At 41.8% G+C, this 144,179-nt stretch overlaps 1 non-coding gene across 1 annotated transcript; it reads left to right on the forward strand.

Moving 5' to 3' along the window:
• Positions 1 to 94,700: 94,700 nt before the first annotated feature.
• On the forward strand, positions 94,701 to 94,774 carry TRNAE-UUC (transfer RNA glutamic acid (anticodon UUC)). Its single transcript has one exon. It is a non-coding gene; the product is annotated as a tRNA-Glu (tRNA).
• Positions 94,775 to 144,179: the final 49,405 nt, after the last annotated feature.

The following is a 144,179-nucleotide window of genomic DNA, read 5'->3' on the forward strand; positions in this document are numbered from 1 at the left end:
AGAGAGATTGATCCTTAGAGGGAGAGGGAGAGGAAGAGGGAAAGAGAGAGAAGGAGAGGTTCCTACTATTGCCACCACCACCGTACAAGAGAAAGTGGGAGAAGTGTGTAAAGGAGAAAGAAGGGATGTCATGAAGCGAAAGCGGAAAAGAATTCATCCTCCAGTCTTTGAGGTAGGTACATTACCTCTTCTTACTTTGTTTTCATGTTTTCTTATTTTGTTTTTTTTATTTTTCTTTGTAATGAGATGATTGAGAGAGAGGGAGGAAGAGAGGGAGAAGAAGGAAGGAAAAGAATGAGAGAATGAGAGAGAGAAAAGGAGGAAAGGTAATAAAGAAAGAGAGGAAGAGAGAAAGAGAGAGAGAATGGAGGGAAAGGTAACACACACACACAAATGAGATATGAAGGGAGAGAGAGAGGAGAATGAGTGAGAGAAAAAATGAGGGGGGAGAGAAACAAAGAGAGAGGCAACAAAGAAACAGAAAGAGAGAAAGAAAAAAAGAGGGGAGATAAAGAGAAAGGGAGAGTAAATGATGAGGTGGAAAAAAGGATGAGGTAAAGAGAGGAAGTAGAGTGAAAAGAAAAGAGAGAGAGGGGGAGAAAAAGGGATGGAAAGAGGGAGAAAAAGAGTGATAGAGAAAACAAGAGAGAGAGAGAGAGAGAGAGAGAGAGAGAGAGAGAGAGAGAATTAGAGAATTAGAGAGAATAGAATGATAGAAAAATAGAGGGAGAGGGGGAAGAGAGACACAAAGAGAGGTGGGGAGAGAGGGTCTTTTAATATCCTTGCTTTATAAGTTTTTATTTTCTATCTTTGATTTTGATTGTAATGAGATGCATTGAGTGAGAGTGGAGAAGAAAAGAGAGAAATAAATAGAGAGAAAAAGGGAAGAAAAGAAAAAGAGAGAAGAAATGAGAGTAGGGAGGGAAGATGAGGGAGAGAAATAAACATTGAGAGAGAGGGGAGGGGGAAAGAGAAACAAAGACGGATGAAGGGAGGAAAATAAAAAAGGAGAAAGAGAGAGAGAAAGAGGGGTGGGGAGAGAAATAAAGAAGGATGAAGGGAGCCAAATAAAAAAAAGGGAAAGAGAGGTAGGGAGAGAAATAGAGAGGGGGAATAGATAAAGATAGAGAGACATAGGGAGAAAAGGAATGGACAAAGTGAGATGGAGGGAGGCAAACAAATAAAGGAAAAGGGAGAGAAAGAGGAGTAGAGATTAAAATGGAGGGAGATCATCAATGAGGGGAACAAAACCTATCGTTTGCCATAACATATACCAAATGGAAAACAATGATAGTTTTGATGTTCAAGATCACAAGGCATATCTTAATCAGCATGTCCCATGTCATTGCACTTTTACTACAAGCTAGCAATCAGATGAAAGCATCGCTTATCCATAGAAAACATACGATGCTTCGGCAAGTTTCAATCAGACATCATTGACCAGGCAATCTCAGACTTTGAGCAAACGGTAAGAAAAGTGTGTATCAATCATGCTTTACATTCACAAAGTAATTGAATATGATATACAAAAATATTGGACATTGTTACGTGATTGGTGATCAAGACAAGCCTCTCTCGCAATCTGATAATGAGATGTTAAGGAGTGCCGGTTAGAGTGATTGACTTTGTTGTTGAACAACACCTACACGTAAAATTTTAAAGTTTCAAAAACACCACACAAGCCACGCATGAAACCAAACAACACAGAATGCCTCTTGTAGGCTCAAAATATCAAAAACACAATTCAAGCAGAGCATCACACACCTTGTGCAATGTTCGAAAACACAAACTTTGAAATCAAAAGCAATGGCACTACATTCTCGTACCTCATAAAACCATGTACAACACTTTGACTCTTCAACATTCAAGTTCTTGATCACTTTGGATAGCACGTCTCAAGTCTCCACACTCGCACATGTGACCCTTCACTCTCTTCACTCAATTCATCAAGTTTAGAACAAGGAGGAAGGCCCCCAATGCTTCTTCTCATGGGGTTTATATAGTTACTCTCTTCTCCAAACTCACCAAAAGCCTAAAGCTTTTGTGTTTTATGAAAAGCATAATTGCTTTTCCTTTTCGTGTTTTTATTGAGAAGCTTCTTCACATTTTTCCCTCATTGACAAGAATTTTTTCTTTGGTGCTTTTGCTTTTATTAAAAAAACTTGTATGCTCTCACAAATGGAAACACTCACATGGCCATCCTCTCAATTATGAATGATTGTCCCTAAAAATTAATGCTAATAATATATACATATTATCTTCTAACCCTCATGATGACCATCTTTTTATATAGCTCGTCTTGGTGATAGTATCAACATTTCCCATGTAACTTGACATTGATTGCACAAGATCAAGACTAGCTTTTATCATATTTTACAAAGTTGTTGCACGTAGAACCATATAGTATAATGATCATTAGTATTGTAGGCTCCTCATAGTACACAGTCGCTCAATAATGTTTTCCAATGATTAAATCAGTGCTTTTGGTAAGGTTTAATTCTAGCTCTAAAATAATAATCAATCGTACTAGCAGTCAACCTCTCTCTATGCAGCAATAGCCGAAGACAAGAAACCCTCCTCATTGTAGTAAAAAATGATTCAATCCCAATACACAAGCTCAAGTGCTTTTGTTAGTAGTTTGAAAAATGGTGCCTTGCCAACAGTGATCTAGGTTTTTTCATGGTTCCACCTTCAATGATGAAAAATTTTCATTGTAATAGGCCCTATAATAATCATGTTAAAATTTCCTCATTACATGAGCAATCTTAAACCATCTCCTTGATTAAAACATGTTGGCCCTGAATCAAGTAAATCAGCTGTTGCTAGAAGCATGCAATCTTGAACATCATTGATTTTATGTCACTTTTTCCTTCATTTCTCTGTTGTAGTCCTACATTGAACTATGCCTCTATTAATCCATTAATTAGCAAAGATATCATTTGCATGAGGGTTGTTGTGGAAGTTGATAGCTCTTTTTTCTTGAAAGTACTATGTGGCTACATCATCCCAAGATCATAAAATCAGCCTCTTATTATCTTTCAGATTACACTACTTGGAGGGGAGCTACGGAGCTCTACCCCGAGACCTACGGACCACTTATTGATCAAGCGCTTCAAGCCAAGCGGCCATGGCTACCTCTCACATAGCCGATGCGCAATGCCTACCTTACGGGTGTAGTGAGCTTACCTTGATGCTCGATCGAGTTCCCTCCTCTCTCTTGCACTCTGATAGCTCCACGATCCTTGCAGCAAGCTCAAGAAACCTTAAGTCCTCTCCGTTAAGCTCTATCCTCCATAGCCGCATGAGAGAAGAGAAGAGAAGGGAAGAAGAGAAGGTGAAGAGAGAAGATGGGGAGTTTCTTCTCCACGATCCCTCACTCTCACATACTCACTCTTGCACTCCCTCAATCCCTCACTCAAGCACAAGCAAGAAGCTAAGAAACAAGAGAAGAAGAAGAAGAAGCATTGGCCACACACAAGAATGAGCTTCTCATTCACTTTTGAACTTTATATACATGCCCTACTTTTTGGGCGATCATCCCTACTTTTTACATGGCCGACCATTAGTGTAGGCCCTCTTTTCCTATTTCTCACCGTTCTAACTTATCCCATTCCCAACTAGTGCATACAATTTGCACAGGAGTGAGCCTGGCACTCTTTCACAAGGATTCGGGAGCACTTTCACAATTAATGGTGCGCTTTTAGTCTTTTCTTTTTTCGAGGTGACATTGAGGCCTTCTGGAGAGGTCGTCATTCAAATTTTTCCGGGCCGACTTTCATCAGCGGGGCACCTTTTCCTTCCTTTCTCCTATGCCCTTTCGGCTATCTCCTCTACTCCATTTTCCCACTCCTCTGTGTTGGGGTTGTTGACAAGTGGAACTAGTGGGTAGATGACCACAATCAGAAGGTGTTGTTGTGAATGGGAGGTCATGGACTTTGATTAACGATGACCGGGAGAGATTCCGGTGTGCTTTAGACTTCATGAAGATGCTCGACATTTCTCACACAGTTGTAGCTCCCATTCTACGACGACTGATAAAGGTTTTGCATGGGCATCTTTAATCATTTGAAGAATATGAGGTTCCAAAATCTATGCCCATGGTGGGTCCATCACTGAGTTTTCCTTCTGCTTGATTTGGTTCAGTCATGGTAGCCATCAATAGGCAGATGGTCGACTGCATCAAGCATGTTAGTCCATCCAATCATCGGAGTATGCAAAAGCTCATGAAACTGTTGTAGTTGTGTCCTGTCCGACTCAGGAAAAAACTCCTCGCCAGTAGCGGATGTCGTGGATGATCTTCTTTAGCTGGGTAGCCATTCACTGAGTCACGATCATAGCCTGTAAGAGAAAGTTGTGCACTCCCTAAGGGGGGTGTCTATCTCACGGTGTGGTGTAAGTGCATGTATAGTGGAACTGGGAGATGGGTCTAACCTTGGGTAAGCCCTTGGTAATGTCCCACACTTGAGGACCCAGTTCATTTGTTGTTGAAGGTGCAGTGCAAAACTTAGGGTGACAGGTCTGGAAGTCCTACCCTTGATGTGCCCTAAGTGTGAAGTGGGGAAGGGGCTAGGTGTGAACCCTAGGTGTAGTGAGTGAAGTGAGCACTCGTGCTTCTCCTCTTTTTTTTTTGGCCAATTTGCATACAAGGAATATGTCTTGGCTAATGCCTGTCACCTTCAATTGGATTACGAGGCGGTCGCAAGCATTGGGATAGGAATGCGCAACTTTGTAGATACTCTTTAATACTGACCCAGGCCTTCAGAGGTGTGGATGACAAGAAAGGATGATTGCACCTCGTGAAGTGGGTATCACTCATATCCTCTAAGATTTCTTGGCAAAAGGAGGGAAGTAGGGTTTCCCTCATCATTAATCTAGTCAAGGCTCTACTATCTATCCCTAGGTTGATGTCAAAAAAGAGTGGAGGGAGGTGGGATTCCTCGGCTGTGGGTCTGTGCATTAGTAGGAACTTGATAAGCCTAAGATCATTACAAGTAGTTAAGAAGGCTGGATCTAGGCAAGAAGAAAAATCTGCGAGGAAGCGGTTGATAGATAGGAGGAGATCCTCTAACCTAAAGACTAGGCATTCCTCGGGGCTCCGGGCATTAACGTTATATATCTTAGGAAAATCAGAATCCCCATGAATGTTTCGATCATAGTCAACTCCATGCCTACGGGGGTAGGGCATGCTAATGGGGTCATTGCATTCTTTAGGGAACGAGCTGCAGAAGGTGGTCCAGGCATCAAAATTGGTATCCCAAATCCTCCTCCCCACTTCGGCTGTGCCTCGTAGCCTTGGACGGTTTTGGAAACCCTGTTTACTTTGTCTTGCTAGTAGTCTGCAGGCTCTTACCTCCATCTGGTTATTATGAGGCTTCTTTCCTCTATCCACCTATTTGCAAGATCATTAGCCAGATCCTTGATCTTGGCTAGAACACCTAGAGGCAACGCATGATCCAGAGAGCATGGATAAGCAAATGAAAGTTCAAATGGCCTCATCTGGAACTCTCGTTCACGCCATATGACCAATTCTTGAGGCCAATTGATAGGATGGGGATCCCTCCATAGTGGCACCAGCTCTTCAGGGAATTGTCTTGGCAATGATCGTGCTTTGTGTTGGGCTTCCTCTACTAGTTCTTGTCTTCTTCTTATGGCTGCCACAATGCACTTGGATGTGGGCATATTCGGGCTCTTCAGGCGAGAGGTCTGGTAGAGGCGAACTAGGCATTCTTTGTTGCTCTTCTTCAGCATCTCACTCAAAGTCTGGACCCCCTTCGACATTCTGCGGGCCCACTTGTAGTGGTGGTGGCTGCTCATGCTCTTCAAACCCAAGTTTCTTAAGCTCAACAGTGGAGAGGCCGGCACGGCATAGGTAGTGAAATTGCTACTTTTTTGTGATTCTTGTGCCTGTTGGAAGCTCCCGTTCTTGAAGGCCATACCTTAGTGCTCGGGTAGTCAGTTCTAGCTTCCTTCTTACCTTCTCCACTGAATCATTGTGCTCCGCCTAGGTGACATGTAGTACTGTGCTGAGGAAAGATTGCATTTGTGCATTGGCGCATACATCAATAGCTTCTGCCTTGGACTTGACAAGCACTCTCTCGCACTTAGCCACCGCCAAGCATTCTGTTAAATGCCTAACTCAATCAAAATTGTTCTATTCCCACTCGCTAGCTCTCTTGTCCATCTTCTTTCTTCCCTCCTCCAGCTCACTTGCCAAGGTTGTCACAACCTGCTGCTGCTCATTTTTTAAGAACCAGAGTTGGTTCCTTTCCCTAGATTTCCAAGCCAGCTATTCTTCAGCAATTTCTTTTGCCTGATTTGCAATGTTGAATCTATGTTTTGCCTCAGCAATTAGTTCTGACTTTTCTTGTACAAGCTACTCCTGACTTTGGATCTCTGCAAGGTGCAATCTTCTTTAGGTGAAGGCCATGGCCATGAGGGCCTGTATGTCTCCCTTGCCAATCTCCAATGCACCTTGCAATCATTGTGCCTCATTTTGCAGCCTTTGTGCTTCTGCTGTAGGGATTGTCGGCCTTTCCTGTTCTAGGAACTCTATCTCTCTCCAGCCTATCTTGTTCTTCAAGTCCATACCATAGGTGAAAATCTATGGCATCCTCTTGTCACTCACTTGGCTTGCCCTCTTGAGCTGCTATCTATCCGTACCTTTCTAGTTTGGCAGTTCTCTATTCCAAGTCAATATACTACTGCATTAGTAACTTTAAGCTCTGCTGCTCTGCCACCAGGTTTTGCTCTTCATCTTCCAGCCTTTGTCTTAGGTGGCTCTCATTGTCCTAGGCTTCCTTGGTTTTTGCTTCTAGCTGATCTTGTAGCACTTTCACCTCCCTTCTTCGGTTGGCTCCTTGCTTTAAAACTTCTAGCCTTAAGGCTGCCAAAGTTTCCTTTTCTTTCTCTAGCTCCACTAGGGCCACCTTCTTTTCTTCTTTCGCCTTGTCCAATTGTGCTAGAAGCTCAGCTATATAAGCATCGTAGTCGGCACCAGGTGGCATGGGAGTAGGGGCTGTAGTGGTTGACGCCTCTAGCTTTTGTCATTTTGGATCTTTCCTAGACTCGGCATCTACAACAGTGGACCTTTTTGCTCTGGCTTCTAGTACAATCTCAACCACTTTACTGACAAGTAATTGCATCATGGTCATTAGTTGGGCCATGTCTAGAGAGGGCGTGGGTTGCGGGGAGGTTGTGGTTGTGGTGTCAACTAGTCCTAGCACAAAGGAGAAAGGCAGGGGGTACAGCAGGGACTTGCCCTTGCCTACAACCACTGGGACGGTTTCCACACTACCACTTGCTTCAGCCTCATGGCGGGGACTCGAAGGGTCAATCTCTCCTCCCCCATGGGTTTCTTTGACAGATCTACATGTGGCCTCTTCCAACTCAGTAAGTTCTTTCATTCTTAGCTCGTCGGCTTCCTCCTCTGCCCTTCTTTGCCTCTCTTCTTCTGCCCTCTTTGATTCTTCTCTAATTCTTTTGAGTTCTTCCTTTTCTTTTTTCATTCGTTCCTCCTCCACCCTCCTTGACCCTCTTTGAGCCCTCTTCACCTTGGCTCGCTCTTCTTTGCTCAATCTTTCTTCCTTCTTATTCTGGCTATTGTCAGTCTTCTTTTGCTTCCGTGGTTTGGCCGCTTGAGTGGGTGGTACCTCTGACTCTCCTTTGTTGCTTATTGTGTTTTTACTTGAGCCTTTTTCCTCACGGTGAGGTGAGCTTTGGTGCACAGCTTTCTCTTCATCTACACCAGCATCCGTGATAGCCTCATTAATGATTGCCATCAAGACACCTCCATATCTGATTGTAGAGGCTTTCGAGGCATGCTTCTTTCTTGTCGATTGTGCAGTAGAGGCAGGAGACTCCCCACCAGCTGGTGCTGCGGCTGGAGCCAAGAGCGCGGCTAAACTCTTGATAGTTTTTTGAATAAAGCCGTTTCAATCCGCCTCCTTTTGAACTCCTGCAACGATGCTTTTTAACAATGGCACCTCGATTCTGTTCATTAAAGCGTTGTATCTGTGTCCTGAGAAAAGGGCGTGGACCATTTTAGCTTGCATCCTTGTTGCGGGTCTGGAATATCAACCAAACTGATTCCATCCACTATGTGCACGTCCTCCTTTTTGACTCCCATCATGGTGTACACATCTCTTTTTGGGCACCTCTCCTTCTTGGACACAAGCCCCAGGGCTTTTCTTGACAATAGCTACATTAAGGGGCACTTGCACCCTTCTTTCCTAGTCACGGGTCCTTACTGTGACCGTGCCACAGCTCCTACCTTCATCAAAGCTCCTTAAGAAGTCAGCGCACATGCTATAATCTACAACCTGTCTGACCTTTTCCACGTACTTTTGGAGGTTGCATTTGTCCACCAACTCCTTCACTGTCGACTCTTCCAGGATGGCTTCATCTAAATTCATGGTATGTTTGAACATGAACTGGCTAAATCCACATGTCTCAACAATGATTCCATACTTTGTCAGCTCCTCTTTAGTGAATGGAAGTTTACCTTGTCCTACCATGGTAGGTTCCTGTCATTATACCATGCCAACATTAGCGTTATGAATTGACTCATGACTAACAAAAACCCAAGAAAGAACGCGTGTGACAATTTTTCGTGCTAATTTGGAGGCATGAAACTTGGAAATAATTCAAAAGCAACATCTATTTCCTCCTTGCATTCTTTCCTATTTGAATTCAGTTGATCATCTTCATCCATTATACATCTTGCTATATCACTTGGCTCTCATTTTGCTCCCCCCCCCCTTTTCCTTAAGTTTTAAAGGAATCCTTCCTATGATTAGCAAGGGGAGAAGGAGGTCTCATATGGACTTTTTGGGGCGAGTTACTTGGCCAATAGCCAAGTATAGAGGTTAGGGTTATGTTCAAGCTGGGCATGACGATCAAATTTGCATGGTCGTATGGAAGCTTGGGTGATATAGGTCAAGACATCATGAAAGATGTCCCCGGAGTTGAGGCGACTAGCAACGTGCAACTCCTCTTCCGTGAGGAATTATTCAATGTAAGGGTGGGCCAACACATGGTCATCTAAGTGTATGTTGTGTGTAATGGCCAAAACCCTAAACGAAAGAGGTGCCACATAAGTAAGGTCGTGTTCAATTGTTTTGATTGCCCTTCTTTGCTCGGCATTGGTCATGATATGGCAGCCCTTTTTCTCCCATTGGAGTCGCAAAGGCATACCACAGTTGTAAGAATGAAGAAGCAGAGCTGGTAAGCTGTGTGAGCTCCTCCAATTTTTGTTTAGGTGTAGAGCGAGTAGGCTTGCGATACGAGGTAACCAGTCTTCTGAGAACGGCTTGCTCCTTTGAGATTTCTCCATTAGCGATTAATTCGGTAGCAATTTTGGGGAATTTGATGGTCATAAACTCGTAGTCTTCCCAAAGTGCATGGCAACACACAAACATCAAAAGCAAGGGGTTCATCAAGAAGTCCTAGATCAAGCCTCTCATAGCTTCTAGCGAATGTGGTAAAGGTGTTATCTAACTCCTTGATGCATATCACTACGTTATCTCCTGAGGTCTCAGCAAGATCCTTGGCCACTAAAAGGAAATATCATCTTTTATACGAAGACCTAAGACCTGTTGGTGGTGATGGTGCAATTGGCCTGGACAGTGGTGACTCCATTGATGGCGTTATAGATGGGACTTTGCACTCAGGAGCACTTTGAGATGCTGCAGGGGGCTCAAGTGGCATAGGAGGTGTGCTGCATTCTATCTGAGCCAGCATGGGGGTGCTCAACTCCTTTGACTTGGATAATGCAAGGGCATCTAGTTTTGGACAATAAATGTGTTGGGATTCATTAATCACAACCGGTGCTGGTCCAGCTTGTTTTGCAGCCTGGTCTCCATATATGTAAGGCTCTCTAGCTGGAGTGAGGTTTCTTAGAGTTGAGCCTCTTAAATGTCCACTCTTAGGCACCCATATCCAGGGGCTGCCCTCATAGTATCCTTACTCCCAAGAGATCTTTGGGGATCCAGTGCGGCGTGGTAGTGCGCCTATGTCGATAACGTCTGAACTGCCTCTTAGGCTGTGATTGATAGTTTTTGCGTTTAGAAGCATGTTTCTGCGATTTTACAAGGAGGCGGCCCTTGTTGTTTTGGCACCCATATGAGTGTGGACTCTTTGGCCTTGTGAATGGCCTTGGTGGGCTTGGTTCTAGCAGTTTGAGCATGGGGTGAGATATCACAACCCTTCTCCCTAGGCTTGATCATGGGCGTGGTCGTAGGGGTCTCTATCGGTAGCTTTGCGATTGTAGAAGGATCAAGATAACCCTTGTTGAAAGTAGTCACTATGCGCACATTGCCCATAGCAAGAAGGATGCGATCCAGGTTATAGTCCACATTGCAGTTCATCTGCTTTTTAAAAGTGCGACCCAATTTTGACTTATTACCGGCCCCTTTTGTGTTAGGCAACACATAAAAGAAGACTGGTATACTTTCAGACTCGATAAAGACGGCCACTTTGCATTTTCCTAAGAGTGAGTAAGTGTGGCCCCCAAATGAGCTGATTTTAGCGTTTGTAGGCTATAATTTAGGTTGACCAATGCGTGTCCAATGGTCATGCATCAAGATATTATAGTCGGCACCTTTGTCAATCAAGGCATCAAAAGAATATGTCCATTCTGCAGTGACTGTGATTCGTAGGTAGGCGGGCGCCACTGCTTCCTCGTTTTGATCTATCAGTTCGGTAATAGTGGCCACGCAAATGTTGATAGAGGCTTCAAGCATAGGTGGCTCGTGCAATGGATGGGAAGGAGGATAGTACTTTTTCATGCGACTACCATTGAAGAAGCCTATTCCTTCACTTTCGAGCGTCTCCAACTCAACATTGCCTATTCTAATAATTGTACGTACTCGAAAAGGTCCTAGTCCTCGAAATTTCATTTTCTGTTTGTGACCCTTCATAGAGTATAGTAGAACGAGGTCCCCTTGATCAAAGTTATGTTGTTTGACATGCTTGTCAAACCACATCTTTCTTCGTGCCTTCTCACAAATCAGAGCATGGGTGGCTAAGAGTCGAGTCTCCATGAGACGCTCTAACTCCACCAAGTGGTTGGTCCAAGCCTCTCTTCCCTCCCAACGCTCCTAGGCTACTATCCTTAAGCTAGGGACAAAAAACTCTAAGGGTAGAATGGCCTCCATTCCATAATTCAACCTAAAGGGCGTCTGTCCGACAACCGTCTTATAAGCTATACGATAGGCCCACAAGGCTGCCATTAATTTGTTATCCCAGTCACTTCGTGATGTGGATACTATTTTAGTGAGAACGTTCACCAAGATTTTATTCGTGGATTCTGCTTGGCCATTTGCTTGAGGGTAGTAGGGCGAGGATCTTCTATGAATGATTAGGAAGGTCAAGAGTAGGTGGGATATCACTTTATTAATGAAGTGCGTTGTCGTATTGCTGCGCATTCGAGGTGTGTAAACCACCCAAAAGTTGTGCATGGGATTTGGTACTTTGTACATATTTAGTTGTTGTGTTTACATTTATTTTCTGCGTATGAGTATCGTGAGGAGGAGTTGGAGGCATAGTGGTGAGCAAGATGAGATGCTTTCAGCCTATGTTGTGCAAGGTCAAGAGAAAAGCAGTTTATCATGTTACAAGCAAATGCAAGATGAAGGTTGTATTCTTTGCAAGGCAATATTTGTCCTTAGCCTTCAGGCATGCATAGTAGTCATAGAGAAGATGACATTACTAAAAATTATACAAGCAAAGATAACACAAATGCATTGAAGGATGTGTTGGATGATGGGGCTTCACCAAAAGCAGCTGATTATGATAACAGAATTGCCTTACATCTTGTCGCTAGTGGAGTTGCTACTTCAGTATAATGCTCTTGACAATCCAACGGATCGTTGGGATAGAACAAGTGTTTTGCAACATGGCTGATGCAACATTTTAACTTATAGTTCACACATCTCAGCTTCTTTGCGAGCATTATGGTATACACGGGAAGTTAAAAAGATGGAGGCCGCTTTTCTGTGTGTGATATGCTATGGGAGAAAGAGTGGCTAAAAAAACAAAAGGGGATTGTGAATAGTAAATGGTAAGAAAAGCAAGAAGGCTATTTGGGGGGAAGAAAGGAGAGAAATAGAGAGAGAACAGGGAATCTGAAGAAAAAGGAAAAGAAAGAGTTTTTTTTGAATTGGGTAGGAGGGAAAATAGAGGAAAGGAAAGAAGGCGCACACGTTCTGGGCCAGCAGCGGCAGCAGCAGCAGAAAAACAGAGAAGCTCATTTGCGCGGCTTGTCTCCCTATCCGTCTATCGAGCTGTCGCCTTGCCTTGTGCTGTATCGCACCAGCTTCAAGTCCGCCAGCCGTTGGCTTCGCTTCCTGCAGAACATGGCAGGTTCTGGAGTTTTTGAAGAAATTGTTGACAAAGATTTGTACAAATACTATGCCGATGGTGAGTGAAGGGTCTCTTCTTCGGGCAAATCTGTGACCATCACAAATCCAGCAACGCGCCAGCCTCAGTACAAAGTTCAAGCTTGTAATCAGAAAGAGATCGAGGACTCTCAAGGAGCTTGGGGGGGGCGCAGAATTTGGAGAGGGAGAGGATCAACGGAAGGAGCTCTGCTTTTTGGTGGGCAAGGAGGTTTTCAGTATGGGGGAAGAAGGAGGACAGCTGGACGACGTGGCAACTCAGAGGAACAGTGTCCGACATGAAGACGATGAGCCACTGGTGTAGAAAATATGGGTGCTGCCCGACTTGGCAGTTTGGAAGCTCAAGGCGCTGATTGACAATCCTATGTGGCCATGAATGTGCATTCCTTGATCTGCATCACGATAATGATGCTAAAGAAAAGACGCTTCTGCGATGGCTGCCAGGCTCGGCTTCTTATGCGAGGTCCTCGGTCTGCCCTTCGTGCCCCTGCACCTTGCTAAAGCACATCCCAAGCATCAGTTCGTGTTCAATGATGATCTCTGATCTGATGAAGACGATGAAGACGTGGACTCTGAAGATCGCGATGAAACCGAAGAAAAAGCTGACGAAGGACAACGATGGCTGCTGCGGCTGACGAAGACGCTCTGCTTGTGGATCTCCTTTCCTCGTTGGCTGACTATCTTCCTGTCATTCCGGACGAGCTGGCAGAGTATTACCTCAACAGAAGTGGCTTCGAGTGTTCTGATTCGAAAGTGACAAGGTTGTTTTGTGTAGCAATGTAGAAATTTATCAGCGAAATTGTGAATGACGCATTTCAGTTATGCAAACTAAAGCAAGCTGGATCAACTGGTCAGAGAAGGGTACTAGCTCTGCATTCAGAGTGACAGAGGAGGAAGGAGAAGCACTTTGTTTTGACAATTGAAGACTTGACATTAGTACTTCAAGAGTATGGTGTCAATATTAAGCAACAGGATAAATATGCAAACAATACTGTGGAAGGGCAGACAGACTGTAAGCAGTTTGAATCTTTGAATATAGACCTGCTGAAACTATTGTTGTACCCAGAAGACTTTACTTTCAGTTCAAAAGCACCTTCTTTATTCTAAGCATTGGGATGTATATCTGAAGATCATACAGCTACAGCTTGATAAGTTTAAAGAAATAAAAACAGAGTCTTGACATTATTTTCTCATCTTGATTATTCACCTGTTCGATCTCTTATCCTGAAATTTATCAAGATCTTCTGAAGACGCGACTATATGTTTTCACAAATCCTTCGACATCTTTGGTGAACCTGACGTGAAAGCGTCGCAGAAATTTCAGGATGGGAGACACTTCAGCCTCTATTTCAGCTTCCTCTACAACTCCAGCTGCCTCTACTTCAGCTCCATCAATGACTGCTGCGTCAAGTACTTCAACGGAGGATCTAAAACAGATTTTGCAGAATATGTCCATGTATATGCAGCTCCAAAATCAGCAAACACAAATGTATATGCAGCAGCAACAACAATTGCATCAACAGCAGTTGTCTCAGCAAAGGCAACTCTATTCGGAGCAGGAGAATGCAAACAGCGCGACTAAGGCTATTGAAGCAGTTGAGAGTGAGAAGAAGCTATTTGACGGGCGTAATGTTTCAGCATATTTGAAGACATATGAGATCAAGATGGGGTTTTTTGGAGTTCCTGCTGGACTTATGAGTAAGTACTTCCTTCATCTTGTCACACCTGCTTTGAGGACAAAGGTGACTGATTTATTTATTCAAAATACACATTGGCAAGATTTTAAGAAGGCACTAAAAGAAGAATACTTCCTTGAGGACTTTGGTATGGCTACTCGGCGGTCATTCCGAGAGTGGGTCTACATGCCAAACAAAGGTCTTGCTGCTTCGGAGTTGATTCGAGAATTTGAAGAAAGGTATAGTCAGCTTGATGCCATTGAACAAAGAGCATTGGATGTTGAAAAAGTTGAGCTTTTCTTGCAAGCTGCAGATCCTGCTCTTCAAGAAGAATTGGGTGAGCTTCTTGAAGATCGCACGAAGCCTATGGGTCTTAAAACTGATTGGCAGGATGCTAGGATGCAGTCTCGACATTGACTAAGAGGAGGATATGGAAGACTCGCCTACAGAATGGTTCCATGACACCTACATCATCAACTGCTCCTATGCCTACTTCTATCCCTGTTATTTCTTCTCCTCCTCAGCCAGTTTCTTGGCCTATGCCAGTGCCTACAGTTTCTACTCCACCTCTTCCTCCTGTTCCACGACCGATGCCTACACCTTCTGCTCCAAAACCATCCGCTCCATCGGTGCCTACTTCTCTTGATGACATAATCAAAGGTATCACAGATTTGACACTTGAGTCAGTCAAAGCGGAGTTGGTGGGTAAGTTGAAGGAGCAGTTTGCTTCGACTGCGCCTGCTACTTCTTCTAGTGCTCCTATTGCACCTAGGAGTGCTCCTAGTGCACCTAGGAGAGATCGGAGATGTATTTGGTGTGATAGTACGGAGCATCAGCATTGCAGGGATTGTGACTCTTTCCAGGATGCAAGGAGGTAGAATTTGGTATATTGGGGGCAAGATGGTAAGATTTGGTTGACTGAGACAGGAGCTCCACTTGCTACCAACTTTGGTAAAGGTGGAATGAAGAAGTTAGTGGAGGACATGGCTGCGCGTACTTCTTATGTGACAGCTAGAGGTGATGCTTCTGCATATGGAGTATAGATTGAGAAGGGATCGGAGACTCAGTCCGCACTATGGACTTATGCTATGGAGACTGCAAACAAGGGGAAAATTCAGCAAACTGTTTTGACTAGCGCAGGCTCTAGCATCAGATCAGAGACAGGATGGGACTCGCCTGTTGACAGGTATTCTATTTATGCTTATTTGGCTAAATCTCATGGTGCAGATGTATTTGTTGAGGAGAAGCGTAAGAGGGATGAAGAAAATCCAAGTGCAGCTAAGAAGACTAGAGGGGGTGAGTTTGTTACTCCACCTACTGCAGGACCGTCTTCACGACCAGGGCCAGATCGACAGATGGAGGATGCTCAAAAGAGAGAAAAGAGGCAAGAGCCTAGAGAGAGAAAGCAGCCAGGATTCAGATTGATGTCCGATATTGAGACATCTACAGACATGAAGAAAATCTTTAATGATAAGATACTTGGCAGTGAGGTGACTTTCACTATTTCTGAGATTTTGGGCATCTCAAAAAGAGAGTTTCAGGATCAGTTTCAGGAGGTCCTGAAGAGGAAAAGACATGCATTGTCAACCACTGATGCACAGGGAGTTTTGATTGGAGAGTTGGATGAGGATGATGATGAGGTTATGGTTGATAATGCTTCTGTTTTGCCGCAGGTAGAGAAGAGGGTTCAGCCTATGCATTATGCTGAAATTGATGAGCCTGTTTTGATACCGCGTAGTCACTTTTCGCGGAGCCATTGGGCTAGGGCAACTACAGAGACGATGGTAAAGGTTGGAGTGAAACAGGGATACTCTCAGAGATGCACCCTTACCCACTGTGAGGGATTCGGGTTTTCATTAGGTACCGCCGTTTCGCGAGACGACGGTGGTACAGAGGAGAGGAGATTGGAGTTCTCGCCTCCTGGCAGCGGTGTTTTCTCCTCCGGTTATGTTGGGATTTCAGCAAACAGTTCAATGAGTTATCAGAAGACTTCTAGGTTGCCTAGAGCTGCCAGGCAGTATATATGCAGGAAGGAGAAAAATTTGAAAAATGCAGGAATTTTGGAGGATGATGAGCACATAGATGGTATGTATGACAGTGTGATTTGTGTAGATACGATGACAGAGATGGGAGATATGCTGAAAACTAATATGCTGAATTGTCATGGTAATGTATTAGTGCAGTCCCTGGACATGTTTCATGAAATTGCAGATTTTGTGTCATAGATTGAGTCAGAGGCTGAGGAAACGCAGCAAAGAGTGTTGAGTGCTGAAGAAATTCAGCAAACAGAGTTTCCAGCTGGTTATGATCAGCTTTCAGAGAGACAGAGGGCTGAAAATTTTCAGCCAACAGAGTTTACTGCTGAAATATTTCAGCATTCAGAGTTTGGGGCTGTTTCTATGCAGTCCATAGAGTAGAGGGCTGAGAATATTCAGCCATTGGAGTGCAGAATTGCTGATTTACAGCAAGGTATATGTAATGCAGAAGAGCATAATGAAGCCAGGGTTGACACGAAATACAAAACTGTGGATAAGAAGGTGAAGCCGGTTGCTGTACCGCTTCCACCTGACAGTGATCAGCAAATAGAGAGGGCTGCTAAACAGCAAATTTTGAGGAATCCGGAGCATATTGGTCATAAATTTTCAGCAGAGACACTTGCTGAATTGAAAATTGGAAATGGTGATTTCTTGTTACCCATGGAGAAGCAATGCTTTCAGGAGATGCTTGAGCGTCATGGAAGGGGATTTGCTTTTGTCCCACATGAGATTGGATGTGTGAATCCTGATATTGTTGCTCCTATGGTTATTTTTACTATTCCTCATATTCCATGGAATCTCCGACCTATTCCAGTACCTAAAGCACACTTGCCAAAGCTGATTGATTTATTGAATGAGAAAATCAGGATGGGAATCCTTGAGCCTTCATCTGCACCATACTCAAACAGGTGGTTTACAGTTCCAAAGAAGAATGGTACTCTTCGATTTATTCAGGACATGCAGCCAGTGAACAGAGTTACTATCAGGAATGTTGGTATTGGTCCAGTTGTGGATGAGTTTGCAGAGGCATTTGCTGGACGTGCCATCTATTCTTTGGGTGATTTGTATTCAGGTTATGATCAGTTTCAGCTGGCTTTGGAAAGCAGGGACATAACCACCATGAGAACTCCTATTGGGCTTGTTAGGATGTGTACCTTGCCTCAAGGTGCTACTAATTCTGTTGCGCATATGATGAATGCCATGCATAAGGTCCTTCGTGATTACATACCTCAGCTTACTATGCCTTTCTTGGATGATGTGCCCATTAAGGGGTGTGTAGAAGAAGAGAAAAATGAGAGCCTAAATGAGCAGGGATGCAGGTACTTTGTGGCTGATCATATTTCAGCATGTGAGAAGATTTTGGCCAGGTTAGAAGAAGTGAACTTGACACTTTCAGGGCAAAAATCTGTTTTTGGAGTGAATGAGGTTGTCATTGTTGGGCATATGTGTGGATATTATGGCAGGAAACCCTCACCTGATAAGGTGAATGCTATAGGCAAGATTGCAGAGTATTGTTCTACCACTTCTGAGGTACGGAGATTCATTGGTGCTTGCGTGTTTTATATGATTTGGATACCTCATTTTGCACACATTGCAGATTGTTTGTATCAGCTGCTTCGAAAGGGGCATAAATTTTATTGGGATGAGAGCCACACTAGAGCCATGCGGAAATTGAAGAAGTTATTGCAGAATGCTCCTACTCTCAGGAAAGCGGATTATAATTGTGATAGGCCTATTGTATTGACAGTTGGCACTAGTCCAATTGGCATAGGTTGGGCTGTGGGTCAAGATGATGCAGATGGAAATAGGTATGCTATTCGGTTTGGGGCGAAAGTCCTAAACGAGAGACAGAGGAGATATCCGCAAATCAAGAGGGAGTTATTGGGGATTGTCACGGCTCTCAAATGTGACAAAGAGTACTTTATTGGAGCTTCAGTTGTGGTAGAGACAGATTGCTTACCATTGATTGGTATGATCACGAGTTGCTCTACTCCGGATATAGCTATGTTGAGATGGATTGCATACATCAAGTCATTAAATCCGGAATTTAAACACATAGCAGGGAAGGATAATCCAGTGGCAGATATGTTGTCTAGAGCCATATATGATGATGAGGAGACTCTACTTGCAGAAGAGGATGATGCAGAAATTTCAGCCACTATGGTTGATCATGTTTGTCATGTCTATGATATTGTGGCTTTTACAGAAGAACTTTATGATGGAGATTGGTTGCAGATTGGCAGGTACCTTAGTACACTAAGCAAAAGAGATGAATGGACAGATGAAGAGTTCAAGAAGATCAGAAGGAAAGCCTATGGTTATTTTCTCAAGGACGGATTTCTTTGGAAGCATCCGAAGAAAAGAGGCGGATTACCTTTGCGGGTTGTCTGCGATAGAGAGACACAGTTACAGGTGATGAGGGAGTTTCATGAGAGTCCTTGGGCTGGTCATAGAGGAGTATGGGCTACTTATGAGAAGATCAGGGAGAAATATTGGTGGAAAGGCATGTACAGAGATGTTTCTCACTTTGTTGAGACTTGCAGAGACTGCCAGATGTATTCAGTAGTGCGTCATAGAGATGAGCTTCATCCGACTTATCCGCTATGCATTCATTATAAGTGGGTAGTTGATTTGGTTACCATGCCTATGGGTCTATGGCGGATGAGGTACATTGTTTTGGCTAGAGAGGATCTTACCAATCATGTTGAGGGTAGATCTTTGAGAACGAAGACCACTAGTGCAGTGTGTAAGTTCTTATTGGAGGAAATTTTCTGCAGGTATGGTTGTGTGGGTAAGATCACTGCGGATCGTGGTGAATTGGATGCAGATGAAGCTAGGGAGTTTTTCTCTCAGCTAGGAATCAATTTGGCTCTAACCACAGCATACAATCCAGAGGGAAATGGGAAGAGTGAAAGAGGGCATCCGCCGATAGTGAAAGCATTAGCCAAAGCATGCAGAGGACGGATTGGAGAATGGCCAAGACTTTTACCATTTGCTTTATGGGCTGATCGTACGACTCATAGCGTTACTACAGGATATATGCCTGCAGAGTTGATGTATGGTCAGAAACCTGTTATGCCGATTGAGACTTGTGCTTTGACTTGGTCAGTTTTACCTTGGCAGGAGGATTTGACGAGAGAGGAGCTCTTAGCTCTTCGGATTCGACAGTTGGAGAGGAGACCTGAGGATATTCAGCTAGCTATTGACAGGTTGAAAGTTGCTAGACTAAGGAACAAGGACAGGTTTGATAGCAGGCATCGCTTGCGGCCTAGAGCAATAGAAGAGGGAGATTGGGTATTGGTCTTTGATAGCAGCCTTGAAAATCAGCATACTGCACTTCGGAAGATGGTGAAAAGATGGTTTGGGCCATACATAGTCAGACATGTCTTTGATAATGCAACATATGAGCTGACAGAATTGGATGGAACATTGCTTAGAGTGCCTATTGCTGGAAAAAGAATCAAGATTTTCAAGAAAAGAGATGATGAGGATTATGCATTGGAAGAATTTTCGAGAGAAGAGCAACGACAAGAAACTCCAATGGAAGAGACAGATGATATGGCTGGATATCTTGTTGATCTACCGGAAATGCATAACGAAGAGATTGATTTGTTTGTGGATCTTGATGATAATGATCATGGGTAGTTGGCCCATCCGGAGGATGCGCAGGATTAGAGGGGGTGGATGTCGTATTGCTGCGCATTCGAGGTGTGTAAACCACCCAAAAGTTGTGCATGGGATTTGGTACTTTGTACATATTTAGTTGTTGTGTTTACATTTATTTTCTGCGTATGAGTATAGTGAGGAGGAGTTGGAGGCATAGTGGTGAGCAAGATGAGATGCTTTCAGCCTATGTTGTGCAAGGTCAAGAGAAAAGCAGTTTATCATGTTACAAGCAAATGCAAGATGAAGGTTGTATTCTTTGCAAGGCAATATTTGTCCTTAGCCTTCAGGCATGCATAGTAGTCATAGAGAAGATGACATTACTAAAAATTATACAAGCAAAGATAACACAAATGCATTGAAGGATGTGTTGGATGATGGGGCTTTACCAAAAGCAGCTGATTATGATAACAGAATTGCCTTACATCTTGTCGCTAGTGGAGTTGCTACTTCAGTATAATGCTCTTGACAATCCAACGGATCGTTGGGATAGAACAAGTGTTTTGCAACATGGCTGATGCAACATTTTAACTTATAGTTCACACATCTCGGCTTCTTTGCGAGCATTATGGTATACACGGGAAGTTAAAAAGATGGAGGCCGCTTTTCTGTGTGTGATATGCTATGGGAGAAAGAGTGGCTAAAAAAACAAAAGGGGATTGTGAATAGTAAATGGTAAGAAAAGCAAGAAGGCTATTTGGGGGGAAGAAAGGAGAGAAATAGAGAGAGAACAGGGAATCTGAAGAAAAAGGAAAAGAAAGAGTTTTTTTTGAATTGGGTAGGAGGGAAAATAGAGGAAAGGAAAGAAGGCGCACACGTTCTGGGCCAGCAGCGGCAGCAGCAGCAGAAAAACAGAGAAGCTCATTTGCGCGGCTTGTCTCCCTATCCGTCTATCGAGCTGTCGCCTTGCCTTGTGCTGTATCGCACCAGCTTCAAGTCCGCCAGCCGTTGGCTTCGCTTCCTGCAGAACATGGCAGGTTCTGGAGTTTTTGAAGAAATTGTTGACAAAGATTTGTACAAATACTATGCCGATGGTGAGTGAAGGGTCTCTTCTTCGGGCAAATCTATGACCATCACAAATCCAGCAACGCGCCAGCCTCAGTACAAAGTTCAAGCTTGTAATCAGAAAGAGATCGAGGACTCTCAAGGAGCTTGGGGGGGGCGCAGAATTTGGAGAGGGAGAGGATCAACGGAAGGAGCTCTGCTTTTTGGTGGGCAAGGAGGTTTTCAGTATGGGGGAAGAAGGAGGACAGCTGGACGACGTGGCAACTCAGAGGAACAGTGTCCGACATGAAGACGATGAGCCGCTGGTGTAGAAAATATGGGTGCTGCCCGACTTGGCAGTTTGGAAGCTCAAGGCGCTGATTGACAATCCTATGTGGCCATGAATGTGCATTCCTTGATCTGCATCACGATAATGATGCTAAAGAAAAGACGCTTCTACGATGGCTGCCAGGCTCGGCTTCTTATGCGAGGTCCTCGGTCTGCCCTTCGTGCCCCTGCACCTTGCTAAAGCACATCCCAAGCATCAGTTCGTGTTCAATGATGATCTCTGATCTGATGAAGACGATGAAGACGTGGACTCTGAAGATCGCGATGAAACCGAAGAAAAAGCTGACGAAGGACAACGATGGCTGCTGCGGCTGACGAAGACGCTCTGCTTGTGGATCTCCTTTCCTCGTTGGCTGACTATCTTCCTGTCATTCCGGACGAGCTGGCAGAGTATTACCTCAACAGAAGTGGCTTCGAGTGTTCTGATTCGAAAGTGACAAGGTTGTTTTGTGTAGCAATGTAGAAATTTATCAGCGAAATTGTGAATGACGCATTTCAGTTATGCAAACTAAAGCAAGCTGGATCAACTGGTCAGAGAAGGGTACTAGCTCTGCATTCAGAGTGACAGAGGAGGAAGGAGAAGCACTTTGTTTTGACAATTGAAGACTTGACATTAGTACTTCAAGAGTATGGTGTCAATATTAAGCAACAGGATAAATATGCAAACAATACTGTGGAAGGGCAGACAGACTGTAAGCAGTTTGAATCTTTGAATATAGACCTGCTGAAACTATTGTTGTACCCAGAAGACTTTACTTTCAGTTCAAAAGCACCTTCTTTATTCTAAGCATTGGGATGTATATCTGAAGATCATACAGCTACAGCTTGATAAGTTTAAAGAAATAAAAACAGAGTCTTGACATTATTTTCTCATCTTGATTATTCACCTGTTCGATCTCTTATCCTGAAATTTATCAAGATCTTCTGAAGACGCGACTATATGTTTTCACAAATCCTTCGACATCTTTGGTGAACCCGACGTGAAAGCGTCGCAGAAATTTCAGGATGGGAGACACTTCAGCCTCTATTTCAGCTTCCTCTACAACTCCAGCTGCCTCTACTTCAGCTCCATCAATGACTGCTGCGTCAAGTACTTCAACGGAGGATCTAAAACAGATTTTGCAGAATATGTCCATGTATATGCAGCTCCAAAATCAGCAAACACAAATGTATATGCAGCAGCAACAAGAATTGCATCAACAGCAGTTGTCTCAGCAAAGGCAACTCTATTCGGAGCAGGAGAATGCAAACAGCGCGACTAAGGCTATTGAAGCAGTTGAGAGTGAGAAGAAGCTATTTGACGGGCGTAATGTTTCAGCATATTTGAAGACATATGAGATCAAGATGGGGTTTTTTGGAGTTCCTGCTGGACTTATGAGTAAGTACTTCCTTCATCTTGTCACACCTGCTTTGAGGACAAAGGTGACTGATTTATTTATTCAAAATACACATTGGCAAGATTTTAAGAAGGCACTAAAAGAAGAATACTTCCTTGAGGACTTTGGTATGGCTACTCGGCGGTCATTCCGAGAGTGGGTCTACATGCCAAACAAAGGTCTTGCTGCTTCGGAGTTGATTCGAGAATTTGAAGAAAGGTATAGTCAGCTTGATGCCATTGAACAAAGAGCATTGGATGTTGAAAAAGTTGAGCTTTTCTTGCAAGCTGTAGATCCTGCTCTTCAAGAAGAATTGGGTGAGCTTCTTGAAGATCGCACGAAGCCTATGGGTCTTAAAACTGATTGGCAGGATGCTAGGATGCAGTCTCGACATTGACTAAGAGGAGGATATGGAAGACTCGCCTACAGAATGGTTCCATGACACCTACATCATCAACTGCTCCTATGCCTACTTCTATCCCTGTTATTTCTTCTCCTCCTCAGCCAGTTTCTTGGCCTATGCCAGTGCCTACAGTTTCTACTCCACCTCTTCCTCCTGTTCCACGACCGATGCCTACACCTTCTGCTCCAAAACCATCCGCTCCATCGGTGCCTACTTCTCTTGATGACATAATCAAAGGTATCACAGATTTGACACTTGAGTCAGTCAAAGCGGAGTTGGTGGGTAAGTTGAAGGAGAAGTTTGCTTCGACTGCGCCTGCTACTTCTTCTAGTGCTCCTATTGCACCTAGGAGTGCTCCTAGTGCACCTAGGAGAGATCGGAGATGTATTTGGTGTGATAGTGCGGAGCATCAGCATTGCAGGGATTGTGACTCTTTCCAGGATGCAAGGAGGTAGAATTTGGTATATTGGGGGCAAGATGGTAAGATTTGGTTGACTGAGACAGGAGCTCCACTTGCTACCAACTTTGGTAAAGGTGGAATGAAGAAGTTAGTGGAGGACATGGCTGCGCGTACTTCTTATGTGACAGCTAGAGGTGATGCTTCTGCATATGGAGTATAGATTGAGAAGGGATCGGAGACTCAGTCCGCACTATGGACTTATGCTATGGAGACTGCAAACAAGGGGAAAATTCAGCAAACTGTTTTGACTAGCGCAGGCTCTAGCATCAGATCAGAGACAGGATGGGACTCGCCTGTTGACAGGTATTCTATTTATGCTTATTTGGCTAAATCTCATGGTGCAGATGTATTTGTTGAGGAGAAGCGTAAGAGGGATGAAGAAAATCCAAGTGCAGCTAAGAAGACTAGAGGGGGTGAGTTTGTTACTCCACCTACTGCAGGACCATCTTCACGACCAGGGCCAGATCGACAGATGGAGGATGCTCAAAAGAGAGAAAAGAGGCAAGAGCCTAGAGAGAGAAAGCAGCCAGGATTCAGATTGATGTCCGATATTGAGACATCTACAGACATGAAGAAAATCTTTAATGATAAGATACTTGGCAGTGAGGTGACTTTCACTATTTCTGAGATTTTGGGCATCTCAAAAAGAGAGTTTCAGGATCAGTTTCAGGAGGTCCTGAAGAGGAAAAGACATGCATTGTCAACCACTGATGCACAGGGAGTTTTGATTGGAGAGTTGGATGAGGATGATGATGAGGTTATGGTTGATAATGCTTCTGTTTTGCCGCAGGTAGAGAAGAGGGTTCAGCCTATGCATTATGCTGAAATTGATGAGCCTGTTTTGATACCGCGTAGTCACTTTTCGCGGAGCCATTGGGCTAGGGCAACTACAGAGACGATGGTAAAGGTTGGAGTGAAACAGGGATACTCTCAGAGATGCACCCTTACCCACTGTGAGGGATTCGGGTTTTCATTAGGTACCGCCGTTTCGCGAGACGACGGTGGTACAGAGGAGAGGAGATTGGAGTTCTCGCCTCCTGGCAGCGGTGTTTTCTCCTCCGGTTATGTTGGGATTTCAGCAAACAGTTCAATGAGTTATCAGAAGACTTCTAGGTTGCCTAGAGCTGCCAGGCAGTATATATGCAGGAAGGAGAAAAATTTGAAAAATGCAGGAATTTTGGAGGATGATGAGCACATAGATGGTATGTATGACAGTGTGATTTGTGTAGATACGATGACAGAGATGGGAGATATGCTGAAAACTAATATGCTGAATTGTCATGGTAATGTATTAGTGCAGTCCCTGGACATGTTTCATGAAATTGCAGATTTTGTGTCATAGATTGAGTCAGAGGCTGAGGAAACTCAGCAAAGAGTGTTGAGTGCTGAAGAAATTCAGCAAACAGAGTTTCCAGCTGGTTATGATCAGCTTTCAGAGAGACAGAGGGCTGAAAATTTTCAGCCAACAGAGTTTACTGCTGAAATATTTCAGCATTCAGAGTTTGGGGCTGTTTCTATGCAGTCCATAGAGTAGAGGGCTGAGAATATTCAGCCATTGGAGTGCAGAATTGCTGATTTACAGCAAGGTATATGTAATGCAGAAGAGCATAATGAAGCCAGGGTTGACACGAAATACAAAACTGTGGATAAGAAGGTGAAGCCGGTTGCTGTACCGCTTCCACCTGACAGTGATCAGCAAATAGAGAGGGCTGCTAAACAGCAAATTTTGAGGAATCCGGAGCATATTGGTCATAAATTTTCAGCAGAGACACTTGCTGAATTGAAAATTGGAAATGGTGATTTCTTGTTACCCATGGAGAAGCAATGCTTTCAGGAGATGCTTGAGCGTCATGGAAGGGGATTTGCTTTTGTCCCACATGAGATTGGATGTGTGAATCCTGATATTGTTGCTCCTATGGTTATTTTTACTATTCCTCATATTCCATGGAATCTCCGACCTATTCCAGTATCTAAAGCACACTTGCCAAAGCTGATTGATTTATTGAATGAGAAAATCAGGATGGGAATCCTTGAGCCTTCATCTGCACCATACTCAAACAGGTGGTTTACAGTTCCAAAGAAGAATGGTACTCTTCGATTTATTCAGGAAATGCAGCCAGTGAACAGAGTTACTATCAGGAATGTTGGTATTGGTCCAGTTGTGGATGAGTTTGCAGAGGCATTTGCTGGACGTGCCATCTATTCTTTGGGTGATTTGTATTCAGGTTATGATCAGTTTCAGCTGGCTTTGGAAAGCAGGGACATAACCACCATGAGAACTCCTATTGGGCTTGTTAGGATGTGTACCTTGCCTCAAGGTGCTACTAATTCTGTTGCGCATATGATGAATGCCATGCATAAGGTCCTTCGTGATTACATACCTCAGCTTACTATGCCTTTCTTGGATGATGTGCCCATTAAGGGGTGTGTAGAAGAAGAGAAAAATGAGAGCCTAAATGAGCAGGGATGCAGGTACTTTGTGGCTGATCATATTTCAGCATGTGAGAAGATTTTGGCCAGGTTAGAAGAAGTGAACTTGACACTTTCAGGGCAAAAATCTGTTTTTGGAGTGAATGAGGTTGTCATTGTTGGGCATATGTGTGGATATTATGGCAGGAAACCCTCACCTGATAAGGTGAATGCTATAGGCAAGATTGCAGAGTATTGTTCTACCACTTCTGAGGTACGGAGATTCATTGGTGCTTGCGTGTTTTATATGATTTGGATACCTCATTTTGCACACATTGCAGATTGTTTGTATCAGCTGCTTCGAAAGGGGCAGAAATTTTATTGGGATGAGAGCCACACTAGAGCCATGCGGAAATTGAAGAAGTTATTGCAGAATGCTCCTACTCTCAGGAAAGCGGATTATAATTGTGATAGGCCTATTGTATTGACAGTTGGCACTAGTCCAATTGGCATAGGTTGGGCTGTGGGTCAAGATGATGCAGATGGAAATAGGTATGCTATTCGGTTTGGGGCGAAAGTCCTAAACGAGAGACAGAGGAGATATCCGCAAATCAAGAGGGAGTTATTGGGGATTGTCACGGCTCTCAAATGTGACAAAGAGTACTTTATTGGAGCTTCAGTTGTGGTAGAGACAGATTGCTTACCATTGATTGGTATGATCACGAGTTGCTCTACTCCGGATATAGCTATGTTGAGATGGATTGCATACATCAAGTCATTAAATCCGGAATTTAAACACATAGCAGGGAAGGATAATCCAGTGGCAGATATGTTGTCTAGAGCCATATATGATGATGAGGAGACTCTACTTGCAGAAGAGGATGATGCAGAAATTTCAGCCACTATGGTGTTGAGATATCGAGCTCCACTCGTGATACGCCAGGGTGACCGTTGTGTATTTATGTCACCGACGTGTCGGTTGCAGATGCGGTTGGTACACCGCCCATGAATAATAGCTACATGATAGCTATCCTTATCTATTCTAGTTCGTGGCTCAGTTAGTATGCCACCTTAGTTAGTTGAGTTTGGTTTGAGACCCATATAGAGGGTTCTTCTATTTCTTTGTACTTGAGTTCTTTTGGCTTACACAACTAAGAAGAGGAAAACTGTTTTCAGCCTCCACCCTTGTGTGTCTTCCCCCATTGTGCAAGCAAGAAAGCTTCAAGCGAGACTCCTTCCTTCTCTCCCACAATCTTGACATGGTATCAGAGCCTTGTTCATGGTAAGGAGCTCAAGAAAGCAAGCCAAGCTCGCGGTGTTCTGGTAAGAGGAGCAGTGTTGCTTTCATTTTCTGTTTTGGGAGCAGATCTCTGCAGGTAGCACAGCCGGAAATTGCAGGAGTGCATTGTCTCAGGTTGAGACGCCCTTCGCGCTGAAGCAAGAGGGCAGTATATGCTGCGGGCGAGAGCTTTAGCTCTCGGCGACCCTGTTTTTTTGATTTGAGGCCATTTCGGGGCCTGTTTTGGAGGCGGAAGTTTTCTGCACGCACTCAGGAAAAAGCCCTGTTTTATGCTGTGCGACCACTGTTCTACAGGTCGGTGAAAAGTTACCACAGAAATTGCATCGTATGCTTGTGCGCAGAGACATTGGGAGTTACAGAATCATCCTTGGTTTCTGTTTATGCAAAATCGTCACTAGGAAGTGACTGTGTGGTCAAATACCACTTTCGCCAGTTTTGCAGATTTGCCCTTGTGAGGGTGAAGCCGTGTTTTTTGGAGTGACAGAATTTTTTGCAGTATTCTGTAATGGCGTCTGATTCTCTTTCACAGATTGTAACTGAAAAGCTTGACAAGAACAACTTCCAAGCATGGAAGTTTAGAATGACGAATTTCCTTATGGGAAAAGGATATTGGGAATTTGTTGCAGGAAATGAAGAAGAACCAGTTCTTCCTGATGTTCCCAATCAACAGCAAATGCAGGCATTCAAAGCATGGCATGAGAGAGCCAGGAAAGTTATGTACTGGCTGTCTATCAGCATTTCAGACTCTATGATTGTGCATATTCAGGATGCAAGTACGCCAAAGGAGGCATGGGATACTCTGTCAAAGATGTATAGCACAAATACGCAAGCCAGGAAAATGCAGCTCAAGCAAGAGTTGCACAATGTGCAAAGAGAAAATATGAGCATCAATGACTACCACATGAAGGTGAAGAAGATTGCAGATGCACTTGCTTCCATTGGGTCGCCAGTGGAAGATGATGATTTAGTTTCTGTGACCTTGAATGGTCTAGGAAAGGATTATGCACAGTTTCGGACATCCATTTCAGTTCGTGAACGATTTCCTGATTTTGAGGAGTTGATTGCTCTTCTAATTTCTGAGGAGCAGAGAAATGGTGGTGCATCTTCTTCAGGAGGAACTTCAAAGGAAGCTGTCTTCTACTCAAATGCTGGAAGAGGTAGAGGCAGAGGTAGAGGAGGCCGATTTGGAGGCCGTGGTAGAAATCAGAATATACAGCAAACACAAGAAAACCAGTCCTATGGAGGAGGACGTGGTAACTCTAGAGGCAGGGGGAGCCAAAGAGGTCGTGGTGGATGGCAAAGAGGTCAAAATGCAAACAGTAATGTTGAATGCTACTATTGTGGTAAAATGGGTCATATGGCTAAAGACTGCTATAAAAAGCAGAATGACATCATGAATGGAAAACTGCAACAAGGGAATTATGCATCTTCTAATAGACAGGGTGATGACAGAAATGAGCATTTGTTCATGGTGCAGCACATGAACAATTCTATGACAAGTGCAGAAGAAAGCAATGATGTATGGTATGTTGACTCAGGTGCATCAAACCACATGACAGGTCATGCAGAATGGATGGAGGATGCAAGGAAAATGGAAAAACCAGGATTTGTGGAGACTGGTGATGATACTGCACATCCTATTGTGCAGATTGGAAAAATTCCCTTGTCTATGCAGGATGGGAAAAAGAAATACCTGTCTGATGTATTTCATGTCCCGAATATCACCAAGAATCTGGTTTCTGTTGGTCAAATGGTTGAACAGGGCTTGCAGGTCAGATTTAATCCTCATGGATGCTTTGTTGAGGATATGAAAAATAAAGGTCGCTTGATAGCAAAAGGAAAGAAGAAGGGCAGAATGTTTACATTGGATGCAGACATGTCTGAATTGAGTGCAGCAATGTTTGCACATGGGACCGGTGTAGTTGCAGATATTGATATCTGGCATAAACGCATTGGTCATGTTAATGTACAGCGACTTAAATCAATGCAGGCCCAAAATATTGTTGCAGGATTGCCAAAATTCAAGGTTGCAGAAATGCATAAGGTATGTGAAGCCTGTCAGTTTGGAAAACAGGCAAGGAAACCATTTCCTAGACATGTTCAAGAGAGTAAGAAGCCATTGGAATTAATCCACTCTGATGTGTGGACTACTAAAGCTGCATCTCTTGGAGGCTGTCATTATTTTGTCAGTTTTATTGATGACTATAGCAGAAAAGTTTGGGTGTATTTTATGAAAAAGAAAAGTGAAGTTTTTGGTCGTTTCAAAACTCTTAAAGCTATGGTTGAAAAAGAAACAGGTCTGCAAGTAAAATGCCTAAGGTCAGATGGAGGGGGAGAGTACCTCTCAAATGAGTTTGCAAGGTTCTTGCAGGAGCATGGCATAAAGCAGCAATATTCATGCAGTTATACCCCACAGCAAAATGGAATTGCAGAAAGAAAAAACAGACATATTGGAGAGGTATCTCGTGCCATGCTCAATGAAAAAGACCTGCCAGATTTTTATTGGGCTGAAGCAGTTGCTACAGCAGTCTACATAATGAACAGGACTCCCACTGCAGCAATACATGGAATGACTCCAGAGGAGAGGTATACTGGTAGGAAACCAGATATTTCTCATTTGAAAATTTTTGGTTGCATTGCCTATGTACATGTGCCAGATGAGTTGAGATCCAAGTTGGATCCAAAAGCTGAGAAGTGCATCTTTATTGGTTACTCTCTGCAGCAAAAAGGGTATAGATGCTATAACCCCTCTACTCGTAAGTTTACAGTGAGCAGAGATGTTGTTTTTGATGAGATGAGTAGCTGGTATAAACCAGTAAATGTGATTGATGATGTAGATGCACAAAATGGTAATGCTGCACAAAATTCACAGCAGCAGTCACAAAATATTAGTGGACCTGGAGCGTCCTCTAGCAGTGGTTCACATTCTTCGCCATGGACAGGCAGATTGAGATCAGGAGAATCTTCTGAAGGCAGCGCAAATAGTGGTATGCAGGTATCACGAAAAGGAAAAGAGAAGGTAGATCAGCCCATGTTTGATGTGAATGCAGGTCACTCTTATGTGGATGGTGAATCCAGTGGCTCAGAACAGAGCATTGATGATGAGTTGGGTATTCCTTCTATTGTTACACCTGGAGTAAGGAAGACCAGGGATGTTTTGAGAGCACCTGGGAGTGAACCTACTTTGCGCAGGTCTACGAGAGCTAGGTATCCTGTGGATAGGCTGAAATATGATGGATTTACAGCCATTCACTATGCATATATGGTCAAAGTGATACAGGAACCAGAACCCACTTCTTTTGAGCAAGCCATGGGAAAAGAAAAATGGGAGAAAGCCATGGATGCCTTGGAAGCAAATACTACATGGGAATTGGTACCTTTGCCTAAAGGTAAAAATGCAATTGGCTGTAAGTGGGTTTATAAGGTGAAGCACAATGCAGATGGTTCTGTGAATAGATACAAGGCAAGATTAGTAGTCAAGGGGTATGCACAAACATATGGTATTGACTATGAAGAAACATTCAGTCCAGTTGCAAGGATGGCAACTGTAAGAGCAGTCATTGCTATGGCTGCATCAAAGGGATGGTCTTTACATCAGATGGATGTGAAGAATGCCTTCTTGCATGGTGATTTGCAAGAAGAGGTCTATATGGAGCAGCCACCAGGTTATGTGCATGCTGTTCATCCTGAGTTTGTTTGCAGGTTGAAGAAAGCCTTGTATGGCTTGAAGCAAGCACCTAGAGCATGGTCTGACAAGATAGGACAGTATCTTGTCACTATTGGCTTTCAGATTTCCAAGGCAGATTTCTCACTTTATGTGAGAAAAACAGAGAAAGGTATTATGCTACTTGTCATTTATGTTGATGATTTGATTATGACAGGTGACAGTGATGAAGATATCCTTCATGTGAAAATGCTATTGAAGCAAAAGTTTGAGATGAAGGATTTGGGAGAGCTGCGTTATTTCTTGGGCATTGAGGTGATTAGATCACCAAGTGGGATACAGCTCTTGCAGAGGCAGTATGGATTGGACATGCTGTCCAAATATGGAATGACAGGCTGTAAGCCTATTTCAGTTCCTTTGGAGCAGAATGTGAAGCTGAGCGCAGATGCAGGTGAGCTTCTGGAAGACCCTACTATGTACAGACGCATAGTAGGAAGCTTGATTTATATGACTATTACCAGGCCAGATTTGAGCTATGCTGTTGGATTGGTAAGTCAGTTTATGCACGCTCCAAGGAAACCACATTTGGATGCGGCTAGACGCATACTCAGGTATGTGAAGTCCACATTGCAGTATGGACTATTTTATGAGACTGGGGTTCAGATACAGTTGCATGGATACACTGATGCTGATTGGGCTGGTAGTATTTCTGATAGACGATCTACCAGTGGATATGTGTTCTCTTTTGGGAGTGCTGCAGTCACTTGGAGCAGCAAGAAACAGCCTACAGTTGCCTTGTCGAGCACAGAGGCTGAGTACAGGGGTGCAGCAATGGCTGCATGTGAGGTAGCTTGGTTGCATAAGCTACTTTATGATATGCATCAGTCTACAGATGGGCCAGTTGTCATTTATTGTGACAATATGAGTAGTATACACTTGGCAAATAACCCAGTCTATCATGCTAGAACAAAGCACATTGAGGTGCATTATCACTATGTGCGAGAGAGGGTTTTACTAGGTCTTATTGATCTAGTTTATGTCAGCACAGAGGATCAGGTAGCTGACATATTTACGAAGGCATTGGGCGCAGAGAAGCTGCGCAAGTTCAGAGACCTGCTTGGTGTGCAGGAATTGGGATTGAGCTCGAGGGGGAGTGTTGAGATATCGAGCTCCACTCGTGATACGCCAGGGTGACCGTTGTGTATTTATGTCACCGACGTGTCGGTTGCAGATGCGGTTGGTACACCGCCCATGAATAATAGCTACATGATAGCTATCCTTATCTATTCTAGTTCGTGGCTCAGTTAGTATGCCACCTTAGTTAGTTGAGTTTGGTTTGAGACCCATATAGAGGGTTCTTCTATTTCTTTGTACTTGAGTTCTTTTGGCTTACACAACTAAGAAGAGGAAAACTGTTTTCAGCCTCCACCCTTGTGTGTCTTCCCCCATTGTGCAAGCAAGAAAGCTTCAAGCGAGACTCCTTCCTTCTCTCCCACAATCTTGACATATGGTTGATCATGTTTGTCATGTCTATGATATTGTGGCTTTTACAGAAGAACTTTATGATGGAGATTGGTTGCAGATTGGCAGGTACCTTAGTACACTAAGCAAAAGAGATGAATGGACAGATGAAGAGTTCAAGAAGATCAGAAGGAAAGCCTATGGTTATTTTCTCAAGGACGGATTTCTTTGGAAGCATCCGAAGAAAAGAGGCGGATTACCTTTGCGGGTTGTCTGCGATAGAGAGACACAGTTACAGGTGATGAGGGAGTTTCATGAGAGTCCTTGGGCTGGTCATAGAGGAGTATGGGCTACTTATGAGAAGATCAGGGAGAAATATTGGTGGAAAGGCATGTACAGAGATGTTTCTCACTTTGTTGAGACTTGCAGAGACTGCCAGATGTATTCAGTAGTGCGTCATAGAGATGAGCTTCATCCGACTTATCCGCTATGCATTCATTATAAGTGGGTAGTTGATTTGGTTACCATGCCTATGGGTCTATGGCGGATGAGGTACATTGTTTTGGCTAGAGAGGATCTTACCAATCATGTTGAGGGTAGATCTTTGAGAACGAAGACCACTAGTGCAGTGTGTAAGTTCTTATTGGAGGAAATTTTCTGCAGGTATGGTTGTGTGGGTAAGATCACTGCGGATCGTGGTGAATTGGATGCAGATGAAGCTAGGGAGTTTTTCTCTCAGCTAGGAATCAATTTGGCTCTAACCACAGCATACAATCCAGAGGGAAATGGGAAGAGTGAAAGAGGGCATCCGCCGATAGTGAAAGCATTAGCCAAAGCATGCAGAGGACGGATTGGAGAATGGCCAAGACTTTTACCATTTGCTTTATGGGCTGATCGTACGACTCATAGCGTTACTACAGGATATATGCCTGCAGAGTTGATGTATGGTCAGAAACCTGTTATGCCGATTGAGACTTGTGCTTTGACTTGGTCAGTTTTACCTTGGCAGGAGGATTTGACGAGAGAGGAGCTCTTAGCTCTTCGGATTCGACAGTTGGAGAGGAGACCTGAGGATATTCAGCTAGCTATTGACAGGTTGAAAGTTGCTAGACTAAGGAACAAGGACAGGTTTGATAGCAGGCATCGCTTGCGGCCTAGAGCAATAGAAGAGGGAGATTGGGTATTGGTCTTTGATAGCAGCCTTGAAAATCAGCATACTGCACTTCGGAAGATGGTGAAAAGATGGTTTGGGCCATACATAGCCAGACATGTCTTTGATAATGCAACATATGAGCTGACAGAATTGGATGGAACATTGCTTAGAGTGCCTATTGCTGGAAAAAGAATCAAGATTTTCAAGAAAAGAGATGATGAGGATTATGCATTGGAAGAATTTTCGAGAGAAGAGCAACGACAAGAAACTCCAATGGAAGAGACAGATGATATGGCTGGATATCTTGTTGATCTACCGGAAATGCATAACGAAGAGATTGATTTGTTTGTGGATCTTGATGATAATGATCATGGGTAGTTGGCCCATCCGGAGGATGCGCAGGATTAGAGGGGGTGGATGTCGTATTGCTGCGCATTCGAGGTGTGTAAACCACCCAAAAGTTGTGCATGGGATTTGGTACTTTGTACATATTTAGTTGTTGTGTTTACATTTATTTTCTGCGTATGAGTATAGTGAGGAGGAGTTGGAGGCATAGTGGTGAGCAAGATGAGATGCTTTCAGCCTATGTTGTGCAAGGTCAAGAGAAAAGCAGTTTATCATGTTACAAGCAAATGCAAGATGAAGGTTGTATTCTTTGCAAGGCAATATTTGTCCTTAGCCTTCAGGCATGCATAGTAGTCATAGAGAAGATGACATTACTAAAAATTATACAAGCAAAGATAACACAAATGCATTGAAGGATGTGTTGGATGATGGGGCTTCACCAAAAGCAGCTGATTATGATAACAGAATTGCCTTACATCTTGTCGCTAGTGGAGTTGCTACTTCAGTATAATGCTCTTGACAATCCAACGGATCGTTGGGATAGAACAAGTGTTTTGCAACATGGCTGATGCAACATTTTAACTTATAGTTCACACATCTCGGCTTCTTTGCGAGCATTATGGTATACACGGGAAGTTAAAAAGATGGAGGCCGCTTTTCTGTGTGTGATATGCTATGGGAGAAAGAGTGGCTAAAAAAACAAAAGGGGATTGTGAATAGTAAATGGTAAGAAAAGCAAGAAGGCTATTTGGGGGGAAGAAAGGAGAGAAATAGAGAGAGAACAGGGAATCTGAAGAAAAAGGAAAAGAAAGAGTTTTTTTTGAATTGGGTAGGAGGGAAAATAGAGGAAAGGAAAGAAGGCGCACACGTTCTGGGCCAGCAGCGGCAGCAGCAGCAGAAAAACAGAGAAGCTCATTTGCGCGGCTTGTCTCCCTATCCGTCTATCGAGCTGTCGCCTTGCCTTGTGCTGTATCGCACCAGCTTCAAGTCCGCCAGCCGTTGGCTTCGCTTCCTGTAGAACATGGCAGGTTCTGGAGTTTTTGAAGAAATTGTTGACAAAGATTTGTACAAATACTATGCCGATGGTGAGTGAAGGGTCTCTTCTTCGGGCAAATCTGTGACCATCACAAATCCAGCAACGCGCCAGCCTCAGTACAAAGTTCAAGCTTGTAATCAGAAAGAGATCGAGGACTCTCAAGGAGCTTGGGGGGGGCGCAGAATTTGGAGAGGGAGAGGATCAACGGAAGGAGCTCTGCTTTTTGGTGGGCAAGGAGGTTTTCAGTATGGGGGAAGAAGGAGGACAGCTGGACGACGTGGCAACTCAGAGGAACAGTGTCCGACATGAAGACGATGAGCCGCTGGTGTAGAAAATATGGGTGCTGCCCGACTTGGCAGTTTGGAAGCTCAAGGCGCTGATTGACAATCCTATGTGGCCATGAATGTGCATTCCTTGATCTGCATCACGATAATGATGCTAAAGAAAAGACGCTTCTGCGATGGCTGCCAGGCTCGGCTTCTTATGCGAGGTCCTCGGTCTGCCCTTCGTGCCCCTGCACCTTGCTAAAGCACATCCCAAGCATCAGTTCGTGTTCAATGATGATCTCTGATCTGATGAAGACGATGAAGACGTGGACTCTGAAGATCGCGATGAAACCGAAGAAAAAGCTGACGAAGGACAACGATGGCTGCTGCGGCTGACGAAGACGCTCTGCTTGTGGATCTCCTTTCCTCGTTGGCTGACTATCTTCCTGTCATTCCGGACGAGCTGGCAGAGTATTACCTCAACAGAAGTGGCTTCGAGTGTTCTGATTCGAAAGTGACAAGGTTGTTTTGTGTAGCAACGTAGAAATTTATCAGCGAAATTGTGAATGACGCATTTCAGTTATGCAAACTAAAGCAAGCTGGATCAACTGGTCAGAGAAGGGTACTAGCTCTGCATTCAGAGTGACAGAGGAGGAAGGAGAAGCACTTTGTTTTGACAATTGAAGACTTGACATTAGTACTTCAAGAGTATGGTGTCAATATTAAGCAACAGGATAAATATGCAAACAATACTGTGGAAGGGCAGACAGACTGTAAGCAGTTTGAATCTTTGAATATAGACCTGCTGAAACTATTGTTGTACCCAGAAGACTTTACTTTCAGTTCAAAAGCACCTTCTTTATTCTAAGCATTGGGATGTATATCTGAAGATCATACAGCTACAGCTTGATAAGTTTAAAGAAATAAAAACATAGTCTTGACATTATTTTCTCATCTTGATTATTCACCTGTTCGATCTCTTATCCTGAAATTTATCAAGATCTTCTGAAGACGCGACTATATGTTTTCACAAATCCTTCGACATCTTTGGTGAACCCGACGTGAAAGCGTCGCAGAAATTTCAGGATGGGAGACACTTCAGCCTCTATTTCAGCTTCCTCTACAACTCCAGCTGCCTCTACTTCAGCTCCATCAATGACTGCTGCGTCAAGTACTTCAACGGAGGATCTAAAACAGATTTTGCAGAATATGTCCATGTATATGCAGCTCCAAAATCAGCAAACACAAATGTATATGCAGCAGCAACAACAATTGCATCAACAGCAGTTGTCTCAGCAAAGGCAACTCTATTCGGAGCAGGAGAATGCAAACAGCGCGACTAAGGCTATTGAAGCAGTTGAGAGTGAGAAGAAGCTATTTGACGGGCGTAATGTTTCAGCATATTTGAAGACATATGAGATCAAGATGGGGTTTTTTGGAGTTCCTGCTGGACTTATGAGTAAGTACTTCCTTCATCTTGTCACACCTGCTTTGAGGACAAAGGTGACTGATTTATTTATTCAAAATACACATTGGCAAGATTTTAAGAAGGCACTAAAAGAAGAATACTTCCTTGAGGACTTTGGTATGGCTACTCGGCGGTCATTCCGAGAGTGGGTCTACATGCCAAACAAAGGTCTTGCTGCTTCGGAGTTGATTCGAGAATTTGAAGAAAGGTATAGTCAGCTTGATGCCATTGAACAAAGAGCATTGGATGTTGAAAAAGTTGAGCTTTTCTTGCAAGCTGCAGATCCTGCTCTTCAAGAAGAATTGGGTGAGCTTCTTGAAGATCGCACGAAGCCTATGGGTCTTAAAACTGATTGGCAGGATGCTAGGATGCAGTCTCGACATTGACTAAGAGGAGGATATGGAAGACTCGCCTACAGAATGGTTCCATGACACCTACATCATCAACCGCTCCTATGCCTACTTCTATCCCTGTTATTTATTCTCCTCCTCAGCCAGTTTCTTGGCCTATGCCAGTGCCTACAGTTTCTACTCCACCTCTTCCTCCTGTTCCACGACCGATGCCTACACCTTCTGCTCCAAAACCATCCGCTCCATCGGTGCCTACTTCTCTTGATGACATAATCAAAGGTATCACAGATTTGACACTTGAGTCAGTCAAAGCGGAGTTGGTGGGTAAGTTGAAGGAGAAGTTTGCTTCGACTGCGCCTGCTACTTCTTCTAGTGCTCCTATTGCACCTAGGAGTGCTCCTAGTGCACCTAGGAGAGATCGGAGATGTATTTGGTGTGATAGTGCGGAGCATCAGCATTGCAGGGATTGTGACTCTTTCCAGGATGCAAGGAGGTAGAATTTGGTATATTGGGGGCAAGATGGTAAGATTTGGTTGACTGAGACAGGAGCTCCACTTGCTACCAACTTTGGTAAAGGTGGAATGAAGAAGTTAGTGGAGGACATGGCTGCGCGTACTTCTTATGTGACAGCTAGAGGTGATGCTTCTGCATATGGAGTATAGATTGAGAAGGGATCGGAGACTCAGTCCGCACTATGGACTTATGCTATGGAGACTGCAAACAAGGGGAAAATTCAGCAAACTGTTTTGACTAGCGCAGGCTCTAGCATCAGATCAGAGACAGGATGGGACTCGCCTGTTGACAGGTATTCTATTTATGCTTATTTGGCTAAATCTCATGGTGCAGATGTATTTGTTGAGGAGAAGCGTAAGAGGGATGAAGAAAATCCAAGTGCAGCTAAGAAGACTAGAGGGGGTGAGTTTGTTACTCCACCTACTGCAGGACCATCTTCACGACCAGGGCCAGATCGACAGATGGAGGATGCTCAAAAGAGAGAAAAGAGGCAAGAGCCTAGAGAGAGAAAGCAGCCAGGATTCAGATTGATGTCCGATATTGAGACATCTACAGACATGAAGAAAATCTTTAATGATAAGATACTTGGCAGTGAGGTGACTTTCACTATTTCTGAGATTTTGGGCATCTCAAAAAGAGAGTTTCAGGATCAGTTTCAGGAGGTCCTGAAGAGGAAAAGACATGCATTGTCAACCACTGATGCACAGGGAGTTTTGATTGGAGAGTTGGATGAGGATGATGATGAGGTTATGGTTGATAATGCTTCTGTTTTGCCGCAGGTAGAGAAGAGGGTTCAGCCTATGCATTATGCTGAAATTGATGAGCCTGTTTTGATACCGCGTAGTCACTTTTCGCGGAGCCATTGGGCTAGGGCAACTACAGAGACGATGGTAAAGGTTGGAGTGAAACAGGGATACTCTCAGAGATGCACCCTTACCCACTGTGAGGGATTCGGGTTTTCATTAGGTACCGCCGTTTCGCGAGACGACGGTGGTACAGAGGAGAGGAGATTGGAGTTCTCGCCTCCTGGCAGCGGTGTTTTCTCCTCCGGTTATGTTGGGATTTCAGCAAACAGTTCAATGAGTTATCAGAAGACTTCTAGGTTGCCTAGAGCTGCCAGGCAGTATATATGCAGGAAGGAGAAAAATTTGAAAAATGCAGGAATTTTGGAGGATGATGAGCACATAGATGGTATGTATGACAGTGTGATTTGTGTAGATACGATGACAGAGATGGGAGATATTCTGAAAACTAATATGCTGAATTGTCATGGTAATGTATTAGTGCAGTCCCTGGACATGTTTCATGAAATTGCAGATTTTGTGTCATAGATTGAGTCAGAGGCTGAGGAAACTCAGCAAAGAGTGTTGAGTGCTGAAGAAATTCAGCAAACAGAGTTTCCAGCTGGTTATGATCAGCTTTCAGAGAGACAGAGGGCTGAAAATTTTCAGCCAACAAAGTTTACTGCTGAAATATTTCAGCATTCAGAGTTTGGGGCTGTTTCTATGCAGTCCATAGAGTAGAGGGCTGAGAATATTCAGCCATTGGAGTGCAGAATTGCTGATTTACAGCAAGGTATATGTAATGCAGAAGAGCATAATGAAGCCAGGGTTGACACGAAATACAAAACTGTGGATAAGAAGGTGAAGCCGGTTGCTGTACCGCTTCCACCTGACAGTGATTAGCAAATAGAGAGGGCTGCTAAACAGCAAATTTTGAGGAATCCGGAGCATATTGGTCATAAATTTTCAGCAGAGACACTTGCTGAATTGAAAATTGGAAATGGTGATTTCTTGTTACCCATGGAGAAGCAATGCTTTCAGGAGATGCTTGAGCGTCATGGAAGGGGATTTGCTTTTGTCCCACATGAGATTGGATGTGTGAATCCTGATATTGTTGCTCCTATGGTTATTTTTACTATTCCTCATATTCCATGGAATCTCCGACCTATTCCAGTACCTAAAGCACACTTGCCAAAGCTGATTGATTTATTGAATGAGAAAATCAGGATGGGAATCCTTGAGCCTTCATCTGCACCATACTCAAACAGGTGGTTTACAGTTCCAAAGAAGAATGGTACTCTTCGATTTATTCAGGACATGCAGCCAGTGAACAGAGTTACTATCAGGAATGTTGGTATTGGTCCAGTTGTGGATGAGTTTGCAGAGGCATTTGCTGGACGTGCCATCTATTCTTTGGGTGATTTGTATTCAGGTTATGATCAGTTTCAGCTGGCTTTGGAAAGCAGGGACATAACCACCATGAGAACTCCTATTGGGCTTGTTAGGATGTGTACCTTGCCTCAAGGTGCTACTAATTCTGTTGCGCATATGATGAATGCCATGCATAAGGTCCTTCGTGATTACATACCTCAGCTTACTATGCCTTTCTTGGATGATGTGCCCATTAAGGGGTGTGTAGAAGAAGAGAAAAATGAGAGCCTAAATGAGCAGGGATGCAGGTACTTTGTGGCTGATCATATTTCAGCATGTGAGAAGATTTTGGCCAGGTTAGAAGAAGTGAACTTGACACTTTCAGGGCAAAAATCTGTTTTTGGAGTGAATGAGGTTGTCATTGTTGGGCATATGTGTGGATATTATGGCAGGAAACCCTCACCTGATAAGGTGAATGCTATAGGCAAGATTGCAGAGTATTGTTCTACCACTTCTGAGGTACGGAGATTCATTGGTGCTTGCGTGTTTTATATGATTTGGATACCTCATTTTGCACACATTGCAGATTGTTTGTATCAGCTGCTTCGAAAGGGGCAGAAATTTTATTGGGATGAGAGCCACACTAGAGCCATGCGGAAATTGAAGAAGTTATTGCAGAATGCTCCTACTCTCAGGAAAGCGGATTATAATTGTGATAGGCCTATTGTATTGACAGTTGGCACTAGTCCAATTGGCATAGGTTGGGCTGTGGGTCAAGATGATGCAGATGGAAATAGGTATGCTATTCGGTTTGGGGCGAAAGTCCTAAACGAGAGACAGAGGAGATATCCGCAAATCAAGAGGGAGTTATTGGGGATTGTCACGGCTCTCAAATGTGACAAAGAGTACTTTATTGGAGCTTCAGTTGTGGTAGAGACAGATTGCTTACCATTGATTGGTATGATCACGAGTTGCTCTACTCCGGATATAGCTATGTTGAGATGGATTGCATACATCAAGTCATTAAATCCGGAATTTAAACACATAGCAGGGAAGGATAATCCAGTGGCAGATATGTTGTCTAGAGCCATATATGATGATGAGGAGACTCTACTTGCAGAAGAGGATGATGCAGAAATTTCAGCCACTATGGTTGATCATGTTTGTCATGTCTATGATATTGTGGCTTTTACAGAAGAACTTTATGATGGAGATTGGTTGCAGATTGGCAGGTACCTTAGTACACTAAGCAAAAGAGATGAATGGACAGATGAAGAGTTCAAGAAGATCAGAAGGAAAGCCTATGGTTATTTTCTCAAGGACGGATTTCTTTGGAAGCATCCGAAGAAAAGAGGCGGATTACCTTTGCGGGTTGTCTGCGATAGAGAGACACAGTTACAGGTGATGAGGGAGTTTCATGAGAGTCCTTGGGCTGGTCATAGAGGAGTATGGGCTACTTATGAGAAGATCAGGGAGAAATATTGGTGGAAAGGCATGTACAGAGATGTTTCTCACTTTGTTGAGACTTGCAGAGACTGCCAGATGTATTCAGTAGTGCGTCATAGAGATGAGCTTCATCCGACTTATCCGCTATGCATTCATTATAAGTGGGTAGTTGATTTGGTTACCATGCCTATGGGTCTATGGCGGATGAGGTACATTGTTTTGGCTAGAGAGGATCTTACCAATCATGTTGAGGGTAGATCTTTGAGAACGAAGACCACTAGTGCAGTGTGTAAGTTCTTATTGGAGGAAATTTTCTGCAGGTATGGTTGTGTGGGTAAGATCACTGCGGATCGTGGTGAATTGGATGCAGATGAAGCTAGGGAGTTTTTCTCTCAGCTAGGAATCAATTTGGCTCTAACCACAGCATACAATCCAGAGGGAAATGGGAAGAGTGAAAGAGGGCATCCGCCGATAGTGAAAGCATTAGCCAAAGCATGCAGAGGACGGATTGGAGAATGGCCAAGACTTTTACCATTTGCTTTATGGGCTGATCGTACGACTCATAGCGTTACTACAGGATATATGCCTGCAGAGTTGATGTATGGTCAGAAACCTGTTATGCCGATTGAGACTTGTGCTTTGACTTGGTCAGTTTTACCTTGGCAGGAGGATTTGACGAGAGAGGAGCTCTTAGCTCTTCGGATTCGACAGTTGGAGAGGAGACCTGAGGATATTCAGCTAGCTATTGACAGGTTGAAAGTTGCTAGACTAAGGAACAAGGACAGGTTTGATAGCAGGCATCGCTTGCGGCCTAGAGCAATAGAAGAGGGAGATTGGGTATTGGTCTTTGATAGCAGCCTTGAAAATCAGCATACTGCACTTCGGAAGATGGTGAAAAGATGGTTTGGGCCATACATAGTCAGACATGTCTTTGATAATGCAACATATGAGCTGACAGAATTGGATGGAACATTGCTTAGAGTGCCTATTGCTGGAAAAAGAATCAAGATTTTCAAGAAAAGAGATGATGAGGATTATGCATTGGAAGAATTTTCGAGAGAAGAGCAACGACAAGAAACTCCAATGGAAGAGACAGATGATATGGCTGGATATCTTGTTGATCTACCGGAAATGCATAACGAAGAGATTGATTTGTTTGTGGATCTTGATGATAATGATCATGGGTAGTTGGCCCATCCGGAGGATGCGCAGGATTAGAGGGGGTGGATGTCGTATTGCTGCGCATTCGAGGTGTGTAAACCACCCAAAAGTTGTGCATGGGATTTGGTACTTTGTACATATTTAGTTGTTGTGTTTACATTTATTTTCTGCGTATGAGTATAGTGAGGAGGAGTTGGAGGCATAGTGGTGAGCAAGATGAGATGCTTTCAGCCTATGTTGTGCAAGGTCAAGAGAAAAGCAGTTTATCATGTTACAAGCAAATGCAAGATGAAGGTTGTATTCTTTGCAAGGCAATATTTGTCCTTAGCCTTCAGGCATGCATAGTAGTCATAGAGAAGATGACATTACTAAAAATTATACAAGCAAAGATAACACAAATGCATTGAAGGATGTGTTGGATGATGGGGCTTCACCAAAAGCAGCTGATTATGATAACAGAATTGCCTTACATCTTGTCGCTAGTGGAGTTGCTACTTCAGTATAATGCTCTTGACAATCCAACGGATCGTTGGGATAGAACAAGTGTTTTGCAACATGGCTGATGCAACATTTTAACTTATAGTTCACACATCTCGGCTTCTTTGCGAGCATTATGGTATACACGGGAAGTTAAAAAGATGGAGGCCGCTTTTCTGTGTGTGATATGCTATGGGAGAAAGAGTGGCTAAAAAAACAAAAGGGGATTGTGAATAGTAAATGGTAAGAAAAGCAAGAAGGCTATTTGGGGGGAAGAAAGGAGAGAAATAGAGAGAGAACAGGGAATCTGAAGAAAAAGGAAAAGAAAGAGTTTTTTTTGAATTGGGTAGGAGGGAAAATAGAGGAAAGGAAAGAAGGCGCACACGTTCTGGGCCAGCAGCGGCAGCAGCAGCAGAAAAACAGAGAAGCTCATTTGCGCGGCTTGTCTCCCTATCCGTCTATCGAGCTGTCGCCTTGCCTTGTGCTGTATCGCACCAGCTTCAAGTCCGCCAGCCGTTGGCTTCGCTTCCTGTAGAACATGGCAGGTTCTGGAGTTTTTGAAGAAATTGTTGACAAAGATTTGTACAAATACTATGCCGATGGTGAGTGAAGGGTCTCTTCTTCGGGCAAATCTGTGACCATCACAAATCCAGCAACGCGCCAGCCTCAGTACAAAGTTCAAGCTTGTAATCAGAAAGAGATCGAGGACTCTCAAGGAGCTTGGGGGGGGCGCAGAATTTGGAGAGGGAGAGGATCAACGGAAGGAGCTCTGCTTTTTGGTGGGCAAGGAGGTTTTCAGTATGGGGGAAGAAGGAGGACAGCTGGACGACGTGGCAACTCAGAGGAACAGTGTCCGACATGAAGACGATGAGCCGCTGGTGTAGAAAATATGGGTGCTGCCCGACTTGGCAGTTTGGAAGCTCAAGGCGCTGATTGACAATCCTATGTGGCCATGAATGTGCATTCCTTGATCTGCATCACGATAATGATGCTAAAGAAAAGACGCTTCTGCGATGGCTGCCAGGCTCGGCTTCTTATGCGAGGTCCTCGGTCTGCCCTTCGTGCCCCTGCACCTTGCTAAAGCACATCCCAAGCATCAGTTCGTGTTCAATGATGATCTCTGATCTGATGAAGACGATGAAGACGTGGACTCTGAAGATCGCGATGAAACCGAAGAAAAAGCTGACGAAGGACAACGATGGCTGCTGCGGCTGACGAAGACGCTCTGCTTGTGGATCTCCTTTCCTCGTTGGCTGACTATCTTCCTGTCATTCCGGACGAGCTGGCAGAGTATTACCTCAACAGAAGTGGCTTCCAGTGTTCTGATTCGAAAGTGACAAGGTTGTTTTGTGTAGCAACGCAGAAATTTATCAGCGAAATTGTGAATGACGCATTTCAGTTATGCAAACTAAAGCAAGCTGGATCAACTGGTCAGAGAAGGGTACTAGCTCTGCATTCAGAGTGACAGAGGAGGAAGGAGAAGCACTTTGTTTTGACAATTGAAGACTTGACATTAGTACTTCAAGAGTATGGTGTCAATATTAAGCAACAGGATAAATATGCAAACAATACTGTGGAAGGGCAGACAGACTGTAAGCAGTTTGAATCTTTGAATATAGACCTGCTGAAACTATTGTTGTACCCATAAGACTTTACTTTCAGTTCAAAAGCACCTTCTTTATTCTAAGCATTGGGATGTATATCTGAAGATCATACAGCTACAGCTTGATAAGTTTAAAGAAATAAAAACAGAGTCTTGACATTATTTTCTCATCTTGATTATTCACCTGTTCGATCTCTTATCCTGAAATTTATCAAGATCTTCTGAAGACGCGACTATATGTTTTCACAAATCCTTCGACATCTTTGGTGAACCCGACGTGAAAGCGTCGCAGAAATTTCAGGATGGGAGACACTTCAGCCTCTATTTCAGCTTCCTCTACAACTCCAGCTGCCTCTACTTCAGCTCCATCAATGACTGCTGCGTCAAGTACTTCAACGGAGGATCTAAAATAGATTTTGCAGAATATGTCCATGTATATGCAGCTCCAAAATCAGCAAACACAAATGTATATGCAGCAGCTGTTGAGATATCGAGCTCCACTCGTGATACGCCAGGGTGACCGTTGTATATTTATGTCACCGACTTGTCAGTTGCAGACGCGGTTGGTACACCGCCCATGAATAATAGCTACATGATAGCTATCCTTATCTACTCTAGTTCGTGGCTCAGTTAGTATGCCACCTTAGTTAGTTGAGTTTGGTTTGAGACCCATATATATAGGGTTCTTCTATTTCTTTGTACTTGAGTTCTTTTGGCTTACACAACTAAGAAGAGGAAAACTGTTTTCAGCCTCCACCCTTGTGTGTCTTCCCCCATTGTGCAAGCAAGAAAGCTTCAAGCGAGACTCCTTCCTTCTCTCCCACAATCTTGACATGGTATCAGAGCCTTGTTCGTGGTAAGGAGCTCAAGAAAGCAAGCCAAGCTCGCGGTGGTCTGGTAAGAGGAGCAGTGTTGCTTTCATTTCCTGTTTTGGGAGCAGATCTCTGCAGGTAGCACAGCCGGAAATTGCAGGAGTGCATTGTCTCAGGTTGAGACGCCCTTCGCGGTGAAGCAAGAGGCCATTTCGGGACCTTGTTTTTTTGATTTGAGGCCATTTCGGGGCCTGTTTTGCAGACGGAAGTTTTATGCACGCACTCAAGAAAAGGCTCAGTTTTATGCTGTGCAACCACTGTTCTACAGGTCGGTGAAAAGTTACTGTAGAAATTGCATCGTATGCTTGTGCGTAGAGACATTGGGAGTTTCAGAATCATCCTTGGTTCCTGTTTATGCAAAATCGTCACTAGGAAGTGACTGTGTGGTCAAATACCACTTTCGCCAGTTTTGCAGATTTGCCCTTGTGAGGGTGAAGCTGTGTTTTTTGCAGTGACAGAATTTCTTGCAGTATTCTGTAATGGCGTCTGATTCTCTTTCACAGATTGTCACTGAAAAGCTTGACAAGAACAACTTCCAGGCATGGAAGTTTAGAATGACGAATTTCCTTATGGGAAAAGGATATTGGGAATTTGTTGCAGGAAATGAAGAAGAACCAGTTCTTCCTGACGTTCCCAATCAACAACAAATGCAGGCATTTAAAACATGGCATGAGAGAGCCAGAAAAGTTATGTATTGGCTGTCTATCAGTATTTCAGACTCTATGATTGTGCATATTCAGGATGCAAGTACGCCAAAGGAGGCATGGGATACTTTGTCAAAAATGTATAGCACAAATACGCAAGCCAGGAAAATGCAGCTCAAGCAAGAGTTGCATAATGTGCAAAGAGAAAGTATGAGCATCAACGACTACCACATGAAGGTGAAGAAGATTGCAGATGCACTTGCTTCCATTGGGTCGCCAGTGGAAGATGATGATTTAGTTTCCGTGACCTTGAATGGTCTAGGAAAGGATTATGCACAGTTTCGGACATCCATTTCAGTTCGTGAAAGATTTCCTGATTTTGAGGAGTTAATTGCTCTTCTAATTTCTGAGGAACAGAGAAATGGTGGTGCATCTTCTTCAGGAGGAACTTCAAAAGAAGCTGTCTTCTACTCAAATGCTGGAAGAGGTAGAGGCAGAGGTAGAGGAGGCCGATTTGGAGGCCGTGGCAGAAATCAGAATATGTAGCAAACTCAAGAAAACCAGTCCTATGGAGGAGGACGTGGTAACTCTAGAGGCAGGGGGAGCCAAAGAGGTCGTGGTGGATGGCAAAGAGGCCAAAATGCAAACAGTAATGTTGAATGCTACTACTGTGGTAAAATGGGTCATATGGCTAAAGACTGCTATAAAAAGCAGAATGACATCATGAATGGAAAACTGCAACAAGGGAATTATGCATCTTCTAGTAGACAGGGTGATGACAGAAATGAGCATTTGTTCATGGTGCAGCACATGAACAATTCTATGACAAGTGCAGAAGAAAGCAATGATGTATGGTATGTTGACTCAGGTGCATCAAACCACATGACAGGTCATGCAGAATGGATGGAGGATGCAAGGAAAATGGAAAAACCAGGATTTGTGGAGACTGGTGATGATACTGCACATCCTATTGTGCAGATTGGAAAAATTCCCTTGTCTATGCAGGGTGGGAAAAAGAAATACCTGTCCGATCTATTTTTGTCCCGAATATCACCAAGAATCTGGTTTCAGTTGGTCAAATGGTTGAACAGGGCTTGCAGGTCAGATTTAATCCTCATGGATGCTTTGTTGAGGATATGAAAAATAAAGGTCGCTTGATAGCAAAAGGAAAGAAGAAGGGCAGAATGTTTACATTGGATGCAGACATGTCTGAATTGAGTGCAGCAATGTTTGCACATGGGACCGGTGTAGTTGCAGATATTGATATCTGGCATAAACGCATTGGTCATGTTAATGTACAGCGACTTAAATCAATGCAGGCCCAAAATATTGTTGCAGGATTGCCCAAATTCAAGGTTGCAGAAATGCATAAGGTATGTGAAGCCTGTCAGTTTGGAAAACAGGCAAGGAAACCATTTCCTAGACATGTTCAAGAGAGTGAGAAGCCATTGGAATTAATTCACTCTGATGTGTGGACAACTAAAGCTGCATCTCTTGGAGGCTGTCATTATTTTGTCAGTTTTATTGATGACTATAGCATAAAAGTTTGGGTGTATTTTATGAAAAAGAAAAGTGAAGTTTTTGGGCATTTCAAAACTCTTAAAGCTATGGTTGAAAAAGAAACAGGCTTGCAGATAAAATGCCTAAGGTCAGATGGAGGGGGAGAGTACCTCTCAAATGAGTTTGCAAAGTTCTTGCAGGAGCATGGCATAAAGCAGCAATATTCATGCAGTTATACCCCACAACAAAATGGAATTGCAGAAAGGAAAAACAGGCATATTGGAGAGGTATCTCGTGCCATGCTCAATGAAAAAGACTTGCCAGATTTTTATTGGGCTGAAGCAGTTGCTACAGCAGTCTACATAATGAACAGGACTCCCACTGCAGCAATACATGGAATGACTCCAGAGGAGAGGTATACTGGTAGGAAACCAGATATTTCTCATTTGAAAATTTTTGGTTGCATTGCCTATGTACATGTGCCAGATGAGCTGAGATCCAAGTTGGATCCAAAAGCTGAGAAGTGCATCTTTATTGGTTACTCTCTGCAGCAAAAAGGGTATAGATGCTATAACCCTTCTACTCGTAAGTTTACAGTGAGCAGAGATGTTGTTTTTGATGAGATGAGTAGCTGGTATAAACCAGTAAATGTGATTGATGATGAAGATGCACAAAATGGTAATGCTACACAGAATTCACAGCAGCAGTCACAAAATATTAGTGGATCTGGAGCGTCCTCTAGCAGTGGTTCACATTCTTCGCCATGGACAGGCAGATTGAGATCAGGAGAATCTTCTCAAAGCAATGCAGATAGTGGTATGCAGGTATCACGAAAAGGAAAAGAGAAGGTTGATCAGCCCATGTTTGATGTGAATGCATGTCACTCTTATGTGGATGGTGAATCCAGTGGCTCAGAACAGAGCATTGATGATGAGTTGGGTATTCCTTCTATTGTTACACCTGGAGTAAGGAAGACCAGGGATGTTTTGAGAGCACCTGGGAGTGAACCTACTTTGCGCAGGTCTACAAGAGCTAGGTATCCTGTGGATAGGCTGAAATATGATGGATTTACAGCCATTCACTATGCATATATGGTCAAAGTGATACAGGAACCAGAACCCACATCTTTTGAGCAAGCCATGGGAAAAGAAAAATGGGAGAAAGCCATGGATGAAGAAATGGATGCCTTGGAAGCAAATGCTACATGGGAGTTGGTACCTTTGCCTAAAGGTAAGAATGCAATTGGCTGTAAGTGGGTTTATAAGGTGAAGCACAATGCTGATGGTTCTGTGAACAGATACAAGGCAAGATTAGTAGTCAAGGGGTATGCACAAACATATGGCATTGACTATGAAGAAACATTTAGTCCGGTTGCAAGGATGGCAACCGTAAGAGCAGTCATTGCTATGGCTGCATCAAAGGGATGGTCTTTACATCAGATGGATGTAAAGAATGCCTTCTTGCATGGTGATTTGCAAGAAGAGGTCTATATGGAGCAGCCACCAGGTTATGTGCATGCTGTTCATCCTGAGTTTGTTTGCAGGTTGAAGAAAGCCTTGTATGGCTTGAAGCAAGCACCTAGAGCATGGTCTGACAAGATAGGACAGTATCTTGTCACTATTGGCTTTCAGATTTCCAAGGCAGATTTCTCACTTTATGTGAGAAAAACAGAGAAAGGTATTATGCTGCTTGTCATTTATGTTGATGATTTGATTATGACAGGTGACAGTGATGAAGATATCCTTCATGTGAAAATGCTATTGAAGCAGAAGTTTGAGATGAAGGATTTGGGAGAGCTGCGTTATTTCTTGGGCATTGAGGTGATTAGATCACCAAGTGGGATACAGCTCTTGCAGAGGCAGTATGGATTGGACATGCTGTCCAAATATGGGATGACAGGCTGTAAGCCTATTTCAGTTCCTTTGGAGCAAAATGTGAAGCTGAGCACAGATGCAGGTGAGCTTCTAGAAGACCCTACTATGTACAGACGCATAGTAGGAAGTTTGATTTATATGACTATTACCAGGCCAGATTTGAGCTATGCTGTTGGATTGGTAAGTCAGTTTATGCAGGCTCCAAGGAAACCACATTTGGATGCGGCTAGACGCATACTTAGGTATGTGAAGTCCACATTGCAGTATGGACTATTTTATGAGACTGGGGTTCAGATACAGTTGCATGGATACACTGATGCTGATTGGGCTGGTAGTATTTCTGATAGACGATCTACCAGTGGATATGTATTCTCTTTTGGGAGTGCTGTAGTCACTTGGAGCAGCAAGAAACAGCCTACAGTTGCCTTGTCGAGCACAGAGGCTGAGTACAGGGGTGCAGCAATGGCTGCATGTGAGGTAGCTTGGTTGCATAAGCTACTTTATGATATGCATCAGTCTACAGATGGGCCAGTTGTCATTTATTGTGACAACATGAGTAGTATACACTTGGCAAATAACCCAGTCTATCATGCTAGAACAAAGCACATTGAGGTGCATTATCACTATGTGCGAGAGAGGGTTTTACTAGGTCTTATTGATCTAGTTTATGTCAGCACAGAGGATCAGGTAGCTGACATATTCACGAAGGCATTGGGCGCAGAGAAGCTGCGCAAGTTCAGAGACCTGCTTGGTGTGCAGGAATTGGGATTGAGCTCGAGGGGGAGTGTTGAGATATCGAGCTCCACTCGTGATACGCCAGGGTGACCGTTGTATATTTATGTCACCGACTTGTCAGTTGCAGACGCGGTTGGTACACCGCCCATGAATAATAGCTACATGATAGCTATCCTTATCTACTCTAGTTCGTGGCTCAGTTAGTATGCCACCTTAGTTAGTTGAGTTTGGTTTGAGACCCATATATATAGGGTTCTTCTATTTCTTTGTACTTGAGTTCTTTTGGCTTACACAACTAAGAAGAGGAAAACTGTTTTCAGCCTCCACCCTTGTGTGTCTTCCCCCATTGTGCAAGCAAGAAAGCTTCAAGCGAGACTCCTTCCTTCTCTCCCACAATCTTGACAGCAGCAACAACAATTGCATCAACAGCAGTTGTCTCAGCAAAGGCAACTCTATTCGGAGCAGGAGAATGCAAACAGCGCGACTAAGGCTATTGAAGCAGTTGAGAGTGAGAAGAAGCTATTTGACGGGCGTAATGTTTCAGCATATTTGAAGACATATGAGATCAAGATGGGGTTTTTTGGAGTTCCTGCTGGACTTATGAGTAAGTACTTCCTTCATCTTGTCACACCTGCTTTGAGGACAAAGGTGACTGATTTATTTATTCAAAATACACATTGGCAAGATTTTAAGAAGGCACTAAAAGAAGAATACTTCCTTGAGGACTTTGGTATGGCTACTCGGCGGTCATTCCGAGTGTGGGTCTACATGCCAAACAAAGGTCTTGCTGCTTCGGAGTTGATTCGAGAATTTGAAGAAAGGTATAGTCAGCTTGATGCCATTGAACAAAGAGCATTGGATGTTGAAAAAGTTGAGCTTTTCTTGCAAGCTGCAGATCCTGCTCTTCAAGAAGAATTGGGTGAGCTTCTTGAAGATCGCACGAAGCCTATGGGTCTTAAAACTGATTGGCAGGATGCTAGGATGCAGTCTCGACATTGACTAAGAGGAGGATATGGAAGACTCGCCTACAGAATGGTTCCATGACACCTACATCATCAACTGCTCCTATGCCTACTTCTATCCCTGTTATTTCTTCTCCTCCTCAGCCAGTTTCTTGGCCTATGCCAGTGCCTACAGTTTCTACTCCACCTCTTCCTCCTGTTCCACGACCGATGCCTACACCTTCTGCTCCAAAACCATCCGCTCCATCGGTGCCTACTTCTCTTGATGACATAATCAAAGGTATCACAGATTTGACACTTGAGTCAGTCAAAGCGGAGTTGGTGGGTAAGTTGAAGGAGCAGTTTGCTTCGACTGCGCCTGCTACTTCTTCTAGTGCTCCTATTGCACCTAGGAGTGCTCCTAGTGCACCTAGGAGAGATCGGAGATGTATTTGGTGTGATAGTGCGGAGCATCAGCATTGCAGGGATTGTGACTCTTTCCAGGATGCAAGGAGGTAGAATTTGGTATATTGGGGGCAAGATGGTAAGATTTGGTTGACTGAGACAGGAGCTCCACTTGCTACCAACTTTGGTAAAGGTGGAATGAAGAAGTTAGTGGAGGACATGGCTGCGCGTACTTCTTATGTGACAGCTAGAGGTGATGCTTCTGCATATGGAGTATAGATTGAGAAGGGATCGGAGACTCAGTCCGCACTATGGACTTATGCTATGGAGACTGCAAACAAGGGGAAAATTCAGCAAACTGTTTTGACTAACGCAGGCTCTAGCATCAGATCAGAGACAAGATGGGACTCGCCTGTTGACAGGTATTCTATTTATGCTTATTTGGCTAAATCTCATGGTGCAGATGTATTTGTTGAGGAGAAGCGTAAGAGGGATGAAGAAAATCCAAGTGCAGCTAAGAAGACTAGAGGGGGTGAGTTTGTTACTCCACCTACTGCAGGACCATCTTCACGACCAGGGCCAGATCGACAGATGGAGGATGCTCAAAAGAGAGAAAAGAGGCAAGAGCCTAGAGAGAGAAAGCAGCCAGGATTCAGATTGATGTCCGATATTGAGACATCTACAGACATGAAGAAAATCTTTAATGATAAGATACTTGGCAGTGAGGTGACTTTCACTATTTCTGAGATTTTGGGCATCTCAAAAAGAGAGTTTCAGGATCAGTTTCAGGAGGTCCTGAAGAGGAAAAGACATGCATTGTCAACCACTGATGCACAGGGAGTTTTGATTGGAGAGTTGGATGAGGATGATGATGAGGTTATGGTTGATAATGCTTTTGTTTTGCCGCAGGTAGAGAAGAGGGTTCAGCCTATGCATTATGCTGAAATTGATGAGCCTGTTTTGATACCGCGTAGTCACTTTTCGCGGAGCCATTGGGCTAGGGCAACTACAGAGACGATGGTAAAGGTTGGAGTGAAACAGGGATACTCTCAGAGATGCACCCTTACCCACTGTGAGGGATTCGGGTTTTCATTAGGTACCGCCGTTTCGCGAGACGACGGTGGTACAGAGGAGAGGAGATTGGAGTTCTCGCCTCCTGGCAGCGGTGTTTTCTCCTCCGGTTATGTTGGGATTTCAGCAAACAGTTCAATGAGTTATCAGAAGACTTCTAGGTTGCCTAGAGCTGCCAGGCAGTATATATGCAGGAAGGAGAAAAATTTGAAAAATGCAGGAATTTTGGAGGATGATGAGCACATAGATGGTATGTATGACAGTGTGATTTGTGTAGATACGATGACAGAGATGGGAGATATGCTGAAAACTAATATGCTGAATTGTCATGGTAATGTATTAGTGCAGTCCCTGGACATGTTTCATGAAATTGCAGATTTTGTGTCATAGATTGAGTCAGAGGCTGAGGAAACTCAGCAAAGAGTGTTGAGTGCTGAAGAAATTCAGCAAACAGAGTTTCCAGCTGGTTATGATCAGCTTTCAGAGAGACAGAGGGCTGAAAATTTTCAGCCAACAGAGTTTACTGCTGAAATATTTCAGCATTCAGAGTTTGGGGCTGTTTCTATGCAGTCCATAGAGTAGAGGGCTGAGAATATTCAGCCATTGGAGTGCAGAATTGCTGATTTACAGCAAGGTATATGTAATGCAGAAGAGCATAATGAAGCCAGGGTTGACACGAAATACAAAACTGTGGATAAGAAGGTGAAGCCGGTTGCTGTACCGCTTCCACCTGACAGTGATCAGCAAATAGAGAGGGCTGCTAAACAGCAAATTTTGAGGAATCCGGAGCATATTGGTCATAAATTTTCAGCAGAGACACTTGCTGAATTGAAAATTGGAAATGGTGATTTCTTGTTACCCATGGAGAAGCAATGCTTTCAGGAGATGCTTGAGCGTCATGGAAGGGGATTTGCTTTTGTCCCACATGAGATTGGATGTGTGAATCCTGATATTGTTGCTCCTATGGTTATTTTTACTATTCCTCATATTCCATGGAATCTCCGACCTATTCCAGTATCTAAAGCACACTTGCCAAAGCTGATTGATTTATTGAATGAGAAAATCAGGATGGGAATCCTTGAGCCTTCATCTGCACCATACTCAAACAGGTGGTTTACAGTTCCAAAGAAGAATGGTACTCTTCGATTTATTCAGGACATGCAGCCAGTGAACAGAGTTACTATCAGGAATGTTGGTATTGGTCCAGTTGTGGATGAGTTTGCAGAGGCATTTGCTGGACGTGCCATCTATTCTTTGGGTGATTTGTATTCAGGTTATGATCAGTTTCAGCTGGCTTTGGAAAGCAGGGACATAACCACCATGAGAACTCCTATTGGGCTTGTTAGGATGTGTACCTTGCCTCAAGGTGCTACTAATTCTGTTGCGCATATGATGAATGCCATGCATAAGGTCCTTCGTGATTACATACCTCAGCTTACTATGCCTTTCTTGGATGATGTGCCCATTAAGGGGTGTGTAGAAGAAGAGAAAAATGAGAGCCTAAATGAGCAGGGATGCAGGTACTTTGTGGCTGATCATATTTCAGCATGTGAGAAGATTTTGGCCAGGTTAGAAGAAGTGAACTTGACACTTTCAGGGCAAAAATCTGTTTTTGGAGTGAATGAGGTTGTCATTGTTGGGCATATGTGTGGATATTATGGCAGGAAACCCTCACCTGATAAGGTGAATGCTATAGGCAAGATTGCAGAGTATTGTTCTACCACTTCTGAGGTACGGAGATTCATTGGTGCTTGCGTGTTTTATATGATTTGGATACCTCATTTTGCACACATTGCAGATTGTTTGTATCAGCTGCTTCGAAAGGGGCAGAAATTTTATTGGGATGAGAGCCACACTAGAGCCATGCGGAAATTGAAGAAGTTATTGCAGAATGCTCCTACTCTCAGGAAAGCGGATTATAATTGTGATAGGCCTATTGTATTGACAGTTGGCACTAGTCCAATTGGCATAGGTTGGGCTGTGGGTCAAGATGATGCAGATGGAAATAGGTATGCTATTCGGTTTGGGGCGAAAGTCCTAAACGAGAGACAGAGGAGATATCCGCAAATCAAGAGGGAGTTATTGGGGATTGTCACGGCTCTCAAATGTGACAAAGAGTACTTTATTGGAGCTTCAGTTGTGGTAGAGACAGATTGCTTACCATTGATTGGTATGATCACGAGTTGCTCTACTCCGGATATAGCTATGTTGAGATGGATTGCATACATCAAGTCATTAAATCCGGAATTTAAACACATAGCAGGGAAGGATAATCCAGTGGCAGATATGTTGTCTAGAGCCATATATGATGATGAGGAGACTCTACTTGCAGAAGAGGATGATGCAGAAATTTCAGCCACTATGGTTGATCATGTTTGTCATGTCTATGATATTGTGGCTTTTACAGAAGAACTTTATGATGGAGATTGGTTGCAGATTGGCAGGTACCTTAGTACACTAAGCAAAAGAGATGAATGGACAGATGAAGAGTTCAAGAAGATCAGAAGGAAAGCCTATGGTTATTTTCTCAAGGACGGATTTCTTTGGAAGCATCCGAAGAAAAGAGGCGGATTACCTTTGCGGGTTGTCTGCGATAGAGAGACACAGTTACAGGTGATGAGGGAGTTTCATGAGAGTCCTTGGGCTGGTCATAGAGGAGTATGGGCTACTTATGAGAAGATCAGGGAGAAATATTGGTGGAAAGGCATGTACAGAGATGTTTCTCACTTTGTTGAGACTTGCAGAGACTGCCAGATGTATTCAGTAGTGCGTCATAGAGATGAGCTTCATCCGACTTATCCGCTATGCATTCATTATAAGTGGGTAGTTGATTTGGTTACCATGCCTATGGGTCTATGGCGGATGAGGTACATTGTTTTGGCTAGAGAGGATCTTACCAATCATGTTGAGGGTAGATCTTTGAGAACGAAGACCACTAGTGCAGTGTGTAAGTTCTTATTGGAGGAAATTTTCTGCAGGTATGGTTGTGTGGGTAAGATCACTGCGGATCGTGGTGAATTGGATGCAGATGAAGCTAGGGAGTTTTTCTCTCAGCTAGGAATCAATTTGGCTCTAACCACAGCATACAATCCAGAGGGAAATGGGAAGAGTGAAAGAGGGCATCCGCCGATAGTGAAAGCATTAGCCAAAGCATGCAGAGGACGGATTGGAGAATGGCCAAGACTTTTACCATTTGCTTTATGGGCTGATCGTACGACTCATAGCGTTACTACAGGATATATGCCTGCAGAGTTGATGTATGGTCAGAAACCTGTTATGCCGATTGAGACTTGTGCTTTGACTTGGTCAGTTTTACCTTGGCAGGAGGATTTGACGAGAGAGGAGCTCTTAGCTCTTCGGATTCGACAGTTGGAGAGGAGACCTGAGGATATTCAGCTAGCTATTGACAGGTTGAAAGTTGCTAGACTAAGGAACAAGGACAGGTTTGATAGCAGGCATCGCTTGCGGCCTAGAGCAATAGAAGAGGGAGATTGGGTATTGGTCTTTGATAGCAGCCTTGAAAATCAGCATACTGCACTTCGGAAGATGGTGAAAAGATGGTTTGGGCCATACATAGTCAGACATGTCTTTGATAATGCAACATATGAGCTGACAGAATTGGATGGAACATTGCTTAGAGTGCCTATTGTTGGAAAAAGAATCAAGATTTTCAAGAAAAGAGATGATGAGGATTATGCATTGGAAGAATTTTCGAGAGAAGAGCAACGACAAGAAACTCCAATGGAAGAGACAGATGATATGGCTGGATATCTTGTTGATCTACCGGAAATGCATAACGAAGAGATTGATTTGTTTGTGGATCTTGATGATAATGATCATGGGTAGTTGGCCCATCCGGAGGATGCGCAGGATTAGAGGGGGTGGATGTCGTATTGCTGCGCATTCGAGGTGTGTAAACCACCCAAAAGTTGTGCATGGGATTTGGTACTTTGTACATATTTAGTTGTTGTGTTTACATTTATTTTCTGCGTATGAGTATAGTGAGGAGGAGTTGGAGGCATAGTGGTGAGCAAGATGAGATGCTTTCAGCCTATGTTGTGCAAGGTCAAGAGAAAAGCAGTTTATCATGTTACAAGCAAATGCAAGATGAAGGTTGTATTCTTTGCAAGGCAATATTTGTCCTTAGCCTTCAGGCATGCATAGTAGTCATAGAGAAGATGACATTACTAAAAATTATACAAGCAAAGATAACACAAATGCATTGAAGGATGTGTTGGATGATGGGGCTTCACCAAAAGCAGCTGATTATGATAACAGAATTGCCTTACATCTTGTCGCTAGTGGAGTTGCTACTTCAGTATAATGCTCTTGACAATCCAACGGATCGTTGGGATAGAACAAGTGTTTTGCAACATGGCTGATGCAACATTTTAACTTATAGTTCACACATCTCGGCTTCTTTGCGAGCATTATGGTATACACGGGAAGTTAAAAAGATGGAGGCCGCTTTTCTGTGTGTGATATGCTATGGGAGAAAGAGTGGCTAAAAAAACAAAAGGGGATTGTGAATAGTAAATGGTAAGAAAAGCAAGAAGGCTATTTGGGGGGAAGAAAGGAGAGAAATAGAGAGAGAACGGGGAATCTGAAGAAAAAGGAAAAGAAAGAGTTTTTTTTGAATTGGGTAGGAGGGAAAATAGAGGAAAGGAAAGAAGGCGCACACGTTCTGGGCCAGCAGCGGCAGCAGCAGCAGAAAAACAGAGAAGCTCATTTGCGCGGCTTGTCTCCCTATCCGTCTATCGAGCTGTCGCCTTGCCTTGTGCTGTATCGCACCAGCTTCAAGTCCGCCAGCCGTTGGCTTCGCTTCCTGCAGAACATGGCAGGTTCTGGAGTTTTTGAAGAAATTGTTGACAAAGATTTGTACAAATACTATGCCGATGGTGAGTGAAGGGTCTCTTCTTCGGGCAAATCTGTGACCATCACAAATCCAGCAACGCGCCAGCCTCAGTACAAAGTTCAAGCTTGTAATCAGAAAGAGATCGAGGACTCTCAAGGAGCTTGGGGGGGGCGCAGAATTTGGAGAGGGAGAGGATCAACGGAAGGAGCTCTGCTTTTTGGTGGGCAAGGAGGTTTTCAGTATGGGGGAAGAAGGAGGACAGCTGGACGACGTGGCAACTCAGAGGAACAGTGTCCGACATGAAGACGATGAGCCGCTGGTGTAGAAAATATGGGTGCTGCCCGACTTGGCAGTTTGGAAGCTCAAGGCGCTGATTGACAATCCTATGTGGCCATGAATGTGCATTCCTTGATCTGCATCACGATAATGATGCTAAAGAAAAGACGCTTCTGCGATGGCTGCCAGGCTCGGCTTCTTATGCGAGGTCCTCGGTCTGCCCTTCGTGCCCCTGCACCTTGCTAAAGCACATCCCAAGCATCAGTTCGTGTTCAATGATGATCTCTGATCTGATGAAGACGATGAAGACGTGGACTCTGAAGATCGCGATGAAACCGAAGAAAAAGCTGACGAAGGACAACGATGGCTGCTGCGGCTGACGAAGACGCTCTGCTTGTGGATCTCCTTTCCTCGTTGGCTGGCTATCTTCCTGTCATTCCGGACGAGCTGGCAGAGTATTACCTCAACAGAAGTGGCTTCCAGTGTTCTGATTCGAAAGTGACAAGGTTGTTTTGTGTAGCAACGCAGAAATTTATCAGCGAAATTGTGAATGACGCATTTCAGTTATGCAAACTAAAGCAAGCTGGATCAACTGGTCAGAGAAGGGTACTAGCTTTGCATTCAGAGTGACAGAGGAGGAAGGAGAAGCACTTTGTTTTGACAATTGAAGACTTGACATTAGTACTTCAAGAGTATGGTGTCAATATTAAGCAACAGGATAAATATGCAAACAATACTGTGGAAGGGCAGACAGACTGTAAGCAGTCTGAATCTTTGAATATAGACCTGCTGAAACTATTGTTGTACCCAAAAGACTTTACTTTCAGTTCAAAAGCACCTTCTTTATTCTAAGCATTGGGATGTATATCTGAAGATCATACAGCTACAGCTTGATAAGTTTAAAGAAATAAAAACAGAGTCTTGACATTATTTTCTCATCTTGATTATTCACCTGTTCGATCTCTTATCCTGAAATTTATCAAGATCTTCTGAAGACGCGACTATATGTTTTCACAAATCCTTCGACAGCGTACCCCCTGTTCACTTACTAGTTCCATTGGACAACCAAAACGTGAAAGGACTTGCTCCCACAAGAACTTCGCAGTGGTTCTAGCGTTGTTCTTCCTAGTGGCTCTTGCCTCTTCCCACTTTGTTAGGTAATCAGTTGCCACAATGATGTAGCATGCCTGCAAGTACTGTGCCGTAGGACAGATAGGTCCAATGAAGTCAATGCCCCATTTTTTGAAGGGTTGTTGTGCTATTACAGGGGTCAACTCCATCTTATCCTTGCACATGGGCACCTTAGTCCTCTGGCACTCATCGCAATGTCTTATAAATTTAGCAGCATCACGGAATAGGGTGGGCCACCATAGTTGGGATTGTAGCATCTTATGGGTTGTTTTATCCCCACTAAAGTGTCCTCCAGCTATTCCACCATGCGCTTCTCTCAATACATCGTGCATCTTGTGCTCATACACACATCTATGCAACAAACCGTCTTGTCCTAGCCTATAGAGTTGGCCAGCCGATCAGTTGGTATGGCTGGATCTTTAAGATAAGCCTCCTTAGCCTGGCTTTCTCAATAGGTCTCTCAGGCAAACTCTTCTCTAGCACTTGAACTACATCATCGGCCCAATATGGCGTCAGATCGGCCCTAAACAAGTCTCTTTCGCTAGACAGGCCAAAGAGATGAGCGTCCAGTAGGTCGTCAGGTATGCCTTGTCCCGCAGCTTCTCCTGTGGGTATGCGGAACATGTGATCAGCCATGTAGTGCTTCTTTCCCTTATGTACAACCACAGAAAAATCAAATTCCAACAAGAGAAGTATCCATCTAGCTATGCGACCTATAGCGCTGGCTTGTTCACAAGATAATGCAAGGCTTGATGGTCAACGAAAAAGACAAAGGGGGTGGCCAACAGATAATGCCTAAATTTCTTTACAGCAAACACCATGGCTAACCCTTCCCTTTCTATAGTGGAATAGTTCATCTCTGTTTCAGTGAGCTGCCTACTGGCAAAACTCACGGGGTAATCTAGGTTATGCTCACCAAGCTTGCGTAGAACAGCTCCAATAACAAACTTAGAGGCATCTATGTGTACATGGAATGTTATGCTCTAATCTGGGGCTCGCAAGATTGGTGCAGTGGTGAGAGCCTTCTTTAACTCTTCATATGCACACTGGCATTCCTCAATCCACTTGAATACGATCAGCAGCATATACAATGGTCTAGCAATCAATGCGTAATTCAGTACAAAGCATCAATAGTATTCCGTATGGCCTAAGAAACACTGAACGCCCTTGTACTTAATGGGTGGTGGTAGGTCGACAATGACCCTGACTTTTGAGAAGTCGGTGGCAATGCCATTCCTTGACACTACATGCCCTAGGATACATCCATGCTTCACCCAAAATTGGCACTTCAAGGGGTTCAACAAGAGGTTGTATAACTGACACCGTTCAAAGACAGCTCTCAACTTTTCTAAGTGTTCGGCCCAACTAGAGTGTACGCATAAGTCGTCTACGAACACCTCTAGCTCACGTCTAAGCATATCCTTGAAGATGGTTCACATCAATCATTGGAAGGTCGCAGGCGCATTCATTAGCCCAAAGGGCATAACGATGTAGGCGAATACACCCCACTTTGTGGCAAAGGCTGTCTTGTGCCTATCGTCAAGGTGCACTTGCACTTGATTATAGCTAGAGAAGCCATCCAGGAAGCTATAGGCTTCTTTGCCTACTACCCTCTCTAGCATGTGCTCGGTATACAGTAAGGGGTAGTTGTCCCTCTTCGTAGAGGCATTAACTTTCTTGTAATTCATGCACACTCGAATTTTACCATTCTTTTTCATAACGATCACTATGGGTGATACCCAATCCGTGTGCTCAATCTCATATATAAATCCCCCCTCCATGAGGTTATCGCTTTCATCCTTCATTGCATGGGCGTGTTTGGGATTCATAGGGTAAGGTCATTGCTTTGTTGGCACCGCATCTGGAACCATTGGGATATTATGGATCACAACCCTAGGATCGACTCCTTTAAGTTCCTCCAAGGACCAGGCAAACACGTCGACATACTCTCGTAGGAGAGCAACAAGTTTAGCCTCCTCGTCCTTGGTCAAGTCGTCAACAATGAACACAGGTCGAGGCTTCTCGCCTTCCCCTACCAAGTTGACTTCCTTGACCTTGGCGGGTCCCTCAATTGGCTCACTCGTTTGCCCTTGTCTCTTTGCTCCTAGCAGAATCTTCGTGAAGCATTTGGGGAGATCCTGAGGCTTCTTTTGCCTCTCTACTTGTGAGTCCTTAGTTCACTTTCTGGCCTCCTCCTTTAGCCGTCTGCGCCTTAGGTGGACTGGTAAGTCTCCTTTGGTGCATTTGACCTTAGAGGGTTGGGGTATTTCGGGATCACTCTCCATACTGACTTCAGACTCCGAGTTAAACTCACATCCCTTGCTTGAGGAAGGAGTTTTGCTAGGGGGTCGTAATTCAATAGGTGTATCCGTCTTAAGCACTGGAATTACCAATGGTTGTGCCACTCCTACATGCTTGTAATCCATGGCTCCTATGTGCTCCAACCAGGATCTATTGCACTTCATCCGCATGACTCCTCTTTCATTCCAGCCTGCCCTTTCCCTTCTAGGCCTAGAGTCTGCCTTGATCTATTCAATCACTCTCCCTTCAGTGTCATATTCTATCGTGTCTAACTCTTCTTCACTTTCCTCTCCAATAGAGTGGCAGTCCTTGTACTCCTCATCATCAGAGTCTTGCCCTACTGACTGCTCGTCATCCCCCAGGTTTTTCTCTCCAATCTCCTTTTCATCAGTGACTAAAGCCCAATTGTATAACGGGTTAAGATTGTGAATTTTGGTCCATTTCCACTCAATCTTAGCCAAAAGATCACTTAGGAGTTTCAGATTGGCAGCCATGTTGCCCTTCAGTTTATCGGTCAGGCACTCTATGATTCCCTGAAGCTCGATCTTGTTGGTGGGGATATGGAACGAGACTGGTTTCCCTGGGTTACTGAGCTTCGTGCCATCATGCAGAGTGGCACGATGGGCTCCCTTGCTAGCATGGTTGGGGATCTAGCAGATTTCCTATATATCTCTTCCTCATTTGAGAACAGTAGGTCAACGGTTGCCAAGACGTGCATCCAATCCCGCTCATCCTCAGGGAAAGGGATGTACTTGGTCAATGACCCATAGGGTTTGCTTGCCTATGCATCACCTTTTAGCATGGTTGAGATAGCATCAAGGTCGGCTAGGGTAGTCTTCCAGGTATCCATCTCAACCCTTACCGCTTCTATCCTATTCCCCAAGAAGATGATATTGTTACCCCAATCTTCAATAACTCGCTCGTTCCTCATCCAGGGTTGGCCTAGCAGTATGTCATAGTCCACTCCCTTCATGGCAATGAAGTTCACAGAAAACTCCACCCTTGCGACCTTCACTGGCCAGTTTTTTAGGACTCCGAATGGTCTTCATTCGGTTGGCCAATGTGACATTGAACCTAGCCGTTTCCACTAGTGGGTTTCCCGAGGCCTGTAGAACTGTGTGGCTCAAGACACTGACACCGGCACCTGTGTCTACGATTCCTTTTTGTATTGCATCCCCCAAGGCTAAGATAGGTAAGACTTCATGCATCTCGTTTCCTTCCCAGAAAGCATTGACGTGCAGTGACCTTGGAACTGAGTGTAGCATTAGGCTTGGAATCTGCGTGACTGCATCCTACTCTTGCAAGTCAATGGCAGTATGCTCTTCTTTTCCCTCCACCCAATACTTTAATTCTTGCCATAAGGAAGGGTACTGTCGAAGTAGATCTCCTAGGCTCACGGTTACTGGAGTGGTTACTAAAGTGGTGAGGAGGTTTCTAGGTGGTTGCTTTCCTCCTTGGTTAGCATTCTTTGGCCATATGTCTTGGTTAGCTTGCTGACATGCTTTTTCTTGGTCTTGCCTCTGTGGCATCTCACATGGTGTGGGTATGTTCCCCGATTGAGGTCGCGATGGTGAAACGGGTGTACCCACACTAGAGAGGTCTTCAGTTTGGTCTTCCAGTATGGGCTCTACATCCTTAAGGTATTCCTGGGCGTCCTTGACCCACTCCTTGACTTTGGCTATAGCCTCTAGTTGCCGTTTGGGGTGGGGGTATTCCTCTACCTTGGCACTCCCCAGTTCTACTGTCTTAGGAGCTAAGGTTTCTACCTCTGCATTAGTGACCCTCTTTCCCATCACTAGCGTTGTAGCTTCCTCGGTCTTAAGGGTAATCTTTGTGCCCGTTCTCTTTCTCCTTCTCCTCCTACTTTTCTTTCCCAATGAGGCTGCATCCAGGCTACTTGGCCCAAGCAATGAGATGCCTGTTTGTTTTGTTTGCGCTTGCATCATGACATGTAGTGGGATGGGCATATCCTCACTGCCAAAGATCTCCACACTGAATAGCCCCAAGGGTATTGAAGGCTCATTGGCAGAACTAGTTGATGGCTTCCATCTAGGACAGTCAGGAAATAGATGTGTGATTTCACACTCGGTGAATTGAAGGTCAACTTTGTCCTTGTTTGCATGTTCCCTTTCCAAGCAGCGTGATGAAATATGGCCTGGATGACTGCAAGTCCGGCATGAGATTGGATCTTGGCTCGGTCCTCCAAAGCCTCTGTCTCTTCCTCTACCTAGCGCCATTACCGGAACTGGTCAGTAGTCCATTAGGATTGGATTGCCTTCCTCATCATAGGATATGTATGGGTTCACGTAGGTCTCCTCTTCACTAGGTTCTTCCACATAGTGAACAAGAGTGTCACTCGGTGGATGGGTTACATAGGGCCCTAGTGGTCTGGGTATGCCTGTGGGGTTCATCTCTAGCCTAGGAATGGCCGGTCTTGCATCATTTGGTGCTGGAAGCGCCAACTGGGCTCCCTTGCCAAAGAGGATAGGTGGCCTGTTGCCTAAGTATGGAGGGTTGTATTGATGCGCATATGGGAATCTCCTTGGCAATCTGCAATGTAATGCATCATGACCGAACCTACTGCAGTTCGAGCACAGCCTAGATCTAAGATCTTGGCACTTGGCTAGGAGGTGGTTACCACCATAGTGTATACACTGCACATGCGACCACACATGCTTCCTCATTTGTTCTTGCAATCGTGCAAGCTCCATTCTTACCTCAGTCAGCTCCTGGCGTTGGTCAACACTCTTTTCCTTCTCCCGTATGCTAGAGTTCTCTCTCTCTCCTGAAACTGTTGACCGCTCTGGGGCTCTCTGCCTTGTACTATCCCGACTGGTGTTCCTCATGCTTTGCTCCCTAAGTTGATCGTCCACCCTTATTGCCTCTTCAAAGACTCTAGCTAACACGTCACGGTGTAGAGTGGAGTTACTAGCCAAAGCTTTGTAGAGCTCATCACTTCGAATTCCATTTATAAACACGGTAGACACAGCTTTTTCGTTAGGTCTGTCATTTGCAGGGATCCTCTTGAAGAGGCTACGCACATGAGTGACATAGTCCCTTACGTCTTCCTTTTTTCTTTGACTGACATTCATCAATCGAACAATGAGATTGTTAGAGTACCCTGCCTTAGAGAATCTCTTGATAAAGAGGTCCTTAAGACGGGCAAAGTTTGTGCGCTCAGCTACATCTAGACTAGCGTACCAAATTCTCCCCTTATCACCTAAGCATAGACCGAAAGCTTGAGAGTGTTGTGCAAGGTCCATGATGAGACCATTTGCTTCGCAAACTTGTTCAAATTTCTCCACGAAGCTATATGGGTCATTGCTGGGTTCATACTTGTCTAGCTGCTTTGCTATAATAGGGATTTTAGATTGTCCCTTTTCCCCCTGCATGACCCCTAATCCCGAGAGTAATGATGTGGCTAAGGCTGTTGCGCTCTGGTCAACAGACGTATTGTCCATGAGCCACTTGGCTACGAGTTCACTCAATGATAAGTCAGTCTCTGGTGCTCGTTCTCTCTGTGCATTTGGCTCTGCTTTGGCTGCACTCAAGCCTCGTACATGTCTACATCTTGTTGGATTTTTCTAGCCTTTTGCTCGTGGTTATAGGCAATTTTGCTCTCTAGCGCCTTTCTAATTTCCTTTCTTTCCTCTTCTAGGTTTGCTACCACTTCCTCTACTAGTCTACCCTGAACTACTGTCCTAGTCAACAAGTTGTACTCATTGACTAACTGCTACACTAAGACTGGGAATTCTCCCAAGTCTAGTAGGTCCTCTCCTTGTCCACCTCGTGATCCTGACATTGCTCCCACTTCTAGCTCCACAAGGTCGTCGATCAATTTGAGTAGCTACGGCAATGTCCAATCCTCTATGTTGTCACCTTCTGGATCTTTGTGTCCTCTTAGGGTCCTACTGATGGGGCTCTCAGGCACCCAACTATGTTTTGGGATCTTCTCCTAATAGTGGGTTCCTTGATGTTATTATATCTCCTGATGAGTTCCTTGTTATTGAAAGTAGTTGTCAATCTTATTTACAAGTTGTGCTTCGTGCTTTCTAGTGCTCGGTGAGAAAATAGGCTTTTTCTTTTCTTGTAGTGCACCTTTGGTGATGAAATCAAAAGTGAGGTGTAGATGTAGGCAATGCTCAATGCAAACTCCACTCTTGCCCTCACTTTCATAGCCTAATATGGCCCTAAGCATAGGTTCTGGCTTACCTAAGGTCTTATTGAAAGTCCATGTTGCATTCTCTATTTTGCTTCAGGATTGGTTGGTTGGTCACTAAAAGTCAAGTCAAATTCTAAATTCGGTATGCCCAGTGTCTAGCTATCCGAAGTGAATCCTCGGTTATCATGTCTGGTCTCTGGCTTCTAAGCGCTAAATTGGGTTTACTGAGGGGTCAAAGATGTGAACAGGGTTGCCAGGACTGTAGGGCAGGTTTAAAATTGTATTTTAAGTTCTGGTGAAGTGGTCTAATCCTGGGAATCGGACGGGTTGGTCTGATTTTGGGAATCGGACGGGCTGGTCCGATTTTCACACTAGGAAAAGTGGTCCCAATACACAAGCTCTAGTGCTTTTGTTAGTAGTTTGAAAAATGGTGCCTTGCCAACAGTGATCTAGGTTTTTTCATGGTTCCACCTTCAATGATGAAAAATTTTCATTGTAATAGGCCCTATAATAATCATGTTAAAATTTCCTCATTACATGAGCAATCTTAAACCATCTCCCTGATTAAAACATGTTGGCCCTGAATCAGGTAAATCAACTGTTGCTAGAAGCATGCAATCTTGAACATCATTGAGTTGATGTCACTTTTTCCTTCATTTCTTTGTCGTAGTCCTGCACTGAACTATGCCTCTATTAATCCATTAATTAGCAAAGATATCATGTGTATGAGGGTTTTTGTGGACGTTGATAGCTCTTTTGTCTTGAAAGTACTATGTGGCTACGTCATCCCAAGATCATAAACTCAGCCTCTGATTATCTTTCAGATTACACTACTTGGAGGGGAGCTACGGAGCTCTACCCCGAGACCTACGGACTGCTTATTGATCAAGCGTTTCAAGCCAAGCGGCCATGGCTACCTCTCACATAGCCGACGCCCGCCCAATGCCTACCTTACGGCTGTAGTGAGCTTACCTTGATGCTCGATCGAGTTCCCTCCTCTCTCTTGCACTCCGGTAGCTCCACGATCCTTGCGGCAAGCTCAAGCAACCTCAAGTCCTCTCCATTAATCTCCATCCTCCATAGCCGCGCGAGAGAAGAGAAGAGAAGGGAAGAAGAGAAGGTGAAGAGAGAAGATGGGGAGCTTCTTTTCCAAGATCCCTCACTCTCACATACTCACTCCCACACGCCCTTACACTCCCTCAATCCCTCACTCAAGCACAAGCAAGAAGGCAAGAAACAAGAGAAGAAGAAGAAGAAGCATTGGCCACACACAAGAATGAGCTTCTCATTTACTTTTGAACTTTATATACATGCCCTACTTTTTGGGCGGTCATCCCCACTTTTTACATGGTCGGCCATTAGCCTAGGCCATTAGCCTAGGCCCTCTTTTCCTATTTCCCACCGTTCTAACTTATCCCATTCCCAACTAGTGCATACAATTTGCATAGGAATGAGCCTGGAACTCTTTCACAAGGATTCGGGAGCCCTTTCACAATTAATGGTGCACTTTTACTCTTTTCTTTTCTTGAGGCAACATTGAGGCCTTCTGGAGAGATCATCTTTCAAATTTTTTAGGGTCTGACTTCCATCCGGGGCACCTTTTCCTTCCTTTGTCCTGTGCCCTTTCGGTTATCTCCTTCTTCCATTTTCCCGCTCCTCTGCTCCATTTTTCCGCTCCTCTATGTTGCGGTAAACAATAATCTTGTCCCAATTCTTTGTGGATATATTGCTCATCGTGCCATGATTGGCATGCTACTCTACACCTCAAGATCTCCTCCATTTTTTATTAAGTTCTAGCCTCATCTTTCATTGTTGACTACTCTTGAAGTTGTAACCCTTAGTGGTCCTTTGGAAAAATTACATAGCTCCTCGCTAAAGCTCTAAATATTTTCTATATACTTGAGCTCTTGCAATGATAAATCAATCCCTATCCCTTGATGCTGCCCCACCATGCCTTCTCTTTGGTAAGTCCATTCCATTATGACATTCTATATCAATTTTTAGGAGAAGAGAGATGAGAAACAACCTCTACTATATCATCCTCATCATCATATTCTTCTTCCTCATCCTCGCCATTATAATCATCGTCCACCTCCAAAATAACTATTCAAACATTACACAATCCAACTTCGAACAAGGAAACCAATGTAGCCAGTTCCAGCATTAATAACTGAAGAAATCTCCTCCAAGATCAAAAGTTCTAGCTCACATGAGATCCCTCTCTTAAGTCTTCAAAGACAAATATTTTCCTTGTATATTTTTTTGCAATGTGTCCTATGTGATAACATGCTTTTTAAGAAACTTCATGCTCAATCATACATGATTTGAAAGAAGACGTGCAATATCAAATCCATGCTATGCCCCAAAACAAGCAATGATCCACATGAAAATATGGATGCATTGGAGAATTTGTGCCTAGCCTATCTACATGTGGTTGTGCATCATGCAAAATGCAAAAACAGTTCCTTGACTTAATTACAATACTTATCCTCACCTATCAATACTCAGCAAAAAATTACCATACTTTGCTCCACCCACCCAAAAACTCACTATCACTCAAAACAATGATGGACATCAAGATGTTGACCAAGAAAATAACCCATCTCACAAGTGGTGGCGTCCTTCATGACTCTCAAACTCACCTAGCCACTTTTCCCTCTCAACCAAAGGTTCCTAACTCAATGATTAATATCCAAACTTTCATGTGTGCAAGAAACAATGCATTCTCAATGAAAGTGCTCTCTCAGGTGTGCGTGCACCTAAAAGTTACTACATATAGCTCCAATGGGCCTCATACCATGCTAGTTCTCAATGATGGTGCAAAACATGCATCAACCCAACCTATGGCATGGAAATATTTGAAAGATCAAGAGGATGACCCCTGAGTGCAGTGTATCCAACAAGTGCAACATGAAGTGCTCGTGAACCCATAAATATCCCTATAAAGTGCAAAAGTATCGGCTCGGAGGAGGGGGGAGGAGGGGGGATCACTATATAGAAAAATGTATGTAACATGAGTTCAAAAAAGAAAATATAAAAATACATAGGCTTATAGATGTACATTTATAGAAGAAAATATTTTGAAAGCAATAAATCTATTCACAAAAGGGGTCTTTATATTGAACATGTAAAGTTTTTACAAAAGGGTATTGTCAAATCATAAATTGGCATGGATCTTTAACAAAAGGGTATGATGAACCTCAACAAGTAAACATATTACCCCTAATCTTTAGGGTATTATGCCCTCTCTCTCTCTCTCTCTCTCTCTCTCTCTCTCTCTCTCTCTCTCTCTCTCTCTCTCTCTCTCTCTCTCTCTCTCTCTCTCTCATACAAGAGGTTGAGGATGAGTGAAAAGACCTAACATTGAAGAGACATTCTCTAAAGTGGTCAAGCACTTGGACTTAGATTTTGTAAAGCCAACCCAAAATAAGAGAAATAGTGATTGTTACATTATTTTGTGGAGTTGCATTCTCTCTCTCTCTCTCTCTCTCTCACACACACAAAGATGTGAAAAACATGGAATGAATCTTCCTTCTTCTATTAGAAGTTAAGCAAAAGCAACAAACACATTCGGGACTAAAGTATTCTTTGAAGGCAATTATCAAGATTGTTTATACTTCTTTTATTATTAATATATAGATTATGTATGTAGCATGACGGTTTGATTTGTCTTCTTTTTCTTATTGCTCTATATCTCCTATATATATATATATATTATAGGAGATATATATGAAACTAGGCTTAAACGAGTATGACCATGAACAGTTGATGGCAATCTTTTCTCTTCTTAGAAGGTATAAAAGAGTAATTTTGAGAACATTCCAATTTAAGATGCAAGGAACACATAATTAGCAAGTAGCTATGTAAGTCAATAACAACAGGATTTTGTAACACATGCCTTCAAAAGTGATATTACCCTACTATCATAAGGCACAAGTTAAGCTTCCTAATAATAACTATTGTAAAAACCTTATGTTTTGTCTTTATCTTTAACATAACATGCACTTTCTTCATACATGTACAAACATATACATATACATGTGCATATACATATATGCACTTTCTAATATATATATATATATATATATATATATATATATATATATATATATATATATATATATATATATATATATATATACATACATACATCTACACATGTATGTATGTCCATACATACATGCATGCCTATGCACGCGCACACACATACGTGCACACGCACACACACACACACACACACACACACACACACACACACACACACACACACACACACACACACACACACACACACACACACAAAGAGAAGTTAATTCATATAATGTAATAAAAAAGAGTTTGAAAATAGCTCTTGGATCATAAACAAGTATTTTGTAAAACTTCAAAACTTTCTAATGAGCATGACATTAACAAACCTGTCAACTAAATAGAAATATCTCAAGATGAGGGGAAAACTCTTTTTAGGAAGCTACACGAAAGCAATTCTCCTTCTAATCAATTACAAGCCAATGATTCTCATGCATCTATTTTTGTTTTTATCTTTATTCAAACAATAGTTGAATATCTTAAATAAAGGGTTAATAGCATCACAAGGACTAGTAATGGCAAAAATAATTTACACTAGTAAGGGCCAATACTAAGATAGCTTCCAACAAATAAAGATAGCCTCAAAGAGTGTTAAACATATATAATGTTGATGTGTTAATGTGCTCTTACTAGTCCAATTATGTTAATGTATTGGAAGTTATTATTTTTACACATTGCATCCAAATTTCATCATCCATGGTCTAATGGAAGTCACTAAAATGGTTTTGAAGCAAGCACAATGCACATGCTTTTTTGTCATGCAAAAGCTTTGTAACCAAACTTTCTTATGTAGTGCTATTAATCAAGAGACCTTAGATGCATTACCTTATGCAGTGTCCAGAATTTATTATCTAGTGTTATTAATCAAGAGACCTTAGATGTACTATTGTTGGCCCTTTCATCCTAGAAAATGTAACAACACACTAAAAATAGGGGTTAAAATGGCACAAAACTCTCATGAAATTAGCTTCACATACATCATCATTGTCTCTTTGTTTACTAGTTGCTATGACAATATCATTGTGGATCTAGTCACATCAAGTGGTGATATGATGATCAAAACTGTTTGGTGGTAACCATCTCATTTTCATGATACTATGTGGAGGTAAGTGGTGGTTGGAACACCATCTTGGACTAAGCCTCAAGCACTTAACCAAAATGACCATTAACAACTTTCTTCATACTATGGGTTGAATTATGATATGAGACATTATGAAACTCACATATGGGTACAAAGTGATACCCCCTACGAGCCCCCTACTAGTGGATATTTACATATGTAACATAGGTAAAAGGGACTTTGCATGTAGCCCCATCATATGCTAGACCCTACTTTTAAGCAACCATATAGTTTGTAGAATGTGCATTGATGAAGTTTACATGAAAATATGGATTCATAGTCCATTGAATCCATATACAATGCAAAGTCTTAAAATAAACATGCTTGGTGTAATGCATTGGGAAAGGGACAAGGAGTGTTGGATGAACTTCTTGTCCAAGATATAGTACTTGGAATGGACTAATTGTAGGGCATGCACAACATGGCCAAGGTGAGCAAGCATTGAGTTATTATACAACACAACACGAGGGGCATGATCCCACTATAGCAATGACCTTTATTTTTTGCTTGAAAGCATGTGCCAATGTCAGAGCATAATACAAGGGCTGTTCAAGTCAAGCAATTGGAAAACACAAACTTTAATTAGCTTTAATGTGAGGTTTGTTGTCATGATGGAAGAGGACAACTGTCACTTTTACTCATGGATCCCCCTCTCCTTCCCTCTCTTTCATTGGGCCTTTTTTTTTGCATCTGCCATGAAGTTCAAGGCCAAATGGGCATTGGGATCAAGACAAAAACAGATTGTACTCCAAGTTTCTCTCTCTCTCTCTCTCTCTCTCTCTCTCTCTCTCTCTCTCTCTCTCTCTCTCTCTCTCTCTCTCTCTCTCTCTCTCTCTCTCTCTCTCTCTCTCTCTCTCTCTCTATGTGTGTGATGTTTTCCATAGCCTATGTCGAGCAGCAGGCCTCTTCCAATCATCCTTCTCTCCCTGAAATGAGTAGGTGCAAGTACTTTTCACGCACGTATGTATGGTATGAACTTTAGCTTGGAGCACGCCATTTGAATGGCCTCCACACAAATTTTTGATCATGAATAAGAACTTGTTGGAGTGAGCCTATATCTAATCTAATAACTTTGTTGTATATTATAATCTAAGCCATACTCTCTATGGATGTTGAAGGATTGGGTGGTCTTAGGTTTCTTTATTTACACAAAGATATGGTGTTATTTATTTGTATGAAGTCATGCATCTCGGTAAGGATGGCCTTATCAAGAGTGAAACAAAGGAAGAGAATGCCAAAAATGTCGAATGGCAATCCTAGACTAAAGGCATCAATAACAATATGGTTTTTTCTTTTGTTGCTTCCTATTTTCCATGCCTAGGAAAAATAGTGTTTTGGCAAGTTAAAGGTTGTTAACTCTAGATACATGCACGCGTGCACAGAGAAAGAGAGAGAGAGAGAGAGAGAGAGAGAGAGAGAGAGAGAGAGAGAGAGAGAGAGAGAGAGAGAGAGAGAGAGAGAGAGAGATGGCAACCAATGCAGGTCCCTCTAATATGAGCAGCATGCTAGTGCTTGTGGTAGGCGATGCAAGCACCTGCAAGTCAAGCCTCATCATTGCTCTTGTGATAGAGAATTTCAACACCATGGTGCCTCCTATCATTCCGCTCACCTGCCTTCCTCCCGATGAATACTATCCTGATAAGATCTCTCTCATAATTGTTGATACCTCATCAAGGTGAGTGCAAAAAGTAAGCTAGCTACATGATTGCCCGTTTGTCTTAGGTTTTTCTTGCAAACCTTAGACTATTCCCATTATTCTTTGAATGCATGCTTATGCGATGACGTCTATATTTTTCATCTCTAAGTTTGTAGTGACCACCATATCTTTTCTCAGGCCAGAGGAAAAAGCCAAAATGGAGGCCAAGCTAAGGAGGGAAGATTCTATTATTATCACATATGCATGTGACAAGTCCTAGACATTATAGCACCTTTCCATCTACTAGCTGCCTCAATTGTGAAATCTTGGTGTAAGAAATTTTTCCAACCGATGGTCAGGTTATTGAAAGCAACAGAACTTCAATCACTGGTTTATGTTCTTCTTGACACTAAGGGCACATGTTACTGTTGTTGATTGCAAACCGAATCTTCGTAGCGATGACCAACTCAACCTCAATCAAATGATGACCCCCATCATGCAATATTTCAGGGAGATAGAAACATGCATTAAGTGCTCAGCTTCTAAGAAAATCCAAGTTTAATTTCTCACAATTGTTGCATTCAACATTGGTCATTTAGTCAATTGTAGGTCTCAATTTGATCAGAGTATATTGGCTTATAGATTTGCATGTTGTGTACTAATCAATCCATTATGAAGCTCATTAACCTTTTTGAATGCATAAATGCCTGGGCTTGCTACTTTGTGACCTTGATGCACCACTTTCCATCATACGCTAAAATCCTTAACACCCTTTGGACGGCTACTATCACGTTTGGGGATTAAATTACTGACTATCATTTCATAGTAGACCACCCTAGGTCAAATGCACATTTGGGATCCATGGCAATCAAGTAGCAATGTAATATGCTTGAATTGTTAGTTCTACACAATGATCACCTAGAATCTGAGAGGATCCACTCTAATCATGCATGACATTAAATATTTGCTTCATGATGTGGGTTATGTCTAGTTGATAGCTTTTAAATGGGGGGCATGGTCTTGGTCTTGGTTTTTGGTTAGAGATGGTAGCTTGTAGGTGCAAACTTCTCAAAGAGCTTAATTTGCTTTTTGGCTTTGTCATGGGGCTAGAAATCAGTGCTAACTCGGGTTTCTTGTGTCTTCCCTATAAGTTGGGGCATTATCAAATAGATATTGAAGTGTACTAGCTTCATATGGATGAGAGTAGTTTTGATGTTGTTGGAGTCTTTTTTTAATGTGTTGCAAATAGAGTCATTTTTATGCACTCAGTGAGAGCATGTTTTCTATTCCTTTTGATACTCTATGTGAGTGGACATGAAACTTTGTGGTCTTCTAGCCTTTGTGGAAGACCATATAGGTTCAACGAAGACATCTAGTAAGAAGCTAGATGATTATTTTGCTTGCCAACCTCTTGATTAGAAACATAGCTTAATCTTATTTTAGTAAAAATTCAAAGATAGGATTCTAAGTCTTGGAGTGATTGCTTTGCAAAATTGTGACACTTGTCCTTTCGAGTGATAAGTTATAGCTCTCTTATCATTTCTATATGAATGGAAAAGATGTTCACTTGTGTTGGTTGTCTTTGTCAATAAGGTTCTCTTGTAGTGGAAGGAGATGAGAGAGAACTAGAAGATGTGGACATGGTTGGGATTGTATTCCAAGCGGAGTTATTAAAAAGTTCACATCTAGAAATATTTGTTAAATATTTTTAGATGCTATCTTGTTATATAATTGGGCGTTATGAGAGAAAACTTTGTGCTAAATCAGGTCACCTACATTGTCTTGAGTGCAAATACAAATTGATATCATTTGATTTTAGCAAAGGATTGTGTGACATTACTATATTGTGTAAGAAGGGGAGCTTGTGGTTGTCGTGTTGTAAGCAGACATTTTGTGAAGTGCTATAAGAAATGAGAACAACAATGAGTTTTCAAAAATTTCAACAAGGGAACACTATGGAGAGAAGATGCAAGTGATGAGGAATCATTGTCCTTAGTAAAGACACACACATTGTGGAATGCAGGATTTGTGGAAGATTATGTTGACATGGGATAGTAAGAGACACATGCAATAACAAAAAACTAATGATATCCAAAAGTAGTTTTAATTTTTTCTTGAGGTTTTTCATTTAGAGTCGATCTTTTGAACTTGGTTGTGGCTTAGTTAGGTTTAGTAGAGCACAGATCTAGAGGGTTGCCTAATGCTCAAGGTGGGGGTAACACTTGTATTGTTTCATATTGATAGACTTAGATATCTAGTGGTCACCTTGTAACCTACTATGATCAGAATACTAGTTAGTATGTTTATGTTAGGACATATTTATGGTGGCATTAATGCACATGTTCTTTAGATCTCATTTGTATTGCATGTCAAATATTTTTTTGTTAAGTAGAGTATAGGGTACTGAATATATGCTTGTTTACTTTGAATGGAATATGACTAGAATGAGAAATAAACTCAAGGATTTAATTAAAATGTACCAAGTTTTCTAAAGCATAATAATCATTACATTGATAGTGAAGGATTTGACACCAGGCATGTATTGGATAAGTTTATAGATATGTGGTATAAGGGCAAGGGAAAGCTTTCATTAAATTGAAATTTTGTATCTTAGAATTGAGTTACATTGTAAGTTTCATGGAGCGAGCAGCTCACTTAAGTTATAAATTAGGTCCTAAGCTTAAGTTTGGCTCAGTGGATTAGTCATCAATTAGTCTTGAACAAAAAATGAGATTGATTAAGGAGCAGTTGGTTACCCATTAATAAACTTGATCTCAACTATTTGAAGCCTTCTTTTCTCTCATTTTTGAGTAGTCGATGTGTAGAAACAATCATTCGTCTCTTCTACACTACAAACATGAAACAAGAGTTGATGTCATAGATGGACGGAGGATAGTAATCATATTTTCCTTTGTACAGAGAATCCATTGGGCAACTTTGTAACTTCATTTATAGCAAATTATATTACTTTTTTTAATATAAATATGGTAAATGTATTACTACAGTAGTATGGTGTGAGATCTTCTCTCTTTTCCTCTTTGTGTTACTATAATACTATGGGGTAAGATACTCTCTTTTTCTCTGAGATCTCAAGCTTTGTGCACTTTTTGGATAATGTTGTTGGAAATCAGGGAATATTCTTGTAAGGTGTCACCAATGATCCATGGTGCTGTAAGTTGTAAGGTCTCCATTATGAGAATAAGCTATGTGTGAGTGGTTGAGTCCTAACTTGTATGTAAGGTCTCCACTTCTGATCATTCATCATTACTCTTAGCCTATAGCCTTCTCTCCCCACATTGTTGGATAGCCCATTTTAGAGTTGTTGCCACCATCAACAATTGTTATTGTTCAATTAGAGGATATCACTCTCAGTGGAGGTAGGTTTCTCTAGTTGTTGCTCAGCTTGCTATGTCATTTACCGATGTCAGCTTTTGGAGAACTATTTATTGTGTTTTCAAGCTACTAGTACTTCATTTTTTGTTGGAGCAACCTACTCACGTCATCTTTCCAATGTGTTGCATCACCATTTTTCCCTAATATGTCATCTTGTACATGGGATTAGTTGTATTTTTGGTGGTACCTACTTGTGGCTTGCTACTCCATTGTTTCCTTCACATTAATGATACTCTAGAGGATTGCATTCTACTCCCTCTATTTCACTCTACGTCATCATTCCATCTTGGTGGGACTATTGTTGGCCGTTGCATTTTGGGATCCATTACAAGCATGGCACACTTAGACATTAGTCTCATTCACCTCTACCCCGATCCTTGAGACTTGAAGATTTGAGACCTTCATTGTATTCATATTTGCATTCACTCATTCTCATTCAGCATTCCACATATTGTGTTTTATCATCTTGCTGTATGTTTTTACTTTTCTTTATGTTTGCTATCACCATTTAGTCACATTACATCCATCAAAACATATGCAAGGGTAGCAGACTGGAAATCGAAGTGCAATAGTCTCTTGGCTTGGAACTAGTAAATGCAGCAATGTAACCACATCAAGATGATGGTAGTTGATCATTGACAGTAGTGGGAGGGCAAAACTTATGCAAGGGTAGTAGACTGGAAATCTCACATATGATAGTAGATGATGGTAGTTGATCATTTAAGATTAATTATAGGCAAAAGATGTAATGATAGCCCATTGCTATCACAATAGGACATTACCAAGATAAATATTGCAATTAAGAGAGCCCTAAGATAGTACTAGGATAGTCAAGATGTGTATTCTAATATTTCTATTTTAGTTTTTGTGATTAAAGACCACAAGGCTCACTCTACGATAGAGTTGAGTAACTAGCTTACTGGCATCTGTGCATTATACATCTAGTGTTTCTATTTGGAATTTTTTTCAAAACCCTAGCTTTATTCATAAAATTCTAAATTTTACCATTGGATGTTATATATCATGAAGATATTTTGCAAAGCTTCATCATCACTAAAAAGCTAAACTCTTTTATGAACCCTTAAGAGATAGTTGTGATCAATTCTGTGATAAAAATATTGTTATGTATTTATTACATAAGGATTTTCTAATTTCTTTTCTTTAATAAATAAATTTACAGTAAGGGATTTATAAAGTATGGTAAGAAGTTACAGAAGGGTTTAAAAAATCACAAAAAAGGTTATAGGGATATATAAAAACATACCATGAATGCATGTTATATATAGGATTTATACATAGTGACCCCCCCCCCCCCCCCAAGAGTCTCAGCAAGAAAAAAACATACTAGTTCCTCAATATTCCGCAGCCATCAACAAACTCTACCTTAAACCTGTCCAAAAAAGCTTCGATCTCAACCAAGGCTACCAAGTTTCCACACTCATAAAATCAAACAAAATAATAATACCAAATCCTAAGCTAGACAAACATAAAAAAACCAATTACTAAATGATAAAACAAACAACCACGCAAGCAATCAAGCTAGCAAAAATCTAAACCATCTACATTTTTTCTAGGGGTTTTCAGTTTTCGAAAAAAATTCTTGACAACGTGTCCGTGAAATTTGTACAAAGAGGTGACACTATATCCTAGGGAATACACCTATTGCCGCCCATTAGAAGAGTTTATGGGCATGAGATAGATAGAGTACCTAATCCGATATGCCAATTAGAGGGAATGCCGCCATAGACTACACCCTTGATGCTAAAGGCGACAATGGGCCTTTCAGACCTTCCTCCAATCTTGGAGCCTGAGATGGAGACAATGATCGATGCATTAATGCCCATGGATGCTGATCATCTGATTTACTAAGAGAGGACGCATCCATACCACTATATGATGGTGCTGAGTATCTCACCTGAAGATGCTACTTATGCTCCTAAGTGTGCAAGCAAAGTATGGGTGGAGCAATGCAAGTGTGACTAAGTTGTTCAAGTGCATTCTACAATCCATTGATTTTTTAGACTCTATTATAAAAAACACTTCTTGTGCTCTTCAAGGTATCTTCTTTTTTTTAAAGGTTGCTAAAGTATCATATATTACTACCTAGAAACACAATGCCTAAGTCCCGTGATGATGCATGATTGATATTATGAAAGCTTTGCATGGACCACAACAACATCCATGCATGTGTCAAAGATCATGCGATGTTTCAAGGAGACTAGATGACTGTGGAGACGTGTCCAAACTATGGTGCTCATAGGTATCGATAGGACTTGCAAGGCAAACCATAGCTCAAAAAGTTATTAGACACTTTCCACTTATACCACACATATATCACATGCTTCATATGACGGGCATGGCAAGCCTGACAACGTGGCATATGTAGAATAGACCCACAGGTGGAGTCTGACAAATATCGGCAGATTGATGTACATGGAGCCACATTGACTCCACCTTTCCAAGATTTGCATGAGAGCTAAGGAACCTTCAGCTCGATCTTGCTATGGATGACATGAATCCATTTGGTCTCCACTCAACTTTTTACAATGTGTGGCATGTTGTCCTTATTAATTAAAATATCCTACCATGGCTTTCTATAAAGACAGGATATGTGATCCTTAGCTCGCTCATTCCTGGGTGCTACAAAGTCAAGAACATGGATACCTCCATCCATTAGTTGATGAGCTCAAGATGTTGTGGGAGGAGGGGGTCAATGTGGAAGACATGAGCAAGCATGGTGGTCGATGGTCCGCTAATATACAAGTCATTCTTATGTGGACCATGCATGACTTTTCGAGATTCGGGGAGTGCTCAAGTAAGTGGGCTTCCATTCTCATTGGTGATATCTAACATAGTTCGTTCAAGTTTCTGTTGACTAGCTAGGGGTGTTGTGGCAAGTCTGGTTACCTTAGGTTATCATGCATGTCCATTGTGTGGGCCATAGTTAGTAGACTCCTGAAGGTCACAGACCATGAAGAAGATGGTATATCAAGGATACACCACTTTCTTGCAGGAGAATCATGAACTCAGGGAAGGTTTTCTTGGACGACCTCTAGCATGAATGAATACCCAAAGCTGAAACAAGTTGAAAATGGTCTAGAAGGAATCACATCCAAGCAGAATGTGATGGTTCTCAATTTTCTATTAGTTGCCATATTGGACCCACTTATAGATCATAAATCATTTATTGGATCCCATGCATATTTTCAAGAATGTGGGCAGCTTATTATGGGACCACATCACAGGAAAGAAAGATACTATAGTAGGGGCATGAATGGAATTGAAAGAGGTAGGCAAGATGGAGGCGCTTTGGCCACAGTCGAGCACTGATGGTCGCTTGCAACTACCTCATGCTCCTTGGATCCTATCCACTAAATAAGAGCACATCATGAAGTAAATTATCAGGCATGTCTGCACCCCAACAAGAATGATGCATTCCCCCAAGTCTATTTTCTCTAAAGAAGACCAACTATCAAGGCTAAAATCCCATGATTGGCATAAGATATATCATGTTTGTCTTAACCTTGATTGCAAGTAGCCTCAATATTTTACTATTTAGTGTCTACTCCATTTTTGTAAGGCTTTTCCATTTGTGATCGTTTATACTATCGATCATGATTAGGGGTGTATCACCCCATAAATACGTGAGACGATCTATAGGTTGTTAAATTTAGTGGAATGGATCTCAGTGAAGGAGATCAAGACATCCTCTATTGAATTCGTTAGGCGAGGAGTGGTGGTGGAGATGGTCATTCTCTTTGAGAAGTACAAGCCCATGAGCATGCTCATGATACAAACTCATCTCCTAATGCATCCCGTAGATAAAGTAGAGATTACGAGACCATCTATATGTTGTCATGGGATTCCTTGCCCATGGTTTAAAAACAAAGCTTTTATCATTTACATGTATCACTTAGTCACTTGTATCGTAGACATGCTACATAAAGACTTGCCTAGTGCACACACTACAAGATATAGGCCTTATACCGACGCTTAAAGCGACGAAAATGTAAACAATAAAATTTTCCCCCATTGTCACAAAAAGCTTCATTATTGGCGATGCCATAGAACAGTTGGTATTGGCATCGCTATCAGCATCGGTATTGGCATTGCTATCAGCGTCGGTATTGGCATCGCTATCAGCATTGCAAATGCGATGCTGATAGCGACGCCAATACCGACGCTAATAGCAACGGTTTGCGACATACATAACGACGCTAATAGCGATGCGAGTAGTAAAAATTGCGATGCTAATAGCGACGGTAACAAGGGAAAAAAAAATTTATGGCCATTGTGTGCTTTATGAGAGCCATATAAAATAGTTTTTGCACTACTGTGTACAATGCGCTTGCAAACAAAAACAATGTATACTGAAATCATAAAACTGATATATGAAATAAATACATGATCGCATAAAAAGTGATTGGTACAATCATGACAGGATATCACTAATACATAGAAAATGTCTACATAGATTAGGGCAACTAAAAAATAAAGGTGTGTGAGCTCCAAGGATCCAAGGGCGAGCTACGTATCCTCGTCCCCCGAAAGCTCGTTTTGCCACAAAGAAGCATCGAACGGACTCTGCAAAAAAAGAAACAACACATCAGTCCAGCATACAACAATGTATTCAAATATCTCATGGTAACTACGGACAAGAAAGATGAGTGACTTACAAGGCCGCTGCGTCTATACAATCGGTCGATCAATGCCCTGAGACACTGCCTCTCTGCATATCGAGTCTCAAGGCCAGTTGGATCGCGATTTGTAATGGAGTGCTGCAAAGAAAACAAAATGCTAACTGTTAGAAACATGATTGTCAGTACAAAGAATATTTCAAAAAAAAAAACAAGCAAAACAAAAGAAAAACTTATAAAGTCCTCCAAATATGTCCTGTGGCCACCACTCCCAAGATGATGGACCACTCCGGCCTCGATTCGTGCCCTCGTCGCCTCGCGCTGCTGACTCCAACGTCTTAGAGAATCTGTTGCCTCCTCCCTCAGTCAGCGCTAGTCGTCTGCATCTAACCACTCGGGCTTTGCAGCCCCACTCTTGATTGCCTTGTGTGTGTCGGATCATCTATGTGACATGTATGCACACATGCAATCCATCATCCAGTCCATAGAGAATCTATCTACTGTGTATGTAGTCCTTGCTCCCCTCCGGTATGTTCTTCCAATGATCCAAGACGTTGTGCCGAAAAACTTATTGGCACAACTCTCTCATGCGAGCCATCACCCTCCTTCCCTCATCATTCATGATGATGGCTCCAGACCTACTATCGACTAGATATCCATAACCCCCAGGAGTCTGCCTAAGATGGGTCCTCTCCCATCTGCGTCCACGCTCCTGGGCATATCCAAGAGACCCCTGTGCATCCGGTGTACCGATGGGGGTAATATCTCTCGGAGTGGCACCCACAGGGGTGCCACCTGCTGATGGCTACGCAAAAGCTGGAGTAACTGGAGTAGACGTCCCCACGGGTGTGACAAATCCTGGAGGTGACAGAGCTCCAGCTGAATGACGAGACGAAGACACCACGTCCGTGTCTCCACAGCATCCACCTGAGCCACGAGAGTGAGGAGTCGCACCTGTATCCCGTGTCGACCGCGGACTCACTGCCTCTGTATCTCTGCAGCATCCCCCTGATCCCGATGCACTCCCTCCCTCTGGCCCAAGTCGTGAGCATCGAGATCGTCTACTCAAAGCCAAAGCATCCGATCGCGCTGAAGCAGATCTAGCAGAGCACCCTGACGAAGACCGAGACAGCTCCTGGTCTGCCATCTCTCTGAATCTAGCGATCTGTTCTAGAGACATGCGTGCGAAGATGTCCTGTAACTCCTCATCGCTCATCCCTCGACTCATCCTGAAAATGTCACCTGTACAGACAAAAAATGATGTTAGAATAATCAATTTAAATCATACAAAGCACAGTAATATAAATCATTTTAAAAAAATCTCACTTAAAATGCATATCTTATGTACCCTTATAAGCGACTGGTCAACGAATTGAGTAAGTGGATGCTCCAAGTATGAAGTATCCTATGGTCCCATGTTAATCTCCTGACACAACTCCGCATATACTGGAAGGTCGATAGACATGTCACCACAAAAGAATGAGTCTGCCTCACTCTCAAAGAATTCTTGGACTCCTGTATTTCCATCATTGTTAGCCGATGCTGGCTCCAAGCTTTTGACGGCCTCCACCCCTTGCAATATCGACCCCTCTATTTGCATATTATCTTCATCTATGCTCAAAACATCGCTTTGATCATATACTCTCACACTTCAAGGAGTTGAAGGTATAACATACCACCATCGAGGTTATCGGGGGTTTGGATAGAAGATTACATGTTCACAAACATGTACAAGAGAGTTCAAACCATTGTGACATAAACCATGTCGTAATACAATTAGCAAGCAAATGAGTCCATGCACCTGTTCACAATGGGCCAGCAACACAAAGGTGTCGCGCAAATCCGTCCATTTTTTTTCGGAATCTATTTCGAGAAATCCAGATGGACCTCATCAAATTGTTGCTCCAGCTCCTCCAAGTATCACTTTGAACCACTGCACATCGAATAGTATCATGGAGAAGCTACGGTAATCCACTGTAACAATACTTTGCAAGTTCCCAAAATACTTTATCTCATCCATAACCGTGTTTGGATCCATTACTCGTCGTCGGCTCTCTTGCTCAAACCTTGCCATGATACCATAGTCCATTGTGGAGCACATTTTGTCAATACGCTCCACGCGAAAATGCCGTCCGTGCAACCACGCTGCACTATATATTTTGTATTGTACATTGAAACACTCAAATTAGATGTCGCATATAAAATTTAGATACGACAGATTCTAAACCCCTCATCACCTTTGGACTACATCCCCTTGAGAATTTCCACTCCTCCATTGAGACCTCTGTCCCTTCGCGAGACGCTACGGTCAAAGCTCCATGCAACCATCGCATTGACATAAACGGCGGCATCTCCTCCATATCTTCAGGATATCGAATCGGTCGATGATGCGTACTACGTCGAAATTCAGCTCGTGCTTCCTCTCGATCTTGCCTAGCGATCTGGTACTTGGCGAGCCACGTCTCCATAGAAGCATTGTGCAACATACAAAAGCGATTCACCTTCTCTTCCATTGAGGCATCCATTCTTTTTTCTACCCCATTTCCAACCACCGCATCTCCAGTCAGTCTATCATCGTCCTTCAACGACCATAGCATTTCATTGTCCCTCTCTAATTTCCATTTTCTCTCTCCTCTCCCTCTCTCATTTCCTCTCCATGTCCCTCTCTCATTTCCTTTTTCTCTCTCCTCTCCCTCTCTCATTTCCTCACCCTCACCCTCTCTTTCTCTCTTTCCCTATTAGGTATAATGATATTTCTCTTTTTCTCTCCTCTCTCTCTCATTTCCTTTTCTCTCCTCTCCCTCTCATTCCTCTCCCTCCCTCTCTTTTTCTCTCTCCTCTCTCTCTCATTCATTTTTCTCTCTCCTCTCCCTCTCTCATTTCCTCTCCCTCCCTCGCACTCACCCTCTCTTTCTCTCTTTCCCTATTAGGTTTAATGGTTTTTCTTTCTTTTTCTCTCTCCTCTCTCTCTCTCATTTTTTCTCTCTCCTCTCCCTCTCTCATTTTGTTTTCTCTCTTCCTCTCCCTCTCTCGCCCTCACCCTCTCTTTCTATCTCTCTTTCCCTATTAGGTTTAATGCTACCTTCTCTCTTTTTCTCTCTCCTCTCTCTCTCTCATTTTTTCTTCTCTCTCCTCTCCCTCTCTCATTTACCTTTCTCTCTTTCTCTCCCTCTCTCATTTCCTGTCCCTTCTTCACCTTGACCCTCTCTTTTTCTCTTTCTTTATTACTTTTAATAATTTTTTCTCTTTTTCTCTCCCCTCGCCCTCTCTCATTTTTTTTATCTCTTTCTCTCCCTCTCTCATTTCCTCTCCCTCCCTCGCCCTCACCCTTACCCATATCCTCTCTTGCTCTATTTGCCTATTATGTTTAACATCTTATCTCTTTTTCTCTCTCCTCTCATTCTCTCCTTTTTTTCTCTCTCCTTTCCCTCTCTCATTTCCTTTGGCTCTCTTCCTCTCCTTCTCTCATTTCCTCTCCCCCTCCCTCTCCCTCTCTCATTTCCCTATTATGTTTTCGTCTCTCCCCCCTCTCCCTCTCCCTCTCTCATTCCCTCTCCCTCTCCCTCTCCCTCTCTCATTTTCTCTCTCTTCCTCCCCCTCTCTCTCTCATTTCCTCTCCCCCTCCCTCTCCCTCTCTTTAATTTCCCTCTCTTTCTCCCTCTCCCTCTCCCTCGTTTCTTTTCCCTCTCTCATTACATACAAATTATACAAAAAATAAATAAATAAGAGAGAGAATACACTCTCCCTCTCTCATTCCCTCTCTCTCTTCCTCTCTTTCTCTCTCATTTCCTCCCCCTCCCTCTCCCATTTCCTCCCTCTCCTCTCTTTAATTTCACTCTCTTTCTCCCTCTCCCTCTCCCTCATTTCTTCTCCCTCTCACATTATATACAAATTATACAAAAATTAAATAAATAAGAGAGAGAATATACTCTCCCTCTCTCTCGTTCTCTCATTTCATCCCCCTCCCTCTTCCATTTCCTCCCTCTCACTCTCCCTTTCTCCCCCTCTCCCTCCCTCCCCCATTCCCTCCCTCTCCCTCTCTTTCTCTCTCATTTCCTCTCCCTCTCTCAATATATATACACAAATTATAAAAGCAAAAGGGAGAGGGAGAGAGAGAATGCACTCTCCCTCCCTCTCCGTCTCTCATTTCCTCCCCATCCCTCCCCCTCTCCCTCTCCCTCTCCCTCTCCCTCTCCCTCTCTTTCTCTTTCTCTTTCTCTCCCTCTCTCGTTTTCTCCCCCCTCCCTCTCTTTCTCTTTCTCTTTCTCTTTCTCCCCCTCTCTCTCTCCTTCCCTCCCCCTCCCTCTCCCTCTCCCTCTCTTTCTCTCTCATTTTCTCTCCCTCCCTCAATATATATACACAAATTATAAAAGCAAAAGGGAGAGGGAGAGAGAGAATGCACTCTCCCTCCATCTCCCTCTCCCTCTCCCTCTCCTTCTCCCTCTCTTTCTCTCCCTCTCTCATTTCCTCCCCCTCCCTCTCCCTCTCTTTCTCTTTCTCTTTCTCTTTCTCTTTCTATCCCTCCCTCTCCCTCTCCCTCTCCCTCTCTTTCTCTCTCATTTCCTCTCCTAAACAAGCAAAAGAAGGAGAGAATAGACTCACCGATGAGATATGGCGAGGGTTTGGCAGCTCCTCTTCACGATGAAGGCTCCTCCTCTCCTTCGCAAATGACGGCGCCGGCGCCGGCGGCGGTAGCGGCAAGCCTTCTTCCTCTCCCTCTCTCATGACGATCGCTCTCGCTCTCAAAATAGTAGACGAAAATACGCGAAATAAACACGTGCTCGATTTCGGCCTGTTTTTTTTCCTTGTGGGGTGTCGCTATTTGTGATGCAAATAGCAACGTCGCTACCTGCGTTGCTACCCGCCGTCACTATAGGTTTAAATTCTTGTAGTGGCAATAAATCTTAAGCACCTAAGCTCACCAGCATATGACATGGTTTAATAAAGATAGGGCTCTCAGCCTTAAAACGCAATATAATCATCATGGATCCTTGACAAGATGATTGGATTTTGGTTACTTACTCTTATTCTTCCTTGCATTGCATACATGAAGTTGCTACAAGTTTTGTAAGTCATGGAACATTAACCATGAGAAATATGGTCATGAGAAGATGACTTGGTATGTCCCCTTGGGTAGCCTATGATGTGGTTGTGTACTTATGATATTCAAGAGTTACAAGTGTATTGACAAGAAAAGTCAAAAAGAAGATGGAGTTCTCTAACTTAGCTAAGTGTGGGACATTGTGTTTACCATAGCCTTGCTTATGTGACCTAGTTGTGATTCATTTGAAAGACATGAACCTTCCGCTTTTTTCACCACATTTTATGGGCTTCCTCAAGCTATGAACAAGGTGCATCCTGGATAAGGGAGAAAGAAGCTCATACACTACCACACAAAGGAGATGAATCCATGCAACCACAAGCAACATAAGAAGACTCTACTTGGCATGTAAGTACCTCTCTTTCCATGCATCGACTGAAATAGAAAGGCACTCTTCGCTATGAGAAACAGGGTAAATGTGTATAAAGAGGAGGGCAGCGGCACATTTATGGGAAATTCATGCTCATTGAAGAAGAAAGAAGGAAGCTTTGAACATCATCTGTGTGTATATCTATGAAGTAGCAACTCTGTCCTATCAAGTGAGCCTCTTGTTCCACTTCTTGATCTATATTATCAAGGCTTGTGGGCTGTACTTAAAGGCCCAAGCTTTCTCTTTTATGGGCTGAATCTCTTTGTTTACAAAGGGCCTCTTGCACGGTTCAAGTGGTGCATGTATTTGTGAGGAAGAAGAGAATGGCAATGTCTTATGTACCTACCTCTTGATGTAGACTCTCTTCTCTATCAAGAAGAGATCTTTGAGAGACATAAAGCTCTAATTTTGGACTGTCATATGCAGCCCAACACTCTCTTTTTGGGCTGAATCATGTCTCATTGATGCTCCATTTCTATTCTTATGGTTGATGAAGAGAACATGCTCTACTTTCACTTGTAATTGTTATGTCTAATCACTCTTGCCTTGAAAAGGCATTGAAAGTACTCTTTGGGAGATTATTTGTGTCATCTTTGATTATCCTTAGCAGTTCAAAATAGGGTATTCATGGGCTGAAACTTTATTTGTGATCCTCTCCTTTAATCTTGGTAAAACATGGGTTGTTCTTGGTTCTTATGAGTGACTACAAGCTATACTCTTTGTAAGAAAGTTTCAAGGATATCTTTTGGTACTGTTATGCAATACTTTTGGTCTCTTCTTCTCAACCTAAAATAGGGTATTTCACGGCTTAAACCTATAAATACATATTCTTTTTCATCTACAGTCATTGCAAGGGCAATCTAGACTTGAAATTCCCTCTACATAGTATCTTTCTTCCTCTTCATTCAATGGAGGTTTCAAAGAAGTCTTTTGGTTATTTCTTACCATGCTTTGGAATTAATCTTGGCTGTCCATAACAATCAATCCATAGGTTGAAGCTTTTATGCAGTTGCTTTATTCGGGTTACGTTGATCTAAGTCATGATTATCATCATGAAAAACTAGCAACATTGATGCTAGTTCCATAACCTTGAATCATTCGAAGGCTGATATAGGGAGTCTTCATCTTGAACCTCTATCTTCATTGTATCAATCAGTTGAAAAGAGAAAGTGTCTTGAAGATCTTCTTCATGCCTAGGCTGAAATAGGCAGCTATATTCATAGGCAAGGAAGGGAAAGACTCTACTTGTATCAATTGAAGTTGTACTCCTGTTTACAAATCATCCATCTTTGTGATCATTAGTTTCAAGCTCTTTCATCATCTAGACCCGTTTATTCAATTGTCTTATGTATAATCTGTCTTTCCAAGATAAGACAATTGTCTTATGTATAATATGTATTTCCAAGATAAGACAAAGTATATGGTGAACTGAAGGTTGTGAAGTTCCTCTGGAACCTATAAACACTCACTTGAATCCTACCTATCTCTTGAAGACACATCTCCATCTATCTTGTCTAGTTTTCTTGCCAAACCCCTATGGTGACCTTCAACCTTACGCACTGCGACAACACGATGGATGTTCTTTTTGGAGCGATTCATGAAAACCTTGAAGGGCTTTGTGTAACAATGAGCTCAACTGAAAGGTAGCATGGCTGAAGGTTGGCTAGTGTCAAAGGCATTAGTGCATATTTCAAAGTGCCTACCGATAGTGGATTCAAACAACAGTGTGCTATGGTTATTGAAGGACGATCATAAATTGACTGGAGTTTTGGTGGTTGCTCAGGGAAGTTACTATATGTATATCCTCTACATCATGTACGTTCAAGTTCTATTTATAAATATCCTTATCTATGAATTTTTTTTGAATAAAACATAACCCTTTTTTATTCAATCTGTAAATAATCCCTTTATATTGCACCCTTCTATATGTAAAAAAATGTATAAAAATGGTATTTTAAAATTACCTTATTTTGAATCCACGTGATGCACACATATATTCATGAGTAACTTGCCCGAGGGTGGTTGGAAATGGAGCAAAAAAAAGAATGGATGTTGCCATAGAGGAGAAAGTAAATCGTTTTTTTATATTGCATCATGTATCCATGGAGAAGTGGCTCCTCGAGGGGTTCACTATATATATATATATATATATTCTCTATATAACATGTGTTCATGGCCTATTTATAAATATCCTAATCTGTGAATTTTTCTTAATAAAAAACAATCCTTTTCTATTCAATCTGTAAGTAACCCCTTTATATGATACCCTTCTGTATGTAAAAAATGTATAAAAATGGTCTTTTAAAAAACCCTTATTTTGAACTCGTGTTATATATACATATATTTATGAGTGACCCCCCCCCCCCCCCCCCGAGAGTGGCTCGCTAGGTACGAGTAGGCCAGAAAAGACCGGAAAGAAGTGCCATCAAAATTTCGACGCAATATATGCCAATCGACCAATTTGATATCCTAAGGGTGTGGAGGAGATGTTGAGGTATATGTCTATGTAGTGGTTACATGGAGATGTTGAGGTATATGTCTATGTAGTGGTTACATAGAGCTTTGATCATAGCTTCTCACAAAGGGGTAGAGGTCTCTATCGAGGAGCGAGAATTCTCGAGGAGATGTAGTCCAAAGGTGACCGCATGCTTTATTTGTTGTCGTATCTAGATTTTATGTACAACAACTAATCTAATTATTTTGGTATACAATATAAAATCTAGAGTACAACTTGTTGCACATGCAACATTTCCATATTGAGCATATCAAAAAAATGTGCTCCATAATGAATTGTGGTGTTATGGCAAAGTTTAAGCAAGAGAGCTAACGATAGGCCATGGATCTGAATACCGTTGTAGATGAGATGGAGTATTTTGGGAACTTGCAAAGTGTTATCTCAGTGGATTATTGTAGCTTCTCCATGATCATATTCTATGTACATTGGTTTAAAGTGGTATTGGAAGGAGTTGGGGCAATTATTTAGCAAGGTCCATCTCGATTTCTAAAAATAGATTCTGAGAAAAGATAGACCTATTTTTTAAAATTTTCCATGATACGAAATAGTCACAAATGTTGATTTACTCTTATATGTGATATTGAATAGGTAAGATTCTATCCAAACCCTTGACATCCTCGACGGTGGTATATTGTGCCTTCAGCTCCTCGAAGTGTGAGAGTGTGTGATGAAGGCAATGTTCCCAGCGTAGATGAGGAGATATGCACGTGGAGGGGTCCATATTGCAAGGGGTGGAGGTCAAAGATGACTTGGAGCGTGTAGAGGAGACATGCACGGATAATGTAGATGAAGAGACAAGAGGCCATGAATTTTTTGAGAATGAAGTGGACTCCTCTTTATGTGGTTCCCTATCTATAGATCTTCTTGTGTATGCCGAGTTATGCTAGGAGATTGACATGGGGCCATAGGCCAGCGGGTCATATTTGCATCCGCCTACTCAATTCATTGATGATTCACTTTTAAGGATACTTTAGAATATGCATTTTAATTAGCATAATTTTTTTTAGAGTTATATTGTCATGGTTTACGTAAATCCTTATATTGATATGCTAACATCATTTTCTATCTATGCAGGTTACCTTTAATGATACTTAAAGAGCAAGATGGGTCAAAGGATGAGTGATGAGAAGTTGCAGGAGATATTCACACATATATGTCCAAATCAAATGACCTGATTTAGAGTTATGGCAAACTAGAAGCTCTATCGCAAACATTATCGAGCCATTCTACGAGGTCTACTTTGGCACACTCCAATGCTTCAATTTCCAATACATGAGGTCGTTGCTTTAGACTGGCCCCAAATAGAGGAAGTGGTTCTAGGGGGTGCTACAGAGATGTGGATTATGTGAGCCAACGATCGGTTCTAGAGAGGGTTGCTACTCCTTACTCTTGTACCGATTCCAAAGAGAGTTGCTCAGGTGGGTGTTGTGGAGGCATCGATGCAGTGTCTCTATCTCATCAATCTAGTGGATTCTTGTCACCTCCAAGATTTGTCACACTTATAAAGACATCTACTTCCATGACTCTAGGTTTCACTCAGTTGTTTGCATAGGTGGCACCTCTATGGATGCTCCCACGAGAGATATTATCCATGTAGGCACACCAGATGTATAGGGGTCTCCTAGTTATGCCCAAGAGTATACTCGCACGTGGGAGAGGACACACATTAGATATATCTTAGCAGGGTATGGATACCTCATAGATAACAAGATAGGTGTTGTGATGATCATGAATGATGAGGAGAGGAGAGTGATGCCTTGTAGGAGAGAGTTGTTCCAATAAGTATTTAGCCATAATGTTCTGGACCATTGGAAGAATATACCAGAGGGGAGCAAGGACTATGTAGTGGCGTCTTTGTATGAGGAGTTTCCAGTACCTACGGTGGCAGAGAGGTTTTCCACTGGGTGGATGATGAAGTGTAGGCGTGCATATATATCACATAGACGATCTGGCACATACAAGGCAATCAAGAGTAGCGCTTTAAAGCATGAGTGGCTAAATGCAGAGGATTGGCAGAGACTGAGAGAGGAAGACACCGATTATCCAAGATGATGGCAGCAGTAGTGGAAGGTAGTGAGGGTATGATTGGAGGCACAGGTCGTACATCATCTGAGGAGTGATGGCCATAGGACTTATTTGGAGGACTCTGTAAGTTTTTGTTTGGTTCTTCTCACTTTCTTATTTGGAATATCACTTATACTAACAATGGTGTTTCTAACAATGCTATTCTATTTTCTTTGCAAGACTCCACCACCACAAACTATGATCCCACAAGTTTGGAAACTCGATATGCAAAGTGACACGATCTCACTGTACTTATCAATAGATTGTATACACCGAGCGGCCTAGTAAGTCAATCCTTTTTCTTGTCTATAGTCACTAGTTCTTTTTTTTAATGCATTATGTATGGTGGACTAATGTTTGGTCGTTCATTTTGCAGATTTCATTCAACGCTTCTTTGCGTCAGGTTTAGATGGCGAAAATCTATAGCATGCACTTGGATTCGTGGAGTGCACATCATCTTCTCTTTTGGTCCTATGATCTATGCAAGCCTCTTGCATAAAGCATTCCTTAGATATACTTATCATTCTTTGTATAAAATCGTACTTTGTGATATTTACATATAGTTTTTCATGTTTGTTTTGGCTCTCCTCTCCATGGTTCCTTGTAATTTCATGAGCTGTCATCACTAGCCTTGTACTTATTTTATGAGTTACCAATCTTGTGATTTTAAGTAGTTTTTGTGCCCATCTTGACGACAATTGCATATCCAATATGTAGTTTTTCCTCTCTATAACCGTCATCGCTATTTGTATCGCTAATTTACTACATGTATTGCTATCTACGTTGTAGAGCGTCACTATTAGCATCGCAAAAAGTGATGCTAATAGACATGCAAATAGCAATGATATCTACAATGAATTTGTAGAGATGCTTATACTGATGCTTTTAGTGATGATGGGGGCTTTTTTTTAATGAACATTTGTGTCGCTTTGAACGTTGGTATATGTAGCATGTATCTTGTAGTGGGATTTGGTATGATGGCCTAGGTGATGACACAAAGGTCACGTGACATGCCCTTAAGGATGCATTTCTTCTCCAATGTGGAGGATATAATGCTTTTGAAGATTTATAGACTGCTCTCAAAATTATACCAACATTCCCTCATTGAAGATAATGCTAATTATAAATCAAAGTTTGCGAGCATTTGGGCAAAATGGTGTGCTATCCTATCCAATGGAGAGAGAGTCCCTAATTTTTTCTTAAGAAAGAAAGACTTGTGTAGACATTTTCCCTCTTCTCCAAGAGAAGGTAAAAATTATTTTTTTAATATATTTGAAAAGAAATGGAAGTGGCAAGAGATAAGGATTGCAAATCAAGATCTCAAGTCCAAGTTTCAAGGGTGAAGTACTTACAATCATAACCCATGCTTGACCTTATCCAACCACCACCTATAATTCCCATGAACACTCACATAGGGGATCATAATCAAGAATTACTAAAAAAGATAACTAATCAAATAGATAATCCTTCAATCAATTTGGTAGATAGTGTTAGGGTTCCACAACAACAACCTCTGGCAGTGATTGGTGGTGGAAATGGCCGAGCTTCAAGGAGGCTAGCAAGGCAATATCTTTGCTACTATGATTATGGTAAAGAGGGGTATGGTATATATTTTTCTCCCTATCTGAGAAGAACTGTGAGAGATGCCCAGCCTAGACCATACCAAAAACAAGTTACATCTCCTAGAGAAAGACCTCTCACCCCGGCTCACAACCCCTTTTACAAAGCCCACCATAGCCACAAATTTTAAGACCTCCAGCAATATCCCAACTACTAGCTACAACTCCCTTTCTAGAAAATTATGTTTTGAGCATGATTGATTTGGTAAAGATCAAAAGAGAGAAAGAGAAGATGGTGGAGTTGAATACTATGCCGATTAAGAAAGCTCAGATTGATGGATCTCACAATCTACATCATAGCAAGATCAAAACTGGAGATGGTGAAGGCACTTTAAAAGAGAGCAAGAAGAGGAAGAAGAGGTCAAATCACCCTTAGTGCAATATAGGAATCAAAGATTACCCATTAAGAGAGAAAGTTGAATCCTATATTCTAATCACAGATCTGAGTTCACAAGGACCAAGACTCACATGGCCACAACTATTGCGTTTGTCACCACAAAAGTGATGACAATGGCTTTGTATACTTGATACAAGAAGAGCAATAAAGAAGGTGGGCCTAATCAAAGACCAAGGCATTGAGAATGCGTTACCAATATTAGAGTCTTATGTCAAAGGACAAAGAGTATCCAATGTATGTGTTGATGGGGTGACACAAATGTGTGTAATGAGTGAGAAACCAATGCATGGTTTGGGTTTAAAGGTGAGCGGACCCTCCATTTTTAAGGTAAATATGGCAAACAATGTTTTTGTGAACCATGTTTGTGTGATAAAAGATGTGAAGATTACAGTATGTGGTATTTAAGTAGATGTGGATATGTATGTATTGCCATCCAAAAGGGAGAGGTCTATTCAATTATACTAGGAAGACCTTGGCTCATTACTATGAAAGCAAGGCAAGATTGGGAGTCTGGTACACTTGTGTTGTGATCACAAGAAAGGGCTGAAAGAGAAGGACAAGCCATTGTGTACAATCTGTGGGAAGGAAGACAAGATACTATAGATTTGGAGACTTCAAAAGATAAAGGAACCAACCGATGGAGGTGAGTCAAGCACCTAGGCGAGGCCAAGTAAAAGAGCAACTAGAAAAGATGTTGGCCAAGGATCTTTGTGCAAAGGAGAATGAGGATTGTATACTAATATTGAGGAAGCATGTTAAATTTGTTAATCTCTAATTATGATCATATTGTAGGGGTGGTTATTATGGAGCACCACATCATCTTGAAGCCAAATAGTAGACCGGTAATACAAAACTTCCAACGATTGGGAATCCTAAAATAAAATGCTCTGCAGGTAAAAAGGCTCTTAAACATAGGCTTTATCTATCCTATGGAGGATTCATAATGGGTTTCACCACCTGTGGTAAAACCTAAGAAGAATGGAAAGTGGAGAGTTTGTGTGGACTATAAACTACATAATGCAATGACAAAGAGGAATCACTTTTCTCTTCCATTTCGAGATGAGATTCTCAATGACATAGCTAGTCATGAAAGATACACCATTTGTGACAGACACTTAGGCTACTTTCAAATTTGAATTGATAAAGAAGATCAAAGAAAAACAATATTCATTACTCCTTGGGGATATTTTGCATATAGGGTCATGTCATTTAGCCTAAGCAATGCTTTTTCTACCTTTCAATATTTCATAAAGTTTGTCTTCTATCCTTTCTTTGGTGAGTCAACCAAGGTATTTATTGATGCCTTTTGTATCTACAATTCTCACTACACAAGCGAAACCTCGAGTCGTGAAATTAGCCTTTATAAGCTCATTTGGCTTGCCTTACTTTTGGGGTTTTCAAGGGCCTAGTAGCGGAACTAGGACTTCATGTGAGTGGGTCCATAGTTTTGAGTACTCGGCAAGAACTGATGCTTTCTTGCGGGTGAATGAAATAATTTATTCCAAGTACTCTAGGGTCTATTGAAGTATGATGGATGCAAATCACATTTAAGTGTAGTATGTGCTTGGTTAGCTTACCGATTAAGGAGCTGCTGAAGGATGATAGAATGCAAATCACATGTAAGTGTAGCATGTGGTTGGTTAGCTTAGCGATCAAGGAGCTGCTGAAGGATGATTGTTTGGGCAAAAATAATGCGCTTCTGAGAGAGGATTATAAGCATCTCATCTCATGCCGAAAATTGTGTCACCGTAAGATGGGAGAAGACGGGGCATTGGGCGCAGTGTATAAAAACAGTTGCAATGCGTACGAGAAGGATTTCCGAACTAATTCGTCAGGCCCCTCGATCTGATGATGCGGAACGCCCATAACCAAAAAAGCTGGGAAGCTGACTGCACAGACAGTCCAATCAAAGAAGAGGGTGCGATATTGTTAATCGGGCAGCTCGCGAGCGGGTCGTGCGTACCTCACCATACTTCATCGGACGTTGCAAACATGAGCCAGGCAAAGAAACCAACGAAAAGAAGGAAAGATGCAGCAGGGAAGAACGCCTGATCCAGCTTGCGTACACTAGCACGCTAGCGCATGCAGTGCACGTAGCGATCCTCCAACGGTCGACAGCGCTCGCTCCAGGAAAATAAAGATCACGGCAAAAGCACTAAACTTGAAGTGCGAGGTTCCCAAGCTATGCACTCCTCAAAGATTTAACATTTGCCAAGAAACCAGCGCATCATGCGGCGCCCCCCCCCACAACCCCCACCTCCACCCCCACGGGCCCCAAAACCCAAGAAACCAGCGCATCATGCGGCGCCCCCCCACCTCCACCCCCCACGGGCCCCAAAACCCAATTGTCCTATATTGTCGATGGTTTTGCCTTCTGCGTGCTTGAAAGCAAAGATTCACCTTAGAACGGCTGAAAACATGAGTCAGTCTCCTCTTTCCTGCACATTGCAAAATGTTCATAAATCGCCAGAGTCGTTGAAGCTCGAGAGCTACCCTTTTTTCTTATATCCGACTATCCTTCCACAATCTCTCTTGTTCCATGCAACGCATTCATGTATCCAATCACCTTCACGTGAATTTCTTATTGCAAAAACATGTGAGAAAGTTGGCCAGTGAAAGCCTTCATTTGCGGCTTTGGCCTGATTCTCTCTCTCTCGCGCGCGCGCGCGCGTTCAGTGCTGCGTTTGATAGAATAAAGTGAGGCGTCAACGCGGCGCTGATGTGACGTTGCAAAACCCACTCGTGCTTGTGCATCCTGCCGCATCGTTTTATGCATCTGGGAAGCTGCAAAAAAATGCAGTATATTAACATTTAGTGTTATATAGCAATTTGCTGCCTGTTCCTCTCAATCCATTGTCGTCTAGTCCGGTTAGGATACCTGGCTTTCACCCAGGCGACCCGGGTTCAAATCCCGGCAATGGAAGTTTTTTGCGCCCTTCTCCACAGCAACAAATGTTGCGCCTGCCCCCCCCCCCCCCCCCTTCTACAAAGCAACTTATCGCCCTTTTGGGCGCAATGTTATTCGTTTTTCCCTTCTCCACAGCAACAAATGGCCCTTTGAAGTTTCGAGGGCACTTCTTCCGTGCTAGTAACGTCCATAAATAAGAAGTTAACAATTTATTTCAAATAGTTTTTTTAAGTCTCACACTCGATAAACTACAAGTTTCATTTGCAAAGCCTCTTTCTTATTAAAGGAATGCCAATTTTTAAGGGAAATTTTGAAGCCTTCTTACACTTAATAATTTCCTTGATCGAATACGTGTGTCAACCATGTGTTGTGCCATGTCAAGTATCGCAATGATTGTTGAACTATCACAATGATGGTGCCACGTGCCCTCTCTTCTTTTAACTTTGCCTAATTGTAAACACACCATTTGAGAGAAACTCTGTGTGTGTGAGAGCATCATGGCATGCTAATTGCATATGCTTTTGGCTAGTTCATCTTCACATTCATGCAATAAGAGATTGTGTAAATACAAATTTTTTTTTTGTAAATAATAAACAATGTATTACCATGAGGGGGCACCCTTAATTGCATGACTTAATTATAATAATTAGTATTCGTCTATTTGGCTGAGTTGATTGCAGCAATGTGTGCAACAAAATCATAACCATTAATGATCATACTAATGACCATATCACCTAATCAAGGAAATAATATAAATCATGATAAAATGTGTGTGTGTGTGTGTGAATAAAAGGTTAGTGTTTGAAAATACTGGGTGTGAGAGTTCTCATTATCATCTTTTGTGCATGCATGTGTTGCACACTTGTGGATGGGGTTGTGTGGTCACTCATTATCATCTTTAGTGCATGCATGTGTTGCCCACTTGTGCATGGGGTTGTGTGGTCACTCATTATCATCTCTATTTGGTACCTACCTCTATACTTAACTTCCCACTAGAAAGCATAGCATTTTATGAATGAGAGGAAATTTCTGTATGGATATCCAACTCAAGGGTCAAGATTTAAAGAACAACTATCACGTCGATTTTATATAAAAGGTTTCACATTATAAACTTTGTTATCGATGTTCAATCATTGTAATTTCACAATGCACTTCTATATGGACAATCGAAGTCTAAATTAAGCTCATGGAAACCAAACCCCAAAGGTGCTCAAAATTTTGTTGGATGGTTTACTTTTTCAAATGAACATCTGTCCTCTCTCTCTTTCTCTCTCTCTCCTTCTCTCCCCACATTGTTCGCCCCAAAAATGCACACTTTTAGATGATTTATTTAAAAAAGTATTGTCCTTCAAGCCACTATTTTGGTGTTATATACCAAACATTGCACATGGCATATATAGAATGAAGCAAATACTCCTATATGTGTCTAATATGGGGGGGACTTAAACTCATAAACTTTAATTGCATATATAGTGCACATGTAAGCACTCAATTGTCCATCTACTATATGTTTGTCAAGTAGTGATGCCAGGAGGCATATTTCACGGTGGATTCCGTGCCACGGTGGATTCTGTGAGGTTTTACGGTGGATTCCATAAACTTTGTTGACCAGGGCTCATACACAAAGTGGATTCTTTGTGCGAGAAGTTGATGGGGACGCATGTCCTTTTCGGGCGTTTCATTAATTTAGTGTATACATGGGTGATTCCGCAAAATGCATATTAAATTAATAAACGTTTATGAGTTTAGAGTGCACACTCGTAATAAATTAAGGTTAGGATTGATTTCTAACCAGTTGATTTATTTATGTAGCTGAAGATTGCTAGGTATTCACTTTTGTCGGTTTAATTGTATTATTTTACTAACGATTGTGAATGCTTCAGTTGATGTGTAGAGATAGCAGCAATGGCGGAGGAAAGCATTGGAGGATAGCGAGTATTCGATTTATCATTTATATTTTGATGGGCGCATATCTTAGGCATGGCGCCTATATTTTGTCACGCCTATTTATTGAGGCGTTGGATATTTATTATTATTTTGTATGCGCATGGGTGCATGATTATGTTATTTCTACTTGGACATTGTATTGGGCATGCCAGACTCTTTGGGCACCGCGCGTTAGCTTTATTCCTATTTTGTGCTAAAGCAAACTCAAAAGCTAAAAGCTTGCTATTTTGTAATTTGGGCTATTATTTGAGCTTGAAGATGATTAATACAAAAAGTACATGCTTTGTGGAGCGCTCACACAAGGCATGGGGGGAGATTGCACCCAATTGGTCTCTTGTTCATGTCGTTCATGCTTTTTACCTTGAACTTTGTGCAAAAAGTAGAGTTCTATTGTTCTTGGGGACCTTCCGGCATTCACTACACGAGCGTACATCATCCGATCTGCGCACCAGTGGTATCAGAGCGAAGCTGAGATCAAGAGCTTCCAATCGCTACCCATCTTGTGCGAAGGTAGAGCTCCTAGAACGATCGGGCTCTACGGTCAATCTCGTCGCGAACGGTCGATACGGGTGGATTCCTGGCGATCAAGAACCTCTGTTTCCATCATCATACTGCGAAGGACCAGCTTGCAGAGGTGGAGGACCACATGGATATCTCCTACATCAAGTTGTCTTCATACATAGAGATAAGACTCCATGGCCTAAAAGCTTAAAAGCTTTTATTATTATTAAGCTTAGTAGTAAAGCTTTATAAGCTTAAAGAAGCTTAAAGCTTCAAAATTCCATTGCGAGGTATCAGAGGAGGTCTGTGATTTTCACTGCGTGGAAAAAAAACGGCCCCCCCCTAAGAATCGACAATGTCTTGCTGCCCTTTTACTAAGCTTATTACTAAGCTAAGTCACTTAAGCCACAGGTCACACAAAAGCTCTCAAGTACTGCAAGTGTGCAAAGTTCAAGTTCTACAAGTATTCTAAGTCTAAATCCTACAAGTCAGATAAATCAACTAAGTTCTGCAAGTCCTGGAACTCTGCAAGTCACATAAGTCTGCAACTCTGCAAGTCAGACAAGTCATTTGAACTCAAAAACTGACTTCTGTTCAAAACTCATAGAAGGGCTGTTCCTGAGTAGAAACTCCAAACTGCAAAGTTGTTCATTGGAAGATACTCTACGCATACGCAGGTTTGCTGAAGCATTTTCAACATACGAAGAAGGATAAAACACCGATTTTTTTTTCAAAGATTACAAATCCCTCAATAGTCAAAGACAAAGATTGTGAAAGCCACACCCAAAAATATATAAGCCTTGTATACCCGACCTTGAGCTACGCTCATCCCGCTAACTTGATTTTGAGAGTGAGAGGTCTTTTGAGTTTTACAGGATGACGAAACCACATATGGATGATTTATGCCAGGAGGCATATTTCACGGTGGATTCTGTGCCACGGTGGATTTCGTGAGGTTTTACGGTGGATTCCGTAAACTTTGTTGACCGGGGCTCATACACAAAGTGGATTCTTTGTTCGAGAAGTTGATGGGGACGCATGTCCTTTTCAGGCGTTTCATTAATTTAGTGTGTACATGGGTGATTCCATAGCGGGTGATTCTGCAAAATGCATATTAAATTAATAAACGTTTATGAGTTTAGAGTGCGCACTCGTAATAAATTAAGGTTAGGATTGATTTCTAACCAATTGATTTATTTATGTAGCTGAAGACTGCTAGGTATTCACTTTTGTCAGTTTAATTATATTATTTTACTAACGATTGTGAATGCTTCAGTTGATGTGTAGAGTTAGCAGCAGTGGCGGAGGAAAGCATTGGAGGATAGCGAGTATTCGATTTATCATATATATTTTAATGGGCGCATACCTTAGGCATGGCGCCTATATTTTGTCACGCCTATTTATTGAGGCGTTGGATATTTATTATTATTTTGTATGCGCATGGGTGCACGATTATGTTATTTCTACTTGGACATTGTATTGGGCATGCCAGACTCTTTGGGCACCGCCCGTTAGCTTTATTCCTATTTTGCACTAAAGCAAACTCAAAAGCTAAAAGCTTGCTATTTTGTAATTTGGGCTATTATTTGAGCTTGAAGATGATTAATACAAAAAATACATACTTTGTGGAGCGTTCACACAAGGCATGGGGGGAGATTGCACCCAATTGGTCTCTTGTTCATGTCCTTCATGCTTTTTACCTTGAACTTTGTGCAAAAAGTAGAGTTCTATTATTCTTGGGGACCTTCCGGCATTCACTACGCGAGTGTAGAGCATCCGATCTGTGCACCAAGTAGTGTTAAAACTACTGCTACTTTGTTTGCTAATGTCAATCACCTTGACTCACCAATTTCGCTACATTGCTTAGAGCATTTTCCTATTAACACTCCTATTGTAATTATTAAAATGAGAATGCAATACCCGTTTGATGTTGTAAGTAAAGCATTGCACACACAACACATATGAAATGAATTATGCAATCTCGTACGAGTCTAATATTTGGCCATGTAAACTCTAAACTTTCATTGCATATCTTACACACATGTAATAAGCACTCGAATTTCTATCGACTCTATGTTTCTCAAATGGTGTCAAAACTTAAAGTACGTTAGAACCCCACTTCCTTTCAATGTGAGCAAGTGGAAGCATGGTTAACTCACCCCCACTATCCCTATAGGTGCTTAGTGCAACTCAGCCTAGCTTATTGTGAGCATGTAAGATGTCATTTCCAATGGCTACTATTTTGTGTGTGTGTGTGTGTGTGTGTGTATGTCTTGTGTATGTAGAGAGAGAGAGAGAGAGAGAGAGAGAGAGAGAGAGAGAGAGAGAGAGAGAGAAGTGACTTCAGCTCATTGTTAAGAAACCATAGATTCGTATTACACATGCAACAATTTAACATTATGATTAGTATTTATCTTGTCTTAATGCTAGATATCATCCATAGAGATATACTAAATATTGCATAATAATCAATTCATTCATCAATGCTTTCGCCTTAAATATAGAATATAATAGGAGAGTAGTTATAGAGATATGTTATTGAATTGGATATCTCCAATATGAGTCTAGAAGCCACGATACCAAAATTCGCAAAGCTGAATGATCCAAGCACAAATTGACTAGCAGACGTCAATAACAATACATGGCACCAACTTGTACACATATAAGCCAAGATAAAGGGAGAAGCCCAAGTGGAAGCACACGAGTGGAGGCAAGAGCTATGGTGGAAGAAGCAAGAGAACAAGAGCAAGATACAAAGGATGTGGGTACTCCAATAGTCACAATGTATGATCGACCTCATTCAAATGTTACTAAAAGAATGAAGAATAAAGTGATAGTGATAGGTATCTGCCACTTACACTATACAAGTGTGTGGGTATTGTCAGTGTAATGAATACATGGGCAGTTAGACACAAGCGTTTTACCCCCAACAATCTCCCACGTAAAGGAAAATGTGCCCCTATAGCGAGGAGAGAATAAGAAAAATTTGACAAAGTACAAATGTACATAATAGGATGAGGAAATACACTATCTCATCCAATGCCCATCAACTTCCTAAGGAAGGCAAAATGCTCCATTGAGAGACTTTTAGTGAGCAGATCTTTAGGATTTTAATAATCCGTTGAGATCTTCACAAGCTCGATGGACTTGTCATCAATGATCTCTTTGATAAAGTGATAATGCACCTCAATGGGCTTTGTCTTCACATGGAAGATCGGATACTGAATAGCACTCATAGAATCTGAATTTAATGTAGGGACCACATTAGTAGTAATACCAAGGTCTCCAACTAGACAACCTAACCAGAGAGTCTACTTTTTCAAGCCTTAATGGCTACAACATACTTTGCCTTTGTAGTAGTGGATAGGGCCATGCATTTTTGCACCGTAGGCATCCATGAAACAACACCTCTAGCAAAGGTAAAGACATAGCTAGAGGTGGACTCTACTTGTCTTGCATAATCAGAGTTAGTGTACCCCACGACTCATGTATTCTAGCTACCATAACATATGTATATATCTAGAGTGCCCTTAATGTAGTGCATACTACCCTTCATGGCATCCCAATACCGCTTGCCAAGTGTAGCCATATAGCATGCCACGACTTTCACAACAAATGCTATGTCAAAATGAGTGACTATCATGGCATACATCAAATTACTTGTTGTGTATGTATAAGGGATCTTAGCCATCTGGGTCTTTTGCTCATCAAAATGTGGACAATCGGTATGGCTAACCTTCACATGAGAAGGTAAAAGATAGCCAATAGGCTTCATATATTGCATATGAAACTACTCAAGGATCTTCTAGATGTACTCATTCTACGACAAGTAAAGGATCCCCTTAGAGCGAGTGCATGTGATGTGCATTCCAAGAAGATGTAAGGCTTGTTCCATGTCCTTCATCTTGAAGCTCTTCTTGAGATGAATTTTCAAGGCATCCAACTCATTATGAGTGCTTTCAACAATCAACATGTCATCCACATATAGTACCAAAATCATAAGGCTACTATTGCGGACCTTCTTTGTGTATAAACACGAATCCATATCACTGTCGGTATATCCCTGTGAATGCATAAAGTATCAAACTTGTGGTACCAATCCCTATGTGCTTGCTTTAGGCCACAAAGGCTCTTGAGTCAGCTTGAATACTAGGTATTCCTTACCTTTTTCACAGCAACAAATGTTTTTTGCGCCCTTCTCCACAGCAACAAATGTTGCGCCTTCCCCCCCCCCCCCCCCCCCTTCTACAAAGCAACTTATCGCCCTTTTGGGCGCAATGTTATTCGTTTTTCCCTTCACTTAGCAACAAATGGCCCTTTGAAGTTTCGAGGGCACTTCTTCCGTGCTAGTAACGTCCATGAATTAGAAGTTAACAATTTATTTCAAATAATTTTTTTAAGTCTCACACTCGATAAACTACAAGTTTCATTTGCAAAGCCTCTTTCTTATTAAAGGAATGCCAATTTTTAAGGGAAATTTTGAAGCCTTCTTACACTTAATAATTTGCTTGATCGAATACGTGTGTCAACCATGTGTTGTGCCATGTCAAGTATCGCAATGATTGTTGAACTATCACAATGATGGTGCCACGTGCCCTCTCTTCTTTTAACTTTGCCTAATTGTAAACACACCATTTGAGAGAAACTCTGTGTGTGTGAGAGCATCATGGCATGCTAATTGCATATGCTTTTGGCTAGTTCATCTTCACATTCATGCAATAAGAGATTGTGTAAATACAATTTTTTTTTTTGTAAATAATAAACAATGTATTACCATGAGGGGGCACCCTTAATTGCATGACTTAATTATAATAATTAGTATTCGTCTATTTGGCTGAGTTGATTGCAGCAATGTGTGCAACAAAATCATAACCATTAATGATCATACTAATGACCATATCACCTAATCAAGGAAATAATATAAATCATGACAAAATGTGTGTGTGTGTGTGTGTGAATAAAAGGTTAGTGTTTGAAAATATTGGGTGTGAGAACGTTCTCATTATCATCTTTTGTGCATGCATGTGTTGCACACTTGTGGATGGGGTTGTGTGGTCACTCATTATCATCTTTAGTGCATGCATGTGTTGCCCACTTGTGGATGGGGTTGTGTGGTCACTCATTATCATCTCTATTTGGTACCTACCTCTATACTTAACTTCCCACTAGAAAGGATAGCATTTTATGAATGAGAGGAAATTTCTGTATGGGTATCCAACTCAAGGGTCAAGATTTAAAGAACAACTATCACGTCGATTTTATATAAACGATTTCACATTATAAACTTTGTTATCTATGTTCAATCATTGTAATTTCACAATGCACTTCTATATGCACAATCGAAGTCTAAATTAAGCTCATGGAAACCAAACCCCAAAGGTGCTCAAAATTTTGTTGGATGGTTTACTTTTTCAGATGAACATCTGTCCTCTCTCTCTCTCTCTCTCCTTCTCTCCCCACATTGTTTGCCCCAAAAATGCACATTTTTAGACTATTTATTTAAAAAAGTATTGTCCTTCAAGCCACTATTTTGGTGTTATATACCAAACATTGCACATGGCATATATAGAATGAAGCAAATACTCCTATATGTGTCTAATATGGGGGGGACTTAAACTCATAAACTTCAATTGCATATATAGTGCACATGTAAGCACTCAATTGTCCATCTACTATATGTTTGTCAAGTAGTGTTAGAACTTCTGCTACTCTATTTGCTAATGTCAATCACCTTGACTCACCGATTTCGCTACATTGCTTAGAGCATTTTCCTATTAACACTCCTATTGTAATTATTAAAATGAGAATGCAATACCTATTTGATGTTGTAAGTAAAGCATTGCACGCACAACACATATGAAATGAATTATGCAATCTCGTACGAGTCTAATATTTGGCCATGTAAACTCTAAACTTTCATTGCATATGTTACACACATGTAATAAGCACTCGAATTTCTATCGACTCTATGTTTCTCAAATGGTGTCAAAACTTAAAGTACGTTAGACTAGGTCATCGCATGTTATTCCTTCCCTATTCACTTTCTCAAGTGAACCTTCTATGCAGTACATATGATCTTTGAATAGGCATCAAATTGTGGTTCAAATATTTTGTGCCACTTGAGCAAAATTAGTTGCTCAAGTGGCACAAAATATAAGCTTGATGTAGCTAGATTGTCACGCTTGCATGGTTTGTAAGATTAGGTCATCATAGTCTACATGTGAACTGAATAAATGGCCCATCAATGGGTTCCCTTGGCTCAAATTCTTTAACATAACAAATCATCCAAACATGAAAGACCATAATATGTTTCACTTTTAGTGAATACTTAATATTGCATTTTGGCCAAGAAATACTCTTTTGATACAAGTAGCAATCAATATGAGTACAATTTGGACTTATTGCCCTTGTCCAAAGATGTCCAAGCAATGGAATCTCAATAAAATCTTGTGAATATATTTTTGACAAACTTGATATTCTAGTGCAAACACTCATGCTACCTTAAGCATTCTTATTGCCCTTGTCCAAAGATGCATACAATAGAATCTTGCCAAAATATTGTTTCATAAATTTGATGTTCTAGTGCAAATAGTCACACTAACCTTAACTAGCAAAGCAAGAATAGTGATTGGATTACCAAGATAAATTTGGAAGCCTAATTGTGGGGGGGGGGAGTGGGGGGTGTGCACATCTTGTCTCATATATGTATGCAGATATATAGATGAAAATAATGTCTCATATATGTATGTGTATGTGTGTGTAGATATATAGATACAAATATATCACACAGGTACACACACACAGAGAGTTAGATAAGGTCTCTCTCTCTTTCTATATATATATATATATATATATATATATACATATATATATATATACATATATATATATATATATATATATGCATACATATATATATATATACATATATATATATATATATATATGTATATATATGTATATACATATATATATATATATGATGTGCGTGTGTGTGCATGTGTAGTGTGCCTATTGCTGCACACTCTCTCTTGTGACCCCTATTTTCAATTCTTCCTATGTGTAGCTCCTTGATGTATTCGTGCCAAGGTAGGGGATATTTGGTTGTTGCTCATATGCCTTTTCTAAGCAATGCCATTCAGACCTCTTAAGATTAATGGAGTTAGCTAGCCATGTGACTTCAAGTCTACATTACAATAAGATGTAATGACCACTATCTAGTAGGATCGATTAAGGGACCTATGACCTCTCCTTTAGGCATGAACTCAAGGACAATCGAAAACAATATTTTTCAAATGGTTACTTAAAGTAATCAATTATTTTATTAATTTAACCAATCTCAATCTAAGGTTGAAGGGATACCAACCCATACTGGTTTCCAACCTCGATTATTGATATTCAATTGTTGGATATTTTGACCCCATCCTAGGTCCTCCACCCTTGCCCTTATCTAGAACTAAGGTCTCTTTGATGCCCATACATTGTGCCTACCAAGGATTTCTTTTTCATCATTATTAGGACCAGCCTCAGATTAATGCTAATACAACCAAATCCCCCATCTACCTCCACGCTACCATATGAAAGAGTCTTCCTTGTATGGTTGTATCATCCTCAATGGCAATCCCACACTCTATGTGGTAATAAATCTAGCCGAGTGATAAAGCCAACCCTAGCACGTCTCAAGGGAAGAGTACAGTCACAATTCTTTTATATTCCAAATTATTCTCATCAAACACATCCATAACAACCATTATCATCCTCTTCAATCACATCCATGAACAACCATACTATGGCACAAGCATCTTTACCAATTATTAATTCATTTTTAAATAATCAACTTTTGATCACAATATTTTAAACTTGATGCATTGCACGATCCCTATCTTAGATAATAACACATCCATGCATACACAAGGGAGACATAAGATAGATATCTACAAGTTGATATCTACAAGGTCCATGCATTGTACCATTTGCCAACGATCATCTACTTTGACAAAACTAATCCATGAATATAAAACTAGTTGGGTCCTATGGTATTAAACTTACGTGCACCATTTTGGCTTTAAAGTATTAGACATGAGACAAGCATTCTTTTCAATGCAGTGTTGCAACATAAACCAACAATGTGTTGCCAAGGTATTAATAACAATGAGTACCTTGAAACCCTACATGTGTGGTATGGGGTTCTTCCATATTTACCCCTACTTTCTTTTGTGTGGAATATAGAGTACCTTGAACCTTGATATAGATTTATTGCATATTTTTCATCCATGTTCCATCTCTACTTACCTTGATATTAGATGGTCTTTCATTTTATTTATAATAGCTATTAGCATACCTATTAATGATTTCTCTAAGAGTTTGACTTAAAGAAGGGACATACGAGAATCACTTTTGAGGTGTATGATCTCATGGATAATCAAAGGTAGACTAAGTATTACAATTTTAAACTCCTTTGTTTTCTATTATGATGCAATTTAGAAATATCATGAACATAAATTGAAAATAGAGTTAAAGTTTTTGTAATTACCTAAGTACCTACATGGCATGGTTTGTCGTCGTTTGGAGTAGATAATAAGTTGTCCTTGGTGTGAGCCTCAAAGTCCCATTGTGTTTGTTTGGTGCCATGACTTCATTCATATGTTGCTCACATTTTTCTCAAGTTACCAATTCTTTTTGCATGCTTCACAAGTTAGGAGTTTGTACAGAGCTGGGGGTGTAGGCAAAAATGAGATAAGCTAATGGAGATGACAATGCAGATAAATCTCACCCTCTTCGTCTTCTCTAAACTCTCTCTCTTTCTCTCTCACCTTCTCTCTCTCTCTCTCTCTCTCTCTCTCTCTCTCTCTCTCTCTCTCTCTCTCTCTCTCTCTCTCTCTCTCTCTCTCTCTCTCTCTCTCTCTCTAGCCTTTTTCCTTGCAATTTTAGATGATAAGAAGAGAAGGGAAAGTTTTTATAGTGGGAGAGAGCTTATATATATTAGTCAGTTGTGTATTTATTATCACTACAACAATTTACCCATTGTTCTCTTTGTGTGTGTGTGTGTGCATGCACGCACGTTCATGCATGCATGTATGTATATGTGGGTGCGTGCATGCGCGCGCATGTGTGTGTGTGTGTGTGTGTGTGTGTGTGTGTGTGTGTGTGTGTGTGTGTGTGAACTTTGTGAAAGGTGAGAAGGATCGAAGCTTGCTTGGAAGAGCTATGGCGGTGTCGTATTGCTGCGCATTCGAGGTGTGTAAACCACCCAAAAGTTGTGCATGGGATTTGGTACTTTGTACATACTTAGTTGTTATGCTTGCTCTTTCATTCTATGCCGAAGGTTTTTGATGGATTGGAAACTTGAGATGCAATCTCATGGGCTACACTTATTTCAAGATATGTCGATTATGGGTTTCGTGAGGATGTTTCTAACATCTACAACTGGATGTTCTATGTATGAATGGCAGTAGTATGGGCATAAAACCAATTGATCATGATGAGTCTAGAGAGCTTATCAAAGCGTACCCTAGAAAGATGTGCGAATGTCTTCTGAATCTGAATGGAGAGAGTGATGTGGAGTGTGATCAAGCTTCTTCCATGCTCACAAAAACATTTTGTGGAGTGTAATTAAATGTAATGTGTTAGTGGGTTTATGGGTTTGGATGTTTCTTCAAGGCCTCTATGGATTCTTGGAGATGTTTTCATGGGCGCTTATCACACGGTTTTCGGTTTCAAAGCTAGCTAAAGGAGAAATGTTGATGTTAAATATTGGTTCTATGTCTATTGGTGCCCGTGTGCTTGCTGTGAAAACAGATCTTGCTAAGCTGCAGCAGCTTACTTCTCCAGTTTGTACGAGTAGGGGGGGGAAAAAGCATATTTGAAAGGAGGAGACTAATAAAGGATTTTTCAAAAACTAAAGAGGGAAGAACAGAGTGGTGGGAACAGAAAAAGGAGGTGAAGGAGGAAAACAAAACAGAGTATTCGGAATGATGGCGCAGAATTTGGGGAAACAAGGAGCCAATTTGGGAGAAAGGAGGATGGACGATGGAGGAAAAGGTGAAGGGGAGCCTTGCTTTAGGGAAAAAAAGGAGCTATTTTGAGGAAGGGAAGAAGACGCAGTAAAAGCGCAGGGATGTGCCGTTTTGGGAGGATGGAACAGGAAACGAAGGAACAGGGAGAAAGGGAATCTACAGAGGGAGGTGTCCATTAGAGGCAGAAAGGGAAAGCTCCAATGTCTGAGTGAAATTTAAAAACTAGGGAGACGACTTTAAGGCGGACTGAAGCTGCGAGTACAATACGTGTGGGAATCAGAAATGACACACAGCTGTGAATGATGAAGAAGCTATGAATAAAGAAAAAGCATATTCAGAATGCAATGACGGATGACATGGAGCTCGGAGGTAACAGAGAGAGATCTTTGGTGACAATTGAAGGGTGCTACGATGGAAAATATATGCGGATCAGTTGGTGTCCTGCAATCAGAGAGGAAGAGATATCATTGACGACGACTACTGTGGCGAAACGAGGAAAACGGCTACTATGGCAGAACGAGGAAGGAAGATAAGCAAAAGAAGAAGGGAGATGGTACTCTGCTGGAGAACAGGGGAGGCGAGAGTGCAAGACGAACAGGAAGACGGGACATACACACACAGAGGATCACTTTAATTCCTGGAAAACCTGCAGCAGACCTCTTCTTTTACTCGATTCCGCCATCGCCGATCTACCAGGAGTCTGCACACCAAGGAGCTTCATTCAGAGAGCTACAAAGAACCAGGGGGTCGTCTGCTGGCCGCATTCCCATCGTATAGGGTCGTCCTTGTGACAATCCTTCTGGCACGATTCGACGAAGCAGCTGAGAGGAGTGGTCTTTGATCTTGTTATAAGGCTATTTCATGCAAAGCCATTCGAGCATGGGGACGATTGCTTTGATGAAGCTTGGAAAACGTGGTTGATGATCTGATTCTGGAGGGAGCGATACTGCACATGCCACCACCCATGCAAATTGCCAATGTCTGAGAGCTTTCTTGATGGCTCAAATTGAAATGAAAAACAATTAAAAACTGATATCTGATAGTGTCCTCTTGCTGCTGTGTCTAAACTTCCATATCTATCTACTTTCAAATTCCCCTCAGCAAGTGACCTGCTTCAGGAGCCAGTATCTATTTCGGGAAAATGCAAGAATATACACAGAGAAATCAAGACAATGATTATACCCAGCAAGCGTAAACAGCATGAACAGTTGTTACATTGAAGAAGACATCTGAGGACTGAGATTCCTTGCGAGGTCTACGAACAATTTCTGCTATAGGAATCTTGGAATGTTGCAAAGCGAGGATCACCAGTGAACAGATTGAAAGCAACACCACATCACTGCTGTTCTAAATGCATCAGAAACATGTAGAAGCATTGATTTTGATGATCTCTTGGAGCACCATAAAAAAATGATGTTCAGCTATCTGAAGAGAAATCCAAATCTATCTTCATTGATTGAATCTTAGCATATCTGAATGACAAAGAATACTTTCATAAACACTTTTTCTTTGGATATCTATACTCTTGCTAAAATTGGGAATTGAAAAGGTTGTTTCCTTTCTTTCTTCATGCAAAGCTTTGTATCTATGATAATGAAGACAGTAAAATAGTCTATGATTGAGGAAACAGATTTGTGACCTTATGAGGATGTTTGTGATAAACACGAAGGATTGAATTCATAAGAGATCATTGACAATTCAGAGATTGATCCATCGAACCACTGTAATTAAAACTTGTGGAAAAAGCAACTCTCCTTTTGTTCTTATAGACTTTATTGAAGCAACTATGGAGCTGAACAAGAGAGTGGAATCCCTTTTAAATGCTCAAAAGAATGCAGGGTGTCCTGAAATTATAACAGATTTTACTTCATTTTTCTTGCTGGATCTTCTAGCCTGAAATTATCAAGGACTTCTGAAGTTGCGACATTGCTTTCCAAACCCTTCGACATCTTTGGTGAACCCGACGTGAAAGCGTCGCAGAAATTTCAGGATGGGAGACACTTCAGCCTCTATTTCAGCTTCTTCTTCAACTCCAGCTGCGTCTACTTCAGCTCCATCTATGACTGCTGCGTCAAGTACTTCAACGGAGGATCTAAAACAGATTTTGCAGAATATGTCCATGTATATGCAGCTCCAAAATCAGCAAACACAAATGTATATGCAGCAGCAACAACAATTGCATCAACAGCAGTTGTCTCAACAAAGGCAACTCTATTCGGAACAGGAGAATGCAAACAGCGCGACTAAGGCTATTGAAGCAGTTGAGAGTGAGAAGAAGCTATTTGACGGGCGTAATGTTTCAGCATATTTGAAGACATATGAGATCAAGATGGGGTTCTTTGGAGTTCCTGCTGGACTTATGAGTAAGTACTTCCTTCGACTTGTCACACCTGCTTTGAGGACAAAGGTGACTGATTTATATATTCAAAATATACATTGGCAAGATTTTAAGAAGGCTCTTAAAGAAGAATATTTCCTTGAGGACTTTGGTATGGCTACTCGACGGTCATTCCGAGAGTGGGTCTACATGCCAAACAAAGGTCTTGCTGCTTCAGAGTTGATTCGAGAATTCGAAGAAAGGTATAGTCAGCTTGATGCCATTGAACAAAGAGCATTGGATGTTGAAAAAGTTGAGCTTTTCTTGCAAGCTGCAGATCCTGCTCTTCAAGAAGAATTGGGTGAGCTTCTTGAAGATCGTACGAAGCCTATGGGTCTTAAAACTGATTGGCAGGATGCTCAGGATGCAGTTTCGACTTTGACCAAGAGGAGGATATGGAAGACTCGCCTACAGAATGGTTCCATGACACCTACATCATCATCAGCTCCTATGCCTACTTCTATCCCTGTTATTTCTTCTCCTCCTCAGCCAGTTTCTTGGCCTATGCCAGTGCCTACTGTTTCTACTCCACCTATTCCTCCTATTCCACGACCGATGCCTACACCTTCTGCTCCAAACCCATCTGTTCCATCGGTGCCTACCTCTATTGATGATATAATCAAAGGAATCACAGATTTGACACTTGAGTCAGTCAAAGCGGAGTTGGTGGGTAAGTTGAAGGAGCAGTTTGCTTCGACTGTGCCTACTACTTCTTCTAGTGCTCCTACTGCACCTAGGAGTGCTCCTAGTGCTCCTAGGAGAGATCGGAGATGTATTTGGTGTGATAGTACGGAGCATCAGCATTGCAGGGATTGTGACTCTTTCCAGGATGCAAGGAGGCAGAATTTGGTATATTGGGGGCAAGATGGTAAGATTTGGTTGACTGAGACAGGAGCTCCACTTGCTACCAACTTTGGTAAAGGTGGAATGAAGAAGTTAGTGGAGGACATGGCTGCGCGTACTTCTTATGTGGCAGCTAGAGGTGATGCTTCTGCATATGGAGTACAGATTGAGAAGGGATCAGAGACTCAGTCCGCACTATGGACTTATGCTATGGAGACTGCAAACAAGGGAAAAATTCAGCAAACTGTTTTGACTAGCGCAGGCTCTAGCATCAGATCAGAGACAGGTTGGGACTCGCCTGTTGACAGGTATTCTATTTATGCTTATTTGGCTAAATCTCATGGTGCAGATGTATTTGTTGAGGAGAAGCGTAAGAGGGATAAAGAAAATCCAAGTGCAGCTAAGAAGACTAGAGGGGGTGAGTTTGTTACTCCACCTACTGCAGGACCGTCTTCAAGACCAGGGCCAGATCGACAGATGGAGGATGCTCAAAAGAGGGAAAAGAGGCAAGAGCCTAGAGAGAGAAAGCAGCCAGGATTCAGATTGATGTCCGACATTGAGACATCTACAGACATTAAGAAAATCTTTAATGATAAGATACTTGGCAGTGAGGTGACTTTCACTATTTCCGAGATTTTGGGCATCTCAAAAAGAGAGTTTCAGGATCAGTTTCAGGAGGTCCTGAAGAGGAAAAGACATTCATTGGCTACCACTGATACACAGGGAGTTTTGATTGGAGAGTTGGATGAGGATGATGATGAGGTTATGGTTGATAATGCTTCTGTTTTGCCGCAGGTAGAGAAGAGGGTTCAGCCTATGCATTATGCTGAAATTGATGAGCCTGTTTTGATACCGCGTAGTCACTTTTCGCGGAGCCATTGGGCTAGGGCAACTACAGAGACGATGGTAAAGGTTGGAGAAAAACAGGTGCCTTATGTTGCATTGGTTGATCATGGTTCAGAGATTAATCTCATTGTTCGTGGAGTTTATGAGAGTAACAGATGGCCTATGGATGTAGAGCATGGGTGGCGTATGAGAGCTGCCAATAACACTGCAGGTGATTTATATGCTGCTTGCCCTAGTGTCAGGGTTTCTATTGGTGATGTAGAGGAGGATTTTCATTTCTTTGTGCAGGATTCATGCTCGTATCCTATAATTCTTGGTCAGCCATTCATTACAGAGATGCGCATGGAGACAAAGGTCATGGATGATGGATCTGCTTATGCACGGATTCGCAGTAAAGATGTTATGAGAGCAGTTCAGTTTATGACTGTATGTGTGAACCATGTTAGAAACAGGGATACTCTCAGAGATGCACCCTTGCCCACTGTGAGGGATTCGGGTTTTCATTAGGTACCGCCGTTTCGCGAGACGACGGTGGTACAGAGGAGAGGAGATTGGAGTTCTCGCCTCCTGGCAGCGGTGTTTTCTCCTCCGGTTATGTTGGGATTTCAGCAAACAGTTCAATGAGTTATCAGGAGACTTCTAGATTGTCTAGAGCTGCCAGGCAGTATATATGCAGGAAGGAGAAAAATTTGAAAGATGCAGGAATTTTGGAGGATGATGAACACATAGATGGTATGTATGACAGTGTGATTTGTGCAGATACGATGACAGAGATGAGAGATATGCTGAAAACTGATATGCTGAATTGTCATGGTAATGTATTAGTGCAGTCCCTGGACATGTTTCATGAAATTGCAGATTTTGTGTCACAGATTGAGTCAGAGGCTGAGGTAACTCAGCAAAGAGTATTGAGTGCTGAAGAAATTCAGCAAACAGAGTTTCCAGCTGGTTATGATCAGCTTTCAGAGAGACAGAGGGCTGAAAATTTTCAGCCAACAGAGTTTACTGCTGAAATATTTCAGCATTCAGAGTTTGGGGCTGTTCCTATGCAGTCCATAGAGCAGAGGGCTGAGAATATTCAGCCATTGGAGTGCAGAATTGCTGATTTACAGCAAGGTTTATGTAATGCAGAAGAGCATAATGAAGCCAGGGTTGACACGAAGTACAAAACTGTGGATAAGAAGGTGAAGCCGGTTGCTGTACCGCTTCCATTTGACAGTGATCAGCAAATAGAGAGGGCTGCAAAACAGCAAATTTTGAGGAATCCGGAGCATATTGGTCATAAATTTTCAGCAGAGACACTTGCTGAATTGAAAATTGGAAATGGTGATTTCTTGTTACCCATGGAGAAGCAATGCTTTCAGGAGATGCTTGAGCGTCATGGAAGGGGATTTGCTTTTGTCCCACATGAGATTGGATGTGTGAATCCTGATGTTGTTGCTCCTATGGTTATTTTTACTATTCCTCATATCCCATGGAATCTCCGACCTATTCCAGTGCCTAAAGCACACTTGCCAAAGCTGATTGATTTATTGAATGAGAAAATCAGGATGGGAATCCTTGAGCCTTCATCTGCACCATACTCAAACAGGTGGTTTACAGTTCCAAAGAAGAATGGTACTCTTCGATTTATTCAGGACATGCAGCCAGTGAACAGAGTTACCATCAGGAATGTTGGTATAGGTCCAGTTGTGGATGAGTTTGCAGAGGCATTTGCTGGACGTGCCATCTATTCTTTGGGTGATTTGTATTCAGGTTATGATCAGTTTCAGCTGGCTTTGGAAAGCAGGGACATAACTACCATGAGAACTCCTATTGGGCTTGTCAGGATGTGTACCTTGCCTCAAGGTGCTACTAATTCTGTTGCGCATATGATGAATGCCATGCATAAGGTCCTTCGTGATTACATACCTCAGCTTACTATGCCTTTCTTGGATGATGTGCCCATTAAGGGGTGTGCAGAAGAAGAGAAGAATGAGAGCCTAAATGAGCAGGGATGCAGGTACTTTGTGGCTGATCATATTTCAGCATGTGAGAAGATTTTGGCCAGGTTAGAAGAAGTGAACTTGACACTTTCAGGGCAAAAATCTGTTTTTGGAGTGAATGAGGTTGTCATTGTTGGGCATATGTGTGGATATTATGGCAGGAAACCCTCACCTGATAAGGTGAATGCTATAGGCAAGATTGCAGAGTATTGTTCCACCACTTCTGAGGTACGGAGATTCATTGGTGCTTGTGTGTTTTATATGATTTGGATACCTCATTTTGCACACATTGCAGATTGTTTGTATCAGCTGCTTCGAAAGGGGCAGAAATTTTATTGGGATGAGAGTCACACTAGAGCCATGCGGAAATTGAAGAAGTTATTGCAGAATGCTCCTACTCTCAGGAAAGCGGATTATAATTGTGATAGGCCTATTGTATTGACAGTTGACACTAGTCCAATTGGCATAGGTTGGGCTGTGGGTCAAGATGATGCAGATGGAAATAGGTATGCTATTCGGTTTGGGGCGAAAGTCCTAAACGAGAGACAGAGGAGATATCCGCAAATCAAGAGAGAGTTATTGGGGATTGTGACGGCTCTCAAATGTGACAAGGAGTACTTTATTGGAGCTTCAGTTGTGGTAGAGACAGATTGCTTGCCATTGATTGGTATGATCACGAGTTGCTCTACTCCGGATATAGCCATGTTGAGATGGATTGCATACATCAAGTCATTAAATCCGGAATTTAAACACATAGCAGGGAAGGATAATCCAGTGGCAGATATGTTGTCTAGAGCCAGATATGATGATGAGGAGACTCTACTTGCAGAAGAGGATGATGCAGAAATTTCAGCCACTATGGTTGATCATGTTTGTCATGTCTTTGATATTATGGCTTTTACAGAAGAGCTCTATGTTGGAGATTGGTTGCAGATTGGCAGGTACCTTAGTACACTAAGCAAAAGAGATGAATGGACAGATGAAGAGTTCAAGAAGATCAGAAGGAAAGCCTATGGTTATTTTCTCAAGGACGGATTTCTTTGGAAGCATCCAAAGAAAAGAGGCGGATTACCTTTGCGGGTTGTCTGCGATAGAGAGTCACAGTTACAGGTGATGAGGGAGTTTCATGAGAGTCCTTGGGCTGGTCATAGAGGAGTATGGGCTACTTATGAGAAGATCAGGGAGAAATATTGGTGGAAAGGCATGTACAGAGATGTTTCTCACTTTGTTGAGACTTGCAGAGACTGCCAGATGTATTCAGTAGTGCGTCATAGAGATGAGCTTCATCCGACCTATCCGCTATGCATTCATTATAAGTGGGTAGTTGATTTGGTTACCATGCCTATGGGTCTATGGCAGATGAGATACATTGTTTTGGCTAGAGAGGATCTTACCAATCATGTTGAGGGCAGATCTTTGAGAACGAAGACCACTAGTGCAGTGTGTAAGTTCTTATTGGAGGAAATTTTCCGCAGGTATGGTTGTGTGGGTAAGATCACTGCGGATCGTGGTGAATTGGATGCAGATGAAGCTAGGGAGTTTTTCTCTCAGCTAGGAATCAAATTGGCTTTAACCACAGCATACAATCCAGAGGGAAATGGGAAGAGTGAAAGAGGGCATCCGCCAATAGTGAAAGCATTAGCCAAAGCATGCAGAGGACGGATTGGAGAATGGCCGAGACTTCTACCATTTGCTTTATGGGCTGATCGTACGACTCATAGTGTTACTACAGGATATATGCCTGCAGAGTTGATGTATGGTCAGAAACCTGTTATGCCGATTGAGACTTGTGCTTTGACTTGGTCAGTTTTACCTTGGCAGGAGAATTTGATGAGAGAGGAGCTCTTAGCTCTTCGGATTCGACAGTTGGAGAGGAGACCTGAAGATATTCAGCTAGCTATTGACAGGTTGAAAGTTGCTAGACTAAGGAACAAGGACAGGTTTGATAGCCGGCATCGCTTGCGGCCTAGAGCAATAGAAGAGGGAGATTGGGTATTGGTCTTTGATAGCAGCCTTGAAAATCAGCATACTGCACTTCGGAAGATGGTGAAAAGATGGTTTGGGCCATACATAGTCAGACATGTCTTTGATAATGCAACATATGAATTGACGGAATTGGATGGGACAGTGCTTAGAGTGCCTATTGCTGGAAAAAGAATCAAGATTTTCAAGAAAAGAGATGATGAGGATTATGCAGTGGAAGAATTTTCGAGAGAAGAGCAACGACAAGAAACTCCAATGGAAGAAACAGATGATATGGCTGAAAATCTTGTTGATCTACCGGAAATGCATAATGAAGAGATTGATTTGTTTGTGGATCTTGATGATAATGATCATGGGTAGTTGGCTCATCCGGAGGATGCGCAGGATTAGAGGGGGTGGATGTCGTATTGCTGCGCATTCGAGGTGTGTAAACCACCCAAAAGTTGTGCATGGGATTTGGTACTTTGTACATACTTAGTTGTTATGCTTGCTCTTTCATTCTATGCCGAAGGTTTTTGATGGATTGGAAACTTGAGATGCAATCTCATGGGCTACACTTATTTCAAGATATGTCAATTATGGGTTTCGTGAGGATGTTTCTAACATCTACAACTGGATGTTCTATGTATGAATGGCAGTAGTATGGGCATAAAACCAATTGATCATGATGAGTCTAGAGAGCTTATCAAAGCGTACCCTAGAAAGATGTGCGAATGTCTTCTGAATCTGAATGGAGAGAGTGATGTGGAGTGTGATCAAGCTTCTTCCATGCTCACAAAAACATTTTGTGGAGTGTAATTAAATGTAATGTGTTAGTGGGTTTATGGGTTTGGATGTTTCTTCAAGGCCTCTATGGATTCTTGGAGATGTTTTCATGGGCGCTTATCACACGGTTTTCGGTTTCAAAGCTAGCTAAAGGAGAAATGTTGATGTTAAATATTGGTTCTATGTCTATTGGTGCCCGTGTGCTTGCTGTGAAAACAGATCTTGCTAAGCTGCAGCAGCTTACTTCTCCAGTTTGTACGAGTAGGGGGGGGAAAAAGCATATTTGAAAGGAGGAGACTAATAAAGGATTTTTCAAAAACTAAAGAGGGAAGAACAGAGTGGTGGGAACAGAAAAAGGAGGTGAAGGAGGAAAACAAAACAGAGTATTCGGAATGATGGCGCAGAATTTGGGGAAACAAGGAGCCAATTTGGGAGAAAGGAGGATGGACGATGGAGGAAAAGGTGAAGGGGAGCCTTGCTTTAGGGAAAAAAAGGAGCTATTTTGAGGAAGGGAAGAAGACGCAGTAAAAGCGCAGGGATGTGCCGTTTTGGGAGGATGGAACAGGAAACGAAGGAACAGGGAGAAAGGGAATCTACAGAGGGAGGTGTCCATTAGAGGCAGAAAGGGAAAGCTCCAATGTCTGAGTGAAATTTAAAAACTAGGGAGACGACTTTAAGGCGGACTGAAGCTGCGAGTACAATACGTGTGGGAATCAGAAATGACACACAGCTGTGAATGATGAAGAAGCTATGAATAAAGAAAAAGCATATTCAGAATGCAATGACGGATGACATGGAGCTCGGAGGTAACAGAGAGAGATCTTTGGTGACAATTGAAGGGTGCTACGATGGAAAATATATGCGGATCAGTTGGTGTCCTGCAATCAGAGAGGAAGAGATATCATTGACGACGACTACTGTGGCGAAACGAGGAAAACGGCTACTGTGGCAGAACGAGGAAGGAAGATAAGCAAAAGAAGAAGGGAGATGGTACTCTGCTGGAGAACAGGGGAGGCGAGAGTGCAAGACGAACAGGAAGACGGGACATACACACACAGAGGATCACTTTAATTCCTGGAAAACCTGCAGCAGACCTCTTCTTTTACTCGATTCCGCCATCGCCGATCTACCAGGAGTCTGCACACCAAGGAGCTTCATTCAGAGAGCTACAAAGAACCAGGGGGTCGTCTGCTGGCCGCATTCCCATCGTATAGGGTCGTCCTTGTGACAATCCTTCTGGCACGATTCGACGAAGCAGCTGAGAGGAGTGGTCTTTGATCTTGTTATAAGGCTATTTCATGCAAAGCCATTCGAGCATGGGGACGATTGCTTTGATGAAGCTTGGAAAACGTGGTTGATGATCTGATTCTGGAGGGAGCGATACTGCACATGCCACCACCCATGCAAATTGCCAATGTCTGAGAGCTTTCTTGATGGCTCAAATTGAAATGAAAAAAAATTAAAAACTGATATCTGATAGTGTCCTCTTGCTGCTGTGTCTAAACTTCCATATCTATCTACTTTCAAATTCCCCTCAGCAAGTGACCTGCTTCAGGAGCCAGTATCTATTTCGGGAAAATGCAAGAATATACACAGAGAAATCAAGACAATGATTATACCCAGCAAGCGTAAACAGCATGAACAGTTGTTACATTGAAGAAGACATCTGAGGACTGAGATTCCTTGCGAGGTCTACGAACAATTTCTGCTATAGGAATCTTGGAATGTTGCAAAGCGAGGATCACCAGTGAACAGATTGAAAGCAACACCACATCACTGCTGTTCTAAATGCATCAGAAACATGTAGAAGCATTGATTTTGATGATCTCTTGGAGCACCATAAAAAAATGATGTTCAGCTATCTGAAGAGAAATCCAAATCTATCTTCATTGATTGAATCTTAGCATATCTGAATGACAAAGAATACTTTCATAAACACTTTTTCTTTGGATATCTATACTCTTGCTAAAATTGGGAATTGAAAAGGTTGTTTCCTTTCTTTCTTCATGCAAAGCTTTGTATCTATGATAATGAAGACAGTAAAATAGTCTATGATTGAGGAAACAGATTTGTGACCTTATGAGGATGTTTGTGATAAACACGAAGGATTGAATTCATAAGAGATCATTGACAATTCAGAGATTGATCCATCGAACCACTGTAATTAAAACTTGTGGAAAAAGCAACTCTCCTTTTGTTCTTATAGACTTTATTGAAGCAACTATGGAGCTGAACAAGAGAGTGGAATCCCTTTTAAATGCTCAAAAGAATGCAGGGTGTCCTGAAATTATAACAGATTTTACTTCATTTTTCTTGCTGGATCTTCTAGCCTGAAATTATCAAGGACTTCTGAAGTTGCGACATTGCTTTCCAAACCCTTCGACAGCGGGAGAGTAAGAGCAAGAAAGAGAGAGAGACCAAATGGGAACTCCAACAATCACAATGTGTGACCTGGGCCTTCCTTTATTCAAACTGTCACTAAAAGAATAAAGAATAAAGTGACGGTGACGGGCATCCACCATCTGCACTGTGTAGTGGCGGGTACTGTCAATATAGTAATACACAGGCAGCTAGGCAGAGGTGCCTTTACCCCCAACAACCTCCCACGTAAAGGCAAATCTGCCCTGGTAAGGAGTGAAATTTAAAAAAAGGACAGTACAATGTACACATGTACAAGAGGATGAGGAAAAACATAATCTCATCCAACGCCCATCAATTGTTGAGATATCGAGCTCCACTCGTGATACGCCAGGGTGACCGTTGTGTATTTATGTCACCGACTTGTCAGTTGCAGACGCGGTTGGTACACCGCCCATGAATAATAGCTACATGATAGCTATCCTTATCTACTCTAGTTCGTGGCTCACTTAGTATGCCACCTTAGTTAGTTGAGTTTGGTTTGAGACCCATATAGAGGGTTCTTCTATTTCTTTGTACTAGAGTTCTTTTGGCTTACACAACTAAAAAGAGGAAAACTATTTTCAGCCTCCACCCTTGTGTGTCTTCCCCCATTGTGCAAGCAAGAAAGCTTCAAGTGAGACTCCTTCCTTCTCTCCCACAATCTTGACATGGTATCAGAGCCTTGTTCGTGGTAAGGAGCTCAAGAAAGCAAGCCAAGCTCGCGGTGTTCTGGTAAGAGGAGCAGTGTTGCTTTCATTTTCTGTTTTGGGAGCAGATCTCTGCAGGTAGCACAACCGGAAATTGCAAGAGTGCATTGTCTCAGGTTGAGACGCCCTTTGCGGTGAAGCAAGAGGGCAGTATATGCTGCGGGAAAGAGCTTTAGCTCTTGGCGACCCTGTTTTTTTTATTTGAGGCCATTTCGGGGCCTGTTTTGGAGGCGGAAGTTTTCTGCACGCACTCAGGAAAAATGCATGTTTTATGCTGTGCGACCACTGTTCTACAGGTCGGTGAAAAGTTACCACAGATATTGCATCGTATGCTCGCGTGCAGAGACATTGGGAGTTACAGAATCATCCTTGGTTCCTGTATATGCAAAATCGTCACTAGGAAGTGACTGTGTGGTTAAATACCACTTTCGTCAGTTTTGCAGATTTGCCCTTGTGAGGCTGAAGCTGTGTTCTCTGCAGTGACAGAATTTTTTGCAGGATTCTGTAATGGCGTCTGATTCTCTTTCACAGATTGTAACTGAAAAGCTTGACAAGAACAACTTCCAAGCATGGAAGTTTAGAATGACGAATTTCCTTATGGGAAAAGGATATTGGGAATTTGTTGCAGGAAATGAAGAAGAACCAGTTCTTCCTGATGTTCCCAATCAACAGCAAATGCAGGCATTCAAAGCATGGCATGAGAGAGCCAGGAAAGTTATGTACTGGCTGTCTATCAGTATTTCAGACTCTATGATTGTGCATATTCAGGATGCAAGTACGCCAAAGGAGGCATGGGATACTTTGTCAAAAATGTACAGCACAAATACTCAAGCCAGGAAAATGCAGCTCAAGCAAGAGTTGCATAATGTGCAAAGAGAAAATATGAGCATCAACGACTACCACATGAAGGTGAAGAAGATTGCAAATGCACTTGCTTCCATTGGGTCACCAGTGGAAGATGATGATTTAGTTTCTGTGACCTTGAATGGTCTAGGAAAGGATTATGCACAGTTTCGGACATCCATTTTAGTTCGTGAAAGATTTCCTGATTTTAAGGATTTGATTGCTCTTCTAATTTCTGAGGAGCAGAGAAATGGTGGTGCATCTTCTTCAGGAGGAACTTCAAAAGAAGCTGTCTTCTACTCAAATGCTAGAAGAGGTAGAGGCAGAGGTAGAGGAGGCCGATTTGGAGGCCGTGGTAGAAATCAGAATATGCAGCAAACTCAAGAAAACCAGTCCTATGGAGGAGGACGTGGTAACTCTAGAGGCAGGGGGAGCCAAAGAGGTCGTGGTGGATGCCAAAGAGGCCAAAATGCAAACAGTAATGTTGAATGCTACTATTGTGGTAAAATGGGTCATATGGCTAAAGACTGCTATAAAAAGCAAAATGACATCATGAATGGAAAACTGCAACAAGGAAATTATGCATCTTCTAGTAGACAAGGTGATGACAGAAATGAGCATTTGTTTATGGTGCAGCACATGAACAATTCTGTGACAAGTGCAGAAGAAAGCAACGATGTGTGGTATGTTGACTTAGGTGCATCAAACCACATGACAAGTCATGCAGAATGGATGGAGGATGCAAGGAAAATGGAAAAACTAGGATTTGTGGAGACTGGTGATGATACTGCACATCCGATTGTGCAGACTGGAAAAATTCCTTTGTCTATGCAAGATGGGAAAAAGAAATACATGTCCGATGTATTTCATGTCCCGAATATCACCAAGAATCTGGTTTCTATTGGTCAAATGGTTGAACAGGGCTTGCAGGTCAGATTTAATCCTCATGGATGCTTTGTTGAGGATATGAAAAATAAAGGTCGCTTGATAGCAAAAGGAAAGAAGAAGGGCAGAATGTTTACATTGGATGCAGACATGCCTGAATTGAGTGCAGCAATGTTTGCACATGGGACCGGTGTAGTTGCAGATATTGATATCTGGCATAAACGCATTGGTCATGTTAATGTACAGCGACTTAAATCAATACAGGCCCAAAACATTATTGCAGGATTGCCTAAATTCAAGGTTGCAGAAATGCATAAGGTATGTGAAGCCTGTCAGTTTGGAAAACAGGCAAGGAAACCATTTCCTGGACATGTTCAAGAGAGTAAGAAGCCATTGGAATTAATCCACTCTGAAGCTGCATCTCTTGGAGGCTGTCATTATTTTGTCAGTTTTATTGATGACTATAGCAGAAAAGTTTGGGTGTATTTTATGAAAAAGAAAAGTGAAGTTTTTGGGTATTTCAAAACTCTTAAAGCTATGGTTGAAAAAGAAACAGGCTTGCAGATAAAATGCCTAAGGTCAGATGGAGGGGGAGAGTACCTCTCAAATGAGTTTGCAAGGTTCCTGCAGGAGCATGGCATAAAGCAGCAATATTCATGCAGTCATATCCCACAACAAAATGGAATTGCAGAAAGGAAAAACAGGCATATTGGAGAGGTATCTCATGCCATGCTCAATGAAAAAGACTTGCCAGATTTTTATTGGGCTGAAGCAGTTGCTACAGTAGTCTACATAATGAACAGGACTCCCACTGCAGCAATACATGGAATGACTCCAGAGGAGAGGTATACTGGTAGGAAACCAGATATTTCTCATTTGAAAATTTTTGGTTGCATTGCCTATGTACACGTGCCAGATGAGTTGAGATCCAAGTTGGATCCAAAAGCTGAGAAGTGCATCTTTATTGGTTACTCTCTGCAGCAAAAAGGGTATAGATGCTATAACCCTTCTACTCGTAAGTTTACAGTGAGCAGAGATGTTGTTTTTGATGAGATGAGTAGCTGGTATAAACCAGTAAATGTAATTGATGTAGATGCACAAAATGGTAATGCTGCACAGAATTCACAGCAGCAATCACAAAATATTAGTGGACCTGGAGCGTCTTCTAGCAGTGGTTCACATTCTTCGCCATGGACAGGCAGATTGAGATCAGGAGAATCTTCTCAAAGCAATGCAGATAGTGGTATGCAGGTATCACGAAAAGGAAAAGAGAAGGTTGATCAGCCCATGTTTGATGTGAATGCAGGTCACTCTTATGTGGATGGTGAATTCAGTGGCTCAGAACAAAGCATTGATGATGAGTTGGGTATCCCCTCTATTGTTACACCTGGAGTAAGGAAGACCAGGGATGTTTTGAGAGCACCTGGGAGTGAACCTACTTTGCATAGGTCTACGAGAGCTAGGTATCCTGTGGATAGGTTGAAATATGATGGATTTACAGCCATTCACTATGCATATATGGTTAAAGTGATACAGGAACCAGAACCCACTTCTTTTGAGGAAGCCATGGGAAAAGAAAAATGGGAGAAAGCCATGGATGAAGAAATGGATGCCTTGGAAGCAAATGCTACATGGGAATTGGTACCTTTGCCTAAAGGTAAAAATGCAATTGGCTGTAAGTGGGTTTATAAGGTGAAGCACAATGCAGATGGTTCTGTGAACAGATACAAGGCAAGATTAGTAGTCAAGGGGTATGCACAAACATATGGCATTGACTATGAAGAAACATTCAGTCCGATTGCAAGGATGGCAACCGTAAGAGCAGTCATTGCTATGGCTGCATCAAAGGGATGGTCTTTACATCAGATGGATGTAAAGAATGCATTCTTGCATGGTGATTTGCAAGAAGAGGTCTATATGGAGCAGCCACCAGGTTATGTGCGTGCTGTTCATCCTGAGTTTGTTTGCAGGTTGAAGAAATCCTTGTATGGCTTGAAGAAAGCACCTAGAGCATGGTCTGACAAGATAGGACAGTATCTTGTCACTATTGGCTTTCAGATTTCCAAGGCAGATTTCTCACTTTATGTGAGAAAAACAGAGAAAGGTATTATGCTACTTGTCATTTATGTTGATGATTTGATTATGACAGGTGACAGTGATGAAGATATCCTTCATGTGAAAATGCTATTGAAGCAGAAGTTTGAGATGAAGGATTTGGGAGAGTTGCGTTATTTCTTGGGCATTGAGGTGATTAGATCACCAAGTGGGATTCAGCTCTTGCAGAGGCAGTATGGATTGGACATGCTGTCCAAATATGGGATGATAGGCTGTAAGCCTATTTCAGTTCCTTTGGAGCAGAATGTGAAGCTGAGCACAGATGCAGGTGAGCTTCTAGAAGACCCTACTATGTACAGACGCATAGTAGGAAGTTTGATTTATATGACTATTACCAGGCCAGATTTGAGCTATGATGTTGGATTGGTAAGTCAGTTTATGCAGGCTCCAAGGAAACCACATTTGGATGCGGCTAGACGCATACTCAGGTATGTGAAGTCCACATTGCAGTATGGACTATTTTATGAGACTGGGGTTCAGATACAGTTGCATGGATACACTGATGCTGATTGGGCTGGTAGTATCTATGATAGACGATCTACCAGTGGATATGTGTTCTCTTTTGGGAGTGCTGCAATCACTTGGAGCAGCAAGAAACAGCCTACAGTTGCCTTGTCGAGCACAGAGGCTGAGTACAGGGGTGCAGCAATGGCTGCATGTGAGGTAGCTTAGTTGCATAAGCTACTTTATGATATGCATCAGTCTACAGATGGGCCAATTGTCATTTATTGTGACAACATGAGTAGTATACACTTGGCAAATAACCCAGTCTATCATGCTAGAACAAAGCACATTGAGGTGCATTATCACTATGTGCGAGAGAGGGTTTTACTAGGTCTTATTGATCTAGTTTATGTCAGCACAGAGGATCAGGTAGCTGACATATTCACGAAGGCATTGGGCGCAGAGAAGCTGCGCAAGTTCAGAGACCTGCTTGGTGTGCAGGAATTGGGATTGAGCTCGAGGGGGAGTGTTGAGATATCGAGCTCCACTCGTGATACGCCAGGGTGACCGTTGTGTATTTATGTCACCGACTTGTCAGTTGCAGACGCGGTTGGTACACCGCCCATGAATAATAGCTACATGATAGCTATCCTTATCTACTCTAGTTCGTGGCTCAGTTAGTATGCCACCTTAGTTAGTTGAGTTTGGTTTGAGACCCATATAGAGGGTTCTTCTATTTCTTTGTACTAGAGTTCTTTTGGCTTACACAACTAAAAAGAGGAAAACTGTTTTCAGCCTCCACCCTTGTGTGTCTTCCCCCATTGTGCAAGCAAGAAAGCTTCAAGTGAGACTCCTTCCTTCTCTCCCACAATCTTGACATCAATCTCCTGAGGAAGGCAAAGCACTCAATAGTGAGGCTTTTCGTAAGAAGATCTACATGATTTTTGTTAGTGGTGATCTTGACAAGGTCAACAGACTTGTCCTCCACGACCCCACGTATGAAGTGATACCTCACCTCAATGTGTTTCGTCTTTGCATGGAAGACCGAGTTATTGGCTAGTTGAATAGCACTCATTGAATCCGAATGCAGTGTAGGTATAGAATCAATCCCAAGGTCATGCACCAAACAGCCCAACCATATGGCCTCCTTGCAAGCCTCGGTGGGGCTGCAACATACTCAGCCTCAGTGGTAGAGAGAGCCGTACACTTCTAGACCCTCGACATCTAAGAGTCAGTACCTCTAGCATAGGTGAATACATAGCCAGAAGTGGACTTCCTACTATCTGCATGTCCTACATAGTTGGAGTTTGTGCACCCCACAAGTCTTGTATCTTGGCTACCATAGCAAATACACATATCTGATGTGTCTTTCAGGTATCTCATGATACCCTTCACGGCATCCCAATGTTTCTTACTAGGCATAGCTATATAGCATGCCACAACACCAACTGCAAAGGCAATATTTGGACGAGTGGCTATCATGGCATAATCAAATTACCCACAGTTGATGCATAAGGGATCTTGGCCATCTTGGCCCTCCGTTCATCTATTTGTGGACAATCAGACTGTGAAACCTTCACATAAGAAGGTAATGGATAACCAATAGGCTTTATGTCTTGCATGCGAAAATGCTCAAGGACTTTATGAATGTACTCTCTCTGTGAGAGTGTGAGAGTGTGAGAGGTAGAGTAGTCCCTGATGCATGTCGCACTTAATGCGCATACCAAGAATGTGAGAGGCATGTCCCAAATCGTTCATCTCAAAGCTCTTCTTCAGTTGAGATTTAAGAGCATCCATCTTATCATGAGCTTTCCTTGCTATCAGCATATCATCCACATAAAGTACTAAAATAAGCAATGAGCCATCACGAGCTTTCTTCATGTAAAGACATGGATCCATAGCACTCCTATTGTAGCCATGTGACTGCATAAAGGCATCAAACTTATGATACCACTCCCTAGGTGCCTGCTTCAAGCCATAAAGACTTTTCTTCAACTTGCACACTTGGTGCTCCCTGCCAGGTTCTAGGCAAAGCCCTTAGGCTACTCCATGTATATCTCATCATGCAAATCCCCATGCAAGAATGCAATCTTGACATCCATTTGATACATGTCCAAGTCAAGCTATGTGATTGAGGCCAAAACCAAGCGTAGGGTGGTCATCTTGACCACAGGAGAAAATACTTCATTAAAGTTAACTCCATGCTCTTGTTTAAAACCCTTAGCAACAAGTCTTGCCTTATAAGCCGTCTTGGGGTGCCCAGGGGTACTTTTCAACTTGTATACCCATTTGCATGGCAAAGTCTTCTTGCCGTGAGGTAGTGTAACCAAATCCCAAGTCATATTCTTATGCAAGGAGTCCATCACAGACTACATAGCCCTCTTCCACAAGTGACTGTCACCCCTGCGCATAGCCTCATCATAGGTGAGAGGCTCTCTTACATTTGTAACCAGGACATTATGCATCGAGAGCTCAAATCTATCAGGTGGACATCTAGCTCTAGTAGATCGTCTCACTGCTCTACTGCCTGTCCAACACCATGGCCATGTGTACCAACTGCTATTGCAAGATGTCCAGTTGGCTGTGCAGGAGCACGTGGCTCCTCTTGGAATATAACATTGAGTATCTCTACCACCTTCTCAGGCTGCCAATGCATCTTGTCTTCATGGAAGACGACATCATGGCTGTGGATGACTTTTCGAGTCTGTGGATCCCAGAGGTGGTAACCCATCTCGCTTGCATCTCCATAGCCAAAGAAAATGCATTTGAAACTCTTAGAATCCAACTTAGTTCTCTTTGTCCTTGGGAACATGGTAGAATGCCTCACATCCAAAGACACGTAGATACACATAAGACGAAGGTTTTCTAGTTCATACCTCCTTTGCAACTTGGAAATCCAAACCACTTGAAGGTGATCTATTGATGACACGCATAGTTGTAGTGACTACCTCAGCCCAAAAGCTTTGTGGTAGGCCTGCATAGCTAAGCATACTACGTACAGGCTCCTGGATGGTTCTATTCATCTACTTAGACAAACCATTCTGGGGTGGGGTATAGGGAGCGGTCAACTGTGCTTAATACCCCTCTCGTCACATAGCTGCTCAAAGGTATGTGACACATATTCTCCACCATTGTCAGTCCTAAGGCATTTCAACCTATGCCAGTCTGATTCTCAACCAATGCAAGCCATCTCTTAAACACATCCAAGACATCATATTTGAGCTTAATGGGATAAGCCCAAACTTTACATTAAAAATCATCAATAAATGTCACAAAATACTTTGCACCACCCATAGACTGATGACGGGACATGGGCCCATAGACATCCGAATGTACCAATGCCAAGGCCTCACTCACACGTGTGCTACCAGACTTCTTATGTGTATTCCTAGTCTATTTGCCATAAAGACAATGCTCACATGAATCAAAATATGCATAGTCAAGAGGTAGTAAGTACTGCAAACCAAAAACCATTTTTATTCCCTTCAAGGACATATGGCCCAAACAGGCATGCCAAATAGATGCATGTGGAATGGAACTCACTGACAAAACATGGTCAACATAGGACCCATCAACTACAAGAGGATAGAGGCTACCAGCCTTGGCACCTCTAGCAAGCACAAGTCTGCCATGGGTGATCTTCCAAGCGGAATCTCCAAATGAAACATGAAATCCAGTATCATCAAGATGTCCTATAGACATAAGACTGTGTGTAAGCGTAGGTACATGATGTACATCCTATAATAGAAAAGTACTGTCAGTAGAGAACTGCAGTCGTACATTCCCAATACCAATAATAGCAAGTGACATGTCATCACCCAAGCAAATGGAACCAGAGACAATGCGGTAGGAATGGAACCACTCAGGGCCTGGTGTAACATGAAATGAAGCACCAGAATCCAAAAGCCAGCACTGCGCATACATAGGAGTGAACCTTGGTCAATGGCGTAGCATCACAAGAACTAGCTGCAAGTATTACTCCCCATCAGAGTCATCAATTTGCATGACATTTATCTCCTCGATTTTCACACTGGATTTTATAGGCATGATGCTACAATCAGAGGACTTTTCATGTACTTTGTCTTTCTCCTTCTCTTTGGGCTTCTCATTGCACAATTCATGACACTATGGATGTATATGACCCTTCTTACCACAATGATGACGAGTCACATTAGCATTTCTCCCACGAGACTTGCTATGCGACTTAGACCTAGACTTCTACAAGTCTCTGTCACGTCTATACCCACGTTCATTCTTTCCATTACCATCTCTGCCTCTCTAATAGTCAAAGCATGCGACACGCAAGAGGCATCCAAATTCTTACAGTTGACCTCTTCCTACCGAAGAGCACTCTCTACATTAGGCAAGTTCAAAATAGTAGCAGGAGCACATAAGACAATGCGGAATACATCCTATGACTCACTCAAAGTCCCAAGCAAAAACAATCAAGTAACCTCATCATTGAAGGTAATGCCTTACGAAGTCAAGTTCTTGAGAATCGCATGGAACTGGCTCAAATGAGTAGACATTGTCATATTCTCCTTCATGCGCAGGTCCATAAGTTGCTTTAGCCAATACATCTAACTAGCTGGACTTTTCTTGTCATAGAGGTTCTTGATCTTATCCCAAAGTTGCCAAGCACTCTATGCTTCCTCAACCACATTGTAATGCACCTGTTCAGTGAGAGACAAGATGAGGGTGGACTTGCATAACTCATCAAGCTCGTCCCATTCGTTCATCAGTCATAGTTTCAGGCTTTTCGCCATGCATCCTTAGTAACTTGATCTGAGATTTTTGCACCAATACTTGCAAAACTTGGCTCTTCTAATAGACATAATTCATACCATCAAGCTTAGTGATGTTGAAGATAGTACTATCAGTGGAAGAGGATGCCATACTGTAGTCCAAAACAGTGCAGACAATTCAAAAGTGCTTGTTGTTTTCTGTTGTAAATAGCCAAAATACCACCAAAACCAAGGCAAAATGACTACAAACTAATAGCTAATGATGTTGCCCACCAAGTACCATCAAAAGTACATAAAATCAGGATGATTCAGCATGAAAATTCCACATCAGTCCTGCAAAATTGCTTGCTATAATAAATTACATCCAGGTACAATGAGAGAAAACTGTAGGGAAAATGAATGCACTAAGTCAACCACGGACAGTCAAAGCATAACGGGCATTAAGCGAGCATAAATCAACAAGTAACAATAATACAGACATCAATCAAACACCCAAGCATGTCAAGTGAGTCCGTCACTAAGCCATCACACCCCCTGTGTAATAGGACAAAGTGTATACAACACTGACAAGACTTGACACAAACAGGTGTATGCTCAAGGAGTGCAAAGCCCAAATCAGCCCCAAGTATATATGTGAGGACCACGGCATATCAACCATGCAACATCCAAGTGAAGATCCAGTCTTAAGTATCTGAATGCTCAAGTAGCATAAACTGTCTGTTCAATGTCTGTCAAGCATCCAAAGTCACTCCCACTCGCACAAAAGTCATAAATTTCAAGCAAGAAAGCTCAAACAAATCATGTAAGAGATATTTGTGACAAGTGTTCAAGATCAAGCATCAATGAGACCTCATGAGCATATAGCCCGTGTAGCATCCATACATAACATTCATAGACATCAAGTACATCAAAATTGTAACTGTAGCAAGCCAAGAAATAGCCAAAGTAAGCTCTAGGAAATCAAATGTCAAGCCAAAGCAAGGCTCAATAGCATCCAACTCCAAACAATGTAATGGGCATATAGTAGTGGCATAGGCCAAGCATGTCAAGACCAGTCAGACATAAGCAAAGTACATGCCATAAGTACATCAGAGATGAAGATCCAAATGCTATGCGAAGGTATCTCAAGCTCAATCAATGATTGGAGAGAAAATCCAAGCTCTATGTTGATCCCCTAGAGTCACTACATCAATGTATACATCCAAGACATAGCCTGAATGCAATAGGCATATCCAAACATAAGCAAAAGAGCTTTAACCCTAAATATTCCAATAGAAAATAAACATATAAAACTTAAAAAATAGTGACTCAATCCAAGCTCAAAACCATAGACAAACCATAGGCATACTGTCCCATATGTATAGGCACCAACCGGGCATAATTGGGCATCAAATGACTATGTAGTATGAGCATAAAGTGTAATGATAGAGGGCTTCCTGTGGACTATGAAAATATTCAATGACTGAGAAAATTCAGCCCCAAAAGCTTCTCACATCATAGGTATACATTCCCCTAGCATTCGAGGTGCATTTAGGACAAACCGGGCAACCAATGTCAATGCCAAAGTGGTCCAGACATAAAATACTAATGTAGCACTACTATGGGCTGCCTGTAAACTATATATAACAATCCAAACCTAAAGTAAATAACATCAATGCTCAATGCCAAGGCTCCAAATCAAATGCCAAGCATAAACCAAGTGTATAGTGCCCAAATGAAGCTGCCAATGATTGGAATAAGTCGGAGGAGATCAAACAACTGATCACGTGTTGTAAATGCACCCAAAAAAATGGCGCAAATCTACTTGGGGTTGCTACTCACATTTTTGAGTTGGGTAGAGTAGTAGGAATCTCAAGTGGGTGCCAAAAAAGGCACACAACGAGCTTGAGGTGCCCCACTAAAGCCTATGTCAAGATATGGAGCAATGGAGCTTCAATGGTGCTGCCCCCTTTCTCTTCTCAAACCTGTAGACCTATAACCAGCATGAAACCCTGAAGAAAATGAATGAATACCTTTGTTGGAATGTCTTGAGGGTGCCCAAAGGGGCCGAGTAGGTGCTCCCGGGAAGTCAAGGAGTGACAGAAGCTCGAGAGAGTCGGCTATGGCTACCGGGAAGGAGACCCAATGCATGTAGGTAATCAATAGTCAGTTGAAGATGCCACAAACCAAGCTCAAGTAGTCAAGAATCCATGCTCTGATACCAGTTGAAAGGTGAGAAAGATCGAAGCTTGCTTGGAAGAGCTATGGCGGGAGAGCAAGAGCAAGAAAGAGAGAGAGACCAAATGGGAACTCCAACAGTCACAATGTGTGACTGGGCCTTCCTTTATTCAAAATGTCACTAAAAGGATAAAGAATAAAGTGACGATGACTTGCACCCACCACCTGCAGTATGCAGAGGTGCGTACTGTCAGTGTAGTAATACACGGGTGGCTAGTCGGATGCGCCTTTACTCCCAACACTTTGGGGAGGGGGGATTTTTCATGTCACTAATAGGGTGGTGGGAGGGGTGGACAAGGATGTCACATAGGAGGAGGGGGTGGGGGTATCATCTTGTTAAAGGCATGGGGTTGAGGGGGTTGTGAGAAGGGGGGGACATAAGTTGATAGCATGTAATGGCCACCACGGCTTATTAGTAAACCTCCCCTTATTAACCTTGGTGCCCATTGTTTCTAATTATTATTACTATTTTATTTAGTTATTAAAGAACTCATTGTAACCTACTAATCATTACTTAACTACCCTAAGTAGCCTAAGCTATTTCACTAACCTAAACAAACATAACTAATTTTAGCATAACTAATTTAACTCTTCACAATACTAGTACATGTTTATATTATTGTGCAATTTAGAGATTCTTGTGTATGTCATGAGACAAAAGCAACTCCAAGAATGGTGGATGTACTAATACAATCCTAAAAATTAATAATAACCTAATCTTTACTAATTGGTGACTAATTTAGATTTGTTTTTTTTTCCAATAATAATGCATGCATATGCTAGAGGTATTCATGTACATTCTATCCTCAATTATGTGAATCGAGGGTATCTACACATATAAGGTAAAGGTCTTAAGACAAATATATTGCATTCTCTTCCCATTAGAGAAATCAATATGCCCTCATCTTGAGAAACATTATGATGTCATTTTTGAGGCAGGATTTGATCTACTCAAGTTCCTTGGTATTAACTAATAGTTTTTGTTCTAATACCATGTGTAACATACCCACCTCTAGCTAAGCTAGGGGAGGGGATGTTTGGCAGTTGCTCAAATGTCTATCCTAAGCAGTAGTGTCTAGATGCCTTCAGATTCATGAGTTTAATTGCTTAGGTGACTTCCAAGTCTAACTCGTAGTAGAATGTCATGGCATTAGCCTAATTAATATAAACGTAAGGGACCCATGACCACCCAGTCTTTATCATAAGGTCACTTTGTAACAAATGATCAAGGGGCTGAGACCAAACTAGCACCACACTTGGTTCAAATAGAGTAAGAGACAAGGAGGAGATGAGCATCAACCCCTCTACCTCAACATGATCTCAATCTGACCCCCTAAAAGGGTGCTAGTCAAATCCTACATGTCAACATTTAGCTCTATTCCTATGAATTTCTATTAGGAAAGCACCTAGCTAATAAAGTCCACTCATTTGTAAAATAGTTCCATTTTTGTGAGGCCTATCCATCCACTTTCCATCCATGTACCTACCGTCTTTATTTTGTTAAGGCCCTATAACAATATGTGGACACATAAAAGCTACTCCTTTAATTAGCCTATTGCATGAGGTTCTTTGCATGTCCTTTAGGCATGAACACAAAGACAATTGAAAATAATATTTTCCAAATCGTTGCTTAAAGTAATTTATTATTTGATTAATTTAACTAGCCTCAATCCAAGACTTGAGGGATGTACCAACCCATACTAGGTTCTAGCCTTAATTTGAGCACCAATATCCAAGCATCGGATATGCTAACCCTATCCCACGCCTCTTCCTCTAAAGCTCCCCCTGCCTCTAAAGTTACCACGACCTCCTGAAACCTGCATATAGCCAAATTGTTGATTCAATCTATTTTGTTGGTTGTCACTACCACGTCCTGTACCATGGCCTCTTGAAGAGGATCTACCATATCCCCTTCCTGAACTTGAGTAAAATGCTTGGACATGTTCACCATTTCTTTCAGACGAATCACCCTGCATATTGATCTCTTCAGTAATCATGAGAGAGATTAGCTCATCAAAATCTGGAAATGGCTTCCATACATATACTAAAGTAACAAATGATTTCCATGCTTTCTCATTGTTAAGGCCACTCAGAGTGGATGAAACCAAATCATCATCATCCGGCATTGCATCAATTGGCGCTAAAGCATCTGCAATGATTTCTGTACATATACTGAAGTAACAAATGATTTCCATGCTTTCTCATTGTTAAGGCCACTCAGAGTGGATGAAACCAAATCATCATCATCCTGCATTGCATCAATCGCTGCTAAAGCATCTGCAATGCTCCTCACCTTCAACACATACTCATTGACAGACATTTTCCCTTTCTTCAAGGCATTCAACTCTTGCTTGAGTTGAATCTTTTTGCCTTTGTGTTTATTGAAAACATACTCTCAAAAATCGTCCAAGCTGCATGTGAAGTTTCTGCATTCCTGAATGTTGTACTCTATCATGTCAATCTCTTCTTCACTCTTGCCAATATCAGTCTTCATACTCATCATCTAAACCATCCTTATCCAATTGTTTGTTCTCCACTGATTAGGAGAAATATGTACTCAATAAGGACCTCATAATAAATGGATTAGGGAATATTACTTTTTGTAATCTTGCAAACTAAGTGGGTGTAGGAGGTTTTCATAGAACTAAGGAGTGGCTTTGTGAAAAAAGAAAAATTAAAGCTTTAAAATTTAGGTTATAATGGTTACATTTGAGTTGAGAATACAAGATTGGCCCTTAACCTAGTGGTAGACCCAAGAGCCTATAAGCAAGGGATACATGGTTAAAACCCCACACACACAAGCTCAAAGAGTAATATTTTTTAAATGTGTAGGAAGCTAACCTTTTGCACAATTTGCACCACATTTCATGGTGCCTATGTCATCATCATGGGGCATTAATCCATGTGATAGGTGGGTTGAGATCTATGAAAAGCTAATGCCCAAATTCAAATATTTTTAAATTGTAAGTTCTCTCTTTTAAATTAAAATTTTCAACCTTTCTTCAACAACTATTAGTCCATCGCCCATCTTTTTAGAATGTTAAATTTGAAAAACAACTAGCCCAAAAGTGAGGAAAGGGTGCACCACCCCCTCTCCCATTGGTCCATGTCATCATTCTCTTGTTTAAGAAGTGGTTAAATCCTAAGTTAAATGAGCCTTTTTGAGTCCATACTTTCCCTAATGCTTACCCTTATCTAGAATCAAGGTCTCTTTGATGCCCATACATTGTGGCCACTAAGGATCTCTTCTCTTATGATAGGATTGGATGGGATGAATGTTAACATGACCAAAGGTCCCATATGGCCCCACACTGTTAGGGTAGAGAACATTCTTGTATGTTTGATCTCAACATCCTAGGTGGTGATTCCACACTCTAGGCAACAATAAATCCAATTGAGTGATAAAGCCAACCTCAGCAAGACTCAAGGGGTGAGTACAATGCTAGTCACGATTCTTTGTTATTCCAAATCCATGATAATTATCATCAACCATATCCACAATAGCCTTAATAGTTCTCTTCAATCACATCCATGACTAGCCATATTGAGGCACAAGCATTCCTACCAAAGCATTAATTATATTTTAAGAAATCAACTTTCAATAACAACATTTACAACCTAACCCATTGAATGATCTCTATCTTAGATAATGACACATCTATGCATATTCAAGGTTAACATCTACAAGATGATACCATTGCATGTTCCCTTACTTCAATAACTACATGCCCATATAAGCAGAAGGGATAGTTCAAGAAAACATTACATATTTTATACACTTGCTTCTCCCAACTATCCCTAACAACATGCATAATCTCTATATTATCTTGATGTGATTTGGGAAATGTACACTCAATTAAGTCCAATACTTGTCTCAAAGTGATTTTGGGGGCAATGATGTGTACAAGAGGCCTACTCTACGTAGAATTAACCTAAATAACTACTCTTAGAAAAAAGGAAATTGCATGAGTAAATGAAAAATCATGGCCATGCCATGGATAATCTTTTATTAATCCTCCACAACACAAGTATCCATGGCTACTACAAGAAAAGTACATGGAAGATAATGCTAGTGCTAAGCTAAGCTAATCTAGAAACTTTATATTTGTCAAATGATCAAAAGGTTCTTCATATGTTACATCTCCAACCTTTTATGCTTCCCCCTACCCTATGCTTTAGACTAGGTAGTGTAGGTTATTTTGTAAGGCTCATAGGACAAAATTTCCTCCATTACAATCCATCCTTGCCTAGATAAGTTTTGTCCTCAAATCTAGCAATTACCAAGAAGTAGTAATGACAAAGATACTCTACAAGCCTTTTTCTTTTTAAAAAAGCTTCAACAAAGGCATGTCATCTAGATCTAGAAATTGTGAGTGACTTGCATGCTATCTTGAACAAGGCAGTTATAGAAAATCAACCATAACTTTGGATGGAGATGTCAGATTGAGGCATACAAGGTATATAAATAAAGTAGACATCATAAGGTATTCATTCATGTCATAAAAGTCAAACTATGATGAAGGTAGGCTAATTATTTTAGCATAGAAATATAGTAAGATGTCCCCCTCGTTGTCCCCTATTTTGTATCATAAATCATCCAAAATGTCTACCTAGATCAAAAGGGATGCCATCATAAAAGACATCACTCATCCAATGATTGCCATCCTCACCTAGATCCAGGTATCCCAACGTAATGGCTATGAAAGATGGAAAACCTATAACCAATCGTATGCTCCCAGCGACTTGAATCAAATGGATATAAGGAATGATCCCAATAATCACCCCTATAATCCTTAGATCAAAAAAATCATAATGCCATCATCAACTTTATATGCATCCACATCATACGCATCCCCGTGATCATAATATCCATGATCATGGTACTCACGATCATATGTATCCAAGGAAATATGAAGCTCTTGTATTGGTTGAAAATAAGTTGATCCATACTCTCAATAATATCATCATGTGATTGCCCAAAGACTTCAAGACCTTCATGATCAACATAATAATGTACAATCACAAGTGACCCATGTGGTTCTTCACCTATTATGTCATCCTCTTGTACATCTTTCTCTTCATCTCTTCCTCAACTTCTTGATCTTCTTCTTTCTCTTTGTCTTCCTCATCTTCATTGCCCACATTAGCAAGTAAAGTGTTAAACATGGTGTTCAAACTCATTAGGATGTGTCTCAAATAAAGTATCATGATCTCCATTCTATCATAATAGCAATCATGGTTGTCAACTTGATGTTGGAAAAGACTAATTGAGTCCCCATTTGCATAACCATGAGCATGATGCCCATAGGAACCAGACTACTGAGTAAATCCTCATGAACATAATCATTAATGTAATGCCCATAGTAACCATGTTGTTTCCAAGTACATTTGACCATTGACCACCATCATAACAAGGTGCATAGCATGCATGTTTTCTAAAACCATGATCATCATAGATACACTCATCATGATGATTCCAAATGATGATCATAAAAGCATGAGTAGAAAACTCTTGGAAACATAAGGGCCTGAGTAGAAAACTCATTGAGGGTCTAATCTGAAACATAAGGGCTGATACATGAGTAGACTAGTCATTGAATGAAGTAACAAGGTTAGTTAATTTTTAAATCTCGAACTCCATCATACATCCAAACTGAACAATATCAATTAATTTGTCAATATTTCACTCCATGTTATGGCCAAAATAATCAAACTCTTTCTTTAGCTGCATAAAACACTCTCTTGCATCCATGTCAATCATGTCATCCCAATGATCCAAAGTCACTATTTCAACAATATCTTGAGAAATATGTGTCCAAATGACACAATTCTTGGCTCTAGATGAAGTATACGATGTCCCCTACACGTAGATGCTTCAAATTTACATTACAATGTGATTGAAAATGTCTATAGTAGATTTCTCAAATCTATCTAGACTAAAACAAGACACTCTCTAGACCATGTTTAAACCTTGACTTAACTTGTAGGCACTATTTTTCACCCAAAGAACCTTGAGATCCACTTTAGATAATTGACGCAATAGTTCAATACTTCAAAGCCTACAAGGTGCATCTGGGAACTCAAATTACACCAAAGATACCCTATTGTATCACCCAAAATGAAGCAATTCCTTGTAAGTTGACCTCAGCCTCAATTAATCTACCCCACAAAACCAAGACGCATGCAATATCAAGATACCTGCAAGTGTTTGAGTAAATCATTACTGCAAGTACTTCAAAATATCTTGTTCAGTTGAACGCTCAAGAGAAACTTTCTTGGATTTGTAGACAATCTTGTAAACATCATCAACAATAATGTAAAGAAGGCTATAGATCCAACAAATGAAGAGATGCACACTACAAAAGAGAGTCTAACTTTAAAGGAAATCTTCTCGTGTATGGCTTATAAAATATTCATATCCATAGTAGTCACGTACCACTTTTTTTTCAAAATTGGTAGTGAATGGTTATAAAATTTGCCAAATAAAGTGTGTTTTCTATCCAAATAGGGCATGCATTAAAAATTATAAAGAACTGGGAATCATAGTTGTTTCTTCTTGGGAGTGTCTTCAAATTAAAAGGTCAATATCAAGATTTCCAATGGAACAACTCAAGGTTATGTTCTTTGAAGAGTGATCTAATTCACACATCTATTATACACTATCCTATTGTATTTTGTTTTCATCTTTACTTCCTCATTGTTAGCCTTGTACTTCTATGCATCATGCTCCATCTTCTCAATATCTTTTGCACTAAGTCTTCCCTTGTCATTTGCAATAGTGATTCTATTCTTTAGACAAGGTGTGTTATCTTTTGCAAAAACATTGAGGATTCCATTAGTGTCAATGTCATATGTAACATTGATCATGTTGGAGCCTAGAATGGATGAAAAACCATGGCCATCTACATCTTTCAATCTTCATTGCACTATTATTTCTTTTAGATGAAAATTTTTTTGTGTGTGTCCTTCTCACATGTACAAGTCTGTCCACTCATCATTGTACACATATTTTAGTATCATGATTACATTCAAGAAACCTCTCTCAAGGTCTAGAAGAGCGGCTAGGAGAGACTGATCTTGATAATCTATGGTAGTTTCAGGGCTTCTCATGTTCCCTAGTTATGCATGAGCATGGATAGAGAGAGAGAGAGAGAGAGAGAGAGAGAGAGAGAGAGAGAACACCATATTTGGGAATATGGGAATTTCCGAGAAGTTTGGGACACGTGGTCAAATCATTGGATTTTTCATAACTTGAACATTATAACTCCAAATCGAGTGCTCTATAGCTCAATAGATTCCATTTTTCAAGCGCTTTCCAATGATAGGTCATATCATATGGTTTTGAGAAACTTATAGGCATGTTATTTGGGTGCCACCTTTTTAGTATTCAAAAAATGAGAATTGGGAGATTCCCAAACTCACTAATATTGTGTTTGTCAGAATATGTGGGATCTAGAGCATGGCATATGCGGAAGCTATGGAGGTTGAAAGAGAAAGAAGAAACTCATGTAGACATTGACCTTGACAAAGACAAATTGTCACACAAGTGAATTAGGTTCCAAGATTGAGACTTGGACTCATAAACAAAATCTTGTGTATTGATAGTGACAAGACACTTTACTGGAAAGAAAAGAGTACTATCATTGCATTATAAAAAGAGTACAAGTACAATGCTTTATAGGAATTGAGTGATAGTACTTTCTCCTACTATGCATATGGGATTTTGGTCCTGAGCCCTCACTACTCCTTACAAAGGGAATGAAGTAGGTGTGATTGTAAATATCTCAACACCCCTCCTCAATCACAACCAAAATTACAAAGTGTGTAGAGGCTTTAATGAAAGAAACACCTGCAAAGTGTGCGCACACCATAAACATGGCAAAACTCTAGAGGCTGTTGCCAAAAAAAGGCTAAGTGTGGGTACCACAAACATGATGGACATCTAGAGGCTGTAGCAGTAGGGGCCTCACAAAGTGTACAAAGGCTGTAGTACAAGGCTTATTTGAGGAGTTTATAAGTTTATGTTTGAAGCAATAAGGCTAGGAAATACAAAGCTAACAAATTCTATCTGAATAGAAGGACTGATGAGGTTTGTCCTTCTTCTTCTTCTTCTTCTTCTTCTTCTTCTTCTTCTTCTTCTTCTTCTTCTTCTTCCTTTGCTCTATTTTCTTCTTCTTATTTGACTGCAACTAGATAGGCCTTTTGGGACCTCTTTCTGGCGTGGCAAAACTTCTCGATGTGTTCGATCCTTTTGCAAAAGTCACAGAAGAGCTGATCCCTCTTGCCTTTGTACATGTTGCCAACATATAATGCATGTTCATCTCTAGAGGTGCTTGGTACTTCCTTAGTTTTTAGCTTCTTTTCCTCCTCTAACAATGATGCATGGATATCAACAAGCTCAAGATTTGGCATGTTGATTAAAGTTGTTGATACATTATTATATTCAAGAGGCAAACTTTTAAGTAGAACACCGATGCAAACATCTTCCATTTTAATTTTGATTCTTGCAAGTTGGGTTAGAAGTCCTTCCATGTAATTTAGATGTGTGGCAAGTGATGTGCTAGACTTCATTTCAAGCTTGAAAAACTCAATCAAGAGACCATACTTTGATGATTTAGACTGTGCACCAAACAAGGTGTCCAGTCTCTTCCATATATCTTGTGAAGTCTCACAGTTATCCACATGGTGGATATAGCTGCCATCTAGTTTCAGTTTGATAATGGCCTAAGCCTTATCATCGTTCTTTTGCCAAGTGACAGCAAGGTCCACATCACGAGGCTTCTTTTCTTTTTCAGTGGTAATGGCCCAAGGCCTTTCTTCATCAATATGAGTTTGATGCGGGTTTTCTAGGTATGAAACCCGACTCCTTTGAAACGGAAAGTTGGAGAATCTTTGCCCATATTAGACTTGTGGGAACAACAGCAAATCAACTTCAGAATTATTAGATTTAAGCAGCACAAGAGATAATCTTGAGTGTGCTAACAAGCAGAAGTGCCAAAAAACACTAAGTGATTAGTATCAAGAGATAATTGTGGAGCCAAATTCTTGGTAAATGCTCAATAGGTCTTCATAGGTCTGGTAAATGCTCAATAGGTCTTCATAGGTTTTCTATTCCCCTCCTTGATTTGCTTGCTGAATTGCTTGCTCGAAACTCAAAGTGGCAGAACTTTGCGTAGGGTAAGAAGAATGAGATATTTGATTTCTTCAAGAATTCAAAGGATCTTCAAGCACTTCCCCTCCTCAATGATTTAATGGCCCAAATTTTTGCTGAGACCTCTATTTTGAAGTAGATCAAAGTGACAAGATGTTAGTTTTGCCCAATGGGAGTGAAGGAAGAAGTGGAAAATGAGCTTATGATAGAGTGGCTATGGCAAATTGTTTCTAGGGTTTCAAACCTGTCTACGTTTTTTATTGTAGCGAGGTGCAGAAGAAGTCATTTGCCACAGCACTTAGTGGCCAAGGAGCTTAAGCCATGGCTACAATATCCCTATGGTCAATTGGGAGATTCCACCTTGTAGCTCTGCCGCCAGCTGTACGACTAGACAGGGCGCAGATCTGGGCTGCAATGGAGAACGTTGCCAATGCCCGACCAAAACAGCACCAATGTCCTGATATAACGTAATAGGATATTGCGCCCTGAGCAGAAGAACACATTCATAGAAGAAAAGATGATGTATTACAGCCTCTAGAGTGAGAACAAGAGGCTCCAAGCAAGGTAGGTTCTGCAGGCTATGGTTGCCATGGAAGGTGACGTAGAGATAGGGATAGAGATGAAGTTTAATACTCATCTTGAGCTTGGACTGAGCTAGAGAGGGACTAAGAGAATAGATAAGAAGATTTTCCATGCCCAATTGGGATCTGATAGTATGTCAGAATATGGGAGATCTAGAGCATGGCAGATGCGGAAGCTATGGAGGTTGAAAGAGAAAGAAGAAACTCGTGTAGACATTGACCCTGACAAAGAAAAATTGTCACACAAGTGAATTGGGTTCCAAGATTGAGACTTGGACTCATAAACACAATCTTGTGTATTGACAGTGACAAGACACTTTACTGGAAAGAAAAGAGTACTATTATTGCATTAGAAAAAGAGTGCAAGTACAATGCTTTATAGGAATTGAGTGATAGTACTTTCTCCTACTGTGCATATGGGATTTTGGTCCTGAGCCCTCACTGATCCTTACAAAGGGACTGAAGTAAGTGTGATTCTAAATATCTCAACAGTGTTAGAGAGAAAGAGAGAGAGAGAGAAACAGACAAATAGACAGATAGAGAAGGGGATATCCTTTGCCTTGAATGCCTACAAAGATCTTGCGATGATCAATAACAAGGAATAGAGTCAACACAAAGCTAAAAATTATAAACTAGAATGGGTCATTTACTATCCTATTGTCCTTTGAAAAATCCACTCCTATAGTACTCCTTTTCTCCAATCTCCTTCAAAATAGCTCCAAATTTGGTGATGGTTGGCTAAATTGGTGAAGCCCCTACCATTCTTCCCAAGAAATGCTTCAAGTAGCTTCAAATGTGGTTATGTGTTTAATTGTAGAACTCTAGTCTTGTCATAGTAACCAAGATTTGAGTCCCAATTACTTTGCACAAACTACTATGCCCATATCTAACTTTGAAAACAACAACAAAGTTGGATCTAGAATTGCTCTAATACCAATGTAAAAGCGGCTTGCTCTGACTAGAACTAATCTAACTAACTACTCCTAGAAAATAGAAAATTGCATAAGAAAATGAAAAATCATGGCCATGCCATGGATAAACCTTCATTAATTCATAGCACAAAGTAGTCATGGTTGCTACAAGAAAAGTACATGGAATAAAATGTTAGTGCTAAGCTAGAAACTTTGTATTTATTAGATGATCAAAAGGTTCTTCACATGTTACATCTCCAACCTTTTATACTTTCCCCTACCCTATGCTTTAGACTAGGTAGTGTATATTATTTCCAAGGCTCATAGGACAAAATTTCCTCCATTACATGACCTAGTAATGTCCTCCACACACACACACACACACCCCTTTTGCACAGCCAATGGATGTTTCAATAGCAAGCAATTTGACATGTATGGTGCATGGGTGCAAAGCTAAAGTTTATTCTCTAAATCATTCAACTTCCTATCCCAAAGGTCATTGTATAATTTAAAGTAAAAAAATTTACCTACATATAAACCCCCTCACTCATATCTACATCTAATGAAATCATTGAGCTTATTTAATTTCTTTCACCCTAAGGCCCTTGGCCTTCATCATTTTTCAATATGCAAGGTTTAAGTTCTTGTATTCCTTTTTAAGAAAATACCCTTGCCCTTCTTTACTCACCCCCTCTTATTCCATAAATTTTTTGCTCCCCCAAAAAATCCCTTTCCCATTTAAAAAAAACCTGAAGTGGGTATTTTATATGCATTGGATTCTTCTAGCCCCAAATGGCTTGAATTTTTTCCCTCCTCTCTAAGCCTACTTATGTATCCCTTTCCTTACTTCACCTACCTTTTGGCAAGACTCATTGTCGTCATTTGTCTTCCCCTCTCCCCCTTTTTACTCATTGCACCCCTCCTCTCATGTGCAACCCATTATGGTCCCTCCTCCTCCAACCTACCCTATGAAGCTTCCATAATATCAAAATATAGATATGTCTATCTTCTCTTCTATGGAACTAATGCTAGCTTATATTGATCATACTATCACAAATAATGATATCGCTAATGTGGGACATACCAAAAGCAACCAATGGGCTAGCTATTACCCCATGCCTAGACTTATATGCTTAACTGGTTGTGATAACATGTGGACTTGATTAGGAGCTCTTCTCTATATATGTACATGGTTTTTTAGCACCATGGATATCTACTATCATCATGAGACAATGGTAATAGCCACGTATGGATTTGGGCCTCTCTTGGATATTAACAATAGTAGTCTACTTATCAAAAAATGATATCCTGGATAGTAGGCACTAATAAATAACAATAGATAGGCCCCTATCTTCTACCATCTAGATTCTTCATTCATATGTTTAAGTATCTTGCATATCTAATATTACCATTTGATAATATTATAGCCATGTATGGACAACAAGAAAATCTATGTCTCTTCCTACAATCTAGATGCCTAATTTATGTAGTCAATTTTGTTGGTTTCCAATACCATATGACTGCAAACAATTAGTTCACATACCATATGATTGTAGTTAATTAGTTCACAATACTTGTATCACAATCTACTGCTAAATATATGCATGACCTTATACCTATTGTTATCACATGGCAAGTCTTAGGGCTAGATCTACTTAAGAATCCCACTAATCATGTCAAGGACTTTGATGAAGCATTGGGGTGATTGAAGATGGTGAGAATAATCACCATAATCAGTCTTGGCAATGCCATAACCACAGGCACCAACTTGGATTGATGCACCCTTAATAGCATGACATATGATACATAGGATAAGCATTGGTATAACTATATACATGTTGCATACCTTTACGTATGCCTATCATATGATGCCTTTAATAATCATACCCCTATAGTATAGCCCACAACATACTCAACAATACATGGTAATTCTTGATCTCTTTAAAGGGTACTGTATACTTAAATGTATTTAAGGATGATGTAGTTATTGTACCATCATTGAGTACTTGCATGTCATGATGTTCACAATAGCTATATGCAGTAAATTTTAATGGCATGTGTTGAGAGAGCACCAATTATTGTGCATGCATTGTTCTTTGTATGCACAAGAGTTTGGATATTATTCATTGAATAAGGAACCCGATGATGATAGGAAAAGGTGGTTGGGTGTGTTTTAGGGTTGTGAAGGACTCCTATAGTTGTGACATGGGTTGTGAGGGTTGTGAAGGACTCCTACAGTTGTGAGATGGGTTGTTTCCAAGATCTGGAGAAAAACTATTTTTTCTTTAATGGGGAGGAGCTATGGCTATCGAGGACAAGAAACAATCGCTAGCACGTGTTGCTCAGGGCTATGAGTAGGCACAAATCCTTTTAGTGCATCCATCTCTTTATGTGTTACATTGGTTTCGTAATTGCATGGCATGATATTACTTTTCATTTCCTCAAAAGCATGAAAGCTTGAGCATATTGTTTATATCAAAGCATTATTTTACTAGGTGTACTGCATAGACATGTACAAAAGAAGCTAAAGATATTATTGAAGGCATGAAGGAAACCAAGGGTACACTCATGTCCGTATTCATTTTCTTGAGATTGACATCGATAATTGGCTTTTATCCTAGCTCCAATGCATAGTGAGTGAAGTCTAGAAGACATGAGAAGGGGTTTGGCTTCTTAAAGATTGCCAGTGGATGATCTCAAAAAAAGTATTTTTTGAGTTGATAAAAAATTTTGGGCACAAGAATGCATCCAAGTCTCATGCATTTAAGGAGATATGATTCCATTATTATTAGAGATATCTATTATTCTCTAACATAGAAAGAAAATAGAAAAATATCAATAATACTATTTTTTTTAAAACAACAACAGTAGCATTAAGGAAAAGCATTGTGGTGGTTTTTTTTAAAAAAGATTTTGAAAAGCTTACAAAACATAGAGTGGGTTGCTTTTTATGAAGGCTATAAATATAGAGTTGGCTGACTAATTGGGAGCTCTAGATCCCTCTTCCATAGCTAGTTTTGGAAGAGGCTTATCACCCATAGGCAACTATAGAGAAAGCCAAGAATAACCGTATTTGGGGAGGAACGTTAGGAGGTAGTCACAACAGATAAACCCCTTTCTCGTTGAGTTGAGGATGATTCCAATAGTGAGCTTTATAG

This window comes from Lygodium microphyllum, chromosome 7, assembly GCF_053477565.2.
Source record: "Lygodium microphyllum isolate KBCC chromosome 7, Lygodium_microphyllum_v1.1.10, whole genome shotgun sequence".
In the NCBI taxonomy this organism is placed as follows: domain Eukaryota; kingdom Viridiplantae; phylum Streptophyta; class Polypodiopsida; order Schizaeales; family Lygodiaceae; genus Lygodium; species Lygodium microphyllum.